This window comes from Alnus glutinosa, chromosome 5, assembly GCF_958979055.1.
Source record: "Alnus glutinosa chromosome 5, dhAlnGlut1.1, whole genome shotgun sequence".
Taxonomy (NCBI): Eukaryota; Viridiplantae; Streptophyta; class Magnoliopsida; order Fagales; family Betulaceae; genus Alnus; species Alnus glutinosa.
Genome location: NC_084890.1, coordinates 21,078,604 through 21,222,782, shown reverse-complemented (window position 1 = coordinate 21,222,782; position 144,179 = coordinate 21,078,604). Strand labels below are relative to the sequence as shown.

At 36.4% G+C, this 144,179-nt stretch overlaps 5 protein-coding genes, 5 long non-coding RNA genes and 1 pseudogene across 12 annotated transcripts; 6 read left to right on the top strand and 5 right to left on the bottom strand.

Annotated features, from left to right (window-relative positions):
• Positions 1-2,858: 2,858 nt before the first annotated feature.
• Positions 2,859-6,079, bottom strand: LOC133868125 (MDIS1-interacting receptor like kinase 2-like). The gene is made up of 4 exons (XM_062304945.1): positions 4,900-6,079; positions 4,220-4,767; positions 3,531-4,137; positions 2,859-3,253 (listed from the first exon to the last, which is right to left on the bottom strand). Exons 1-4 carry the CDS (start codon positions 6,077-6,079, stop codon positions 2,964-2,966), a joined length of 2,625 nt encoding a protein of 874 aa, XP_062160929.1. The 3' UTR covers positions 2,859-2,963.
• Positions 6,080-40,078: 33,999 nt separating this feature from the next.
• LOC133869739 (uncharacterized) lies at positions 40,079-41,422 on the top strand. Its single transcript, XR_009900509.1, has 2 exons — positions 40,079-40,466; positions 40,896-41,422. It is a non-coding gene; the product is annotated as an uncharacterized LOC133869739 (long non-coding RNA).
• Positions 41,423-66,980: 25,558 nt separating this feature from the next.
• Positions 66,981-70,391, top strand: LOC133869077 (putative germin-like protein 2-1). Its single transcript, XM_062306048.1, has 3 exons — positions 66,981-67,222; positions 69,531-69,661; positions 69,828-70,391. Exons 1-3 carry the CDS (start codon positions 66,981-66,983, stop codon positions 70,361-70,363), a joined length of 909 nt encoding a protein of 302 aa, XP_062162032.1. The 3' UTR covers positions 70,364-70,391.
• A 6,055-nt stretch (positions 70,392-76,446) lies between these two features.
• Positions 76,447-79,920, bottom strand: LOC133867974 (MDIS1-interacting receptor like kinase 2-like). Its single transcript, XM_062304753.1, has 2 exons — positions 77,210-79,920; positions 76,447-76,931 (listed from the first exon to the last, which is right to left on the bottom strand). The coding sequence occupies exons 1-2, from the start codon at positions 79,809-79,811 to the stop codon at positions 76,642-76,644; spliced, it is 2,892 nt and encodes a 963-aa protein (XP_062160737.1). The 5' UTR covers positions 79,812-79,920; the 3' UTR covers positions 76,447-76,641.
• Positions 79,921-83,589: 3,669 nt separating this feature from the next.
• LOC133867766 (uncharacterized) lies at positions 83,590-84,347 on the top strand. The gene is made up of 2 exons (XR_009900171.1): positions 83,590-83,739; positions 84,024-84,347. It is a non-coding gene; the product is annotated as an uncharacterized LOC133867766 (long non-coding RNA).
• A 1,384-nt stretch (positions 84,348-85,731) lies between these two features.
• On the bottom strand, positions 85,732-86,895 carry LOC133869829 (putative germin-like protein 2-1). Its single transcript, XM_062306909.1, has 2 exons — positions 86,580-86,895; positions 85,732-86,423 (listed from the first exon to the last, which is right to left on the bottom strand). Exons 1-2 carry the CDS (start codon positions 86,692-86,694, stop codon positions 85,888-85,890), a joined length of 651 nt encoding a protein of 216 aa, XP_062162893.1. The 5' UTR covers positions 86,695-86,895; the 3' UTR covers positions 85,732-85,887.
• Positions 86,896-88,298: 1,403 nt separating this feature from the next.
• Positions 88,299-91,963, top strand: LOC133867870 (uncharacterized). 2 transcript variants are annotated; one of them, XR_009900222.1, is made up of 3 exons: positions 88,299-88,732; positions 90,307-90,378; positions 91,691-91,963. It is a non-coding gene; the product is annotated as an uncharacterized LOC133867870 (long non-coding RNA). The 2 variants fall into 2 exon arrangements; XR_009900223.1 differs by having other exon boundaries at positions 91,670-91,963.
• An 11,364-nt stretch (positions 91,964-103,327) lies between these two features.
• On the bottom strand, positions 103,328-104,593 carry LOC133869793 (uncharacterized). The gene is made up of 3 exons (XR_009900541.1): positions 104,417-104,593; positions 104,218-104,307; positions 103,328-103,525 (listed from the first exon to the last, which is right to left on the bottom strand). It is a non-coding gene; the product is annotated as an uncharacterized LOC133869793 (long non-coding RNA).
• Positions 104,594-104,700: 107 nt separating this feature from the next.
• On the bottom strand, positions 104,701-110,676 carry LOC133869792 (uncharacterized). Of its 2 annotated transcripts, none has more exons than XR_009900540.1 (5): positions 110,547-110,676; positions 106,189-106,360; positions 106,066-106,092; positions 105,550-105,768; positions 104,701-105,012 (listed from the first exon to the last, which is right to left on the bottom strand). It is a non-coding gene; the product is annotated as an uncharacterized LOC133869792 (long non-coding RNA). The 2 variants fall into 2 exon arrangements; XR_009900539.1 differs by lacking the exon at positions 110,547-110,676 and adding an exon at positions 109,293-109,926.
• A 13,417-nt stretch (positions 110,677-124,093) lies between these two features.
• On the top strand, positions 124,094-125,510 carry LOC133869076 (germin-like protein 8-10; annotated as a pseudogene).
• Positions 125,511-134,626: 9,116 nt separating this feature from the next.
• Positions 134,627-138,224, top strand: LOC133868483 (dihydroceramide fatty acyl 2-hydroxylase FAH1). Its single transcript, XM_062305386.1, has 7 exons — positions 134,627-134,793; positions 135,555-135,625; positions 135,938-136,030; positions 136,193-136,389; positions 136,569-136,674; positions 137,392-137,538; positions 137,857-138,224. Exons 2-7 carry the CDS (start codon positions 135,575-135,577, stop codon positions 137,974-137,976), a joined length of 714 nt encoding a protein of 237 aa, XP_062161370.1. The 5' UTR covers positions 134,627-134,793; positions 135,555-135,574; the 3' UTR covers positions 137,977-138,224.
• The last annotated feature ends 5,955 nt before the right edge of the window (positions 138,225-144,179 follow it).

Sequence of the window (144,179 nt, the reverse complement as noted above, 5' to 3'; positions counted from 1 at the left end):
TGTGGTATTGATTGTGTTTTGTTAACCGATACTTACATTACGAGAGGTATTGCTGTTTTACTACTTCATAATATGAGATATGAAATTGTGTATATTTGTGTTGTACATAGCGTATTTAACGGTTTTACTGCTTCATAACGTGGGATATGAAGTGTGTATAAACCCTCTATGTTCTATTTGCTTTGTCAAATAGCTATGACGTTTGATAAACTATTTTGTGAATACCTTGCTTAGGTGATAGCTTTTTAGCAAACACTCGTTAGAGTGATTTTCAAAAGAAGAATGGGCTCACTTCACACGCACTAGGGTCAGAATGCATGTACTTTTGAGACCGTGCACTTACGTATCGGCCTGTGAAATAGTGGATTAAATTGGGTAATCCACCATTTTACAAATATTGCAGGCTTAGCTGAAGAGGCAAATGACATAGATCCATATGTGTGCTTAGGGTTCTACTATTAAGGCAATTAGGTGGTGTCTAGTTTTGAAGGCTGACTTGAGATAAGTTAGTGTAATTAGTGTAGTTGTATTTATTTATGCTGGATGTGGCGCATTTTATTATGGTTTAAGTTTGTAATAACCTCATGTTATGAAATAGAAGCTTTGGCTTGTATATTATTAGCGAGTTTGTGATGTCAAAAAGAAAGCAAAAATTTATTATAGGTTTTCTGCCACAATATTTTAAGGTAATAGTAGTAGCGTCTTGTAGAAAATTCAAAAAAATTTCAGTTGGAAGGTAATAATATGTTGGGGTGTTACAATATGGTATCAGTGCAATTTGACTCTAAAGACCCTTGGATTGATCTATCTAGAGATTAAGTCTCTAGGACTTAGGTTATGAGTTGGAATCTATACCAGAGCATAGGCTATGATCAATCTAAAAGTAAGATAGGTTCTAACGGGAGAGTTTAGCAAAGGGTTAGGAGATCGTGAGCATAATTTGATAAAGATTTCTTTAGAACCTGACTAATGACCATCTTATTGCTGAAAATATCAGCATTCCAAAAGAGATGCTACGATGAAAGCAAGGATAACGAATGGCGATTGTGCCACTTTCTGGATAAGATTCTGGAGTTGATTAAATAAATACTCGTCATAAGTTCTAAAGAATTCATATGTCTTGGTGCAAAGTAATGCCCTAAGACACCAATTGAGGTACATGAGAGGTAACGAACAGGAAGGTCTGCCAGACCAAGATGGCGGTGTGCCACCTCCGCCATCACTACCTCACTATCTTGGAATAAATCCGACTATGGCTCATTTCATTACCGAAACAACTCGACATTTTGTCCAAAAAATAACTCAGATTCCACCACTGGTGGAACAGGTTGAGCAATTGGCCTGTTCTTTCAAGGATTTTTGTGAGCACTGCTATCCATCATTCAATGGGAGTCGGGGGCCCATGGTGGCAGAATCCTAGATTACTGATCTTCAGGAGCTATTGGAAGCAATAGTTTGCACTGATGAGCAGAAAGTGATGTATGCTGGACTTAAGCTTACTGGTGAGGCATTAAGATGGTGGAAGTCAAAGAAGTAGTTGTTGGCTCTAGCGTTGGGAGGGGAGGCTGTGATCACTTGGACCATGTTTGAGGAGTTCGATGTTCGGTTTTTCCATTAGGCTCAACGACGGTTTCGAGCTTGGGAGTTTGAGGATTTGGTCCAGGGCAACATGACAATAAAACATTATGCTGCCAAATACATAGAGCTTTCAAGGTTTGCTGTGTCTTTAATTCCTTATGAGAAAAGGAAGGTGCAGAGATTTCAAGGTCTCCACCCACAAATCAAGGAAAGAGTGGCACTCTTCGAAATCAAGGATTTCTTCAGGCTGGTGAATGTCCCTGCCATTGCAGAGGGAGAGCTCCGCAATGTCACAAAATATTTGACGATGTATCAGTCACTCCAAAGCTTACAACTGTAAAGGAGGATCACTTCCAACAACAGTCTGAAGTCGGACAAGGATTACCTTACAAGTCCAATATGTTCTAGGTGTGGCAAGCTGCATACTGGGGAGTGTAGAGCTGTAGCTGGAACATGTTATCGTTTTGGCCAGACAAGCCACCTAGTAAGGGATTGTCCTTAGGAAGCGCTGTAGAAAGGCAGCTATCATTAAGGCCAAAAACCATTAGCTCAAGCGCAAGTTCATGCACTCGCGCCAAGGAAAGCAAAAACAAAAGTTAAGAAGGCCAAAGTGGTGCCAGGTATGACCCTTTATTGGTTCATCTAGCACATTGTTTTAAGATTGCATGACTGTTATCATCCTCTACATGTGCTATGGTTGAGTAGTGATTGTACTTGACCCTTAAGAGTCCCCGTAGAACTACATCCGTAGGTGATGCAGTGCTGCACTAACAAGTAAGGAACAAGCGATGCGGCGACAGTATTGATTGCTTAAGAATGGACTTCGATGTTGAGGATTCGCAAGAGAGACCCATGACTACCATGGGTTGTCGTCGGGAATGATAATCAACCCTAGGAGCCATAAAGCCAAATGGAATAGATTATGTACCATGAGAAATAAGGAGTTGGATTTAATAGTGGATCGCAAAAACAGCAATCACAAGAATCACAACACTTCTATAATCCTAGAAAATTCAGAATTACAGGAAAACCAAGGAAAAACTCTCACTGAAGTATTTCTTGAAAGAAAACTGTTAAAAAAATAAATGCAGTCATTATTAGGTTTATATAAAGCCTAAAGTCGAAACCCTACAAAAATAGTAATAATAATAATAATAATAAAAAAAAAAAAACAAAAACAAAATAAAACACCATGTGGTAAACAGAATACCGACTGACAACTTTCACCTAGTAAATGTTGGAATTATGAAATTTTTATGAAATACAAATTTGTGGCCCTTTGAATAAGTTCTCCAAAGAGACAAAGTTTGTCTCCATCTGATGTCGAAATCACAAGATATGAATTTTTTTCTCTGACTGTTCTGCTTGTAAACCAATCTGCATCATTAAGCTTCCATGATTGCCTGAGACACCCATTGCATGGTGGGCCTGGAATTTGGTCTTATGCTTAAGCAGGAAAGTGCTTGCTTCACTACAGAAGCCACTTGTTTCTCAAAAAGAACAGCAGGAGGTGGGGGACGCAGATCTAGCACTTCCATTACCTCAATGCTTTTCTCACCGATGCTCAGGGAGGAAAGAAGCTCCTTTGGATGTTCTCCCATTATCACTTCAAGAGCCAAAACACCAAAGCTGTAAACATCACATTTTTCAGTAGCCCTCATTGTGTATGCTAGCTCTTCCACAGTGACAAATGAGAAGAGCATTCAAAACATGATCACTTTATATATGACACTTACCAATTTACAAGTCTAATTGGATTCCCCAACTTTTCTAACCTAAGGGGTTATATACAGAATCTAATTTGTTGTGGTTAATTTCAATGATTGGAGAGAGTTCAAAGAACAGCAGTTGGCTGCCATCATTTTCTATCTTTATACTGATTTGAATTGCTGAAACGTTCACTTTTTAACAAAGTATAAAAAGAAAAAAAAGATAGTGCACGAAAAGCGTACCAGGGGCTATATAACCATATGTGCCTGCAACGAGTGTCCAATTGCTAGAATCCGTCTTCATAATCCTTGCTGTGCCGAAATCAGAGATGCACGCCTCTAACTCACTGTTCAGAAGCACATTTTTGCTCGATATGTCCCGATGAATGATTGGTGGTGAGCAGTCATGATGCATGTAAGATAAAGCATTTGCTATGCCCCTGACAATGTCCACCCGTTTGCTCCAACCCAGTTCTTGGGCTTCTTTGTCATTGCTTAGGATGCTAGCCAAGCTTCCCCGCTCAATGTAGTCATAAACTAGGAACTTGTGTGGCCCTTGGGAACAGAATCCATAAAATTTAACAATGTTCCTATGTCGTATTTCTGTTAATACTCGAATCTCATTCTGGGAAGTCTTGATCTTGTCTATCTCTTCACCTTCCAGGCACTGGATTATCTTTATTGCTAGTGCATGTCCTGTTGGCATCTCAGCTTTGTAAACTCTTCCACTTCCACCCACCCCAATATAATAGTTGTCGTTGAAGCCATTGGTGGCATCGATGATATCTTCATATACAATCTTCCCATCAAAATTCAATTGAGAATAGATTTCCATTATTTGATGGTTTACCTTCTTCCGCATTGCTTCTCAGTTTTGTTCTACGGGAGAGAGTAAAACGCCAAAATACAAAAGCAAATGCTAGCAATGTTACAGACAAAGTTCCAACAATGACAAAAACTTTGCGCTCTTTGCTTTGAGCACCATTCTCCGGTGATGTACCATTCTCCGGTGATGTAACATTGCAGAGCCGCAAACCTTGTACTTTTCCACATAAATCTTTGTTCTTACTGAATGCACTCAGAGGAGCACGGCGAAAGAGTTCATTATCAGGAAGTGGACCTTCCAGTTCATTGTATGATAAGTCGATGGTGGTTAAGCCAGTCATCTGCCTGAACGAAGAGGGAATGGCACCTGAGAGGTTGTTGTGAGAGAGATTCAGGTGTTCTAACATTATCAAATTCCCAAGCTGAAAAGGTATTTCACCAGTGAGTACATTTTGACTAAGATCTAGTGAGCCCAGCATGGCTAGATTGCCAATCTTACTTGGGATAGACATATTGAAGTAATTCTTGCTCAAGTACAAATTGCGCAGCTTTGAGCAGTCCCCAAATTGTTCTGGGATTTGTCCGCTCAGCCCATTGGCAGAGAAGTCTAGCTCCTCCAGATGGGAAAGCCCACCAATTTCAGGTGGCACCTGACCTGAAAGATGGTTGTCTCTCAGTTGCAGCTAGATCAGATTCGATAATCTTCCCAACTGCTTCGGTATTTCACCGACAATTTGGTTAGAAGAGAGGTCCAGCCACCCTAGTTGATCCAATTCGCCAAACTCACTGGGTATTTCACCAGTGATTTTATTGCCTGCGAGTTTTAAGGATGTCAACTGTCTACACCCTACCCAGTTATATGAGAGCACCCCGTTCAAGTTGTTGTAGCTCAAGTCAAGGTAGCCGAGATTTGGATATACTCCCAAGTCCTGGTCTAACGTTCCTGTGAGCTGGTTCTTTTTTATTGAAAGGCGGACGAGGCTTTCGCAGTTTCTTAAGCCTTTCGGTATGGGACCTGAGAAGTTGTTAGAGGATGCGGTGAAAGTCTGAAGACGTGATCCTAGACAGAGAGGTGGCAAGTGACCAGAGAATTTGTTGTCACCAAGGTTGAGTATCTTTAGGGACGAGAGATTTGCTAATCCTTCAGGTACTGAACCAGATAACTGAGGGAAGGGGCCCGACAGGTTATTCTGCTGTAAAAACAATATAGTTAATTTGCTAAGGTTACCAAGAGATGGAGGAATAGGACCTGTTAGATGGTTTCCACTTAAAGCCAAAACATCCAAGTTTTTCAAATTTCCTATTTCAAATGGAATTGAACCACTGAAACGATTGTCCATCAAAGCTAGCTCTTTCAAATTTGTCAATAGGCCTATTTCTGGAGGCAGGACTCCGGTGAAATTGTTGTTTTGGAGCTCAAGGTATTCAAGCCTTGTCCAGTTAGTGAATAGACGCGGGTCTAGCTCTCCACTTATCAAGTTATTTCCTAGGTAGAGCAAGGAAAGGTTAGTTAGGTTCGTGAGGGAAAGGGGAAGGTTACCAGAAAGAAAATTCATGGAGAGATTAAGGTGGGTCAGTCTTGAGAGTGTACCAATTTGGGATGGGATTGGACCAGTGATAATGCTGTGATTGAGATTGAGGCTAATGAGGTTTGGCAAGGAAGAGAAATCTAAGCTGCTAAGATTACCTCTTAATTGGGCGTTTGGTAGGTTTATTTCTGTGACACTTCCGGCCATGTTGCAAGCAATTCCGAACCACGTGCATGGGCCTGTTGTGACATTTTTGTTGATCTTCAACGGTACCGGCCATGTCCACGACCGGAGAGATGTTTGGTTTTCAAGGGTCTCTTTCCATCTGAGGAGAGCCTCAGCCTCGGCCTCGGAGTTTGGCGTTGCTTCAAGTTTGGATAATAACAGGCAACAAACAGTCAGCAGTGCAAGGAATACACATTTTCCACGGTAGGCCATTTCTCTGGTTGCAGGACAAGTTTAGCTCCTGGCTGGGGTGGCACGTAAAGTTAGCTCCTCCTCCTCTTTAAGCACCTTGCATGCAGACAAAATGAATTTTCTGTTTATTTAATCAGTATGAAAGGGGGTGTGGGTATGTTGGATTGCTCGAAGCAAACTCCACGCAAATATAATTAACAGAAGAATCGTGGGTATGTGCGAGAGTGAGACTTGAGTCAAAGACCCCTGAAAGAAGTTAATATCTTGCCAAAAAGAAAAAGGAAACAATCTTAGGTTAAAAAGTCTATTAATGCTATTTAGTAGAGTGTTATACCGACTTTCATACAATTTGATGGTATCTTAGTGAAAATCAGCTAGTGGATCGATATTTGTAAAAAAAAAAAAAAAAAAAAATTAAATAAAAAGCTCATTTTTACTGTGACATTATCCTAATTATATGTTAGTTGTATAAAAGTCTATTAACTAACAGTATTGTTTTGCAGATATGGACTGAAAAATGTGTAGAATCGACAAACAAGGAAAAAGTTTACATGTTGAACGCATATGTAGCTTCCTATCAGCCATGTACATGCACACTTGAAGGATGTTATGCCTGTTGTTAAATCACCACTTGTCCCAAAAGTTTAAGCTGATAAGAAAAGGTAAATTTAATCATTTAATCAATACTTTAATACCTGTGAGAGTTCTATCCTCTTTACATAATATCCCCCCGCCTCTGTGTTTTATCTATGCAACATAGAGTTTGATAAAAAAAAAAAAAAGGCATTTGGAAGGCAAAGGCTGTGTATTGGAAGTTAGTGAAAGATTTATTTGCTTTCATTTTTATTTGTTTTATTAGTTTTAATTAATAACATATATGTTTGGCAATGGAAGATCCCATTAAGAGGCAGAGCATATAGCTATTCAATCTTACTCTTGTGCTCTTTTGCGAATTTTCAGTGTTGAAGTAAATCAACCATTGCAACAAAAGCTGGATATATTCAAAGCAATATTAATTATATTGGGATATATGGAAAAGCATCAATTTATACATACAAACCATTGTGAGTTGACGCTTGAATTAATATATTCAAAACATGCATCGAGATACAGTCCAACTTGTAGACATAAAGTCCAGAGAAGGAAGGCTACATGATGGTGTTGTTCAATTCTTGTTGAATATGGGACGGGCACAATCTGAGCCATCATATTGATTTGAAAGCTTAGTCGAACCAATTCAAAAGAGCGTATAGAATAAATTTAGAAATTAGATTTTTTTTATTTCAGAACTATCCCACAACAGTGTGACGGTCCAAACAATTAGTTCGCCTCATTTTCCAACTTTTAGATAAACAGTCCAGTACTGAATGCCAGATACATGATGGTGATGTTCAAATTCTTCTTCCATATGGGACGGGCTCAATCAACGGCCGTCATTCGCGCTATATTGCACTGTATTGAATTTATGTAACAATTTTCCTTGGCTTGTAGTTTTCATTAATTATATCGCAATTAGACCGCCAAGAAAGGGTGAATAGGGAAGAATATTTCAACACTTGTACACGTCACGACCAAGAGATTATATTTATTAGCCCAGAAAATACGGAAACAAAACATTCCAGTGGAGGACTAATTTGGTCGCCTACGAAATGTCGACGGTCCAGATAATCTGTACATGCACTTACGTACATGCTGTTCTAATTAAAATTGTTAGGCTTGGGAAAATATTCAAAGGTCTAGTTTATCATTGAACGGCAGCTAGCTCTATCATGTAACCGAAATTCTCAAATTAAAAAATTTATATTTATAAATAAATCGTTTAATTAGACACGACCGATACCAAAAGATTATATTTAGCCCAAAAAATACCAACTGTAGTGACGGCAGTTCTGCTTCATCTCTATGAAGATATCTCACACACTCGCTCTCTTGTGTCTCTCACACGTCCTAATCAAAGCAAACAACCGAGAGGGAGAGGGAGATAAAGATAATAGGTGTAGCTGATGCGTCCCAGCTGAAAAATGTATTGATGAAATTAATAAAAGGTATATGGCCGGGCAATGAAAAACACTGGATCTATAGTTATCTCCCTTCTATCGATTCCAATAGTTTAGAATTTTGAGGCAATTTTAACCCAAAAAATGATCATCCTAACGTGACCAAAATGTACCATACACATTACACAAGAGTTACAAGACTTGGAATAAAGATATATCTTTATTATAAATAAAATCAAAGAGGCAAGCAAAGGTTGGCTTCGCTTGTACTCGGTGAATACTTATTGATGACTTGGCTTCAACTCATCAAATTTCATGTTAATTAATTATAAAAATATTATTCTTCTTTATTAACAGTAGAATCAAAAGTAAACCAAAGAAAAGCAAGATTAGACCTGTTGTTGCATACAAAGACTTTGGAATTTTAGTTTGAGTGTAAATTAAATTGAATTGAACAATTACCCCCATAAAATACGAGGTGGTTTAGCCATCCCCACTTTTAAATTTTTGGCCACTCCCACAAACCATTAGGGTGGTTTAGCTACCCCCACTTTCTCATTTGGGGTGGTTTCTCTAGCCTTAAGGATTTTTTTTTTTTAATTTTTTTTTAATTTTTAATTTTTGGTTTTTAACAAAAAGTGAAGTATTTTCAAAAAAAAAAAGACATAAATGACTTTTCATTCCATTTTCACGTTTGATATTGACAGAGTGACTTTTTTGACAAACAATGAGATTTTGACGTATTTAAATGTTAATTTTGGTAGTTTGGTGGCGTAAATGAAAAAAGTGGCGGCAGTTTTTTTTTAGGGTGGGGGGAAAGTGTATTTTTCCCACCAATCATATATATATATATATATATAAGCCAAGTTCCAATTTAGAGTTAGCCTAAAATTATGACACGTGATGTAAACCTATATTTTTTAAACATTGAACCGGTCATTTAAGTAGAAAATCGGTCATATAAGTAAAACTCAACCGGTCTATGTATTTCAAGTGAAATAAATAGTGTATTTAATCTGCCTAATTAACTCTTTTATATTAAATTGAAAAATAATCGAAACGTCAAATTTTATTGTCATTAAATTTTCACTACTTTCTACCTCTCTCTCTTCCTTTAACTATCATATCATATCATATCATATATATATAAGCCGAGTTCCAACTTAGAGTTAGCCTAGAATTATGACACGTGGCGTGAACCCATATTTTTTAAACATTAAACCGATCATTTAATTATAAAATCAATCATTGAAGTAAAACTGAACTGATCCATATATTTCAAGTGAAATAAACGGTGTATTTAATCTGCCTAATTAATTATCTTGTATTAAATAGAAAAATAATAGAAACTTCAAATTTTATTGTCATTAAATTCTCACTAAAAATTTCTACCTCTCTCTCTTCCTTTAACTATCATATCATATATATATAAAAATCGAGTTCCAACTTAGACCTATGTGAACAAATATTTTAAAAAGTTTTACTTTTTATGGATTAATAATAAAAAGTATGATGATGATGTGTTTAAATTCTGAAATTAAACTATAATGAAGAATCTCGCGCATAAGCTCAGGGTGGGCAAAAACCCGCCCCGAATCGCCCTAGGTTTTGCCTTATAATTCATTGGTGCGGTTCATTTTATGTTAAAATTTTGCGGGGCGAGGCGGGTTGAGGTTTTAAAAAACCCCAAGGACCCGCCCCGTGCGTTAAAACAAAATAAAAAACAAGAAAACCTAGGTTACTTTGAATCATTTCTCCTCTTTGTTTCTAACGAATCTAACCTAGCGTCGTTTCCCTTCGTTTTCTCTTCTCACTTTTTTCTAATGTAGCGCTGCTTCATCTTCTTCGTTTTCCCTTGGTCTCATCTCTCACTCTTCAGATTTATCACTCCTATACCCACTTCCCATGACTCTTCAGTCTTCAGATCAGATCCTCCCACAGACTTGGGCATTCCAGTGAGCTGCAAAGCTTAGGGGTGGACATGATAGTGATTAAGGTGAGTGTTTTTCAAAAAAATTGTTCGTTTTTATTTGGTTTGGTTTAGTTTAGTGTTTGGTTGCTGCGAAAATCGTTGATTTGTTTGTGATATTTCTATACTTTGTTTGGTTTCTGAGAAAATCTGGCATGTTTATAGATCTAGGTATTAAATCCGTCCCACCCCGCATCACCCTGTACCGCACGGATTTTTTCATTTTTGTGCGGTTCGTGGGTGCGATTTTAGGGACTCGCAGGGGTGCAGGGCGGGGACAAAAAGGGAGAAAATCCACCCTGCCCCGCCCCGTGCACACCCCTACGCATAACACGGGTTATGAGCTAGTTAAAAAATAAAAAGAAAGTAAAAAACTAAAACAAAAATGTAAAAATTGAAGGTGGTGGTGATTGGACCCCCAATCCCAAGTGAGGTCGGCGGGGGTGGTTTAGCCACCTCTAGGTGGAGAAGTGGAGAGGCTTCCCAACCTTCAATTTTTTTTTTTTTTTTAGGTGTAAAGATGAGTTGGCATTAGCACCCCCTACAAAGTTTAGGAGAAATACACTTTACCCTGAAAAATTTTGAGGCGAAAATGTCAGGTAGGACCCACGTGTAGTAAGTTCCGTCCAAAAAAAGGAAAAAAAATTAATTGATGATACTAAGTGTCACATTCAAGTAGTTTGATGAGTTCTAGTGTTACTTTTTAAATTTTAGAGGTAAAAGTGCGAAAGTAATAATACTTCGCAGAGGTAGGGATAAAGTGTATTTTATTCTCAAAAAATTACCAACAATAAAATTCCATGCTAACAAAGAAGATGTTTTAATTTCCTATAATAAGAGACCAAAATTAAACAATTCTTAGCTAGCTTCTCGAAGAACATCTTAGGAACCTACTGGAGGGGCATGACCCAAAAAATGCTAGAAAACCCGAATCCTTCCCAAAAAAGGTTGAAAAATCTCCCATAGTACCCCCAAAAAGTTTGAAAATATTCCTTCCCTTAAAATCTAAAAAAATAAAAACTCCTTGGATCGAATTCCATAATTTTTTTTAAAAAAAGATCTAAAAATCTCTCACTTTATTTAATTACTTAAATTGCTAACCATTTGATTAGGGTAATTACTGTAGATCATTATCGGGATCTCTCTATGATGTCCCACATCGCCTAAGAATGGGGATGTGCTTATATAAACACACCCTTCATGACACAACGTGTTTTAAAACCGTGATGGCAATGAACCTATCAGAACTCCGTAGTTAAGCGTGCTTCTGCGAGAGTAGTACCAAGATGGGTGACCTCCTAGGAAGTCTGGTTTGGAGGAGTCAAAAGCGGACAATATTGTGTCATTGGGGGGTGGGTCGTTACACTCTCTTTATATATAGGTATCAAACCAAACATAATGAAGAGCCCAGAGCCAGAGTCATCCTTAAATAGAAATAGGGGTTCCAAGTGTGCTGCTCTTTCTTATAGAGGTTTTACTCTTTCTTGCCATCACCCTCCTTGCCAAAGGAAGAGCAAGAGAACTGGGTGAAACTTTTCAAGCTGGTGAGCTCTCCTAGTGAGCCCCTGTGTTGAAATTGCATGCCTTTCAAATGAGAAATATTAGCTAAAAGAAAGAATAAGAACATTTTTAACTTAAATTATTTTAGAGAATTTTATCCGTTCAAGTGCTACCTGATATATATATATATATATATCAATCTTTAAATTATTTTGAATATGATCCAAGTACCTACAATGAAGCGGTGAATGATGTGGATGCAGAAAGTTATGAAATGTAAGTTGGAATCTATATATTAATTCCAACAATGTCTCGCCTCTTGTAAAGGCGCCTAAACGCATTAAACCTATTAGTTGTAAATGGGTTTACAAGAGAAAGAGAGGGATGGATGTGAAGACTAAAACCTTCAAAGCAAGATGAGGAAACTTTTTTGCATGTTGCCATGCTTAAATCTATCCATATACTATTGGCCATTACCGCTGATTTTGACTATGAGATTTGGAAAATGGACATCAAGTCAGCCCTTTTAAATGTGAAACTTGACGAGGACATCTATATGATGCAACTTGATGGGTCCATAGCTAATAAGCAAGTGGATATGGTGTGTAAGTTGCAAAAGTCCATTTATGGACTGATGGGCACCATGGTAGACCGAATCTTAAAGATCCCTTGCAAGTTCCAGATGGACCAATCACAAGGTCAAGAGCGAAGAAAATCAAGGAATCAATACAAGGATTGATGCAATTCACTTGGGCCGAGTTTGCAAATTTATCAACCAAGACCCCAACATTCAAGATGGGCTTGAAAGAAGAAGAACCAGCTTTAATCCATGTGATACAAGCGACAGATGGGGGCGGAATAGCCTAGTGGTTTAGTGCAGACTCTTTATTTCATTAAGTATAGGCGTGTGGACCTATTTTTATGTTTCTATAGTTGTAGGCTTTTGAGCCTATTTATTTCATTAAGTGGACTTCTTTTATTTGGCATAGAAGTATAGTTTAGGATGTTTTGGGCTTGAAGATGTTTAGCCCATGTCTTTTAATTGATGTAGGCCTTAGTAGGTTTAGGGTTTCATGGAGAGGTTTTAAAAAGACTTGTAGCTGCATTTGTTAGACAAGTTGAATGCGATTCCTTCTTCATTCTTGTTAATTCCATGTGCTTGAATTCAAATATGTGATTTTCACAATTGATTATTATTGTACTTGATTCAAGAATTCAAATCTAAGAATTCTTTAATTGATTTTACAAACCTTTGCTTTAATTTTCAAATTTGAATCACTGCTTTAATTTCCAGATTTGATTCTTTGCTTTAATTTCCAGATTTGAATCTTTACCTTAATTTCTAGATTTGAATCTTTGCTTCGATTTTCCGGATTTGAATCCCTGCTTTGTCTATTTCTGTTTCTTGTTGTTGACATCAAATCAAATTTTTTTTTCTTTCGAAAATTGCAATTCAATATTGTTGCTTGTGACCGAATCTTTACTAAAAATAAAAAATAAAAAATAAATAAAAAAGAAAGAAAGAAAGAAAGAGAAGAAGAAAGAAATTTCGGAAATAGCTGTTTAATATACTTTGCAATCCGAAAATTGAAGTGATTCAGTGTTGATTGATCTTTATCTTCGAAGAGGTCGAATGTATCATCTTTAGTATCTTGTTTCCTAATTGCTCTTTCCTCGTACAAATTCTTTTAGATCCGTGTCATTTTTTTTCCTTTCTTGTTTCTGGAATCTATTGCTGGTTGGAATAATACAAGTTTGTATCTTGATTTATTTCAACTAGTTCTTAAAGAACTTGAAAGGGAAAACAGGTGTGGTGAAAGACCTAAGGAGGAGGTGGATAATTCATTTTTTGTATTGCGGGCCATGCAACAACGGTTTGAACAGTTAAATTTGGTGTTGGAGGAGGTGAAGGATAGGATGGATCAACAAGAGGTAGTGATTAGAAATCTGCAAGGTGGACGAGATAGGAGGAGACGTGCGTCTAGCATTGAAAATGAGTTTCAGAACGAAGAAGATGATGATGATGAGGAAGACATAGCATCTGAAGTTGGAATGGGTAGAGTTGACAGACCTAGAGGAGGTAGGCGTGGAAGAGGACATGGGAGAAATCCAAGGGGTCGAGACGGGTTAGATAGGAACCTTGGGAGCATCAAAATGAAAATACCATCTTTCCAAGGTAGGTGATAAGCGCTGAATGTTGCACATTCAAGCCCCTTAACTTGCATATGTTAATTCCTTAGCATTGTTATTTGTTTGATTTTGTATTGTTTTAATGTTTTCAGGTTTTAAATAAAGATGCAATTAATTCCATTAATTTTGGGCTTAAAGCACACTTTGAGAAGACCTAGAAGATATGTTTAAACTTGACCAATCATAATAAAATACCTATATGATGTGGTTAAATTTAATCAAATCAAGTGAAGGATTAAATCGGAATTTCTCCACTAAGAGTCAAAATCGGATTGGATTCAAATTTGGATTCTGCATATGTCTCAGTGTTTGGATCATAACTTTTGCGTCAGATATCAGATTGCAATGAAATTGGTGGTGTTGGAAAGCTAATAAAATATTCAACAAATATATCAGTAATATCTTTTCTCTAATTCGAACGTTTACTATGCTAAAATTGCCTCGCAATAAAAGACCGCAATTCTTGCCGAATTTGGAATCCTTTTCCTACTTGGATTGAAGTTTCAATCTCCTACTTGGACAAGAAGACTCAAGAGACGCTTTTTATGGAATTCCAAAGGCTTCTAGGACTTGTGTGCTCCCTATAAATAGACCCCTAAGCTTCAAGAGAAGGTGTGCTTGGTGCTTGGTGCTTGGGCTTGTGCTTAGATTTAGACAGAAAATTCTTCTCGGAGGCCTGACAAGTTGAAGAGGAGAAAAATATGGCAGGAGGCTATGCCAGCACCACGATGAGCGGCTAAATTCATAATAGGGTGTTGATGTAACCCTTTCCAAGAAACAATGGTTTAATTGTATTTTAGTTTGGGATTTTCTCTATGCATGATGGTTGTATAACTGTGAGAATTGATTTTAATGTTTATATTCAATCATTATGAATTTCTTATCTTGTCTTAGAAAGTCTTTTATATTGATTGAACTCAATCCTTTATATTTTCTGTGATTATGTGAATGATTGTTATACAACGGTTTTAATTGATATATGATCAAAAGGATTAGATAGACCATGCCTAGGGAAGACGGATTGTACTACACCCTAGTTTAGTGTAATTTAGGTAGACAGTTCGTGCCAACCGAAGATGGGTTATACTATTCCATTGATTATGTGTATCCTATTAAAGACGTAGCTAGTCCATGCCTAGGGAAGACGGGTCGTACCGCATCTTAGTGATTAGGTGGACGGTCCGTGCCAACCGAAGATGGATTATACTTATTCTTTAGAGGTAATTTGTTGACTACTCGAGTAAGACGAGCCCTATATCATGCATAGTATGAATTTTCCTTGTTAATTTATGATTGACCATTGTTATGCGATGAGTGGTGAAATCAATCCCCTATTCTTTATCTCATTCCTACTATCTTTAAATTTATGTCTTTTACTTTTATGTATTTCTTTTTTATAAAACAAAAACCAAATCAAACATCTTTTTAATTAAGTTATATTTAATCTCGAAAAGCTTGATAATAATACCTACGCAGTCCTTGAGGTTCGATACCCTCTCTATAGCCTTATCCTATAAGGATTCGTTCTATTGCGAGTGGTTAATTTTATTATTGATATATTTTGGTAAACAAAAGACCACATCAATTTTTGGCGCCGTTGCCGGGGATTGCAAACGGTTATGTAATTAAGTTTTAAAGATTGAATTTAACTTGATTCTTTTTTGTTTTTATTGTATTTTATTTTTCTTTTTGTTTCCTTTTATTTTTCTTCTTTCTTTTCTGTTTTCAATCTTTGTTATTATTTTTATTTTGTTTTTTGTTTTTATTTTTATTTTTAATTTTTTTGTCAATTTAGTTCATGTGGGAAGGCATTCTAACACCCCATGGACCATGTTCATATTGCTATAGTCCTTATCATCATGTTAAAGATTGTCCTACTGCAGGACAATTTTCTAACAATTTTTCTGAGCATATGAACACAGTTCTCTAGATCGAGGAATGAGCCTTACTGTGATTCCTATCATCCGGGATGGAGCAACCAGTCTAATATCTCGTGGCAAGCTCAAGCTCCTGAAAATTATACTCCACAATTTCATGAACTATACCATCAGGCATGTCCGCAGTTCAATGATCAAGCGGTCTATCCACCATCTAACTTCCATCCTCCCCACCAGCAATGACAATCATCTCCATATTGTGCCGACTTTGAGGATAACTGGCAGCCTTCTTCTCAGGCTACACCATCTACTCAGTCAGGTTTTGACTTTCAAGCTCAGATGTTGAAACTTATGGGTAAGATCAATCAGGCAATGGAATCTCAGGGTCAAGCCATTGCTAAGTTAGAAGTTCAGATAAAGCAGATGACAAATCAAATAGAAGAAGAAGAGCTTTAAAGACAATCAGAGGCCAATCTTGATGGACACTACGTGGTGGATGAGAATAATTCTTATCATGAGCAAACCATCACCACAATAAAGAATGGAGAAGTGGTCGAAACTTACGTGGAAGAGATGAAGGAAGAGCAAATTGAGGCTCCACAAGCTCTACATCGGGCAAAAGGCGGGGAAGTGAGCATTGAGGCTCCATCATCCACTCTTACTCTCGAGACGCCATATGAACCCCGAGCCTCTATTGCTTGTGATTTACCAAGAGGTCAGGAGAGTAGTTTGTTAGGGATATTAGAAGAGCAAAAAGAGACCATTAAGGTAGAAAACTTCCTTGTGTATTCTCCTCATTCTATTCCAGTTCATGATTCCCTTCCGGATGAGAAACTACTTAAGAATACTCAAAGGGATCTACCTCGATATACGGGCATTCGAAATTACCTTTCTGTAGGTAAAACTTATTCGCTTTGGTCCAAGAGAAGAAAAGATTGGTGCTTCAAATTTAAATTTAAGGGTTAGAGAGCATTGAGCGCATCAAGGATGTTGATTCCGTTGGCTTGGTGAATTCCACATATTTTGACTAAATGAGTAAGCTTCATTGGTTCGAGCACAGGCCCTGTACGCTTGAGTCCTCTATCAGGCCAGGGTACATGATCTCGGTCCAGGTTTATCTTCTCCATTGTTGTTTCATTCTTAGTTTATATTTTTACAACAATGTGTTGCACTTTACTAGTATTTGGTTGGAGTATCACTATCTTTTTCAGGACATGTGTTTTTGCAATCAAGTTTGGGGGTATGATATGCCCCACATCTGCTCATTCAGGTATTCCTATCCTCTTATTGTTATGTTCAGTTCTATACACACATTGAGGACAACATGTAATTCAAGTTTGGGGGTATGGAAGAACAAAACACTGTCCAATATTTTGCTATGTTATCTCTAAGAATTTGGTTGAAGTTAAATCCTGATTTGTATTTCATTGGTAACCTTAACATGATGAACACATGATCACTTGACTAGGGAATTAAGAAGTTTTCTTATTTTCTTTGGTAGCATGAGATATTACTTGTTTCAATTTGATTCTCACAAGAACACTATCACGTAGTCTATGGGGTATGAAATTTGAAATCAGTTATGTTTGTTATCAATATCTTGGATGCAGTTGGGTAACTTGTTGGAGTAATAACTTTGGCATAAAAAAAAAAAAGAAAAAAAAATAAATGAAAAGAAAAGAAAAAGAAAGAAAGAAGAAAGAAAGAGAACAATATTGATCACTTTGAGCTTTTCATTGAGTAACCGGATCTCTTGCCTCATTAAGCATTGAGTATTCGCGTCAAAAGGTGGAAGTTTACCTTGATTGATAAATGGCTAAGTTTAGCTTTGTAGCCTTTTTGACTCGAGTTAGTAAGTCTTTAGGGTGTTTTACACCTAATGCCCTAAAACCATCTGGTTTGGAAGTCATTGACCTAACACTCATTACATGGGTCAATTAGAAAGCTTAAGGGAGCTAAGCATTGCACAACTTGCATATATATAAAAATAATAATAATAATAATAATAATAAATATATATGCCTTGGTTGTTTTATCTAATGGGGAGTCCAGCGAATTTTGCGTGTTGAACCATTCATGATTGAGATTAATTTTTGAAACCGCATGACTATGTGTTAAGTTCACTTTACACTAATTGAATCTTGTGATATCTCATAATGCCATGTTACTAGCTTAATTTTTAATTCTCTAAAATTGTGAAGATGAAGTTTATTTTGTTAAGCTTGCTAATGAATGAAAATCATTATTTTTATGATGCTGCATTCTTGAGGATAACATGGTAGGAACAATGTTTGTAGGTATCATTCCTGGCAAACCCTCACGAGACTTCACTCGTCCACTAGAGAGTTCTACTGGTTTAAAAGGCTTGTTGCATACGCTAAATGCAATCGTACATCCCACGAAAGAAGGATTTATCTTGTTGTTTTTCAGTTTTATTTCTTGTTTTGTATTGCTAAGGGACTAGCAATATGTAAGTTTGGGGGTGTGATAAGAACTGAATGTTGCACATTCAAGCCCCTTAACTTGCATATGTTAATTCCTTAGCATTGTTATTTGTTTGATTTTGTATTGTTTTAATGTTTTCAGGTTTTAAATAAAGATGCAATTAATTACATTAATTTTGGGCTTAAAGCACACTTTGAGAAGACCTAGAAGATATGTTTAAACTTAACCAATCATAATAGAATACCTATATGATGTGGTTAAGTTTAATCAAATCAAGTGAAGGATTAAATCGGAATTTCTCCACTAAGAGTCAAAATCGGATTGGATTCAAATTTGGATTCTGCATATGTCTCAGTGTTTGGATCATAACTTTTGCGTCAGATATCAGATTGCAATGAAATTGGTGGTGTTGGAAAGCTAATAAAATATTCAACAAATATATCAGTAATATCTTTTCTCTAATTCGAACGTTTACTATGCTAAAATTGCCTTGCAATAAAAGACCGCAATTCTTGCCGAATTTGGAATCCTTTTCCTACTTGGATTGAAGTTTCAATCTCCTACTTGGACAAGAAGACTCAAGAGACGTTTTTTATGGAATTCCAAAGGCTTCTAGGACTTGTGTGCTCCCTATAAATAGACCCCTAAGTTTCAAGAGAAGGTGCGCTTAGTGCTTGGGCTTGTGCTTAGATTTAGACAGAAAATTCTTTTCGGAGGCCTGACAAGTTGAAGAGGAGAAGAACATGGCAGGAGGCCATGCCAGCACCACGATGAGCGGCTAAATTCCTAATAGGGTGTTGATGTAGCCTTTTCCAAGTAACAATGGTTTAATTGTATTTTAGTTTGGGATTTTCTCTATGCATGATGGTTGAATAACTGTGAGAATTGATTTTAATGTTTATATTCAATCATTATGAATTTCTTATCTTGTCTTAGAAAGTCTTTTATATTGATTGAACTCAATCCTTCATATTTTCTGTGATTATGTGAATGATTGTTATACAACGGTTTTAATTGATATATGATCAAGAGGATTAGATAGACCATGCCTAGGGAAGACGGATTATACTACACCCTAGTTTTGTGTAATTTAGGTAGACAGTTCGTGCCAACCGAAGATGGGTTATACTATTCCATTGATTATGTGTATCCTATTAAAGACGTAGCTAGTCCATGCCTAGGGAAGACGGGTCGTACCGCATCTTAGTGGTTAGGTGGACGGTCCGTGCCAACCGAAGATGGATTATACTTATTCTTTAGAGGTAATTTCTTGACTACTCGAGTAAGACGAGCCCTATATCATGCATAGTATGAATTTTCCTTGTTAATTTATGATTGACCATTGTTATGCGGTGAGTGGTGAAATCAATCCCCTATTCTTTATCTCATCCCTACTATCTTTAAATTTATGTCTTTTACTTTTATGTATTTCTTTTTTATAAAACAAAAACTAAATCAAACATATTTTTAATTAAGTTATATTTAATCTCGAAAAGCTTGATAATAATACCTACGCAGTCCTTGAGGTTCGACACCCTCTCTATAGCCTTATCCTACAAGGATTCGTTCTATTGCGAGTGGTTAATTTTATTATTGATATATTTTGGTAAACAAAAGACTACATCAGTAAGACTGACCCTGAAGCTTATTTAGAGTGGTAGAAGAAAATAGAATTGATTTTTGACAGTCACAATTATTCAGAGGAGAAGAAGGTGAAGTTGGTAGTAATTGAGTTCATTGATTATGCAATTATTTTGTAGGATCAATTAGTGACCAATAGGAGGAGGAATCATGAGAGACCTATAGAAACATGGGGTGAGTTGAAAGCTCTCATGAGGCAGAGATTTGTACCTAGCCATTACTATAGAGACCTCTACCAAAAATTACGAAACCTCATACAAGGGTCTAGGAGTGTAGAGGATTACCATAAGGATATGGACGTGGCTATGATACAGGCTAATGTAGAGGAGGATCGGGAGGCCACAATGGCCAGATTTTAAGTGGTTTGAATAGGGACATAGCCAATGTAGTTGAATTGCAGCATTATGTGGAGGTAGAAGACATGGTGCACATGGCTATGAAGGTGGAGAAGCAATTAAAGAGAAAGGGGCCAGCAAATTATACTTCAATTTCTAGCACTCCTTGGAAACCAAATTGGGACAGAAATGATAAAGCTGTAGTAAAAGGGAAGGCCGAACCACCTAAGGGAAAATATGAGGGAACTAGCAAGAACAAACCCAAGGTATATTTCCAACCTTCAAGGAATAGAGATATTAAATGTTTTAAATGTTTGGGTTCATGGCACATTGTGTCTCAATGTCCAAACAAGCGGGTGATGGTTATGCGAGACAATGGGGAGGTGATGACTGATAGTGAAGATGATAGTGATGAGATGCCCGAGTTGGTCGATGCTAGTGATGATGATAGAGTGGAATATCCAGTAGAAGGTGAGTCTCTTGTTGCCAAGCGTGTTCTCAATACGTAAATTAAGATTGACGATATGGAGCAATAGAGAGAGAACATATTTCATACTAGATATTATGTAAACAACAAGGTGTGTAGTATGATTATAGAGGGGGGAAGTTGCACCAATGTAACTAGTATCACCTTAGTTGAAAAGTTGAGCTTACCTTTACTAAAGCATCCTAGACCTTATAATTTGCAATGGTTGAATGAATGTGGGGAGCTCAAGGTCAATAAGCAAGTTTTGGTGGCTTTTACCATTGTGAGGTATAGTGATGAGGTGCTTTGTGATGTAGTTCCTATGCATTCTAGCCATATTTTGTTGGGGAGGCCGTAGTAGTATAATAGGAGGGTGATTCATGATGGGTTTAGGAACAGGTACAACTTTGTAAAGGATGGAAAAACAATCAAGCTTGTTCCTTTAACCCCAAAACAGGTCTATGAGGACCAACTGAAGCTGAAAAGTGAGATTGAGCAAAAAAGAAAGGGTGAAGCCGAAACACAAGAAAGAAAAAGAGAGAGTGAAAAAGAAAATAGAGAGGTGCTTGAGAATAAAGAAAAGAGAGTGGAGCCACGAGAGAAAAAATAAAGAGAAACTGTAGAGAGAAAAGGAAAGGCAAAGATGACTTTTTATGCAAAGGAGAGTGAGGTTAAGAGGACCTTCTTAGCAGACCAGCCTATGATTTTTCTTGTTTACAAAGAATCTTATCTTAATCATGATGAAACTAACCAATCTTTTCCTAGTTTGGCTGTTTCTTTGTTGCAGGAGTTCGAGGATGTATTTCCGGAGGAGATGACAAGTGGGTTGCCACCCATTAGAGGCATTGAGCATCAAATTGATTTCATACTTGGAGCCATTATTCTAAACCAACCAACCTATATGAGTAATTCGGAGGAGACCAAGGAGCTTTAAAGGCAAATTGAAGATTTGTTGAGCAAGGAGTACGTGAGAAAGAGCATGAGCCCATGTGCAGTACCAGTGCTACTAGTGCCAAAGAAGGATGGGACTTGGAGGACGTGTGTTGCTTGCAGAGCGGTCAACAATATTACGTTAAAGTACTGTCATCCCATTCCTAGATTAGATGATATGCCTGATGAATTGCATGGTTCATGTATTTTTCAGTAAAATAGATCTTAAAAGTGGATACCATCAAATTAGAATGAAAGAGGGAGATGAATGGAAAACTGCTTTTAATACTAAATATGGACTTTATGAATGGTTGGTTATGCCATTTGGATTTACAAATGCACCTAGTACTTTCATGAGATTAATGAACCATGTATTACGTGCGTTCATAGGCAAATTTGTAGTCGTGTACTTTGATGATATTCTAGTGTACACAAACTTAGATGAACATATTGAGCATTTGAGATGTGTGTTAGATGTGTTGAGATGTGAAAAGTTGTATGCTAATTTTAAAAAATGTACATTTTGCATGGAAAAAATTGTTTTTCTTGGTTATGTTGTTAGTACAAAAGGTATTGAGGTAGATGAAGAGAAAGTCAAGGCTATCAAGGAGTGGCCAACGCTTAAAGGCATCACTGTGGTAATAAGCTTTCATGATTTAGCTAGCTTTTATAGGCGTTTTGTTAAAGATTTTAGCATCATTGTTGTATCACTCACTGAAATAATTAAAAAGAATGCTGGATTTCATTGGAAGAGTGCTTGTAACGCCTTGTCTTTTACAAAAAGGCAAAAATGAAAATTTCTATTTTCACGTGACATTACGACATCATCATAGTTATAAATTGGCAGCGGAATATATATATATATTTATTGATAACATATCAGAGCATCTAACAAAAATACTTTAAAATATATATAAAAAGTGTAATTAAATAATTACACATTAAAATAGTATCTGTGCCATGTATGGCAAAGATAATTTACAAACATTATATTCATAGCATCATTAACACATACCAACAAAAATATAAATATTGTTTTCCGAATATTATAATAATAATGGACTAGATATAGTAGTCCACAAAAATGGGAGGCATCCTAGCCTTAGACACTGCTATTAAGATCACCTAAAGGTTTGGATAATCCTGATACTCCTCTTCTTCATAACCTGTATTAATATATAATATAGAGAGAAACAATAATACAAAAATACCTTGTGAGTCCACAGTTTTCTATAATAATATAATTGCTAAATTATTAGAAATAAAGAACACAATGTCATGACATAATAAAATGACAGTTTTATATGCACAGTCTTATTTATTTAAATAACCATTATCTACTAGTATTCACCTTATAGAGACGTAACTCTAATAAACAGATTCAAGGAGATGTCACTCCGGTTATTAGAATCTAGGAGACGTAACTTCTGTTTAACGTGTTATAGGAGACGCAACTCCCATTTAGCGAATGATAGGAGACGTCACTCCTGTTTAGTGAGTTCTAAGGAGACGTCACTCCTCTACTAATTTATTATCTTTTTGGACGTTACTTCCTAGTCCGTAGGCAGACGTCACTCCCTATTTTGTTCTTTATTAATATTTTTGGTTCAAGCAGACGTCACTCCCTGATCCGGTTGCAGACGTCACTCCCAACTTTGCTATAATTAAATTCATTAATTAAATAACAAAATATGCAAATTCCACATGCGCAACCAATTAAATAAAGCAGAAATCATAACATTATGGATATTCAGCATCACCCTCAGTAAGTAATAAATACTTACAGTTCTCTGCTACAAAGAGAGATCCACAAGAATAACGACTGCACAATTATATACATTTGATAATATATTAGTATAAAATACTAAGAACCTATTTTAACATTTTATCACTTTTTGACTTATAAAATCACTTATCCCAATTTCTAATGTTGCTTAGATATTATAACGGCATAAATAGGTTAATTATATTACCACATATTTTATTATTACGGCATTTATTAAATAATATCCACAATACCCATTAAGTAAAAACGGTATTATAAAAGCTTATCTATTTTTGTACCAAATCGACATAGTGCATCCATTAATATAGTTAATGGGTTTTATATTTTAAAAGTACACAAGCAGTACAAAATTAATAATCTTTATTTTAATCTTATAAAATTTTGATGGAATAACATCATTAGTAACATTAATGCCTAAAATTACTTTTAAAATTTTGGACGGCATAACAACGTTTTTGTAAGATATTACTTTTTACTCGGGTATCACAACGTGATTTATTATTTAAATACGCTTCTTGGAATACCCTGTTAAAATACAACTTAAAACAGTAGAATATTTTAACTTGAAAATCATAATAACTAAGGTATATCACAAAATATACCATTTTTAAAATATAATTTTAAACATATATATCATTCAGCCCATATAAATATATATATCAAAAAGCAACCATCCTTATCACTTACTAATTGCTTCTAGTCTTCTAGAACTAGGTAGAACTTGTCTCCTTGTTTGCTGAAATTGACCGAAAGTGAAGGAGACTTCACCTTTTTCTTTTTATCCTTTCTTTTCCTTTGTTGGAATCTGAAAGTAAGAAGAGAGGATTAATTTTTCTTCTGTCTTTTGCACAGACCCGAGAGTGAGAGATGAGGAAAGCTGGGTTTTAAGGGTTTCTATTTCTTTCCTTTACTGATTCTAAGCTAAGAAGGAGAAGAGAGAGCTCCTGTTTTTGGGAAAGAAACACAGAATTTCTGCAGCTTCTACTGCTGCAAACCACAAGAGAAAAGGGAGAAAATGAGAGGTTTTCTTTTCTTTTCTTTTCTTTTTTTTTTTTTTTTTTTTTCCAGAAACAGGGGAGAAAATTGTTTCTCTGCAACAAGGACCGAGAGATATTGCAGAGAGTAAAAATAGAGAGAATGAGAGAATTGAGCGAAGAGAGGAGAGTTGCAGCAAATATAAAAACAGAGAGAAAAAGAAATATGCGTGAATGGATGAAGGGACCTCTCTATTTATACACTACCTAAAGGGTTGAGATCACTTGCAGCTAGAACTGATCAACGGCTGGGTGTTCGGTGAAGAAGGCAGCACGTTGTTGATGAGCTGTGGGAGTGAGCTGGGCATGACGTGCGTGAAAGGGTGTCTGCACTTAGCTTGGACGGCTGGATCTCCAACAGGTGTATTTTGATCGAAGGCTCGGGAGATTGCAGGTGTCCATCGCAGATTCAAAGAATAAAATCACTAATATCTCTTATCTCTAACTAATCATTCCTTGGTTCAGAACTTAGCACTAGAAGTCTATTCCTAACTGAATTTCCTTTCGTTGGTTTCTCTGTTGATTGAGCTGGATTGGGTGTTGAATGAGCTGGGTTGGGCTGAGCAAAAATCGCATGAAACGTGTTGGTCTTGGCGTGGACCGGACTTGTGATCAAAAGGAAATAAATCTGGAAAAATGGAAACCCACGTGAACCATTACAAATTTTATTAAATAAAAACTAGTCCCTTTTAAAAACATGAGGGCTGGGCTGATATTAATGATTCCATATGGGCTGGGCTAGGGGCTGGTTCCTAAACTTGTGGGCTGCTGGGTTTTAAGAAATTGAAATGGGCCCACAAATTATTATTGTTCAATTTTCGGCCAAATCAGGGGTATAATTTTTCGCGGGTGTTTTCGCACACTAAATGGAGTTCAAAAATTATGAAATTTGGAGGGTAGCTAAAGGACTTCGAGACAAGCGTTCTGGCTTTTGAATCGACCAAAAATGAGTTTGTTTGACCCTATTTTCGTTATTCCAAAGTTTAAGGTCCGTTTGAACTTTTTATCAAATTAAAATTATAAATGCTTCAAAATGAATATTTATTTTCATAAATATTCATATTTATTCTTTTACCCTATTATTATGTCATAAATCGTATTTTAATATATTTTATTCAATATCTTAAAATACGGGGTATTACATCCCTCCCCCCTTAACATAATTTCGTCCTCGAAATTCGTAAACCTTATATCGTATAAAGTTTACATTAAGGGAAGATTTAGATTACTAATCTTTATGTCTAGCGATACAAATGTCAAAGGTAACATTTTCATTACTAGAGTACTTTATCTTATCCTCTATTGTTGAAATTATATCTACCATTCCTAGGAGAGAATCTTATTACTGAGCTTAAAGTCTCGATTTCAATATGGGTTATTCCTACTCATAAAAAATGGTGTAAGAAAATAATGTTTTATCTAGGTACAAAATTTATATAGTACCATGATCTATTTTATTGCTCCGTCATAAATACTATTTTAACGATTAAGTACTACTAGAAATTTCATGGGATCGGTGCAAGTGAATGAATCCATAAGTCCTAAATCATAAATAGTAAGCCAAATGCTATCTATTTAAAGAATGTTACCTGACGTCGCATCTATATATTCCTCATCTTCTTTAGCACCACTAGGGATAAGTGAATATACTTGTGCTTGGGCAGGGTACTGTTGTCGAGATTCGCCTCCTTGCAAGTTTGATCCTTTAGCAGAGTTTATGGGACAATACTTTTGGACGGGACCAGGCTTACCACACTTGAAGCAGTTTGGATTCGTCATCCTACATTCTCCCCCATGCGGCTTTCCACACTTGTCACAGAGGAATTTTTGGTTTCTTAGTGCAGGCGAGAAATTCCTGCCAACAGCTGGCTTAGAATCATTCTCTATTGCTGGTCTCTTTTCTGAATACGATGTTTGCTGCTTTAATCGCCTTTTTAGATCGTAGGCTGCTACGGATTCGCGGATTCCTCTTTTCGCGAGCGATGCAACTTCTACCAACCTAGCATTGTCTTTGATCTCGTGGCAGATCACTCTCTCCTTAATGCGAGGATTGAGGCCATTTTCGAATCGTTCTGCCTTCGATTCTTCATCAGGAACAAGATTGGCTGCAAACCTAACTAATTCCATAAATCTAGCAGAATATTGTTCTATAGTCATATTACCTTGAACAAGATTTTGGAATTCTATTGCTTGCAACTGCCTCTAAGCTCTAGGGAAAAAGCGCATGTTGTATTCTACTTTGAACATCTCCCAAGTGATCACCGTCTCGTCCCCGATTAGCACTTTCCTTGCATTCCACCATCTCCTAGCTTCACCCGTCAGCTGCAATGCAATGTACTGAACTTTTTGTTCGTTTGTACAGCCGAGAGTATTGAATAGTACATCTATGTCTGTGAGCCATGCTTCAGCGGCGTTTGGCCCTTCAGTTCCTTCAAAAGTCCGAAAATGAAAGCTAGCAAAATCATGTAATGAACAACCTATGGGTTCGGCCCGTTCGTTAGGTTGTGGAATTCGTGATATTGCTTCAGTAAGGTGTCTAGTGGCATCAACTATAAATTGTACTAAGGCCGGGTGTATTCCATCATTGTATGGTGGCAGTGGAGGTGGAGGTGGCAACTCTTCCTCACCATTTTCTTCGGGACGCGGGTCATTGTTAAAGTCGCAGAGAGGACGGCGTCTAGGAGGCATGATTCTATATTTAAAGGAACAGTTATCCCACATTTCATAGACTAAAATCAATCTCCTTCAAAAGACTATATAACACTTAAAACTAATTAAAACTAATCATTTTGCAATCAATTATTAACAAGAATCCATCAAACAAATCATATTGCAAACATTAAAAGTCACTCAAGTAAACAACATCATAAACAATATAATTTAAAGTGCACAAATGCATATATCCAATGAAGCATGTTGGGAATTTTATTCTCACCCTAATTTGGAATTCTACTTTATACTTAGTATATACATACACAAAGAAAAATATTTTTGTATTCCTATAGCTCTTTGTGTTTCATTTCTATACTAAGGTCAAGTCTAGGGTCTTCAGAGCAAATTGCTCTGATACCATACTGTAACTTACCCAAGTTACAGTTTGACACTAAGCTGTAATTGGTCCTTAGAGCTAACCGCTCTGATACGAAACTGTAACGACCCACCCCCAATGACACAATATTGTCCGCTTTTGGCTCCCCAAACCAGACTTCCCAGGAGGACACCCATCTTGGGATTGCTCTCGCAGAAGCACGCTTAACTGCGGAGTTTTGATAGGTTCATGATCATCACGGCTTTAAAACGTGTTGTGTCATAAAGGGTGCATTTATACATATAAGCACATCCTCATTCTCAGGCGATGTGGGACATCACAATCACCCCCTCTTTGGACCCAGCGTCCCCGCTGGCGTCCCTCACTGGCTTGTGCACGCTCCCACCATCTGTTAAGGAGGGAGGGATGTAATACCCCATATTTTAATATATTGAATAAAATATATTAAAATATGATTTATGACCTAATAATAAGGTAAAAGAATAAATATGGATGAATATTCATTTAGAAGCATTTATAGTTTTAATTTGATAAAAACTCAAACGGACCTTAAACTTTGGAATAACGAAAATAGGGTCAACCGAACTCCGTTTTGGTCGATTCAAAAGCCAGAACGTTCGTCTCGAAGTCCTTTAGCTATCCTCCAAATTTCATAATTTTAAGACTCCATTTGGTACCCGAAAACTCCGCAAAAAATTATACTTCTAAATATGACGAAAATTCAGTTATGTTATTAATAGGCTCATTTTAATTTTCCATAAACCCAGCACCCAGCCGCCCAGTACACGTCGATGATCCAATTCACATGCACTTTCAGTTAGAAGTTTATCAAGTTAGCTACCTAGTTAGGAACTAATTCTAGTTACTTGTAGATTAAGTGAATGAAGACATTCTTTCATCTGTAATGATTCACAAGATAGCTCACAACCCACCTGTGTTTACCCCAGCCGTTGGATGATTTCTGATCCAAGCAATCCTAACCGTCCAAGCTGCTATATATTGAAAGGTACAGCCCTTCCCTTCACGCACATCATCTCCTTCCTTCTTCTTTCTTCTATGTTCTCCTTCTTTCCCGTTCTTTCCTTTACTCTCTCTTGCCGAGAGACATAGGGAGTCTGAACGAGAGAGTGAGAGACCGTGAGATGGAGAGAAAAAACTGAGTAGGAGACCCAAAACCGACCCCCCTTCTCTTTCGGTCATTTCTTAACCAAAATAAGAACAGAAAATCTGCAGGATCACTTCTTTTAAAAGCTGCAGAAATTCTCTCATCTTCCCCTCCCTTTGATTCTTCACGGCCAGCAACATAGAAGAGAAGAATCTCTTCTCTGTCTCCTCACTCTCGGGCCTGCAACTTTCATTGGGTAAGTCTCTTTCTCTCTAACTCTCTTCTCCTTCTTTCTTTGGTGTCTCGGGTTCTACCTGCAAGAAGAGAGAGTAAAAGAAAAAGAAAAGGGAAGAAAAAAAAGTGCGTGTGCGCGTCAAATGGGTGTGTGAGTTGTGGAAAACGTGTTGTGTGTGAAATACATATATTTGTGTGTGTTACAGGTGTGTGTGAGTTAAAGGAGACATATACGTGTATATATAATATGGGGAGTGATCCTTACACTCACACTACACAACAATGGCACAACACCAAGGCATAATGGAGTGGGATCCATGTGTGGGCCCCACTCCATTGTGCCTTGGTGTTGTGTCATTGTTGTGTAGTGTGAGTGTTTTAATCATTTCTCATATAATATATATAACTTATTGATGAAAGATGTGTGTGTGGGCCTTATATATATATATATATATATATATATATATATATATATATATATATATATATATATATATATATATATATATATATATATATATATATATATATATATATATATATATATATATATAATCTGAAGGTTATTTTATATTCATGTGCCAGATTTTATATATATATATTAAATATATGAATATATCTGTGATTGGATAATTGTAATAAAATACGTCATTATAATGCCCGATTAAAAATGATGTTTTTACAAAAAGCGCCGTTACGCCGCCCAATTGTTTTAAAAGTAATATTAGGAACTATTAATGCTTATGCCGTTACTCTGCTCAATTTTATATAATTGAAATTATTTTATAACTATGATAGTTAGAATAATTGAAACAATATCTGCCTTAATATTATTTAATTAAAAGTTCTGTTATTTTTTGTTACGAAACTTTATTATAAAAATTGTGAGTTTTAACTATTATACATATTTTTATAAAATGGGTATTACGAGATCTATGTGGATAAATAGATATTTAAAGGCCTTAAGAAATGTCGTAATAATGTCTGCATAAAAGATTAATAATAAATTGTAATTTGACTAATTTTATATGCCATAGTAATGTTAGAGCGAAAATAGGAGATTATGTTAAGGTTTAAGGTTAGAAATGAGAATAGAATTAAAAAGTATTTTTAGTGAATTATATTAATTCACTATTATTTGTGTTAAATTATATTGCAGAGAATATTTATTTGTAAACGCTTTCCAAGTAAGAAGAATTATTGTGAGTATTTCTTACTCACTGAGGGTGATGCTGAATTTCCATAATGTTATGATTTCTGCTTTATTTAATTGGTTGCGCATGTGGAATTTGCATATTTTGTTATTTTAATTAATGAATTTAATTATAGCAAAGTTTGGAGTGATGTCTGCCAACGGATCAGGGAGTGACGTCTGCCTGAGCAAAAAATATTAATAAAGAACAGAGTAGGGAGTGATGTCTGCCTATGGACTAGGGAGTGACGTCTGCCTGTGCCAAAAAGATAATAAATTATTAGAGGAGTGACGTCTCCTTAGATAAATTGTTAGAGGAGTGACATCTCCTTAGAACTCGTTAAACATGAGTGACGTCTCCTATAACACGCTAGACAAAAGTTATGTTCCTAGATTCTAATAACTGGAGTGACGTCTCATTAAATCTATTTGTTAGAGTTACGTCTCTATAAGATTGAATGCAAGAAGCTCATGATTTATTTTATAATAAGATTGTGCATATAAAACTATCATTACTTTATATTATTGCATTGTGATGCATTTACTTAAATAAATCAGCACTCATATTATTATTGAAAACAGTGGACTCACTAGGTATTTTTGTATTATTGTTTCTCTCTGTATTATATATTAATACAGGTTATGAAGAAGATGAGTATCAGGAGTGGGACCTTTAAGTGATCTTGATAGCAGTATCTGAGGCTAGGATTCCCCTCAATTTTGTGGACTAATATGTTTAGTCCATTATTATAATATTCGGAGAATAATATTTATATTTTTGTTAGTATGTATATAATGTTTGTAAATTATCTGTGCCATACATGGCACAAATACTATTTTAATGTGTAATTATTCAATTACACTCTTTCTATATATTTTGAAGTATTTTGTTAGAAGCTCTGATGTGTCAATGTTAAGAAAAAATATATTCCGCTGCCAATTTATAACTCTGATGATGTCGTAATGTCACGTGAAAATCAAAATTTTCACTTACGTCTTTTTGTAAAAGGCGGGGCGTTACAGAGAGAGATAGAGTACGTACTGGGAGAAAGAGAGAGAGAGAGAGAGAAAGAGAGAGAGAGAGAGAGAGGGGGTGGACAGTGGTGCTGCTCATCGAAGGGGATGTCGGACGCGCGGTGGTGGCGGGCGGGGGATGGTGGAGCTGTGTGAGAGAGAGAGAGAGAGAGAGAGAGAGAGAGAGAGATGAAATGGATAGCTTCTTGAGGAAGCTATCCATTTTATAAAGGATATTTTTCCAAAAATTTTTGATTTTTTTTTTTTTTAAAGAGCAGGTGGCGCACACGGGATTCCTCACGTGGCGAATGGGTGACGTGGGAGAAGACACGTGGCTCACGTCACTATATAATATTTAAAGTATTATATATATATATATATATATATATATATATATATATATATATATATATATATATATATATATATATATATATATATATATAATAAACCCATGTAAACCCTAACCCTAAGTATACTATATATAGCACTAAACCCTAAGATCTAAACCCGAAACCCTAACCCTAAGTATACTATTTATAGCACTAAACCCTAAGCCCTAGACCCTAAACCTTAACCCTAAGTATAATATATATATATATATAGCACTAAACCCTAAACCCAAAACGTAAGCCCTACACCCTAAACCCTAACCCTAAGTGTATATACTATATATATCACTAAACTAGCTAGGGTACGCTCGAGTTCAATAAATTAAATATTTAAAGTAATATTAATTTTTTAATGTGAAAAATTTAAAAATGTTTATATATTTATTGTACACAAAAGTAAACCCTCACTATATATACGTACGCATACTGTATATAGCACAAATCTAAGGTTAGGGTATATAAATAGTATATGTACAATATTATAAATGTATATATGCCAATTAATTGGAAGTTATTTGACATGTATTTTTTAAAGTATTTAAATAGTACACGAATGTAAACCCTAACCCTAAAGTGTATATACTATATATAGCACTAGAATACGATACATTAGAGTTCAATAAATAAAACACACTCAAAAAAGTATATATGTTGGTATATATAAAGTAGTATTAATTTTACAAAGTGCAAATAAAATATATATGTTGGTATATATATAGGACTAAACTAGGGTTAGGGTTCAATAAATAAAATATACCATTAACACATGTATTAAGATAAACAAGGACTTATACGAGAGATTTGACTAAATGTGGAGAGTTGAAATAAACTATATAGTATTAATTTGTTAAAGTATAAAATATAAAAATGTATATATAGTACGTACACAAATGTAAACCCTAACCCTACGTATACTATATATAGTACAAATCTAGGGTTATGGTATATAAATAGTATATGTACAATATTATGTATATAGTATTGCATGAAAGTTAATTGGCATATATTCTTAAAGGAATGTATATTATACGGATGTAAACCCTAACCCTAAGTATATATACTATATATAGCAGTACTAAACTAGGGTTAGAGTCCAATAAATAAAATATACCCAAAAAAATATATATATTGAATTAAAGTAGTATTAATTTGTTAAAGTATAAAGTTTAAATATATATCTATATATAGCACAAATCTAGGATTAGGGTATATAAATGGTATATATACATTATGTACATAGCCCCCAAGTTGACATATATATTTTTTAAAGCATATATTTTATATGTGTACGTAGTACACAAATGTAAACCCTAACTCTACGTATATATACCATACATAGCACTAAACTAGGGTTAGGGTTCAATAAAAAAAATATACCATTAACACATGTATATACTATACAAGGACTTATACGAGATTTGAGTAAATGTGTAGAGTTGAAGGGAATTCAACTCGCCCTCTGTCACGGTGTGTTTGAAGATAACTATACAAGGACTTATACGAGATTTGAGTAAATGTAGAGAGTTGAAGGGAATTCAACTCGCCCTCCTTCACGGTGTGTTTGAAGATAAATACAAAAACCACCTATGGTTTGAATTCATTACTAGCAGTTGAACACTCTCCCTCTACTCGTATAGTTTCCAAGGCTCGCTCTGGGACAATCTGACATACCATCAATTGCTGCAGTGGTCAGCTCAAGGTAGTGGCCATTGAAATATAAGTATAGGGCATCTGTTCGGACACAGTCTCCAAGGGTTGAAATGCTAGATTAGTTATTTAAGCGTGTGTCTGAAACTGGAGATGAAGGCCCTTAATAATTAGGGAGCTTTTGATTAACTTCTATAAGAGTTCAGGCCGGATTAGGAAACATCGGCCCTGGTCGGATCATTATATTCAGAGATGGAGTCAGCGAGTCACAATTCAACCAAGTTTTGAACATTGAACTGGATCTATATAATGATAGAGGCATGCAAATTTCTATCTTTGTGCTCACGCTGGAATGATTGGGACCACAAGGCAAACACATAACCTCCATTCATGAGATGCATTCACAAGCTAAGATTGGAGAGGATGGCCATCAGCATTTTACAGCAGCTTATGGTGGGAGCCAGTGGGCATAGCGAGGAGCCTTACTCAAGTGGGACCAATAGATAGTTAACTTGTGTTAGTCCGGGTTCTGGCTAAAGGGCTAGGGACCTAGAGGAACGGCTTGCAGGCCGCATGAGAGACAACTCTGATAGTCTCAGTTACAGACCATATATCACAGAGGGAGAAGAAGAGCTCACGAGGAACATAGAAATACTATATGGGCAATGTGATCCTGATCTGCCAAGAAGTAATTATCTAGTACGTTGATCATGATCATCGTTATGGGTGAATGGAATCAATACCATCTACTTACGACCATCCAGGTCCGGCAGCTGACCACGTCTTACATAATGAATACATCAGCAATGGCAGCGGTATGCACCCCAACTAGACGAGTTGAACCACACAAGACCGATGTATACTTACGGATCCGAGTTGCCTATGATGAACCGATACGGCTTCAACTATCGTGTAGCACCCAACCAGTGTTTCAAGGAAGCCCAATGGGTTTTGCTCCTGGTCCTCACCTCACCGTGCCTATTCACACTATATTTTAGCAGGTTGGCTAAATGAGTAGTCATGCAGCCTACCCCTTGGTCCACTTTGAGTCCTTCAAGTGGACACTTTTGTTCTCAAGCGTGGGGGGTACTCCCAGTGTGTTTATTAGAGGGTGATTCTACGTTATTGTGAAATTGACTCTCAATCATATGGATCACACAATGAATTGAGAGATTGTCCTCGATTTGTAAGGCAATAAAAATTTAAATATGTGCAGTATATGTGCTTACAATTTGACAAAATTGCAAAATCAACATTATGGGATTTGAGGTTGTGACAAATAACGTTTTCAGCCACGTGGAGTGAGCGAGTCACAATTCGACCAAGTTTTGAACATTGAACTAGATCAAATGATAGAGGCATGCAAATTTCTATCTTTGTAGGGTATGCTGGAATGATCGGGACCACAAGGCCAACACATTACCATGTTCTATTTGACGAGGTTGGCTTTTCTGCAGATGATCCTCAGGGACTTGTGCATTCACTTTCTTATGTGTACTAGATAAGCACAACTGCGGTTTATGTATATAGTACACAACCCTAACCCTACGTATATATACTATTAAATATGTATATAGTATTAATTAAAACAAGTATATATTTTTAATGTATATATATATAGTACACAAATATAAACCCTAGCCATACGTATATATGCATGCTATATAAATACTAAACTAGGGTTAGGGTTCAAACCATAGAATATACCAAAATATGTACGTAGTATTAATTAAAAGTTGTATTTATTTTTTAAATGATTTATTTCACATGTAAAGTACACATCATTTGGTAACTAACTTATGGTAAAAAAATAGACAGTGAGAGGTATATCGATCATTCTAGATATTTTTAATACGTCAAATATATTATTTAAACAATTATGCATCAGTATATAAATGTATTATATATTTAATATATTAGTGACGTGCCGCATGCAATAGGCTGGTCGCCAAAAACGCAACGTGTTGGATTATTTTCTCTAATGTCCAAAAAAAAATTGTAATTTTTTTTTAAAATTAAAACAGTTAGCCACGTGGATAGATGACACGTGGCCATCTGGCGACGTGGTCAGATTCCACGTGGCCATCTGGCAATGGCTTGTGAAATGTGATATTCGTGCACGTGGCCATCTGGTTAGTTGGCCACGTCGCTGAATGATGTCGCTGAATCATTAAGCAACGTGTTCTTCTAGACCATGTGGCGAGTTCGCCACGTGGCTATAGTAACGCCTACTGTAGCCATGTGGCGAATTGCATGAATTTTTGTAGTGACTTTTCCCTTGAAGATGGGATTCATATGCAACGGAAGAGTAGTATATATGTAGAAAGATATATGAACAAAAGCTCTTCTTATATATTGTCATTAATATGCATGTAGACACCCCACCAAAATAATAAATCTAATAAGAGAAAGAAAAAAACTGATTATTGTGTTCTTGTCTTTTCCTTGATCATGATCCAATCCTCTATTCTCACTTTGTCGCAGCAAGAATTAATATAGGAAATCAAATTATATATATATGGTATTCTTTCATTTGGAATTGCTGTATAATTTTTTTTTTTTTAGTTGTATTTTGGGAGTTTTAGGGGTTCCAATATCATATTAGATTATCAATTACTTCAAAAACTTAACTGATTAAAAAAAAGGGGAATATCAGTGACTTTATTTATTTTTTTATTAATTATAAACCATAATATTTAATCCATGGTTCAAGGACCGCTAGAAAGAGCATAAATCCATCAACGGGGAGCGTTGTGTCCATGCACAACCCTGAACCACAGAGTTGTTTACATTTGGGAAATTTTGTCGTAATTCCCTGAATTTTCGTGTGATTTTGATTTACTCTTTAGATTTTAAACTCGCATTTTAAACCCTTTAGGATTTTCACGTTTTTCATTTCACTCCTCCCGTTCAAAACTAATTCGCTCACATTAATGTGGTTATTGCCATGTCATGCCACATGTTATAAAATTAACTTTTTATTATATTAAAAATACACAAAAATAAAAAACTTAAAAAGAAAAAAAAAATTAGATAAAATTTTGAAAATCTAAGTAGGATTTTCTAAATTTTTTAGCTAGGGACCCAAAATATAAAAATAGTAATGTGTGTGTGTATATATATATATATCTTAATCTTATAAGCAATTATGTGCCTGACTCATCAAATTAACGAAAAGCTCTATTCTACCATCTCTTTTGAAATTTAATAAACAAAAAATACAATAAAATCCATGGTTAAGGCAATTATGTGCCCGACTCATCAAATTAACGAAAAGCTCTCTATTATATTCTATCATTTCAGTTTGAAATTTAATAAATAAAAAATACAATAAAATCCAAGATTAAGGCAATTATGTGCCCGACTCATCAAATTAACGAAAAGCTCTATTCTATTATTTCAGTTTGAAATTTAATAAACAAAAAATACAATAAAATCCAAACTCTATTCTATAACATGTACGAATAATGTTATACGTCACCCCATTAAATAATCTTAATTTTATTATAAGTGACTTGCAAAAACGATTTGACAACCAAAGTGGGTTTGGTAGCTAGTCCTCCAATATTTTCTTATATATTTATGATGGCCATAATTCTTATATTATCATGGCTGCATAAGGGCGGAAGCTTATTATGGCTAAGATTCCAAGGAAAGAAATGGTTAAAAATTCTAACGTTGTTTGCTTATCCACAATCCTTATTATATTTCTTCTTATGAATGTGGGTTGGTGATTTTACAATTTTGTTACTCTTATAACTATACAAGGCTATACATATATATATAATTTACTAATTGTAAGTTTACTATATATGTATCTATAGGCATGATCTAATGTATATTGATCTCTTTCTTGTTTTCTACGAATTGTTTATATATATATATATATAGCAATCGGGGAAGCATTTTGTTGTGTTTTAAGCGAAAGTTGGCATGGGAGTTGCCGATCCACAGTAAATTGTAAACTGCCTGCATGGAGTATGAGGAGGCAACAAATGGAGAATGTCATGGGATTTGGCATTCAAAATGCTACTGTGTCTGATATATCGATCGAGTGCAACCAATAAATGCATTATGTTTGTGCGACTTTGATCTGCGGCCATATATATATATATATGATTGATCTTCTTCTAAAGGGAACGTACATGTTTTAAGGGTTGAATTTGTTAATTAAGAACACGTAACAACACACTAATGATGGAGTTGATCGATCACCATTGGTTCAATTCGGAGAAGTCCTATCTCAACGAAGTTTGTATTGAAAACAAATGTACGTACGTTTCATTCTATGATTTTCATAAGGCTCAAATAAATACAACTGTTATATAGCTAGCACTACCTACCTACTTATTGATAAGGTAAAACTAAAGAGAAAAAACAATGCTAACCCAAATCCTTCATAAGCTCCCTGAGATGAGATTCATCCTTGTTGAAAAATAATTATAGACTCATATTCAACCTAACGTACCAAATATGCAAAGCAGTAAAAAGAATTAATACAAATATTTGGTTACGAAGTGGAAACTCTTTGCACCAAAGAGAAAAACCACTACGGGGCAGCCAAACCCAGGAAATCAATTATCAAAAGAAATAGCTAATTACAAGAAGTTCGTACTCACAACCCTTTGCAGTAGTCACTCTCTTGAATTCTAACAAGCGCCTACTTTTCTGCCTCTCTCTCAAACCCGTAGGGAGAGTTCTTCTATTAACTTCCTTAACTAAAACTCATTTCCAGTTAGATTTCAACGGTTGAACGGTTACAACATAAAATACTCTAAGAAAAATACATATAACACTTTATGCCTAAATAATCTTCTTTTAGTACACTGGAATTCTTTACAAGAATTCTTACAAAAAATTGCCTAAAGGCCCATTTAAATAGGCTGTGAAAACCCTAATTCTAGTTAGACTCCGATTTCTAGGCGACAGTTTCCAGACAGGTCATTGCGTATCCGGACATGTATCATTAAGTGAATATTTTGCTGAAGCGTGTCCGGAAACGTTATCCTAGTGTCCGAACATCTACATGGAAAATCATCTCTGTTCTTAGTCTTCACTTATGTGTCTAGACTTGCTTGTAGATAGGGACTTTCTATAACTTGCGTCCGCTGGGCTGTCTGGAGATGTAGGGAACAAGACCTTATTGTGACTTGTGTCCACTGGGCTGTCCGGACATGTAGGGAACACAAACTTTCTGTAACTTGTGTCCAGACACGGCTGGAGGCTGTCTAGACACGCTGCAGGGAATCCGAAAATTTAGGAGCATTTAATTCTTTTGAATATCTTCTACATCATTGCTCTTGCCTTTCTTGATTTATATTCTGCAAAACTCTCATTGTTTAGCAATTTCCTTTATTGATCAATATAATTGTAAGAATCTTCTGAAAGTCTTCTGCATAAACTGAGTCCCTAATATAGTAACATTTTTGTCAACAAAATTTAGCCAATAATAAAAACTAACACTTGTGACTGTTGCCGAGGTAGTTGGTAGTTGCTATTGGACTACATCATCAATGCTTCCACTTGGCTCCACCTATCAAATTTCAAAGGCAGAGGTGGGGTGAAAATCATAATGATATATAAATATAAAGCAATAGCGGAATAATAAAAAATAGAGACAAGAGATTTTATGTGGTTTGGTCTATGACCTATGTATGTAGGATAAAGTCCAAAGGGTTATATTATACTCTCATTCACTTGATGAGTGTACAATACAAAAAGCTCTATTTATAGAGCTTACAAGAAAAATTTCAAGGGTAAGAAAGAGAAGAATGCTCAAGGCATTAGATGCCATGAGTGTTTAGGATTTGGATGTTAGGGTTGATTGTTCTAACTATAAAAGGTCCAAAGGCAAAGCCATTAATGTCACTTTAAGTGATGAGTCATCTAATGACTCACATCAGCCTGCTGATAAGAAGGAAAAACTTCATGGCATTCACCGCTTCTCTGAAGAGTACTGGTGATGGGTCTAGTGTGGATGACACGCTTGACTAAGGTGATACATCTTAGGGTGATTCCGGTGAGGAAGTTGATTTGCAAGTGGCGTACTATCAACTTTTTAAAGAGTACTAAATTTTAAAGATTGAACAAACGAACCTTTAAAAAAGCTGAATGAAGTTTAGTATGAAAAAGAGTTATTGATTGCTAAATTATCTGATTCATATGCTTTGATTGACTCTATGAAATATGAGAATTGTGTGTTGACTAAGAAAGTTAAATTACTTGAAAACGAAATTGAGAGGTCTAAAAATCAATTAAAAAAGTTTTCTAGTGATAAATTTGATTATCGGTTAAATTCTCTAAAACCTTATAATGATAAGTATGGTTTGGGTTTTATATTTGTTGCTTCTACTTCAAAAACACATCATGTCACTAAAGGTAAGATTTCTTTTGTGTCTACTTTGATCTTCTAATAAGAGTAAGAATGTTGTTTGTGATACATTGTCTAAGCCCAAGTTAGTTCCTCCTCCTAGGAGACAACCAGCTACTTCTATGTTTGTACCTACTTGCTATCATTAATGGCAAAGTTGGTAATATTTTACCGTGTTTCTTAAACCTTTTAAGAGTCATTTTTTTTTTTTTTTAAGAAAAAAACACAAATATTTTTCATAGTTTTGAAGAGAGAACTTTCAGATTTTTCTTTTTTTTTTACTTTTTTTTTTTTTTTTTTTTAATATAGAAACCTTAATTTTTGTTTCAAGGGATTATTATTATTTTAAAAAAAGAGTTTAAAGAAGATTAGAGTAGGAGTTGTTTACATTTGGAAAATTTCATCAGAACTCCCTAAATTTTTGCGTGATTTCAATTTACTCTTTAGATTTTTAAACTCCCATTTTAAACCCTTGGTGCGTTTGAGTGTTCGATTATTAAAATCAAAATTCAATTCTTATTTGGTCCGCAAATTTTAAAGTTTGACTTTGTGAGATAAAATTAGAAAAAATTGAATAAAATATGAATTATTTAGATAAAGTTCAATAAAATATGATTTGTTTTTGAAAAAGTTGAATAAAATATGATTTGTTTTTGAAAAAAGCAAACACTGTAGCAATTAGATAACATTTTCTACTTGCGTCCAAACGCACCCAAATTTTCACGTTTTTCATTTCACTCCTCCCGTTCAAAACTAATTAATTAATTCGCTCACATTAATGTACGTGGTTATTGCCCTATAAGCAATTTTGTCACGTCAGATGTCACATGTTAAAAAATTAACTTTTTATTATGTGCCTAACTCATTAAATTAACGAAAAGCTCTATTCTACCATTTCATTTGAAATTTAATAAACAAAAAATACAATAAAATCCAAGGTTAAGACAATTATGTGCCCGACTCATGAAATTAGCGAAAAGGTTAAGGCAATTATGTGCCCGACTCAATAAATTAACGAAAAGATCTACTCTGTCATTTCAGTTGGAAATTTAATAAAAAAAAGTTCCAATAAAATCCAAGGTTAATTAAGGAGCTCGTCTAAGGTTATATAATGCCTTTTATCTCATCCTCAACATAGACAAGCAGTTTATACGAGTAAAAAGTAATGGTTAAAAATTCTAAAGTTGTTTGCTTCTTCACAAATAGCCTTATTATCTTTCTTCTTATGAATGCGGGTAGGTGATTTTATATATATGTCTATTGTAGTTTGAGTTTCAGATCTATAATGACAAATTTGATCATATTAATGTTGTTATTTATTTGTTAAGCATATATATATATATATATAGCAAATCGATTAAGATATTTACTTGTAAGTTTATTATGTATCGAATAGGCATTAATGTTAGAATAGACGAAAAATATATTATTCGTATATTGTAATATTCTCTATTTACGTGTTAATTGTAATCAAATACCATACTTTGTATTTATTCTAAACTCTATAAATAAAGGCCTTTAAAGGTATTGTAGACAAATAAGTCAATGAGAACAATGTAGTCTTTAGGATTAATTCTAGTGGTGGACGAAGGTGTTTAACACTGAACCACTCGTAATTCTTTGTGAACTTTTCTCTGATATCTTGTTTTTGCATTTATATATAGCAACCGGGGACGGATATTGTTGGTTTTTAAGCCAAAGTTATCATGGGAGATGCCGATCCACAAAAAATTGTCAATTGCTCTGCATGGAGGAAGATGTGAAGGCAATAAAAGGAGAATGTCGTGGCTTTTGGCATTCAAAATGCTACTGCTACAAAGAATGTATCTGATCGAGTGCAACCAATATTCAGAAAACATATTAATTAATTAATTTTGTAATTTTTTTTTTTAGAAAATATTATTGCAACTCTACACTACAAGAATGTGTCTCATTAGTGGCGAGTTGAAAGTGGCTGGTAATAGTTCATTATTAGCGGCCACATGTCGCCGCTATTCACCAAACATTAGCGGCGAGCCCAACATGTTGCCGATAATAGTCATTTGCGTCCGACTATTACCAACGAGCGCATTAGCGACCACATATTGCCGCTATTGAGCTTATTTTTTGTACTGTACGTACGTGTATGTTTTGGGATGATTGTTGGTTGTTAATTTCGTTTCTTTATAGATATATTAATGTTCCTTGCTAACTTGATGATTCTTGCCCTTTCTTCTATATGTAGGATATATGTGCCCGACTCATCAAATTAATGAAAAGCTCTATTTTATCATTTCAGTTTGAAATTTAATAAACAAAAAATACAATAAACTCCAAGCTAGCTCTATTCTACTATAACATTATATGAGTAATGTTATACTTCACCCCATTAAATAATCGTAATTTTATTATAAGTGACTTGCAAAACAATTTGACAGCCTAAGTGGGTTTGGTAGCTAGCTAGTAGTACTTCAAGTATTTTCTTATTTAATTATGATGGACATAATTCTTATATATATATATATATATATATATATATATATATATATATATATTATCATGGCTGCATAAGAGAGGAAACTTATTATGGCTAAAACTTCAAGGAAAGTAATGGTTAAAAATTCTAAAGTTGTTTGCTTCTTCACAATCCTTATTATAATTATATTTCTTCTTTTGAATGTGGGTACGTAGGTGATTTTACACTTTTGTTACTCTTAATAACTATACAAAGAGATATATATATATATACACTATAGGCATGATCTAATGTATATTGATCTCTTTCTTGTTCTCTATGATTTGTTTATATATATAGCAATCGGGGAATTAGCATATTGTTGGTTTTTAAGCCAATGTTGGCATGGGAGATGTAAATCCACTAAAAAGTGTCAACAATGCTGTATGGAGGAGGATTGGAAGGCAACATATGGAGCATGTCGTGGGATTTGGCATTCAAAATGCTGCTGCTACAAAAAATGTATCTGATATATCGAGTGCAACCAATATATAAATGCATTATGCTTGTGCGACTTCTGCGGCCATATATATATATATGATTGATCTTCTTTTAAAGGGAACGTACTTGTTTTAGGGGTTGAATTTGTTAATTAAGAACACGTAACAACACACTAATGATGGAGTTGATCGATCACCATTGGTTCAATAATTTCAATTCAGAGAAGTCCCATCTCAACGAAGTTTGTATTGAAAACAAATGTACGTACGTTTCATTCTATGATTTTCATAAGGCTCAAATATATACATTTGTTATATAGGTAACACCAGCTACCTGCTTATTGATAAGGTAAAACTAAAGAGAAAAAACAATGCTAACCCAAATCCTTCATAAGCTATCTGAGATGAGCTTCATCCTTGTTGAAAAATAATTATAGATTCCTATGCAACTTCAACCAAATAGTTAACCAAATATGTAAAGCAATAAAAATAATTAGCACAGATATTTGGTTACGAAGTGGAAACTCTTTGTACCAAAGAGAAAAACCACTCCAGGGCATTCAAACCCAGAAAATCAATTATCAGAAGAAATAGCTAATTACAAGAAGTTCGTACTCACAACCCTTTGCAATAGTCACTCTCTTGAATTCTAACAAACGCCTACTTAATTGTCTCCCTCTCTCCCAGACCCGTATGGAGAGTTCTTCTACTGACTTCCTTAACTGGAGCTCATCTCCACTTAGATTTCAACGGTTAAACAGTTATAACATAAAATACTCTAAGGGAAATACATATAACAGTTTATGCCTAAATAATCTTCTCTTAGCACACATAAATTTTCTACAGGAATTCTTACAAAAACACTGCCTAGAAGCCCCTTTAAATAGGCTCTAGAAATCCTAATTCTAGTTAGACTCCGATTTCTAGGCGGCGATTTCCAGACAGGTCATTGCTTGTCTGGACATGTATCAATAAGTGAATATTTTGCTGAAGCGAGTCCAGAAACGTTACCCTAGTGTCCGAACATCAGCATGGAAAATCTTCTATGTCCGCAGTCTTCACTTTTGTGTCCAGGCATGCTTGCAAACAGAGACTTCATGTAACTTGTGTCAGCTAGGCTGTCCGGAGATGTAGGGAACAAGACCTTATTGTGACTTGTGTCCCCTGGGCTGTCCGGACATGTAGAGAACACAGACTTTTTGTAACTTGTGTCCGAACACGACTGGAGGCTGTCCGGACACGCTGGAGGGAATCTGAAAATTTAGGAGTATTTAATTCTTCTGAATATCTTCTACATCATTGCTTTTGCCTTTCTTGATTTATATTCTGGAAAACTCTCATTGTTTAGTCATTTCATTTCTTGATCAATATAATTGCAAGAATCTTCTGAAAGTTTTCCGCATAAATTGAGTCCCTAAAATAGTAACATTTTTTGTCAACAGAATTTAGCCAATAATAAAAACTAACATTTGTGACCGTTGCCGAGGTAGTTGGTAGTTGCTATTTGACTCCATCATCAATGCTTCGGCCTGGATGTACCTTTGAAATTTCAAAAGCAGAGGTGGGGTACGTGAAAATCATAATGATATAGAAATATAAAAGCATTAGTGGAATAGTAAAAAATAGAGACAAGAGATTTTACATGGTTCGGTCTATGACCTATGTCTACAGGATAAAGTCCAAAGGGTTATATTATACTCTTATTCACTTGATGAGTGTACAATAGAAAAGGCTCTATTTATAGAGCTTACAAGAAAAATTTCAAGGGTAAGAAAGAGGAGTATGCTCAAGGCATTAGATGCCATGAGTGTTCAGGATTTGGATGTTAGGGTTGATTGTTTTAACTATAAAAGGTCCAAAGGCAAAGCCATAAATGTCACTTTAAGTGATGAGTCATCTGATGACTCACATCAGCCTGATGATAAGAAGGAAAAACTTCATGGCATTCATCGCTTCTCCAAAGAGTGGTGATGGGTCTAGTGTGGATGACACCACTACAAAAAAACCGGCGATTAGTAACGTGCAAAAATCAGCACGTTACTATAGTTAGTAATAGTAACGTGTAAGTCTTGCACGTTACTCCTTAGTCACATGTCAATTTTTCACGTAACTATTTAGTAACGTGGTATTTTTTGCATGTTACTAACATATATTTCGAATCAGAATATATATAAATTCAAATTAATACTAACGCAGAATAAGGCATACGTTACTACAGTAGTAACGTCACAATATTGAACGTTACAACTATAGTAACGTGTTAATGTGTCACGTTACAATGATAGTAACGTGACAATATTACACGTTACTAGAATTACTATATTTGTAACGTGTATCATTTGCACATTACTATCGTTGTAACGTGCAATACCTGAACGTTAGTAAATATTTGTTTTAGTAACGTGAATGTTTTGCACGTTATTGTTATTTCCACTTGTCAAATTTTAAAAATTGAATTAATATTTCATATTTTGATTGACCTCCTACTTGTTTTAATCTTAATCTATAGGGATGGGGGGCTTTAGATTGCTGTTCAATTATTTCATTGTAATTCTAATTTCGTCCTAAAAATAACAAGAATAGAATCATGTTCTGTAAATCATAAACCTCATTAGTGAACCATATATCTTAATCAAATATACCCCCTTATGTATCAATAGCATAATATATAGGTTTTAAGTTGTTAAATTTAAAGTTTATATTTAAACATTTAATATGAATTTTAATTATTTGCTCTCACATATTTATATTCCTCGGTTGATATATTTCAATTGTTTATCAACAAGCACAATACTTGAAAATTAAAACACAAGTAACGAAATTAAAAAAGGCAATAAAAAATTTATACATATAATCGATGTCCTCAAGTTACTACAAGTAACCATCACATAGAAATTAAACAAAAAGTTAAAATAAAAACCCAGTTAGTAAAAACTACAATCAGTATGGCATGGAACTACGATGCAGATATGTGAGAACTGTCTACATCATCCGAATGGGAAGCACAATGGTCTTCAATCGTTTGATCCTTTTCCTGATCAACCGGAGCTGCATTGCCTACGATAAAATGCAACAAACACGGTTAGCAAACAATGTGATATAAACTTACTAATAATCATATAAATATATTACCCGACGCCTTACCGACAGATGATCGATCAAACCAGCAAGATGGATCACCTGTGATTGGTGCGAGGGCATCATGAGAGGTCGCGGGGGCGGAAACAAATGGGGTCATCATCGACGCAAAGTGGCTCCATCAGGACTCCCACTCAGCCTCCTTTCGTGCCCACGCCTCCTCACGCTTTTGCATCTCCCGAGCAAAATGCTCCTCTGCCGCCTTGCGTTGAGCTTCCACAATAGATTGGAGCTCAGAAATGCGCGACTCAAATGCTTCATTGATGTTGCTTACTGTTCGGTTGATTTCTTCTTGGGACGGCGTGGTGGAGGACCCCGCATGCTGTGATCGTGCCTGTTTGAGGGTGTAGTAAGAATGCGTGGTCCTCGGAACAGGCCTAACGTTCTTGCCCACCCCTCGAACCCTTCCTGAGTACTTTGGCTTATTCCCAAATGCATGGGAATAAGCATCGTCCGGATGCCATCGCGTCGTCCCATCGATCACGCTGGACGCTATGGCCGGGTCGGTGGGTGCTAGCCTATCCATTGTTTCATGTATGTTGCACGTTAATAGTGATCGACGTCAGACCCATGTTTGATTGTAGGAATAAAAGTGTTGGAAAAAATACCTAATCATGTGAGCTGAGTGACATACACATATCAACTGCGTTTCCTCGTTCGAGTAGCTGCCATCCTTCTTTCGATGGGTTTTAGGGTATAAGCTCGCATGTGTCGGTAAGGAGCCAGACGCCAATGCCTGCCAAAATATATATGAGTTTTAGTAAACATTCATATATATATATATATATATATATATATATATAGGTTAAGTTGGTATACATACATCCTTGCCACCCTAGCAAAGCTTTTGGTGCCGTTAGTGTGTGGTTTGTTGTTCATTGTTCGCAGGCGTTTCATGTAGGCCGCGTACTCCTACACAATAAACATTATCAATATGTTAGTTATAGGATATATATGCAAAGACTTAAGAAAATATGAAAAGTCCATAAAATAGTAATGTAACTCGACTATGAAGTACCTGGTCCTGCTCGCGACACCATCTCTCGAACAACGCACTCACATCCTCAGCGTTGTATTCTGAAAGGTCTACATTCTTAACTGTAAGTTTTTTATTGGCTGCATTCTGTTGACAAAATCACTATTATGTAATGTTACTGCTTTCACAGGGATGCCGTATATTTCAGAGTCTTCAGATATTCAGAGTTTATTTCTCTGATGTGGAAATAGCCGTATTATGACAAGTTGCAAGTGTCACAAGCTTCATGAAAGCTATTTCAGTGTTCAAGGAAGATTCTGTGTAGATTCCAACTCAGAGAAGTCGGATCCCAAGCAACCGTCCAGACACTCTTCAGTTAGCAACATTCGTCTAGATGACTAGAACTTTCCGTCCGGACGCCCATCAGTGTCTAGAAACTTTGAACTGTTCAAGATTGCATCTGTCCGGACGTAATGGCAAATCATCCGGACGCTATTAAGAGTTCGAGAAGAATCCAGTGTTCAAGTGCATCCCTCCGGACGACGTGGCAATACCGTCCGGACACCATTCAGTGTTCAACAAGTAGTTGGATTTCATGTTCAGACACAAATCGGGAAACAGCAACCGTCCGGACGGAAGGGCAACACCGTCCGGACACTTTTTCAGGTTTCCAGGAAGCTTTCTGCACACATCTCAATGTTTTTATCATAACTCTCTGCTCGAGTATTGGATTGAGACGAAATTGGTGTCATTGGAAAGCTAACAAAAAATGATAAAACTTAACTATTTGTACGGTCAAGAAAAACATGCGCCCAGAACCGTCCGGATGTGAACCTGATAAGGATAAGAATTGTGCTGTTTTTGAAGGATATCGCAGAAGACCGTCCAGATGGTTCGCAGTCAGAGTCCAATTTTGAGCAGATTTATGGTTTCTTTAAGCCTATAAATAGAGGGCTCTAGGCTTGTATTTTACATAGAATTCAGTGGTGAATTTCATAATGCTTTGAGAGGGTGTTTAGGGAGCATCGAAGATCTGCTAGCTCTCAAGTCGTTGCCAGTGTGTGCTCAAGTGTCATCTATCTTAGGGGTCGGCCCTAAGGTAAAGGAATCCATCAAAAACCCCTTCAGGTGGAAGATCTGGTTGTGAAGCATTCGTGTTAGGTTACACGTCAGAGTTAAAGGTATGACTACTACATAGGGTTATGTGAGTACGAGTGTCTTGTAACTAGCTTTGTTTTTGGATAGTGGATTTCCTGGGTTTGGCTGCCCCGAAGTGGTTTTTTCTCTTTATAGAGTTTTCACTTCGTAACAAATATCTTGTCTCATTTAAATTCCGCATTTAAGATATTTGTTTGCACACAAACACACACTTGGTTTAAATTAGAAGTCAATAAATTATTTTTAATTGGTATCAGAGCAGGTTACACTTGTGTTTTAGATTTATTTCTTGAGTGTGATCCATGACTTATTCTATCATAAATCTTCCTGAGTTCTCTGAAGATGATTTTTATGATTTCTCTAAAGATACCCTTTTGATAGGTAAACTCTTTAAGAAATCCAATAAAGAACTCAAGAAGATTAAGCAAGAAAAATAGTCTTTGATTTTACAATTATTTGAATCACATGTTTTGATTGACTCTTTGAAATCTGAGAATACCATGCTTTTTAATACTGTTGATGCACTAGAGAATAAATTAAAAGAATCAGAGGATCTCTTGGAAAAATTCTCTAGTAATAATTTGAAAAGCATGCTTTGTATTCATACAGATATTTCTAACAAGCATGATTTAATTGTTAATGATTTAAGTACTTCTACTTCACATACTTCTGATTCTAAATTAGATTCTGTTGATATTAAGCCTGTGATAGTAGATGCAGCTTGTTCTGAAAATTCTTGCTTAAATAACTGTGTGAAGCCTAACTCCAAGGATTGGGGAACACAAGATAAGTTCGTTCCTATTTGTCATCATTGTGGGAAGGTTGGTCATATTAGACCAAATTGTTATCTGTTAAAATCCCACAGACCGTGGAAGAAGCAGGAGGATTCCAGAAAGGGCTTTATTGAGAAAACCTCTTCAGATAAATATGTTCCACCCCATAGGAGGCATATATCTCAAAGAGGTAAGGACTTTGTTATTTGTGAAAATGTTAATCTTAAATTTACAGAGCCCTTCAAGAAGCATTTCAGCAAACGAAGTCAGCCTACCTGCTTTCATTGTGGTGTATCTGGACACATCAGGCCACACTGTCCTCAGATCCGACATCAGCAGCCTCGGATCAGGAAAAGAGAATAGAAGACAGGTAAGTCTAGCTCTAAACCTACCAAGCCTCATCATGCTTTTCGGCAACAACGGCATTATCCTCAAAGGAGTTCTCCCTCTTGTCGTCAATGTCGTAAGTATGGCCACACCAAGGCCGAATGCTTCAGAATGAAGCCTCACAAGCCCAAGAAGAATCAGACCAATGAAGAGCTTGTCAACATGGTGAAGAGTGTCCTAATCAGACTGATCAATTTAGACGTGGCTCACACCCCTGCCTCACAGGTAGAGAAGGTATGGGTAAGGAAGGACGAGACCATTCACCCCTTGAGGGGGAGTGGACTCACCTAGTAGGTGAGGTCTCCCATGCCTAGGATTTTGGTTCCTAAATCCTAGTGCATGTCAGGTATGTTTTGCATTGCATAGTTTATCATGTCATATCCTATTCGTGCCTTGCATTCTATTTGATGAACCATTTATTCTATCCCCATATTTTCTCTTGTTGTCTTGAGAAACTTCTGTAGATATTTTTTTAGGGATGACAGTTAAAAGCACGTCAGGCGGCTGCTTTTCTGTCTTGGTATTTCTAAACCTCTTTCCCTGAGGATAGGTTTGATTCTAGGGAAAAATATATATTAGCCCCCCAAACTACCACCCATTCTTCGGATGGCCCCCCAAACTACCAATGCTTAGATTCTGGCCCCCCAAACTACCACTTTCTGATTTTTTGGCCCCATTCGTCTATTTATACCGTTAATTCTAACAGAAATTGGCCAAAAACTCAAAAATACCCCTCCCTTAACCGTGAGAATTTCAAAGTGTAGGAGGGGTATTTTTGGAATTCTGTTTAGAAGTAACGGCATAAATGGACGGATGGGGCCAAAAAATCAGAAAGTGGTAGTTTGGAGGGCCAGAATCTAAGCATTGGTAGTTTGGGGGGCCATCCGGAGAATGGGTGGTAGTTTGGGGGGCTAATATATATTTTTCCCTTGATTCTATCTACATGCTTTGTCTAGACGTATGTTCTTTTCCTTTTAAGCATGTCTTTGTCTTTTGTTTTTCAACAAAAAAAAAAAGATGGGGAGAAAGTTGCAGATATTTATTCTTGTATTTAACTTTTCAGATACCTTATATATTTTTACCTGATGTCTCAGTTCTTGGTGCATTAATCTTTTTGCTTTTATATAACTGAGAGTTCTTGTTTGATATCTGCAAAGTTTCCCTGCTGCATCTATTTGATAGATAGATACTTTTCTCATAGGATGAAAATGTGCACTATCCAAGGCTCCCCTAAGATACATTTTTGCTCTCTCACTTTTAGCTTCTGGAAATTCTAATGAGAGAGATTTTTTTGCTAAGATGATTAAATTGACCAACTCGCTAGTTGAACCTAGAATCCATAAATTCTGGCATTCTTTCTAGGTTGAAGCATCAAGTGATAAAAAGCATTCAAAACTGAATAAATATGGATAAATAAAAAGATCCACAGCTTTTGTGCTAAAAATCTGTTCTTGAACTAGTCCCTATAGAAACAGTCAGTGACCAAATGATTGCGGAAATAGACGGTCACTAAAGGAGGAAGTAAAAGAAAAGTGTTGCAGCTTAGGGGGAGTGTATCAGATGAGGGTGGCTTGGCCCTAGTAAAATAAGGTTTGCCTTTTGACTTATCTAACATTGATTTTCTCTCTTATTTAGAAAATCTGATTGCTTTAAGCCATATCAGTGAACTTCATTCCTTATTGAGAAAGCTTTCACACACACACGCATTGCATGAGTTAAGTTAACTATTGAAAAATTTCTATCTGCAGGGAAATTTTTGTGCTTATTGACTCTTAACTCTCAATTATATCTTGGTATATTTTTTAAATGCTATTTGACTGTTTTATCATTTAATTATACATGCGTGTTCTGAAGCAAACATTAGGAAATTTTTGTTCTGCATATTTCCCTTTGCTTTTCAGCTTCTAGTGTGAAGCGTCCGGACGGACATGTTCTTGCGTCTGGACGCGCTCGGCTCCGTCGATCTCTTATCTGACAGCATGCCGTCCAGACGAGTATGTACCACGTCCGGATGCGAGCTTTTTGCTTTCTCTACCAAACACACACACACACACACACACACACAACTTTTTTTTTTCTGTTCTATCATGTTGTGTTGTGTGTGTTTTCTCTCGGACTGATCCCGAGATTTTGGCATTCTTTTGACTTTCCTTATTCTATTAAGCTTTGGTTCTTTTTAGAATATTGGAATCTTTAATTGATTATGATTTGAGTGATTGTGCATGAATATATTTTTCTGTTTTTATGCTGGATGGATATTACTAATCTGTGTCTTTTGGATTGCTATATCTACTTTTATATTTCATTATACATCCAATTAATAGCCAGCATAATACCACATTCTTTTTGAAACTAACAGGATCTAATATTTCCTTGTGGTGTTATTTTTGGATAGATTTTTGTTTAAATATTTTCAGGAATATGTTGTCTGGTGGCTTCCAGATAGTGTCAGACGGAGGGCTCTTTGGAAAATAGACCAGTGTTGAAACCATATGTTCCAAAGATCTCAAATTTTAGATGAGCTCATTCCCCCTGCTCATACAGAGTCTTCCGTAACCTTTTCCTCTAGATCTGCACCAACTAGAGATTCAGGGGTAAATCTTCTTTATCATCTTACAGACCACTTGTCTAGAGGATTTCTTTCTACAAATGATCAATTTTGGGCAAAAAGACTCAAGTGACTGAAACTTTTCAGTCTATGGTTTCCTGGCTTCAGGAGCTAGAAGCCAAAGTAGTTCAAATCCAGCTCTGTATACAGTTTTCTCTCCATTACTTAATTTCAGTGGATTAGCAGGATTTGGTACTTTGGAGGATTTTTATTCCTCTCTTTTGGGCCACTTGCAGACTCTTCTCTAGTTTCCAAATGTTTTGGGTTTTAGAACGTTTTTGGTTTGTGGATTTTATATACTCTGTTTACCCTTGCTCTGTTGAGACATCAAGGGGAAGTATTTTAATAATGTGGTCTTTCTATACTCTGTTTACCCTTTGTCCCTTTTGAGACAAAAAGGGGGAGTATATGTTAGTTTTTGTTTTTGGACAGGGAATGTATTTTTAACCGGTCTAATGATTTTTGTCCCAGAATGGCCAAAGGGGGAGTTTGTTAGTTTTTTATTGGCTGCATTTTGTTAACAAAATCACTATTATGTAATGTTGCTGCTTTCACAGGGATACCATATATTTCAGAGTCTTTAGATATTCAGAGTTTATTTCTTTGATGTGGAAAGAGTCGTATTATGACAAGTTGCAAGTGTCACAAGCTTCAAGAAAGTTATTTCAGTGTTCAAGGAAGATTCTGTGTAGATTCCAACTCAGAGAAGTCGGATCCCAAGCAACCGTCTGGACGATGTGTGATCCCGTCCGGACGCTCTTCAGTTAGCAACATCCGTCCGAACGACTAGAACTTTCCGTCCTGATGCCCATCAGTGTCAAGAAACTTTGAACTGTTCAAGATTGCATCCATTCGGACGTAATGGAAAATGGTCCGGACGCTATTAAGAGTTCGAGAAGAATCCAGTGTTCAAGTGCATCCATTCGGACGACATGGCAATACCGTCCGGATGCCATTCAGAGTTCGACAAATAGTTGGATTTCATGTTCAGACACGGATCGGGAAATAGCAACTGTCCGGACGGGAGGACAACACCGTCCGGACACTTTTCAGGTTTCCAGGAAGCTTTCTGCACACGTCTCAGTGTTTTTATCATAACTCTATGCGCGAGTATCATATTGTGACGAAATTGGTGTCCTTGGAAAGATAATGAAAAATACTACAACTTGACCATCCGGAAGGTCAAGAAAAACATCTGGACGCATGCCCAGAACCATCCGGACATGAACCTGATAAGGATAAGAATTGTGCTGTTTCTGAAGGATATCGCAAAAGACCGTTCGGACGAGGCTAACTTTTGTCCGGACGGTTCACATGCAAAGTTCAATTTTGAGCAGATTTATGGTTTCTTTAAGCCTATAAATAGAGGGCTCTAGGCTTGTATTTTACATAGAATTCAGTGGTGAATTTCATAATGCTTTGAGAGGGTGTTTAGGGAGAATTGAAGATCTGCTAGCTCTCAAGCCGTTGCCAGTGTGTGCTCAAGTGTTCGCGTGAAGTCTATCTTAAGGGTCAGCCCTAAGGTAAACGAATCCATCAAAAACCCCTTCAGGTGGAAGATCTGATTGGAAAGCATTCGTGTTGGGTTACACATCAGAGTTAAATGTATGACTACTGCATAGGGTTATGTGGGTACGAGTGTCTTGTAACTAGCTTTATTTTTGGATAGTGGATTTCCTGGGTTTGGCTGCCCCAGAGTGGTTTTTTCTCTTCATAGAGTTTCCACTTCGTAACAAATATCTTGTCTCATTTAAATTCTGCATTTAAGATATTTGTTTGCACACAAACACACACTTGGTTTAAATTAGAAGTCAATAAATTATTTTCATTAACTCTTTCCCGTATGACCTCGGGCGTGTCGCTCGGTTGAATTTTGTAAACCCTCTTCAATTTGGACGCCAAGTCCTGATCTTCTGGCTCACGTCCTTAAGCACTTCTTTTTTAACATCCACCTCATTAGTAGTAGGCGGTTTGAAGTACTCGGCCTGCACAATTTAAAATTTTATATATTAGAAGACTAAAATCAGTAACTAGAAATAATTTATAAATTTTAATATGAACATTGTGTGATAGATATAACATACCATCAATGCCTCCCATAAGCGTTGTCTTGTGTCAGCTGCAATGCTCCCCCATTCGTCGCTCATATTGACGAATGAGCCGGACTTCACTAGTTTGCCACAAGTCCGTCTGAACTTGTTGGCGCTTAATCCTACTGACTGGATTGACCCATTGAACTCCAGCACTATTTTCTTCCCCTCTAGGACCTCCCAATAAGGGCCTGGTTTGTCGATCACCTCTAGGTCGATATGTCCATCATCACATGTACCTGACACAAGCGTATTAATTGTTAATTATTTAATTACACGAAGGTTATTTTAACACACACACACACACACAGATATACACATATATTCATTAAAACATCACATATCAACCGGAGCTGGTCCGGCCACAGCCGCTGGGCGAAAGGCTCCTCGGCATCCTGACCCTCGGCGCCCGGGGGAGCAAGTGCCACTGTAAGCTAGGGATGCTGTGCCGCACCACCAGCATCTTCCGGGACACCCCCATCGGCTACGAACATCGATGCCACTGTGTTTGGGGTAGGAGAGTCAAATTGAGCCATGAAATTGTGCATGGCGTCCAGGTTTAGTGATACGGTCTAGGTGATGCCGTGATTGGGAGGCGGTGTTTGGTACCCCTGGTCACCAGGGAGTGACGGCTGGTAGTCTGCACGTGGCTGCACAGTGCTGGCAGACCCCTCTGCCGGTGCGCTAGATGAAGCACCGTCATTCCCAGACGCAGTCTGCTGGACTGCAGGCCTCTGTGCAGTTGGTATGAAACCCCTGTAGCCTCTAGAACTCATTGTAACCTATGATTGTATAGTGAATATTTTTTTTAAAAAAAAAAAAAAAAAAAAAAAAAAAAAAAAAAAGAAAGAAAGAAAGAAAAAAAAAGAAAAAGAGAGAGATTAGTTTCAAATTAATATAATTTTTTTAAAAAAACAGGGTACTGCTAAAAACAATACTTGTAAAAAAGGATACAACCAAACCTGGCCAAAAACTCAAATTAAAACGTTTATCTAGTCAATAATTGCTAACCGACGATTATAAAATTGGGGTCTCTAGAACCACCCCTTTTGGTTTTGGGGTTGGCCGAACCACCCCCAATTTGCCCCGGGCAGGGGTGGCCGAATCACCCCCCTTGGTTTTAGAGGTGGCCAAACCACCCCCAATTTGTCCCGGGGGTGGTTCGGCCACCCCCTTTAGGCCAAATTGAGGGTGAGGTATCAATCATCTTAAGAGAAAGTGCAAACAATTTCGACTTGCTATACCACGAAGCTACATCCCTTGTTACGTTCAAAATTGAAACTTTCATTCTCTTTAAAGGTTCAAATAAACTTAATCACCAAAGATCAAAAAAAATTTTGACCAGACACATAAAAATGCCATCCGGCAACTAATAAACCCACTGAACAAAGTATTTTTTTAAGTCGTCAGTAATATTGACCCATCCTTGGCATGTACAAAAAAACCACTTTAAAGAACTCGAGTCCGACTACCTATTTTGCCCCTAATTGAAAAAGAAAATATGTTTTACTTATTTGTTGTAATGGAGGAATTAGAGACAAAAAATGTATTTCTAGGAAGGCTTGTTCCCAACGTCACCTCCTGAGAAAAAAAAAATGTCGTCCAGGTTGATGAGTGTCCAATATTGCATATGTAGACCCCTTAATTTGCATTTACTAAACCTTTAGTTTTGTTATTTTCTAATGTTTTTTGTTAGTTTTGGTATTTTAGTATTTTGTAGGTCATTGAGATAAAACAATAGATTTATGGTGAAAGAAAGCACACTTTGAGAAGACCTAGATAATGTAGTTATGTTCAACCAAATCAAGGAGATGACTAAATCGGAATTTCTCAAATTTGAGTCAAAATCGGATTGGACTAAATTTTAAATTCAGCATATGTCACAGTCTTTTGGTCATAACTTTTAGCTCAAGTATCCGATTAAGGTGAATCAAGCAGCGTTGGAAAGCTAACTCAATTTTATACAAATAATTGTGAAATAGTATTTTCCTAATTCGGACGTCTGATATGCCAAAAGTACCTCACAATAAAAGACCACAAATCTGGACGGATTTGGAGTCCTTTTCCTTCTTGAATTGTGTTTTGAGTTTCCTACTCAAATTAGAAGACTAACCTCCAATTTTTCTAGAAATTCTAGGGCTTCTAGGATTTGTTTTCTCCCTATAAATAGACCTCTAAGCCTCAAGATAAAAAGGGGAAGAAGCTAGAGACCAAATATATTCTTTTCTTTTTAGTTTAGTTTTTTCTTTAGTTTAGGATTTATTTTTCATAGCCATGTGTAACTAATTTTTCAACTAAGGTTGAGGATGAAGCCTCACCATTGAAGAGCAACAATATTTTCATGTAAGTTTGTACTATCCGATTTTATTTGGTTTAATTTTTTCAATGTTTTACTTCTTTTCAATTTGTGGAATGATTCTTGGATATCTTTTGTGATTCAAGGATACATTTGATGATTTGAGATAATTTCACATAATTGATTGCTTCGGTTTTTATTTATCAAAACATTGGATATTCATTGTGTTTCGTTCTACGGATACATTTAATGATTTGGTTTAAACCGGATATCTTTTGTGATTTGTGCAAAGAACGGATTCATTGAATGATTTAATGATTTTTTTTAAGCATAGTAGAACATACATAAGAGTTGTATGGTGAGAACTTCGGATGTGTATTGATGAACATGAGAATATGTTGCTATGATTTGGTGGGTGTGGATTCCAAAACCTTAGTACCTTTTCTTTTGTTTTATTTTACTTTATTTACTTTATGTTGTTTTTCTTTTTATAAAAAATCAAACGTTTTTTTGGAACTAGGTTAAGATTTAATTAATTTAGTCATAAATTTGTTTTCAAGAACACAATTCCTTGTGGGATCGACCTCGCACTTGCAAAACCCTTTTATTGCAAACGATTCGTGCACTTGCGAGTACAATTAAAATTCACATCACAGGTCTCAACCCAGAAGGGAACAGAAAGGAAGAAAACATATTGATATCTCAATCCTTTGAAAGAAAGTTTTCGTTGTTAGTCAGCTAGGTGCATTTTAACTATTTTTAAAGATTAAGCATGAAATTAAAATAGTTATTTTTTTATTTTTTATTTAAAAAAAAAAAATCAAATATTCTTTTAGCTTTTGTTATTTCATTCGGGACACTTTGAGGTTAATTAGTATCTTCCAAACACAGACAACTATCCATATTTATGAAATAAAATGACAAAAGATTGAGTTTAATTTGGCCAAAGTCTAGAGAGTAGAAAACGGAAAACGGACCGTATAACAAGACACATTCTAAAATATAACCGCATTAAATAATTGAAAGTGAAAAACGATACAAAAGTCGAGATAAATAACGTTATGTACTGTAAGTAATTTGTATATCGTTCGGTACACATTAAGGTTAAATTATTCTGATTAGACCTCACAGTTCATTTATGATAGACATTAGAGACACACAAGAATGTTGTGTAGGAGAGGACGATACAAATGGGATGGAACAAATCAAATGAAGTTATGCCAAAAAGAAATCATATGAAAACCTGAAATTTCATAAATCAAGAAAAAAGGGAAAACAAACTATAAGGTTTTTTATTTAGCCATATTATTTACAAACCTTTAATATCATCCTCTATCATTGATTGGCTTATGAAAACAAGACCTTAAGATAATATTTAAAAATAATAAGATGGAGGAAAGTAAAAATATTTGGAGATGGGAGGTATCGATCCTTTAAATTGAAAGTGCAAACAATTTCCACTTGCTATACCATATACCTACATCCCCTTTTACATTTAAAATGGAAACTTTTATTCTCTTAAACGGTTCAAATAAACTTAATCACCAAAGATCAAAAAAGATTTCGAGCAAACACCTAAAAATGCCTTCTGGCGAACTAATAAACCTACGGAACAAATCATTTTTTTTTTTTGAAGTAGTTAGTAATACTGACCCATCCCTGGCATGTAGAAAAAAAAGCTTCATTAAAGAACTCGAGTCTAGCTACCCTTTTCGCCCCTAATCGAAAAAAAAAATATGTTTTACTTATTCATTGTAATGGAGGAGTTGGGGACAAAAAATGGATTTGTTGGATGGCTTGTTCCCAACTTCACCTCTTGAGAAAAAAAAAATGTTGCCCAGGTCTCAACCTAGAAGTGAACAAAAATTAAGAAAACATATTGATAACTCAACCCTTTGAAAGAAAGTTTTTCATTGTTAGTCAACTAGGTGCATTTGAACTTTTTTTAAAAGATTTAAGTATTCAAACCTTTTTTTTTTTTTTAAGAAAAAAAAATCGAATATTCTTTTAGCTTTTGTGGTTTCGTTTGGGACGCTTTGTGGTTAATTAGTATCTTCCAAATGCAGACAACCTATCAGTAATTATGAAATAAAAGGACCAAAGACTGAGTTTAATTTGGCCAAAGTCTAGAGAGAAGAAGACAGAGCGTATAACAAGACACATTTTACAATATTACCGCATTAAATAATTGAAAGTGAAAAAAGATATGAAAGTCGAGATAAATAACGTTATGTACTGTAAGTTTAGGGACTTGTTTTTTAATATGGAATATCGTTCGGTACAAATTAAGGTTAAATTGTTCTGAATAGAGGTCACAAGTCATTTACGATAGACATTAGAGACACACAAGAATGTTCTGGTGCAGAAGACGATACAAATGGGACGGAGCAAATCAAATGAAGTTCTGCCGAAAAGAAATCATACGAAAACCTAAAATTTCACAAATCAAGAAAAAAAGAGAATACGAACTATAAGGTCTTTTATTTCGCCATAATATTTACAAGCCACTAATATCATCCTCTATCCTTGATTCGCTTATCAAAACAAGACCTTAAGATAATATTTAAATAATAAGGAGGAAAGTAAAAATATTTGGAGATGTGATGTATCGATCCTCTTAAGAGAAAGTGCATACAATTTCCAATTGCTATACCATATAGCTACATATCCCCTTTTAAATTTAAAATGGAAACTTTTATTCTCTTAAACGGTTCAAATAAACTTAATCACCAAAGATTAAAAAAGGTTTCAAGCAAACACCGAAAAATGCCTTCCGGCGAATTAATAAACCTACAAAACAAATCTTTTTTTTTTAAGTCGTCGGTAATATTGACTCATCCTTGGCATGTAGAAAAAAACCACATTAAAGAACTCTAGTCTAGCGACCCTTTTCGTCCCTAGTCAAAAAAACAATTAAGTTTTATTTATTTTTTGTAATGGAGGAAATGGGGACAAAAAATAGATTTGTAGGAAGGCTCGTTCCCAACATCACCTGTTGCGAAAAAAAAAAAATTGTCGCTCAGGTCTCAACCCAGAAAGGATCAAAAAGCAAGAAAAGATATTGACATCTCAATCCTTTGAAAGAAAGTTTTTTGTTGTTAGTCAACTAGGTGCATTTTAACTCTTTTTAAAGATTAACATTCAAACAAATTTGTCTTTTTTTAAAAAAAAAAAAATAAAAATCAAACATTCTTTAATCATTTGTTATTTCGTTAAGGAGGCTTTGAGGTTAATTAGTATCTTCCAAATGCAAACAATCTATCAGTAATTATAAAATAAAAGGAGAAAAGATTCCGTTTAATTTGGCGAAAGTCTAGAAAGAAGAAAACAGAGCGTATAACAAGACACATTCTAAAATATAATCGAATTAAATAATTGAAAGTTAAAAAGGATATGAAAGTCGAGATAAATAACGTGATTTATTGTAAGTTTAGGGATTTGTTGTTTAATATGTATGATGTTCGGTACACATTTAGGGAAAATTATTCTGATCAGAGGTCAAAGTTCATTTAAGATAGACATTAGAGACACACAAGAATGTTGTGGAGCAGAAGACGACACAAATGGGTTGGTGCAAATCAAATGAAGTTATGCCGAAATGAAATCATACGAAAACCTAAAATTTCACAAATCAAGAAAAAAAGGAATATGTATTTTAAGGTTTTTTATTTAGCCAAAATATTTACGAGCCACAAATATCATCCTCTATCCTTGATTCGCTTATGAAATCAGTACCAAAAGATAATATTTAAATAATAAGATGGAGGAAAGTAAAAATATTTGGAGACGTGAGGTATCGATCCTCTTAAGCAAAAGTGCAAACAATTTCAACTTGCTATACCATATAGCTACATCCCCTTTTACGTTTAAAATGGAAACTTTTATTCTCTTAAACGGTTAAAATAAACTTAATCACCTATGAACAAAAAAGGTTTCAACCATACATCGAAAAATGCCTTCCCGCGAACTAATAAACCTACAGAACAAATCATTTTTTTTAAGTTGTCAGTAATATTGACCCATCCTTGGCATGTAGAAAAAAAAAAACCACATTAAAGAAGTCGAGTCTAGTGACCCTTTTCACCACTAATCGAAAAAAAAAAAAATTATGTTTTAATTTTTCGTTGTAAAGGAGGAATTGTGGACAAAAAATGGATTTGTTGGAAGGCTTGCACCGAACGTCACCTCTTGAGATAAAAAAAAAATAAAATAAAATGTCGCTCAGGTCCCAACCCAAAAGTGAACAGAAAACAAGAAAACTTATTGATATCTCAATCCTTTGAAAGAAAGTTTTTCGTTGTTAGTCAACTAGGTGCATTTTAACTATTTTTAAAGATTAAGCATGCAAACAAAATTGTTTTTTTTAAAAAAAAATAAAAAAATAAAAAAAATCAAATATTCTTTTAGCTTTTGTTATTTCGTTCAGGAGACTTTAAGGTTAATTAGTATCTTCCAAATGAAGACAACCTATTTGTAATTATGAAATAAAAGGACAAAAGATTGAGCTTAATTTGGCCAAATTTTAGAGAGAAGAAAATGAAGCGTATAACAAGACACATTCTAAAATATAACCGAATTAAATAATTGAAAGTTAAAAACGATACGAAAGTCGAGATGAATAACGTTATGTACTATAAGTTTAGGGATTTCTTGTTTAATATGTTTATCGTTCAGTACACATTAAGGGTAAATTGTTCTGATCAGAGGTCAAATTTCATTTACGGTAGACATTAGTGACACACAAGATTGTTATAAAGCAGAAACGATACAATTTGGATGGAGCAAATCAAATGAGGTTATGCCGAAAAGAAATCATACAAAAACCTAAAATTTCCAAAATCTAGAAGAAGAAAAAAAAAAGGGAATACAAACTATAAGGTTTTTTATTTAGCCAAAATATTTACAAGCCAATAATATCATCCTCTATCCTTGATTCGCTTATGAAAACAATACCATAAGATAATATTTAAATAATAAGATGGAGGAAAGTAAAAATATTTGGAGACATGAGGTATCGATCCTCTTAAGAGAAAGTGCAAACAATTTCAACTTGCTATACCATATAGCTACATCCCCTTTTACATTTAAAATGGAAACTGTCATTCTCTTAAATGGTTCAAATAAACTTAATCACCAATGATCGAAAAAGGCCGGTTTCGTGCGAACACCGAAAAATGCCTTCCCACAAACTTATAAACCTACAGAACAAATCATTTTTTTTTAAGTCATCAGTAATATTAACCCATCCTTGGCATGTAGAAAAAAAAAAAAAACCACATTAAAGAAGTCGAGTCTAGTGACCCATTTCGCCCCTAATCGAAAAAAAAAATTATGTTTTACTTTTTTGTTGTCATGGAGGAATTGGGGACAAAAAATGGACAGAATTGTCACTCAGGTCTCAACCCAGAAGTGAACAGAAAGCAAGAAAACATATTGATATCTCAATCCTTTGAAAGAAAGTTTTTTGTTGTTAGTCAACTAAGTGCATTTTAACTCTTTTTAAAGATTATGCATGCAAATAAAATTGTTTTTTTTTAAAAAAAAAAAAAAAAACGAAATCAATTATTCTTTTAGCTTTTGTTATTTCTTTTAGAAGGCTTTGGGGTTAATTAGTATCGTCCAAACGCAAACAACCTATCAGTAATTATGAAGTAAAAGGACAAGATTGAGTTTAATTTGGCCAAAGTCTAGAGAGAAGAAAACAGAGCATATAACAAGACACATTCTAAAGTATAACCGAATTAAATAATTGAAGTGAAAAACGATATGAAAGTCGAGATAAATAACATTATGCACTGTAAGTTTAGGGATTTGTTGTTTAATATGTATATCGTTCGTTACACATTAAGGGTAAATTGTTCTGACCAGAGGCCACAGTTCATTTACGATAGGCATTAGAGACACACAAAAATGCTATAGAGTAGAAGACGATACAAATGGGATGGAGCAAATCAAATGAAGTTATGCCGAAAAGAAATCTTACAAAAACCTAAAATTTCCAAAGTCTAGAAAAAAGAGAATACAAACTATAAGGTTTTTTATTTAACCAAAATATTTACAAACCACTAATATCATCCTCTATCCTTGATTAGCTTATGAAAACAGTGCCAATAATATTTAAATAATAAAATGGAGGAAAGTAAAAATATTTGGAGACGTGAGGTATCAATCCTCTTAAGCGAAAGTGCAAAAAATTTCAACTTGCTATACCATATAGCTACGTCCCCTTTTAGATTTAAAATGGAAACTTCTATTCTCTTAAACAGTTCAAATAAACTTAATCACCAATGATCAAAAAAGGTTTCGTGCAAACACCGAAAAATGCATTCCCGCAAACTAATAAACCTACAGAACAAATTATTTTTTTGAAGTCGTCAGTAATATTGACCTATCCATGGCAAGTAGGAAAAAAACCACATTAAAGAACTTGAGTCTTTTCTCCCCTAATCCAATATATATATATATTTTACTTTTTCTATGTAATGGAGGAATTGGGGACAAAAAATGGATTTGTTGGAAGGTGCGTTTCAAACGTCACCTCTTGATATATAAAAAAAAAAAATGTCGCTCATGTCTCAACCCAGAAGTGAACAGAAAGCAAGAAAACATATTGATATCTCAATCCTTTGAAGGAAAGTTTTTTTCGTTGGTAGTCAACTAGGTGCATTTTAATTTTTTTTTTAAAGATTAAGGATGCAAACAAAATTGTTTTTTTTTTTTTTCCAAAAAAAAAAATCAATTATTCTTTTAGCTTTTGTTATTTCGTTAAGGAGGCTTTGAGGTTAATTAGTATCTTCCAAACGCAGACAACCTATCAGTAGTTATGAAATAAAAGGGCAAAAGATTGAATTTAATTTGGCCAAAAGTCTAGAGCGAAGAAAACGGAGCGTATAAATAGACACATTCTAAATATAACCGAATGAAATAATTGAAAGTTAAAAATGATTCGAAAGTCGAGATAAATAACGTTATATACTGTAAGTTTAGGGATTTGTTGTTTAATATGTATATCGCTCGGTACACATTAAGGGTCAATTTTTCTGATCAAAGGTCACAGTTCATTTACGATAGATATTAGAGCCACATAAGAATGTTACGGAGCAGAAGACGATACAAATTAGATGGAGCAAATCAAATGAAGTTATGCTGAAAAGAAATCATACATAAACCTAAAATTTCCAAAATCTAGAAAAAAGGAATACAAACTATAAGGTTTTTTATTTAGGCAAAATATTTACAAGCCACTAATATCATCCTCTATCCTTGATTCGCTTATGAAAACAATACCTTAAGATAATATTTAAATAATGGAGGAAACTAAAACTATTTGGAGATGTGAGGTATCGATCCTTTTAAGCAAAAGGGCAATCACTTTTATTCTCTTAAACGGTTCAAATAAACTTAATCACCAATGATCAAAAAAGGTTTCGAGCAAATACCGAAAATTGCCTTCCCACAAACTAATAAACCTACAGAACAAAGCATTTTTTTTTTTTAAGTCGTTAGTAATATTGTCCCATTTTTGGCATGTAGAAAAAAAAACCACATTAAAGAACTCAAGTCTAGGGACCTTTTTCGTCCCTCATTGAAAAAAAATTATGTTTTCCTTTTTTGTTGTAATGGAGGAATTGGAAACAAAAAATGGATTTGTTGGAAGCCTCGTTCCGATTGTCGCCTCTTGAGATAAAAAAAAAAAAAAAAAAAAAATGTCGCCCAGGCCTCAACCCAGAAGTGAGTAGAAAACAAGAAATCATATTGATATCTCAATCTTTTGAAAGAAAGTTTTTCTTTGTTAGTCAACTATATGCATTTTAACTCTTTTTAAAGATTAAGCACGCAAACTAAATTGTTTCTTTATTTAAAAACAAAATCTAATATTCTTTTCGATTTTGTTATTTCGTTCAGGAGGCTTTGAGGTTAATTAGTATCTTCCAAATGCAGACAACCTATTAGTAATTATCAAATGAAAGGACAAAAGAATTAGTTTAATTTGGCCAATGTCTAGAGAGAAGAAAATGGTGCATATAACAAGACACATTCTAAAATATAACCGAATAAAACGATTGAAAGTTAAAAACAATACGAAAATCGAGATAAATAACGTTATGTACTATAAGTTTAGGGATTTGTTGTTTAATATGTATATCATTTGGTTCACATTAAGGGTAAATTGTTCTGATCAGAGGTCACAGTTGATTTACGATAGACATTAGAGACACAGAAGAATGTTACGAAGCAGAAGACGATACAAATGGGATGGAGCAAATCAAATGAAGTTATGACGAAAACAAATCATTCAAAAACTTAAATTTGCCAAAATCTAGAAAAAATGTAATACAAACTATAAGGTTTTTTATTTAGCCAAAATATTTACAAGCCACTAATATCATCATCTATCCTTGATTTGCTTATAAAAACAATACCATAAGATAATATTTAAATAATAAGATGGATGAAAGTAAAAATATTTGGAGACGTGAGGTATCGATCCTCTTAAGCAAAAGTGCAAACAATTTCAACTTGCTATACCACATAGCTACATCCTCTTTCACATTTAAAATGGAAACTTTTATTCTCTTAAACGGTTCAAATAAACTTAATCACCAATGATCAAAAAAGGTTTCGAGCAAACACCAAAAAAAGCCTTCCCGCAAACTAAAAAACTTACAGAACAAATCATTTTTCTTAAGTCGTCAGTAATATTGACCCATCCTTGGGATGTAGAAAAAAAAAAACACATTAAAGAACTTGAGTCTAGAGACCCTTTTCACCCCTAATCAAAAAAAAAAAAAATTATGTTTTACTTTTTCGTTGTAATGGAGGAATTGGGGACAAAAAATGGATTTGCTGGATGGCTCGTTTTGAACGTTGCCTCTCTTAGATATAAAAAAATGTCGCTCTGGTCTCAACCCAGAAATGAATAGAAAGCAATAAAACATATTGATATCTCAATCTTTGAAAGAATGTTTTTCGTTGTTAGTCAACTAGGTGCATTTTATCTCTTTTTAAAGATTAAGCATGCAATCAAAATTGTTTTTTTTTTTTTTAACAAAAAAAAAAAAAATCAAATATTCTTTTAGCTTTTGTTATTTCGTTCAGGAGGCTTTGAGATTAATTAGTATCTTCCAAATGCAAACAACCTATCAGTAATTATGAAATAAAAGGACAATTGATTCAATTTAATTTAGCCAAAGTCTAAAGAGAAGAAAATAGAGCGTATAACAAGACACATTCTAAAATATAACCAAATTAAATAATTGAAAGTTAAAAACGATACAAAAGTTGAGATAAATACCATTATGTACTGTAAGTTTAGGGATTTGTTGTTTAATACATATATCGTTCGGTACACATTAAGGGTAAATTGTTCTGGTCAGAGGTCACAGTTTGTTTGCGATAGCCATTAGAGACACACAAGAATGTTACGGAGCAAAAAACGACACAAATGGGATGGAGCAAATCAAATGAAGTTATGCTGAAAAGAAATCATACAAAAAGCTAAAATTTCTAAAATCTTGAAAAAAGGGAATACAAACTATAAGGTTTTTTATTTAGCCGGCCAAAACATTTACAAGTCACTAATATCGTCCTCTATCCTTGATTCGCTTGTGAAAACAATACCATAAGATAATATTTGGGGAAACTTCATATAAGGGTATCAAACTATCGCGCTTTTTCAATTAAAGGTACCGATGTAGCAAAACGTTCAATTGAGTGTATGAATTTATCAAAACAGTGCAATGTAGGGTATTCCGTCAGCCTCTGTTCTAAATCGATGACGGAAGTGAAGTCATATGACTTCCACGTTATTCTTTTAACGTGATCAACCCATTTTGCCCCTCTCACCCACATGCATCTAAACACAACCCGTTTAATGTGATCAACCCATTTTAATGTGATCAACTCGTGATTCCACGCACACAGCTGATCCCCGATGGCGAGTTGATCCCCCACGGCGAGGTCCACATCTTGTTGAGCTGGTTCTTCATGATTTGGATCTTCCGTCAGCCTCTGTTCTAAATCGATGACGGAAGTGAAGTCATATGACTTCCACGTTATTCTTTTAACGTGATCAACCCATTTTGCCCCTCTCACCCACATGCATCTAAACACAACCCGTTTAATGTGATCAACCCATTTTAATGTGATCAACTCGTGATTCCACGCACACAGCTGATCCCCGACGACGAGTTGATCCCCCACGGCGAGGTCCACATCTTGTTGAGCTGGTTCTTCATGATTTGGATCTTTGTAAGAGACTTGCACTCGCCGAGCTCTTCAGGGATTGGTCCGTTGAGATGCACCATGAAGCTTGGAGCCATAAAGGAAAAGACAACGGTTTGGGAAACGTGGTATTTGAACTAAGCAACAGAGCAAGCCTTAGTGTTAAGGTTGTTCAGCTCAAAACAGAGTTAAGGTTCTTAAATATCACCATCAGTATTTCATGAAGGTTCCAAGCAGTGAATGGGGAATACCATTAAATTTTTCCGGATAAATGCAAGTTCTAAATCAAACAAAAGGGTCATTCATGTTTGCTAGCTTCAGTGAATGTTTAGCTTCTTTGTCCCAATTACTCCCATCAATTCTAAAGGCTGCCATTATCATGCACCAATCTTACGCGCAAGTTGCAGGGCTTCAAGCTGCTTTGACATATCAGGTGCAGGATATGCTTCTATCCCCTTACCAAATTCCCTGTCATTTTCTGTATCGGGTGTAGGATATGCTTCAACGGAAGATTTCTTATGCTAGCTCCAATGAGTAGTAGAGGTAAGCTTGGCCTCAGTGCGTCCAACCTTTATCGGAAGAAACAAAAGGAAATGAAGCTGTACACGCCCATCAAGCAGTTAACAAAAAGAGAAGAAAAAAAAAAACTAAAAGGAAAGGAAAAAAAAAAAAACCAAGCAAATAATCCTCTATTTTGGAACATAAAAACAAAGGTAGAACAAAAAATCCTATGTTTTCTCCTAGCCTAGTATTAATTCCTTTCACTCCACCAAGCAGCAAAGGAAGGAGGAGGATTGTCTCTATTCAACTCTGTTTTTATGTTCCAAAACAGAGGATTTTTTTTTTTTTCTTCTCTTTTTGTTAACTGCTTCATGCACCCTTTGTCACCACCTACAAGGGCTTTGAAAGGGGAGACCGGAGATGGTAAGATTGTAAAAATCAACAATACTAGTTTTACCCGAATCTGGGAAGGATTTGTTAGGAACAAGTTTTCCTTTAACGTTTGCATCAACCAAGCTCTAGACTTGCCGGAAAGAAACAAGAATATAAGCCGGACTTGCACACTGCATGGGCACCACCTTCATGCACGCATATCATCCACGCTAGTAGCAACAAGTAGGAGTCCATGCCTGTTAAAAAAAAAATAATGTTAAAAACACTAACAATGAAACTATTGTTAGTGTTTCTCCATGCGTTGTCATCCTCTGCATGGTCTCTAGGAAGCTCTTTCCATGCGGTGAATGAGCGTGTCTTCGACTGGCCCAGTGCTTGGTCGGAATTCTCGTCGACCAGTGAGGTGTCCTTCTTTGACGGACGTGACGACCGCGAAGCGCTTGCATATGGGATGAGGATGCATGGCCGAGCACCTAGGCATAATGCTCACCGTCATGAAATTTGTGAGTTCCGGTAATTCACTGAGATTTGGTGTCCTTTGGTTTGTCTAGCTCCCAACAGGGCCAAGAAAATAACAAACAAAGCGGACAACGTTAGCGAAGGAGTGAGGGGCGTAATCGGAAGTTTCACTTAAAAAATCACGTGAAACGCACGTGTTTTGGGTTCCGTCATTGATTTAGAACGGAGGCTGGCGGAATACCCTGCATTGCACGGTTTTGACAAAATTCATACACTCAATTGAACATTTTACTACATCGGTACCTTTGATTGAAAAAGCGCGATAGTTTGATACCCTTTTGTAAAGTTTCCCCATAATATTTAGTAATAAGATGGAGGAAAGTAAAAATATTTGGAGACGTGAGGTATCGATCCTCTTAAGCAAAAGTGCAAACAATTTCAACTTGCTATACCATATATTTACATCCCGTTTTACATTTAAATTGGAAACTTTTATTCTCTTAAACAGTTCAAATAAACTTAATCACCAATGATCAAAATAGGTTTTGAGCAAATACCGAAAAATGCCTTCCAGCGAACTAATAAACCTATAGAACAAATCATTTTTTTTAGGATAATGTCTCCTACACAATAGTTGTGCAGGAGACTAAAGACATGGGTGGGTCCCATGTGGTGGGACCCACCCAATGGCTTTAGAAAGGTGCACAACAGTTGCACAACTGTTGTGCAGCAATCACTCTTCTTCTTTTTTTAAGTCGTCAATAATATTGACCCATCCTTGGCATGTAGAAAAAAACCACATTAAAGAACTCGAGTCTAGAGACCCTTTTCGTCCCTAATCGAAAAAAAAAATTATGTTTTACTTTTTCGTTGTAATGGAGGAATTGGGGACAAAAAATGGATTTGTTGGAAGGCTCGTTCCGAACGTCACCTCTTGAGATAAATAAAAATATCGCTCAGGTCTCAACCCATAAGTGAGCAGAAAGAAAAAAAACATTTTGATATATATCTCAATATTTTGAAAGAAAGTTTTTCGTTGTTAGTCAACTATGTGCGTTTTAACTCTTTTTAAAGATTAAGCATGTGAACAAAATTGTTTTTTTTAAAAAAAAAAAAAATAAATCAAATATTCTTTTAGCTTTTGTTATTTCATTCATGAGGCTTTGAGGTTAATTAGTATCTTCCAAATGCAGACAACCTATCAGTAATTATGAAATAAAAGGAAAAGACTCAGTTTAATTTGGCCAAAGTCTAGAGAGAAGAAAACGGAGTGTATAACAAGACACATTCTAAAATATAATTGAATTAAATAATTGAAAGTTAAAAACAAGACGAAAGTCGAGATAAATAAGATTATGTACTGTAAGTTTAGGGATTTATTGTTTAATATGTATATGGTTTGGTACACATTAAGGGTAAATTGTTTTTATGAGAGGCCACAGTTCATTTACGATAGACATTAGAGATCGACACACAAGAATGTTACGAACAGAAGACGACACAAATGGGATGGTGTAAATCAAATGAAGTAGATTTTTAATAGAGAAAGAGATTATACAAACCAATTTGGATAATCCATCCGTCATTCCACTATGATTTGGTCAAAGATAGCCAGAGAGTGAAAGCTGAATAATCATTATATATCCTATGTACCGGCCGGCACTAGAAGATTAAGGAAGCATGCAAAATCTGATAGCATAAGCACTTAAGTTGCCGCCTCCAAACGCGGTCTGTAAGACCTGGACAATAAATTTGGAAGACTTGTTCAGTAAATAGACGGCCGGCGAGCTTCGATCTTCGGTGTACAGAGCCTTGCTCTATTGCAAGCTCTCCCTGTATATATATAGGACACTGCATAAATCTTTCTCCACAACTCTTAGACTCCATTACTTGAAACTTGTATTCAACTTGTAATTCTTTTTCCTCCTATCAACGCATACAACTCTGAAAATGGCTGCTAGCAATATTTGTTAGATATTTGTCTCCATATATGGCCTATATGCCACATATACAGTGTTTATTATATTTATTATAAATATAATATACGGTATTACGGTTAAGTAATTTAATTAATTTAGATTACCGTAATGGAATCGTTTAATTGATTTAAAATCAATTAATAATATTGTTTTCTTAATGAGAGGAACAATACGGTACTTACCATATTTAAGGGTCCTTGACCTAGCCTATAAATTAATAGGCTATGTACACCATCAATACGGCAATACAGTCATAGGCATAGGTTAGAAGATCCCTCAAATAATCTTTTCTTGTTCTTCAGATGGATCGTGGAAACACTTGAGCAAATATGACTAGAGGTGAGCCTGAATCCTGTTTTATTCGTTTTCGTTGCACATGTTAGTTTAAGTAATATGTTGAATATTTCTAACAATATTCTCTTGTTAGCACTTGTAGCTTTGTCGGTTATTGCTAGCTTGGCATCTGACCAAAGCCCTCTTCAAGATTTCTGCGTTGCAGAGAAGACAAGTCCAGGTACTTAATTACAGAACGTTCCTCAAGTACTTTCTTTACTAATTTTCTTTTTCATACGTTTCTTCTACGCTCGTGTGCTTTTACATTCTGCGTTTCAGTGGCAAAAGATGTGTCTCTTCTTCATTGCTAATGACATGAATCCTCTTTATGCATGTATATATGGCAGTTGTAGTGAATGGTTTGGCCTGCAAGGATCCCAAGCTGGTTCAAGCCGATGACTTCTTCTTCAGTGGACTCGAGACAGCAGGCAACACATCAAATCCATTTGGATCGAAGGTGACACCGGTGACTGCAGCCCAAGTTCCAGGGCTAAACACTCTTGGCATCGCCTTGGCCCGCGTCGATTATGAGCCGTGGGGTATCAACCCTCCCCACACGCATCCTCGTGCGTCTGAAATTTTAGCAGTGCTGGAAGGTAGCCTTCAAGTTGGTTTTGTCACGTCCAACCCCGAAAACCTCCACATCACAAAGGTTCTGCAGAAGGGTGACGTGTTCGTATTCCCCATTGGTCTCGTCCACTACCAGAGAAATGTTGGAACTACAAAGGCCGTTGCCATTGCAGCTCTGAGCAGTCAGAACCCTGGTGTCATCACAATTGCGAATGCGGTGTTTGGGTCTAAACCAGAAATTGCAAGTGACATTCTCGTGAAGGCTTTCCAAGTTAATAAGGACGTTGTCGATTACATCAAAACTAAGTTCTAGACAAGCAATGAAGGACAACTGGAAGAAGAAAGATGTATAACGTATATTAATGTTGGTTCGTTCGTTTGCTTTTTTGTTTTCTTTTTCTTTTTCTTTGTCAGAACAGTGTGAGGATTAATTTCCGTAATATTGTTTTACGCATCAAATTGTTTTTATCCTAATTATTGTCTATTTTTTAAAAATGAAAAGCTTCAGAGTTGATTGCATGACGTTGAAATAGGGAATTGTTTCACCATTGAAGATTCTGGGGAGGTGAGATGTTTCTGATAATTGGTCATTTGTTGGTTTGCTATGTGCTATGTTTTTGCTGGGTTGCAGAATTGCTGGTTTGTTCGTTGAACAAGTTGAGTTTTAGTTCTTCATATTGTCCGGTGTTGACAAGTTTTCCATTTTGCCCTTATGGGGATAAAAATAAAATAATAGAAAAGGCTAGGGGTGGAAATAGGGAATGAGGACCATCAACCTGTCTGCAATTGCCCTTATGGCTATTTTGGATATTCCATTAGGATATAACGTTTAAAGTTGGCGAAATACCCTTATTTGATGATTTTTGATAGTTTAATACTCCGATTCGAGAGAAATGATAGTTCGGTACCCTTTCATCAAAACGTCGGATAATTCGGTACCCTTATGTGAAATTAACCCTATTCATTTTATAATCATGCTTACTTGAATGATCAAATCATTATTTTATGTAGTCTTTTTAAGAGTTATTAATTGTGTGAAAGTAATATAACACCGCTGAAAATGAATTGAACTCTAGTGCAATATAGAATGAGGTCTAGTAATAAAAATCACTACTAAACTGATAACATAAATATTTGGGTTAAATATTTCATTGGTACCAGAGTTTTAAGCGTTTTTAAATTTAGTACCAGAGTTTTCATTTATATCATAGATGGTAACTGAATTAGGGATAAAAACTCATTTGGTACCTCTGTTAGATTTTTTTGTCTTAATTTTAACTGCTTGACATGTGTCAACTGCTGAGGTTGACATGTGGTACTATACAGAAAATAAAAAAAAATAAAAAAAAAATTTTAAAATAATAATTAAAAATTTTAAAATAATAAATTTTTAAAAAAATAAAATAAAAATTGAAAAAAGAAAAGAAAATGGGGGTGGCCTTTTTTTCAATTTTTTTTTAAATTTATTATTTTTTTAAGTTTTTTTATTTTTTTTATATAGTACCACGTGTTAATCTTAGCAGTTTACACGTGGCAAGCCGTTAAAATTTGAATGGAAAATCTAATAGAGGTACTAAATGTGTTTTTACTCCTAACTTAGGTACCACCTATAATACAAATGAAAACTCGGGTATTAAATTTAAAAACGCTTAAAACTCATGTATTAATGGAGTATTTAACCCTAAATACTTTCTAAAATGAAAAAAAAAAATGAATATAGTGATTCGGAGATAAAAACAAAGGATTTTGGGCCTTAAAATGGTTCTCATCGAATTATGCTTGGTAACCACAATGTACACGCTCGAAAGAGCTTTTTGAATTGAGGTCGTATGCGTGATTTCAACGCCATTTGTTGATCCTTGTGTCCGTTTCTCTAGTTTGGAAGAACTCGTCCTTGAGTTCACACCGTCTCCACTAGCATCAACAAAATATGAAGTTAAGTGCTTTACGTTGAACACGTTAAAGATCTTCAAGTGACTTGGAAGACGTAGTCTGTACTCATTTACCATTGATCTATTATAAAATGAAATAAGGCCAATATTCTTCTTCCGTAATTTATTATACTCACCAACAAAGAAATGATCACGTGTGAGTACAGTCAAAACCAAATCTCTAACCTCAAAAGTTATATTGCGTTGGTGTTTGTCGGACTCTTTGTGCTTTGCATAGCTTCCTTCAACCACCTTCTTTCCTTGTCCATGAAATCCTCAAAGAGAATACGCCATCTCATCAACTTTAGTGCTCAAACCACCAATACAGCGAATGAGCACTAGATCCAATACTCCTAATGAGTTCTCCAAATAAATTAAGATTCTCTCAAATTAAAAATATTTTAAGTAGGTAATTGTGAGAGACCACTTATGAGATCTATCTGATTGGATAAGTGATTGAACTGTCCAATTTTTATTTGGTTTTATAAATGATATCTCAAAATTATCTACTTAAATTCTTTCAAATTCCAATAAATAATTTGTATATGCTATCTCAAAATAACGAGGTTAAGACGTTAAGTAGTTTGTTGTGTGAAAAATGTGCATATGAAGAAACCCAACTGATTTGGCTAATTTCCCGCCAAGACACCCTTCCCCCATCCCCTGTTTTCTATCGTCACAGGAAACCCACCGGTCATCCCCTTTCCCCCTTCGGTTTGCTGCAACACGAGACACCAAGAGAGACAGGAAGAGAGCGAGAGAGAGAGAGAGAGAGGCTAGGCCGAGATAGAAGTGGCGCACAGTGGTGAAGATGGTGAAGCCATTGGAAGCAAGAAAAGGTAAGTATCGAGCTTCCCTTTACAATTTAGTTGTACCCACTACTTATAACCCACGAAAATCATGTCAATTTGGTAGGATTTTCTTAGGTTTAGTTTCTGTCAACATTTTGGGGCTTTTGTTCTTGGGTTCGTTTTTTATGGTGATTTGGTTTGGGTTGGAGGCACTGGTGGGTAGAGAATGTTTATTGGAGTTGTTTTCCCCTGTTTTTGTAAGTGATGGCCGAATGGGGTTGTAGGTCGATTTTGGGGTATAGTTTCGTATGATATTGGGTATGTGGAATTCTGATTGATACTTTGGCTTTGATTTTGGTGGCTGAGTGGTTGTGGACTGTGGGTTGAAGTAGATTGATTTTATGGGGAAATTTATGGGTTGTGTTGGCTTGACCGAAAATGGTGTGGGGAAGATTTTCCTCTGGTATTAATTTCTTGATTGTTTTGAGCTCTTACCAAATGGGTGTTTAATATTTTGGAGTGAATTGTTGATGGTGGGAGCTCTAGCCCTGTGGGTTGCTAATGGGTTTTTTCTTGGTGTTGTTGAATCTGTTGGGGCATCCTTGGCTGGAATTGTTTCGAAGGTGGTTTTTGGTTGAACTCTTGTATTATGGCCGAATGGATGGAGATGGATTTTTGCTCCTCCTAGCCGTGTAGGTATCTTGTGGTGATTTGGAGCATATAATGAATAGGTTAATATTGTTTTGATGATGATTTCCGATTGGGTGTTTTGATTGAGAGTTTGTGCTTGTTTTGGGAATATGGTATTACGGTGGTTTAGTGTTTTGAATGTTGGAGTTTGGTCCATTGATGGCCGTGGGTGTATGTGTGTTGCTTTTAAGAGATTTTGAGTTGTGCTTGTGTTAGGTTTCTATTGGCTTTTAATTTGAAGATATGAGAGTGGCTTGATGAGGAATTGATCTTGATATTTAAAGGTGGATTGCAGATTGATTATTGGAGTATAGTTGAGTTGATTTTGATATGGGTTTTGATGTTTGGTTTGTGTATGGCCAGTTATGGTGGTTTTGTGTTAGGAAGATTTTGTTATAGTGACACTAGCTTGTGAGGTTTGTTAGTGAGCTTAAGTTTTTGTTAGGGTCAAGGAAATTGGAAATGGGTGAGCTTAGTGTGGATTAGGAAACAAGGTAAAGAAGTAAAGGAATTAAATAAACCGATAAGAGAATAATAATATCTATATAGTAAGGTTAAAAAGGAGACCCCTAACTAACGCAAACTAGACTGTGTGAAGGAGTCATTAACAAGACCATTGCACCAACGAAGCAAGTGCAAACTTACTGACCTTGCTACAACTGTTTTAATAAATGCATATGTCTTATGTGAAGTAATGATTCCTGCTGTTGCAATTATTTAATATGTTCATATATGCTATAACTGTGTTTTACATGTCTTTGAAAGAAAAGGATTTTGAAAAAGAAGTTAGTTGGAAAGAAAGTAGATTTGAGTATATATGTTTTTTTGCATCCACTGATAAGAGGGTGTTAAACTCTTATTATTCTGCATAATAGGGGGTTAAACTCTTATAATTGATTCTGTTAAATGTTAGCTAGAGTTCCATTTGAGTTATGTTTTGATAATTGCTGCTTATATTGTAGGAAGTATAACTGTTTATATATATATATATTGTATGGGATATATACATGTGGAAAAGAAATTGATATCTGCTTATGCTTTATTAGTTTCTGCTTTCATTACAGAAGATAGAGGGCTTGTTTGGCAAAGGTTTTTGCCTCCACCTTCATTTTTCCCTAAAAAAATCGACTTCAAAACATTCTAATTTTTGCACTTTTTATATCACATCAATCACTTTTTATTATTATTCAAACAAAAATATCCAATACAAAACAAATATTGCAGGCTTAGCTGAAGAGGCAAATGACATAGATCCATATGCATGGTTAGGGGTCTACTATTGAGGCAATCAGGTGGTCTCTAGTTTTGAAGGCTGACTTGAGATAAGTTAGTGTAATTAGTTTAGTTGTATTTACTTATGCCGGATGTGGCGCATTTTATTATGGTTTAAGTTTGTAATAACCTCATGTTATGAAATAGAAGCTTTGGTTTGTATATTATTAGTGAGTTTATGATGTCAAAAAGAAAGCAAAAATTTATTATAGGTTTTCTGCCACGATATTTTAAGGCAATAGTAGTAGTGTCTTGTAGAAAATTCAAAAAAATTTCAGTTGCGAGGTAATAATATGTCTGAGAACCCTTGGATTGATCTATCTAGAGATTAAGTCTCTAGGACTAAGGTTATGAGTTGGAATCTATACCAGAGCATAGGCTATGATCAATCTAAAAGTAAGATACGTTCTAGTTTTGATGAATCTAGTAATGAGTTGTGTAGTCGCTTAACGGGAGAGTTTAGCAAAGGGTTAGGAGATTGTGAGCATAATTTGATAAAGATTTCTTTAGAATCTGACTAATGACCACTTGGACCCTGTTTGAGGAGTTCGATGAGCGGTTTTTCCGTTAGGCTCAACGACGGTTTTGAGCTTGGGAGTTTGAGGATTTGGTCTAGGGCAACATGACAATAAAACATTATGCTGCCAAATACATAGAGCTTTCAAGGTTTGCTGTGTCTTTAATTCCTGATGAGAAATGGAAGGTGCAGAGATTTCAAGGTCTCCATCCACAAATCAAGTAAAGAGTGGCACTCTTCGAAATCAAGGATTTCTTCAGGCTGGTGAATGTCCCCGCCATTGCAGAGGGAGAGCTCCGCAATGTCACAAAATATTTGTGGAAGTATAAGTCACTCCAAAGCTTACAATTGGAAAGGAGGATCACTTCCAACAACAGTCTGAAGTCGGACAAGGATTACCTTACAAGTCTAATATGTTCCAGGTGTGGCAAGCCGCATATTGGGGAGTGTAGAGCTGTAGCTGGAACATGTTATCGTTTTGGCCAGACAAGCCACCTAGTAAGGGACTGTCCTTAGGAAGCACCGCAGAAAGGCTGATATCATTAAGGCCAAAAACCATCAGCTCAAGCGCAAGTTCATGCACTCGCGCCAAGGAAAGCAAAAACAAAAGTTAAGAAGGCCAAAGTAGTGCCAGGTATGACCCTTCATTGGTTCATCTAGCACATTGTTTTAAGATTGCATGACTGTTATCATCCTCTACATGTGCTATGGTTGAGTAGTGATTGTACTTGACCCTTAAGAGTCCCCGTAGAACTACATCCGTAGGTGATGCAGTGCTGCACTAACAAGTAAGGAACAAGCGACGCGGCGACAGTATTGATTGCTTAAGAATGGACTTTGATGTTGAGGATTCGCAAGAGAGACCCATGACTACCATGGGTTGTAGCGTCGGGAATGATAATCAACCCTAGTAGCCATAAAGCCAAATGGAATAGATTATGTACCATGAGAAATAAGGAGTTGGATTTAATAGTGGATCGCAAAAACAACAATCACAAGAATCACAACACTTCTATAATCCTAGAAAATTCAAGAATTACAGGAAAACCAAGGAAAAACTCTCACTGAAGTATTTCTTGATAGAAAACTGTTAAAAAATAAATGCAGTCATTATTAGGTTTATATAAAGCCTAAAGTCGAAACCCTACAAAAATAGCAATAATAATAATAATAATAAAAATGAAATAAAACACCATGTGGTAAACAGAATACCGACAGACAACTTTCACCTAGTAAACGTTGGAATTATGAAATTTTTAAGAAATACAAATTTGTAGCCCTTTGAATAAGTTCTCCAAAGAGACAAAGCTTGTCTCCATCTGATGTCGAAATCACAAGATATGAATTTTTTTTTTCTCCGACTGTTCTGCTTGTAAACCAATCTGCATCATTAAGCTTCCATGATTGCCTGAGACACCGATTGCATGGTGGGCCTGGAATTTGGTCTTATGCTTAAGCAGGAAAGTGCTTGCTTCACTACAGAAGCCACTTGTTTCTCAAAAAGAACAGCAGGTGGTGGGAGACGCAGATCTAGCACTTCCATTACCTCGATGCTTTTCTCACCGATTCTCAGGGAGGAAAGAAGCTCCTTTGGATGTTCTCCCATTATCACTTCAAGAGCCAAAACACCAAAGCTGTAAACATCACATTTTTCAGTAGCCCTCATTGTGTATGCTAGCTCTGCCACAGTGACAAATGAGAAGAGCATTCAAAACATGATCACTTTATATATGACAATTACCAATTTACAAGTCTACTTGGATTCCCCAACTTTTCTAACCTAAGGGGTTATACAGAATCTAATTTTTTGTGGTTTAAATTTCAATGATTGGAGAGAGTTCAAAGAACAGCAGTTGGCTGCCATCATTTTCTATCTTTATACTGATTTGAATTGCTGAAACGTTCACTTTTTAACAAAGTATAAAAAGAAAAAAAAAGATAGTGCACAATAAGCGTACCAGGGGCTATATAACCATATGTGCCTGCAACGAGTGTCCAATTACTAGAATCCGTCTTCATAATCCTTGCTGTGCCGAAATCAGAGACGCACGCCTTAAACTCACTGTTCAGAAGCACATTTTTGCTCGATATGTCCCGATGAATGATTGGTGGTGAGCAGTCATTATGCATGTAAGATAAAGCATTTGCTATGCCCCTGACAATGTCCACCCGTTTGCTCCAACCCAGTTCTTGGGCTTCTTTGTCATTGCTTAGGATACTAGCCAAGCTTCCCCGCTCAATGTAGTCATAAACTAGGAACTTGTGTGGCCCTTGGGAACAGAATCCATAAAATTTAACAATGTTCCTATGTCGTATTTCTGTTAATACTCGAATCTCATTCTGGAAAGTCTTGATCTTGTCTATCTCTTCACCTTCCAGGCACTGGATTATCTTTATTGCTAGTACGTGTCCTGTTGGCATCTCAGCTTTGTAAACTTTTCCACTTCCACCCACCCCCATACAATAGTTGTCGTTGAAGCCATTGGTGGCATTGATGATATCTTCATATACAATCTTCCCATCAAAATTCAGTATTGAGAATAGATTTCCATTATTTGATGGTTTACCTTCTTCCGCATTGCTTCTCAGTTTTGTTCTACGGGAGAGAGTAAAACGCCAAAATACAAAAGCAATTGCTAGCAATATTACAAACAAAGTTCCAACAATGACAAAAACTTTGCGCTCTTTGCTTTGAGCACCAATCTCCGGTGATGCACCATTCTCCGGTGATGTAACATTGCAGAGCCGCAAACCTTGTACTTTTCCACATAAATCTTTGTTCTTACTAAATGCACTCAGAGGAGCACGGCGAAAGAGTTCATTATCAGGAAGTGGACCTTCCAGTTCATTGTATGATAAGTCGATGGTGGTTAAGCCAGTCATCTGCCTGAACGAAGAGGGAATGGCACCTGAGAGGTTGTTGTGAGAGAGATTCAGGTGTTCTAACATTATCAAATTCCCAAGCTGAAAAGGTATTTCACCAGTGAGTACATTTTGACGAAGATCTAATGAGCCCAGCCCGGCTAGATTGCCAATCTTATTTGGGATAGACATATTAAAGTAATTCTTGCTCAAGCTCAAATTGCGCAGCTTTGAGCAGTCCCCAAATTGTTCTGGGATTTGTCCGCTCAGCCCATTGGCAGAGAAGTCTAGCTCCTCCAGATGGGAAAGCCCACCAATTTCAGGTGGCACCTGACCTGAAAGATGGTTGTCTCTCAGTTGCAGGTAGATCAGATTCGATAATCTTCCCAACTGCTTCGGTATTTCACCGACAATTTGGTTAGAAGAGAGGTCCAGCTGCCCTAGTTGATCCAATTCGCCAAACTCACTGGGTATTTCACCAGTGATCTTATTGCCTGCGAGTTTTAAGGATGTCAACTTTCTACACCCTACCCAGTTATGTGAGAGCACCCCGTTCAAGTTGTTGTAGCTCAAGTCAAGGTAGCTGAGATTTGGATATACTCCCAAGTCCTGGTCTAACATTCCTGTGAGCTGGTTTTTTTTTATTGAAAGGCGGATAAGGCTTTCGCAGTTTCTTAAGCCTTTCGGTATGGGACCTGAGAAGTTGTTATAGGATGCGGTGAAAATCTGAAGACGTGATCCTAGACAGAGAGGTGGTAAGTGACCAGAGAATTTGTTGTCGCCAAGGTTGAGTGTCTCTAGGGATGAGAGATTTGCTAATCCTTCAGGTACTGAACCAGATAACTGATTCATAAACAAACGCAAATCAGAAAGATTTTGAGCATTGAGAATACCATGAGGGAAGGGGCCCGACAGGTTATTCTGCTGTAAAAACAATATAGTTAATTTGCTAAGGTTACCAAGAGATGGAGGAATAGGACCTGTTAGATGGTTTCCACTTAAAGCCAAAACATCCAAGTTTTTCAAATTTCCTATTTCAAATGGAATTGAACCACTGAAACGATTGTCCATCAAAGCTAGCTCTTTCAAATTTGTCAATAGGCCTATTTCTGGAGGCAGGACTCCGGTGAAATTGTTGTTTTGGAGCTCAAGGTATTCAAGCCTTGTCCAGTTAGTGAATAGACGCGGGTCTAGCTCTCCACTTATCAAGTTATTTCCGAGGTAGAGCAAGGAAAGGTTAGTTAGGTTCGTGAGGGAAAGGGGAAGGTTACCAGAAAGAAAATTCATGGAGAGATTAAGGTGGGTCAGTCTTGAGAGTGTACCAATTTGGGATGGGATTGGACCAGTGATAATGCTGTGATTGAGATTGAGGCTAATGAGGTTTGGCAAGGAAGAGAAATCTAAGCTGCTAAGATTACCTCTTAATTGGGCGTTTGGTAGGTTTATTTCTGTGACACTTCCGGCCATGTTGCAAGCAATTCCGAACCACGTGCATGGGCCTGTTGTGACATTTTTGTTGATCTTCAACGGTACCGGCCATGTCCACGACCGGAGAGATGTTTGGTTTTCAAGGGTCTCTTTCCATCTGAGGAGAGCCTCAGCCTCGGCCTCGGAGTTTGGCGTTGCTTCAAGTTTGGATGATAACAGGCAACAAACAGTCAGCAGTGCAAGGAATACACATTTTCCACGGTAGGCCATTTCTCTGGTTGCAGGACAAGTTTAGCTCCTGGCTGGGGTGGCACGTAAAGTTAGCTCCTCCTCCTCTTTAAGCACCTTGCATGCAGACAAAATGAATTTTCTGTTTATTTAATCAGTATGAAAGGGATTGCTCGAAGCAAACTCCACGCAAATATAATTAACAGAAGAATCGTGGGTATGTGCGAGAGTGAGACTTGAGTCAAAGACCCCTGAAAGAAGTTAACATCTTGCCAAAGAGAAAAAGAAAAAGGAAACAATCTTAGGTGAAAAAGTCCATTAATACTATTTAGTAGACTGTTATACAACTTTCATACAATTTGATAATATCTTAGTGAAAATCAGCTAGTGGATCGATACTCGTAAAAAAAATATATATATTAAATAAAAAGCTTATTTTTACTGTGACATTGTCCTAATTATGTTAGTCGTATAAAAGTCTATTAACTAACATTATTGTTTTGCAGATATGGACTGAAAAATGTGTAGAATATATCCACTAACAAGGAAAAAGTTTACATGTTGCAAGAATATGGAGCTTCCTATCATCCATGTATATGCACACTTTAAGGATGTTGCGCCTATTTTTAAATCATCATTTGTTCCAAAAAGTTTAAGCCGATAAGAAAAGGTAAATTTTATCATTTAATCAATACTTTAAAATCTGTGAGAGTTCTTTCCCCTTTACATAATATCCCCGGCCTCTGTGTTTTATTATGCAACATAGAGTTTGATTAAAGAAAAAAAAAAAAAAAAAAAAAAAAAAAACGCATTTGGAAGGGAAAGGCAAAGGCTGTGTATTCGAAGTTAGTGAAAGATTTATTTGCTTTTCTTCTTATTTATTTTATTACTTTTAATTAATAACATATGTGTTTGGCAATTGAAGATCCCATCAAGGGGCAGAGCATATATATGGTTATTCAATCTTACTCTTGTACTCTTTTGCCAATTTTCAGTGTTGAAGTAAATCAACCATTGCTACAAAAGCTGAATATATTCAAAGCATTAATTTATATTGGGATAGAAAAGCATCAATTTATACATACAATTTGTATTCAAAACATCGAGATACAGTCCAACTTGTAGACATAAATGTTCAATTCTTGTTGAATATTGGACGGGCACAATCTGAGCCATCATGTTGATTTGAAAGCTTAATCGAACCAAATCAAAACAGCATATAGAATAAATTTAGAAATTAGATTTTTATTTCATAACTATCCCACAACAGTGACGGTCCCGGCAATTAGTTAATTAATTAGCCTTATTTTCCAACTTGAATCAATATATATATATATTCAAACCATCAAGATGTATATCCTTTTCTGGCATTATTGGCGTTGATTAATTAGCCTCATTTTCCATCTTTTAGATAAACAGTCCAGTACTGAATGCTACATGCATGATGGTGATGTTCAAATTCTTCTTCCATATGGGACGGGCTCAATCTGAGCCATCAACGGCTGTCATTCGCGCTATATTCCACTGTATTAATTGAATTTATGTGACAATTTTCCTTAATTGGCTTGTAGTTTTCATTATATCGTAATTCGACCGCCAAGAAAAGGTACGTAGGGAAGAATATTTCAACACTTGTTATTTATAAATAAATTGTATAATTAGACACGACAGAGACCAAGAGATTATATTCATTAGCCCAGAAAATACGGAAACAAAACATTCCAGTGGAGGACTAATTTGGTTGCCTACGAAATGTCGACGGTCCAGATAATCTGTACATGCACTTACGTACACGCTGTTCTAATTAAAATTGTTAGGCTTGGGAAAATATTCAAAGGTCTAGTTTATCATTGAACAGCAGCTCTATCATGTAACCGTAATTCTCAAATCAAAAAAATTTATATTTTACCACTTCGGCGTTATAACTAAGTGAGATATAATTAATTGAAAAATTCCTTCTTTTAAAGATGGTAATAATTAATGAGTTGACAAAATTTGGGTAATTTATAAAAGTGAGTTGTTATTGCATATTTCAGTCAAAGTTCGTTGACCTAATTTGACATGAACGTACTGCATCTTTCTTAGTTAATTTCGTAAATTTTTTATAATCACTGGCTAGTAATCAATAATAATTCTCTACAACGAATTAAAATGTGCCATGTAAAGTTTATTTCAAATAAATTAATTTTGTGGGGGGTGCTAATGCCAACGCAACTTTACAACTAATAAAAAATATTAAGGGAATAATACACTTTAATTTGCACCCCTACCTACACAAAATTGTCATTTACCCCACGAAATTATCAAGTAAAAGTTATATTTAGATACACTAAATTACTATTGCTTATAAAAATAGTCACTTTGTCGACGCCAGACATTAAAATTGATGGAAAATTGATCACACGTGCTGCACGTGACTATTTTTCTCTCTCTTTCTTCCCACAAAAACCCAACCTTTTACTTTTGAAATACCATAATTTCTTCCATATAATTATTTTAGTTTTTACAAAACTAAACTTACTTTCAAAAAAAAAAAAAAACTGAACTGAACAATTACCACCACAAACTATGGAGGTGGTTCAGCCATAATTTTGGTAGTTTGGTGGCATAAATGAAAAGGGGTTTGGTAACTTGGTGGCATAAATGAAAAGTGGTTGCAATTGGGGTGGGGGGAATCAAAAGATAAAAAGAAAATAGAAAACTAAAATAAAAAGGTAAAAATTGAAGGTGGTGGTGGTGGTGTGACGGCCCTATTAGAACAACTGGCTCATATTCTCTTAGATATAGAAAGTAATATTAAAATAACAGTACTATACTTGTCAGCTAGTTAGCAGAGCGAAGCGACGCCCTTGTGGTATGGTCCATGGTATTTTGGAGTTTTTCAAAATACGTCTGTATAATTAGGATTTTCTTATAAGTATGTTACGATGTAATCTTAAATCATATATTGAAATATTGTTCCACTTCTGTGGACGTAGACACATTACAGAATCTCATAAATATATGTTTTGATTTTCTCTTATTCTCTTTTCCATTTCATATTATTCATCAATATTGTGCACAATAACAATAGACCCCCACCCCAAGTGATCGACCTTCAATTTTCTATTTTTTTTGTGTGGTTATTATTATTTTTTTTATTTGGTGAAAGATGAGTTGGCATTAGCACCCTCACAAAGTTTAGGAGAAATACACTTTACTCTGAAAAAAAAATTGGGGCAAAAATGTCAAGTGTGACCCACGTGTAGTAAGGTCCGTCCAAAAAAACTAAAAAAATAAAATAAAAATTGACGGATGATACCAAGCATCACATTCAAGTAGTTTGTTGAATTCTAATTTTACTTTTTAAATTTTGGAGGTACAAATGCGAGAGTAATAATACTTCACAGAGGTAAGGAAATATAAAGTGTATTTTATTCTTGAAAAGTTACCAACAATAAAATTCCATGCTAACAAAGATGTTTTTCCTATAATAAGAGACCAAAAACACTTCTTAGCTAGCTGCTGGAAGAACATCTTAGGAACCTACTGGAGGGCATGACCCCAAAAATGCTAGAAAACCCGAATTCCTAAAAAAAAAAAAAAAAAAAAAAAAGGTTGAAAAATCTCCCATGGTCCCCCCAAAAAGTTTGAAAATATTCCTTCCCTTAAAAATATAAAAAAAGAAAAAGAAAAACTCCTTGGAATCCCATAATTTTTTTAAAAAAAAAAAAAAAAATCTAAAAAATCCCACACTTTATTTACTTAAATTACTAACCATTCGATTAGGGTAATTACTGTAGATCATTGTCGAGATCTCTATATATATAGGAATCGAACCAAACATAATGAAGAACTCATAGCCGAGAGTCGTCCCTAAATAGAAATATGGGATCTAAGTGTGCTCTTCTTATATGGGTTTTACTCTTTCTTGCCATCACCCTCCCTGCCAAAGGAAGAGCAAGAGAGCTGGGTCAAACTTTTAAAGCTGGTGAGCTGCTTTCCCTATTGATTGTAGCATCTCTCTCTCTCTCTCTCTCTCTCTCTCTCTCTCTCTCAAATGGCAAATATTGGCTAAAGGAAAGAATAAGAGCATTATTAACTTCAACTATAGTAGATAATTTTTTCCGTTCAAGTGCTACCTGATATATATAATATGCATCTGGAAATTAATCTTTAAATTCTTTGCACGGCCAACTTTCAAAACCCTCTTAATTGTTGCGCATCACCAACGGTACGTGATCTACATGCTCAAATATTTGGACTTGGTTGCAGGAAATCCAACGACGAAGAGTGTCTCCGCCGCATCAGCTGATAATTATCCATGGTATCATTCTCAAGCCCCTTATGCAGATCCTAACTATGCACCCGAACGTCAAGATGGCGCATAATTATTAGCAATCTTTTTATGTCTACTTTTCCCCTGAAGATGGGATTCATATGCAACGGAAGAGTAGTATATATATATATATATATGTAGAAAGATATTGAACAAAACCTCTTATTATATATATATTGTCATCAATTTGCATGTAGACACCCCACCAAAATAATAAATCTAATATATGAGAGAAAGAAAAAAACTGATTATTGTGTTCTTGTCTTTTCCTTCATGATCCAATCCTCTATTCTCACTCTATCGCATCAAGAATTAATATAGGAAATCAAATTATATATGGTTTTCTTTCATTTGGAATTGCTGTATAATTTTTTTTTTAGTTGTATTTTGGTAGTTTTAGGGGTTAAATGTCTTCTCCAATATCATATTAGATTATCAATTACTTCAAGAAGTTAACTGATAAAAAAAACAAAAAAGGGAACATCAGTGACTTTATTTATTTATTGATTATAAACCATAATATTTAATCCATGGTTCAAGAACTGTTAGAAAGAGAGCATAAATCCCATCAACGGGGAGCGTTGTGTCGGTGCACAACCACAAGTCAACTGTTTGGCACCCACTGTGAAGAACCTTGGAAAATAGTCCGAGTTGACCTAGTACACATATATATTGACTCTCTTTGATTTTAGCAATTTCAAAACTTGCTTTTTAAATGTTTTTGTGAGATGTTTTATATATGCGAAACATCTCACAATAAAAGTTCCAGCTGTGACATAAATAAATTCTCTTTTGTTAACTTCAATCTATCTGCCTTCAGAGAGAATCCTTGTGCGAATTTCCCATTTTATTTTCTGAATAATCAGAGAGTAGGGTATTACCATGCTTAATTAATTTCCCATTTGATTTTCTCGCCAAATGCACCTACTAATGGTCCGTTTGGATCTGCAATTTAAAAAAGTGTGATTTAAAAATAAGAAATTTTAAAATGTGGGATATGAAAAAGTGATTTTTAAAAATACAATTAATTAAACGTTTAGCAAAATTGCAGTTTGTCCTTTAAAATCACAAGTTAATCTTAAAAATTTTGCATTTTCAAAAAACCATCTCCTTCCCTCCGATTTGAACAGTAATTTTCTGTGTTTTTAAATCCCAAGTTTTTTCTTTCAAAGAAAAAACAAATCGCAAGTTTTTAAAAACGTAATTCCCAAACGATTTATTTTTTGCGATTTTATTTAAAATCGCATTTTTTATTTTACGAAATCGCATTCCTAAACACAGCAAAAAACTGGAATGAAAAAACATATGAGATCTTCCTTCAATGCAATCTCTACATAATAAGCAAAGAACGTTCTACGTAAACCCCATTTAAGCAAGTTCACCAGATCATAATGCGTTCCAAGCCATGCATCAACCATAAATAAGACGAAGGTATGCCGAGGAATGGACAAATATCTTCTAAGTACCTAGAAACCTGAGGTAGTCTAAAAAGTTCAGATCAAGCAGGAATATTGACCCTTTTTAGAGCAATTGCAGACAGGTTGATGATCCTCATTCCCTATTCCCACATCATGCAATCGACTCAGAAACTTTTCATTTTAAAAAAATAGACATTAATTAGGATAAAAACAATTTGATGCGTAAAACAATATTACGGAAATTAATCCTCACACTGTTCTGACAAAGAAAAAGAAAAAAGCAAACGAACGAACCAACATTAATATACGTTATACATCTTAACTTCAAGAAACAGGTTGGAGGAGTTGATCTTTCTTCTTCCAGTTGTACTTCATTGCTTGTCTAGAACTTAGTTTTGATGTAATCGACAACGTCCTTATTAACTTGGAAAGCCTTCACGAGAATGTCACTTGCAATTTCTGGTTTAGACCCAAACACCGCATTCGCAATTGTGATGACACCAGGGTTCTGACTGCTCAGAGCTGCAATGGCAACGGCCTTTGTAGTTCCAACATTTCTCTGGTAGTGGACGAGACCAATGGGGAATACGAACACATCACCCTTCTGCAGAACCTTTGTGATGTGGCGGTTTTCGGGGTTGGACGTGACAAAACCAACTTGGAGGCTACCTTCCAGCACTGCTAAAATTTCAGACGCACGAGGATGCGTGTGGGGAGGGTTGATACCCCACGGCTCATAATCGACGCGGGCCAAGGCGATGCCAAGAGTGTTTAGCCCTGGAACTTGGGCTGCAGTCACCGGTGTCACCTTCGATCCAAATGGGTTTGATGTGTTACCTGCTGTCTCGAGTCCACTGAAGAAGAAGTCATCGGCTTGAACCAGCTTGGGATCCTTGCAGGCCAAACCATTCACTACAACTGCCATATATACATGCATAAAGAGGATTCATGTGATTAGCAATGAAAAAGAGACACATCTTTTGCCACTGAAACGCAGAATGTTAAAAGCACGAGCGTACGTAGAAGAAACGTATGGAAAAGAAAATGCTTAAGGAACGTTCTGTAATTAAGTACCTGGACTTGTCTTCTCTGCAACGCAGAAATCTTGAAGAGGGCTTTGGTCAGATGCCAAGCTAGCAGTAAACGGCAGAGCTACAAGTGCTAACAAGAGAATATTGCTAGCAGCCATTTTCAAAGTTGTATGCGTTGATAGGAGGAAAAAGAATTATAAGTTGAATACAAGTTCCGAGTAATGGAGTCTAAGAGTTGTGGAGAAAGATTTATGCAGTGTCCTATATATATACAGGGAGAGCTTGCAATAGAGCATGGCTCTGTACCGTAGATCGAAGTTCGCTGGCCGTCTATGGACTGAACAAGTCTTCCAAATTTTTTGTCCAGGTGTTACAGACCGCGTTTGGAGGCGGCAACTTGAGTGCTTATGCTATCAGATTTTGCATGCTTCCTTAATCTTCTAGTGCCGGCCGGTACATAGGATAATGATTATTCAGCTTTCACTCTCTGGCTATCTTTGACCAAATCATAGTGGAATGACGGATGGATTATCCAAATTGGTTTGTATATATAATCTCTTTCTGTATTAAAAATCTACTTCATTTGATTTGCACTACGTACCATCCCATTTGTGTCGTCTTTTGCTCCGTAACATTTTTGTGTGTCTCTATTGTTTATTGTAAATGAACTGTGACCTCTGAACAGAACAATTTACCCTTAATGTGTACCGAACGATATACATATTAAACAACAAATCCTTAAATTTACAGTACATAACGTTCTTTATCTCGACTTTCGTATATTTTTTTAACTTTCAATTATTTAATTCGGTTAGATTTTAGAATGTGTCTTGTTATACGCTCCGTTTTCTTCTCTCTAAACTTTGGTCAAATTAAACTCAATCTTTTGTCCTTTTATTTCATAATTACTGGTAGGTTGTCTGCATTTGGAAGATACTGATTAACCTCAAAGCCTCCTAAACGAAACAACAAAAGCTAAAAGAATATTGGAATTTTTTAAAATGCACCTAGTTGACTAACAACAAAAAACTTTCTTTCAAAGATTGAAAATATCAATACGTTTTCTTGCTTTCTGTTCACTTATGGGTTGAGACCTGAGCGACATTTTTATTTATCTCAAGAGGTGACGTTCTGAACGAGCCTTCCAACAAATCCATTTTTTGTCCCCAATTCCTCCATTACAACGAAAAAGTAAAACATAATTTTTTTTTTTATTTTCGATTAGGGATGAAAAGGGTTGCTAGACACGATTTCTTTAATGTGGTTTTTTTTCAACATGCCAAGGATGGGTCAATATTACAGACGACTTAAAAAAAAAAAAAAAATTATTTGTTCTGTAGGTTTATTAGTTCGCGGGAAGGCATTTTTCGATGTTTGCTCGAAACCTTTTTTGATCATTGATGATTTAGTTTATTTGAACCGTTTAACAGAATAAAAGTTTCCATTTTAAATGTAAAGGGGAATGTAGCTATATTGTGAAGACCAAGAAAATAAATATGGGGTTTAGCAATTAATAAATAGTGTTTATAAATTGATGGGATTAATAATTAGATTCTAAGTGATATTTATAGTATTTAAATTAAATAATTCTAGGATAAAAGATAGAAATAAAATTAGATGGGTCCCATTGTGATTAATAGTAGTAGGGGGTTTTAAATAAAAGAAAAACTCTCCACCCACTTACAACTTGCCAAATGTCCCTTATCCCTTTCACTTTTCCTTTTCTTTTCTTTCTTCTCCTTGTTCTCTTTTCCCTCTTCGGTGGACAGCAATCCACGACTTCTTTCTTCTTTTTCTTCTATTCTTCTTCCTTCTTCTATGTTCTACCCAAACACAGAGAGAGAGACAAGGGAGTGAGATCGAGAGATTGAGAGGGAGATCAGAGAGAGTTGAGACTAGAGAGATGAGACCGAGAGAGAGACGAGAGATTGAGAGTGAGATCGGGAGAGTTGAGGGGGATGGAGCCCGATCCTTCGGTGGGTGACGCCGACGAGACCAGAGAACTCCGGTGAGCCAGCGACCCGTAGACCCGATGCAATCGCCGATCTGTGCGACCCGGAAGAGAGAACCCGAGCAACCTGAACCCGTGACCCGCTGAACCCGAGAAGAGACCAGGTTCTCCATGTGTGTTTTTCAGAGACTTTTCCGACGGAAACAGTGACAATTTCCGGTGGATTCTTGAGGAAAATCCCCAAGGTATATAAATCCTATAATTTTGTGGATTAATTTGTGGATTGTTGAATTAGGGTTTGATAATTTTGGGGGTTCTCTATGATTGTGTGTCGGCAGTGGCTATGGGTATTGAATTGAGTGTTGTGGATTTGAGTTTTGGTTAATATTAATTATAATTGATGTTCTTGATTTGGAGGACTATGAGGTGGTGATTTCCGGTTGCTGCTGTTAAGCTTTGAAATTGGATGTTGGGTTGTTCTATGGATTCGGTCAGTAGTGATAAGTGTATTGATATTGGGTAGAAATGATTTTGAAATTGATTTGAGTTGTATGTTAGTGATGCCCTGTTTTGTGGTGTTTTGTTAAATTCTTATGTCTTCCATTGTAGCCGTATAAGTGTTGGTTGTGGATTTTAGTAGATTGACTTTATGTATAAATTTATGGGTTGTGTGATTCTAGGATATGGTTGGCCAAATCAATGGGTTTTTGAAGCTTAATTTTTATGGATTATGGATATGGATTTTTAATGGTTGGGTGGCCCTCTAGGTATTATTAATCTTTGAGGTTTGTTAATGGAATGATGTTTGGAGGGAAGTTCATAGTTATTGAATTCTCTTTGGGAAAAGATTAAATATATGTATGTAAAATTGATGATTTTGGAAAATGGTATTGCTTGGTTATCTTCTTGGGGAGTATAACTTTGAGGAACATAATTTGGTAGGGAGTTATTAATTATTATTGTAGGTTGAAATTGATATTGAGTTGGGTTTATGAGTTTGATTGTGGGTTATTTTGCCTATGGATGAGATTGGATTCATTGGCTTTGGATTATATTTTACGGGCTTTAATGGGCTGATTTGGTGTGGTGCCTATTGGGTGAGTTTTATGGTTATATTGTTGGATGTTTGGTTACTCGATTGTTGGATTTGTAGTTCTAGGATTGATGTGGCCGATTAGAGTGTGAGTGGTGTTGTTGGAATTTGGTTAGGCTTCTATGGAGGCTTGACCGAGATGTTGTGGATTTTATGTTATGATGGTGCTAATTGCATAAGTGTTTGGTTAGAAGTCCTTTGGATGGAAACCGGTTGGGCTAATTGCTTGTGTTTTTAGCCCTTTGATTTCTATAGTGATGATGAAGGGGGTGTTTTGCTTGGATATGTTATTTGCTAGAGAAGAGTTTAAGTTAATGCATATAGGTCCTTTGTTATATGACCAACTAGGGATAGAAGCTAAAGTTGCAAATGTATGTGTCTATGTAATTTTTATAGAAAAACTATGTTTGTCTCAAGCTTTAGTAAATTATTATGTTAAATAGGATTAAGGTTCTATAATCTAAACTACTTGGATGGTTTGTAAATAAAAGGACTAAGAATAGTAATTGGATGTAATAATAATGGTAGGCGAATAAAATAATAAGCGTGTCTTAATGATAATAAGTGAAATAAATACAAACTTGAAATCGAGGCTTAACCTAATAATAGTTTAGAAGACTTAACTAAACTTAGAAGCGGGTAATGCGACGTGTGAGCGCGTGAATAGTCTATGTGTCATAGAGTATAGAGTTCCATAGCATAGTCTAACGTTATAAGTGTTTACAGGATCGTGTTATAATTGGAGACTTCAATGGGTTCTCCAATGCAGAGTTCGAGTTGGAGTCCAATGCAGCCAAGGTGGGTATTCCACTTACTGAGAAAATATATATATTGTTTATGAAACTGAACCAACCATATGATGAAATGTATGTTTTGAGATGATTTGATTAGTTTCGATTATGTTCAAACTATATCAATGATGTTTAAGAATTGATGCATGAGTGAAAGGTGTTAATGGATTTAAAGTGTTTGAGTATGTTCTGCGGTTGGGATTTAAATTATGCAAATTGTTTGAGAACATGTCATGTTGAAACTGTTTACGTTTTATGAAACTATGTTTTGAGTTTGAGAACATGTCATGTTGAAACTGTTTATGTTTTTCGGAAAAACTAAGTTTTGAATGATTTCAAAGTGTTAGATAAAATGTTGGATTTGTTTAGTTTTAAGAGGACGTGATTTAGCAACTGCATGATTTCAGCATGATACAGTAGTGAAATATATACTGGTCAAGCACAGAACATAGAGCATGTAGTATAGAGCATACATACCCCAGCAGTATCAGTACCAGCAGTATCAATACCAGCAGTATCAGTAGCCCAGTTTCATGCATATCATGTATAGCATTGTTTTATGAGTGATGTTTTTATGTTATGAGTAGCTTTTACTAGACGTGTTGATATGCATAAGTGTCTTAAATGAAAAGCGCTTATGTATATTTCTATTGGATGGTCGCATGTGTTAAGATCATACGTTGAACTTGAAAGTACATGGATACATGACTACCCAAGTGCGAGTAATGACATGTCTATGAGTAAGAAGGTTGACTGTTCTTGTTCTTCAGGAAAGACGTGTTAGCATGATTGAGTTTAACTCTAGTGCTCTCATGATTTACTGACGTTCAAAGCACGAAGCTAGAATACGATTAGAGATGGTGTTGCGAGTGTTTTGTTTTTAAGATGTTATCCTAGTACAGAAGAGTAAGTTGCCATGTTCCTTGCTTAAGACCTATATGTATACGTGATATCTGTGATGGAGTGATCGTGTGCACGTATGTCTGAGCGACTGATGAAAAGTATTATTATAGAGGGGTCTATATGTAGAAACTTTCAAGTAGGGGTGACTGGAATTTCTACATATGTTCACAGCTATATAGTATGTTTTAAATTTTTTGGATAGTCGATGTTTGGTGCATTAGCTATTGGTAAATTGTGGCTAATATAGTGCTCACACGACTAAAAATAAAATAGAGGTTGGTTCTTTGTGAAAACTCAGTTAGTCTTATACCACTAAGGTCTTAGTATGTTTCATGCTACAGCGGTGAACTCATTCTTTCACCTATGCGGATGTGGATACCACCACAACCATGTAGATGATGTTTCTTTGGTTGCAGGTACTTCGGTATAGTTGATGGGTTAGTAGCAGTGTGCTTGGGATATTAAGACTGAAGCTTGCCGCGACGGTTGTAATTGTCGGACCACGGGTTGCCCACTATTTTATAGGTTTGGTATGGCTTATGACGTTTATGTCACTTATTCTTTGTAAAGCCATTGTTGTTTTGTAATTATTGTGTTAATAAAACTCAAACAGATAGATGTTAAATGGCTCTTTGTTGTAATTAATTTGTGATAGATGTATAAGTTGTAATTTTCGCTATTCAGGTTTATGTTTTCCGCTGCATAGTTAAATAGATGTTACTCTGATTATCAGGTGCATGTTATGGGACATGTGTCATATGTTGGCTGAGCGACACGTAGTCGTGCCATTGCGATGACTCGTTTATGTTTGTATAAAAAAAAAAAAAAAACGGGTTGTCACATATATTATTGGCTAAATAAAAAAACCTAATGTTTATCGTAAATGAACTGTGACCTCTGATCAGAACAATTTACCCTTAATGTGTACCGAACGATATACATATTAAACAACAAATCCCCAAACTTACAGTACATAACGTTCTTTATCTCGACTTTTGTATCTTTTTTTAACTTTCAATTATTTAATTTGGTTAGATTTTAGAATGTGTCTTGTTATACGTTCCGTTTTCTTCTCTCTAGACTTTGGTCAAATTAAACTCAATCTTTTGTCCTTTTATTTCATTATTACTGGTAGGTTGTCTGCGTTTGGAAGATACTAATTAACCTCAAAGCCTCCTAAACGAAATAACAAAAGCTAAAAGAATATTGGAATTTAAAAAAAAAAAAAAAAAAAATTGTTTGCATGCTTAATCTTTAAACAGAGTTAAAATGCACCTAGTTGACTAACAACAAAAAAACTTTCTTTCAAAAGATTGAGATATCAATATGTTTTCTTGCTTTCTGTTCACTTATGGGTTGAGACCTAAAAGACATTTTTATTTATCTCAAGAGGTGACGTTCTGAACGAGCCTTCCAACAAATCCATTTTTTGTCCCCAATTCCTCCATTACAACGAAAAAGTATAACATAATTTTTTTTCGATTACGGACGAAAAGGGTCGCTAGACACGAGTTCTTTAATGTGGTTTTTTTTTTCAACATGCCAAGGATGGGTCAATATTACTAACAACTTAAAAAAAAAATTATTTGTTCTATAGGTTTATTAGTTTGCTGGAAGGCATTTTTTGGTGTTTGCTCGAAACCTTTTTTGATCATTGGTGATTAAGTTTATTTGAACCGTTTAACAAAATAAAAGTTTCCATTTTAAACGTAAAAGGGGTGTAGCTATATGGTATAGCAAGTTCAAATTGTTTGCATTTTGCTTTAGAGGATCGATACCTCACGTCTCCAAATACTTTTACTTTCCTTCATCATATTATTTAAATCTTATCTTATGGTACTGTTTTTATAAGTGAATCAAGGATAGAGGATGATATTAGTGGCTTGTAAATATTTTGGCTAAATATAAAACCTTATAGTGTGTATTACCTTTTTTTCTAGATTTTGGAAATTTTAGGTTTTTGTATGATTTCTTTTTAGCATAACTTAATTTGATTTGCTCCATCCCATTTGCACCGTCTTCTGCTCCATAACATTCTTGTGTGTCTCTAATGTCTATCGTAAATGAACTGTGACATCTAATCAAAACAATTTACCCTTAATGTGCACTGAACGATGTACATATTAAACAACAAATCCCTAAACTTACAATACATAACGTTTTTTATCTCGACTTTCGTATCGTTTTTAACTTTCAATTATTTAATTCAGTTATATTTTAGAATGTGTCTCAGTATACGCTCCGTTTTCTTCTCTCTAGACTTTGGCCAAATTAAACTCAATCTTTTGTCCTTTTTTTCCATAATTACTGATAAGTTGTCTGCATTTGGATGATACTAATTTACCTCAAAGCCGCCTGAATTAAATAACAAAAGCTACAAGAATATTAGATTTAAAAAAAAAAAAAAAAAAAAAAAAAAAAAAAAAAAAAAACAATTTTGTTTGCTTTTCACCTAGTTGACTAACAACGAAAGACTTTCTTTCAAAAGATTGAGATATCAATATGGTTTCTTGGTTTCTGTTCACTTTTGGGTTGAGGCTTGAGCGACTTTTTTTTTTTATCTCACGAGGTGTCGTTCGGAACAAGCCTCCAACAAATCCATTTTTTGTCCCCAATTCCTCCATTACAACGAAAAAGCAAAACATAATTTCTCTTTTCTTTTTTTCCTTTTTTTCTCTTTTTTTTCTATTAGGGGAGAAAAGGGTCGCTAGACTCGAGTTCTTTAATGTGTTTTTTTTCTACATCCCTAGGATGGGTTAATATTACTGATGACTTAAAAAAAAAAAAAAAAAAAAAAAGTATACATAACCCCCTTAAACTACCACATCATTGTCAATGTACCCCCCAAACTACCAATTGTGTTAATGTCCCCCCCTTAAACTACCAGAAAATGTCAATGTCCCCTAATGACAAAAATGCCCTTCATAAAATTATTAAAATAAAATAAAAACAAAAAAAATTATTAAAAAAATATAAAATAACAAAAAATTATTCCAAAAAAAATTAAAAATTAAAACTGTTTTTTATTATTTTTTTTAAATAATAATTTTCAGTTTTTTTTAAAAAAAAAATTGTTCTTTTTCTTTTTTTTAATTTAATAAAAACTTTTTTTTTTCATTTGTTTTTTTTTAAAAAAATAAATTTCAGTTATTTTTTGTTTTTTCGTTTTTTTTTTCTTTAAAAAAATGTCCTTTTTCGTTTTTTAATTTAATAAAAACTGGTTTTTTTTTCATTTGTTTTATTTTATTATTAAAAATAAATAAATTTCAGTTATTTTTTGTTTTTTCATTTTTTTTTCTTTAAAAAAATTTGTTATTTTTCGTTTTTTAATTTAATAAAAACTGGTTTTTCTTTTTTCTTTTTTTTCATTTGTTTTTTTAAAAAAAAAAAAAAAGAAAAATCAGTTATTTTTTGTTTACTTCTTTTAAAAAAAAAATTAAAAAATTAGTTCTTTTTTTTAAATATTTTTTTTTCGTTTTTTATTTAATTTTTTTTATTATTTTTTAATTTTTAAGTTTTTTAGTTTTAGTTTTAATTTTTTTGAATTTATGTGGACATTTTTGTCTTATTCAAAAAAAATTAGGGTTATTTTTGTCTTTTTGTTGGTCTTAGGGAGGACATTGACATTTTCTGGTAGTTTAAGGGGGGAGATTGACACAATTGGTAGTTTAGGGGGTACATTGACAATTGAGTGGTAGTTTGAGGGGATTATATGTACTTTTCCCAAAAAAAAATGATTTGTTCTGTGAGTTTATTAGTTCGCGGGAAGGGATTTTTCGGTGTTTGCTCGAAACCTTTTTTTATCATTGGTGATTAAGTTTATTTGAACCGTTTTAGAGAATAAAAGTTACCATTTTAAATTTAAAAGCTGATTTAGCTATATGGTATAGCAAGTTGAAATTATTTGCACTTTCAGTTAAGAGGATCGATACCTCACGTCTCCAAATATTTTTACTTTCCTCCATCTTATTATTTAAATATTATCTTATGGTATTGTTTTCATAAGTGAATCAAGGATAGAGGATGATATTAGTGGCTTGTAAATATTTTGCCTAATAAAAAACCTTATAGTTTGTATTCCCATATTTCTAGATTTTGGAAATTTAAGGTTCCTGTAAGATTTCTTATCGACATAACTTCATTTGATTTGCTCCATCCCATTTGTTTCGTCTTCTGCTCCGTAACATTCTTGTGTGTCTCTAATGTCTTTCGTAAATGAACTAAGACATCTAATCAGAACAATTTACCCTTAATGAGTATTGAACGACATACATATTAAACAACAAATCCCTAAACTTACAGTACATATCGTTATTTATCTCGATTTTTGTATCGTTTTTAACTTTCATTCATTCAATTCGGTTATATTTTAGAATGTGTCTTGTTATACGCTCCGTTTTCTTCTCTCTAGACTTTGTCCAAATTAAACTGAATCTTTTCTCCTTTTATTTCATAATTACTAATAGGTTGCCTGGGTCTGCGTTTGGAAGATACTAATTAACCTCAAAGCCTCCTGAACGAAATAACAAAAGATAAAACAATATTTGATTTTTCTTTTGAAAAAAAAAAAAAATTTGTTTGCATGCTTAATCTTTAAAAAGAGTTAAAATGCACCTAGTTGACTAACAACGAAAAACTTTCTTTCAAAGGATTCAGATATCAATATGTTTTCTTTCTTTTTGTTCACTTCTGGGTTGCGACTTGAGCGACATTTTTTTTTTTTTTTTTTTTTTTCATCTCAAGAGGTGACGTTGGGAACTAGCCTTCCAACAAATCCATTTTTTGTCCCCAATTCCTCCATTACAACGAAAAAGTAAAACATATTTTTTTTTCGATTAGGGGCGAAAAGGGTCGCTAGAGTTGAATTCTTTAATGTGGTTTTTTTTCAACATGCTAAGGATGGGTCAATATTACTAACGACTTAAAGAAAAAAATGATTTGTTCTGTAGGTTTATTAATTCCTCGGAAGGTATTTTTTGGCGTTTGCCCGAAACCTTTTTGATCATTGGTGATTAAGTTTATTTGAACCGTTTAAGAGAATAAAAGTTTCCATTTTAAATGTAAAAGGGGATGTAGCTATATGGTATAGCAAGTTGAAATTGTTTGCACTTTCGCTTAAGAGGATCGATACTGATGAGTGCCAAATATTGCATATTTGGACCCTTTAATTTGCATTAGTCAATCCTTTAAGTTTGTTATTTTCTAATGTTTTGGCTAATTTTAGTGTTTCTTGTGTTTTTGCTAGTCATTGAGAGAAATTGGCAGTTTTTAAGTAAAATGCGTAAAAGGGCTGGAAAAAGCAGACTCTAAGCAAGTGCGCTCGAGCGCAACCCTGTGGTGCTCGGGCGCACCTAGTGTGCGATCGAGCACACTTACGCTGACCTGGACACGCAAAAACCCTAGCTAGCTCTATAAATACCATTCTTTTCTCATTTTTTCGAGAGAGGACGCTAGGAGAGCACCCTAGGCACCGTTTTCTCTAGGTTTTTTTGAATGATTTTCACCTAGAACTCCCATATTTTGTATGTTCCTTTGCTTTTTAATGGATTCTTGTAGTTTCTTTTTACTTTTTTTTGCCATGAGAAGCTAAAATCTCAACTAGGGCTGAGAATGAAGCCTCACCATTGAAGAGAAACTATGTTTTCATGCTTGTTTACACCATTTGAGTTTATGAGTTTTTGATTTCTCATTGTTCTACTTCAATTATTGAGATTATTCTTAGATATCTATTGCGATTTCTGAATACATGTCATGATTTGAGATAGTTTCATTTAATTAATGGCTTAGGTTTTTATTTATCAAAATGTCAAATTTTAAATATTATATTATGGTATTGTTTTCATAAGCGAATCAAGGATAGAGGATGATATTAGTGGCTTGTAAATATTTTGGCTAGACAAAAAACTTATAGTTTGTATTCCTTTTTTTCAAGATTTTAGAAATTTTAGGATTATATATCATTTCTTTTCGGCATAACTTCATTTGATTTGCTACATCCCATTTGTATCGTCTTCATCTCCGTAACATTCTTGTGTGTCTCTAATGTCTATCGTAAATGAACTGTGACCTCTGATCAGGACAATTTACCCTTAATGTGTACCGAACGATATACATATTAAACAACAAATCCCTAAACTTATAGTCCATAATATTATTTATCTCGACTTTCGTATTGTTTTTCACTTTCAATTATTTAATTTGGTTACATTTTAGAATGTGTCTTGTTATATGTTATGTTTTCTTCTCTCTAGATTTTGGCCAAATTAAACTCAATCTTTTGTCCTTTTATTTCATCATTACTGATAGGTTGTCTGCATTTGGAAGATACTAATTAACCTCAAAACCTTCTGAACGAAATAGCAAAAGATAAAAGAATATCTGATTATTCTTTTATTTTAAAAAAAAAAAACAATTTTGTTTGCATGCTTAATCTTTAAAAAGAGTTAAAATGCACCTAGTTGACTAACAACGAAAAACTTCCTTTCAAAGGATTGAGATATCAATATGTTTTCTTGCTTTCTTTTCACTTCTGGGTTGAGACCTAAGCGGCATTTTTTTTTTTTTATCACTAGAGGTGACGATCGAAACCAGCCTTCCAACAAATCCTTTTTTTTTTTGTCCCCAATTCCTCCATTACAACGAAAAAGTAAAAAATAAAATAAAAAATAAAATAAAAAAAAAAAATAAAAAATCAATTGGGGCGAAAAGGGTCGCTAGACTCAACTTCTTTAATATGGTTTTTTTTCTAGATGCCAAGGATGGGTCAATATTGCTGACGACTTAAAAAAATGATTTGTTCTATAGGTTTATTAGTTCGCGGGAATGCATTTTTCGGTGTTTGCACAAAACCTTTTTTGATCATTGGTGATTAAGTTCATTTGAACAGTTTAAATGTATAAATTTTCCATTTTCAATGTAAAAGGGGATGTAGCTATATGGTATAGCAAGTTGAAATTTAATGCACTTTCACTTGAGCATTCCTAGTAGCCTCACCAAATTTTACTCACCAAAATAACTAAAAATTACTTTTTTCTATTCTGATGAGCCACTTTATTAAAATTCCCCCAGCAGCCTCACCATTTTAACTAGTCAATATTCACTATTCCATTTAAATAATAATTTTTTCATATTTCATTATTTTTTCTCTATATAATATTTTTATAAAAAATCATTTATATCCATGAAATAAGGACATTATCGTGTGAGAGATGGGAGATGAGAGAAGAAAATGAGAGAAAAAAGGAAAAAGTGTGCTAATCATGTGAGAGAGAAATGTGAAACAAAATTTGGTGAGTAGGTTGTTGAGTGAAAATACCTGGTCTAATTTGACTAGTAATTTCAGTCATCAAATTTTTTTGGTTAAAATGGTGAGGCTGCTGGGAGTGGTTTTTAAGAGTTTTCATCAAATTGGCTCACCAAAATAGCTAAAAAACTAATTTGGTGAGGCTACTAAAAATGCTCTAAGAGGATTGATACCTCACATCTCCAAATATTTATACTTTACTCCATATTATTATTTAAATATTATCTTATATTGTTGTTTTCATCAGCGAATCAAGGATAGAGGATGATATTAGTGGCTTGTAAATATTTTGGCTAAATAAAAAACCTTAATAGTTCGTATTCCCATTTTTCAAGATTTTGGAAATTTTAGGTTTATGTATCATTTCTCACGTCTCCAAATATTTTTACTTTACTCCATATTATTATTTAAATATTATCTTATACAGTTGTTTTCATCAGCGAATCAAGGATAGAGGATGATATTAGTGGCTTGTAAATATTTTGGCTAAATAGAAAACCTTATAGTTCGTATTCCCATTTTTCAAGATTTTGAAAATTTTAGGTTTATGTATCATTTCTTTTCGGCGTAACTTCATTTGATTTGCTACATCCCATTTGTATCGTCTTCGGCTCCGTAACATTCTTGTAAATCTCTAATGTCCATCATAAATGAGCTGTGACCTCTTATCAAAACAATTTACCCCTAACGTGTACCGAACGATATACGTATTAAACAACAAATCCCTAAACTAACAGTTCATAACATTATTTATCTCGACTTTTGTATTGTTTTTAACTTTCAATTATTTATTTCGGTTATATTTTTGAATGTGTCTTGTCATACGTTCCGTTTTCTTCTCTCTAGACTTTGGCCAAATTAAACTCAATCTTTTGTCCTTTTATTTCATAATTACTAATAGGTTGTTTGTGTTTGGAAGATACTAATTAACCTCAAAGCCTCCTGAACGAAATAACAAAAGATAAAAGAATACTTGATTTTTCTTTTTTCTTTTTCTTTTTTTTAAAAAAACAATTTTGTTTGCATGCTTAATCTTTAAAAAGAGTTAAAATGCACCTAGTTGACTAACAACGAAAAACTTTCTTTCAAAGGATTGAGATATCAATATGTTTTCTTGCTTTCTATTCACTTCTAGGTTGAGACCTGAGTGACATTTTTTTTTGTTTTATCTCAAGAGGTGACGTTCGGAATGAGCCTTCCAACAAATCCATTTTTTGTCCCAAATTCCTCTATTACAATGAAGAAGTAAAACATAATTTATTTATTTTCGATTAGGGGTGAAAAGGGTCACTAGACTCGACTTCTTTAATATGGTTTTTTTTCTACATGCCAAGGATGGGTCAACATTACTGACGACTTAAAAAAAAAAAAAGATTTGTTCTATAGGTTTATTAGTTCGCGGGAAGGAATTTTCTGGTGTTTGCACGGAACCTTTTTTGATCATTAGTGATTAAGTTTATTTGAACCGTTTAAGAGAATAAAAGTTTCCATTTTAAATGTAAAAGGGGGATGTTGCTATATGGTGTAGCAAGTTGAAATTGTTTGCACTTTCGCTTAAGAGGATTGATATCATCCCCTTTGTGTCGTATTCTGCTCCACAAAATTTTTGTGTGTCTCTAATGTCTATTATAAATGAACTTTGGCCTCTGATTAGAATAATTTTAATGTTTACCGAACAATACACATATTAAACAACAAATCCCTCAACTTACAATATGTCATGTTATTTATCTCGAGTTTCGTATCGTTTTTAACTTTCAATTGTTTAATTCGTTTATATTTTAGAATGTGTCTTGTTATATGCTTGGTTTCCTCCTCTCTAGACTTTGGCCAAATTAAACTCAATCTTTTGTCCTTTTATTTCATAATTACTGATAGATTGTCTGCGTTTGGATGATACTAATTAACTTCAATGCCTCCCGTACGAAATAACAAAAGCTAAAAAAATATTTGCTTTTTTTAAAAATAAAACTATTTTGTTTACATGCTTAATCTTTAAAAAGAGTTAAAATTCACCTAGTTGACTAACAATGAAAACTTTCTTTCAAAGGATTGAGATATCAATATGTTTTCTTGCTTTTTGTTCACTTTTGGGATAGGACCTGGGCGACATTTTTTTTTTCTCTAGTGGTGACACTGGGAACGAGCCTTCCAACAAATCCATTTTTTGTCCCCAATTCCTTTGTTACAACGAATAGGTAAGACATTTTTTTTTTTCAATTAGTGGGAAATGGGTTGCTAGACTCGACTTCTTTAATGTGTTTTTTTTTTTTTTCCTACATGCCAAGGATGGGTCAATATTACTGACGACTTAAAAAAATGATTTGTTCTATAGGTTTATTAGTTCGCGGGAAGGCATTTTTCGGTGTTTGCACAAAACCTTTTTTGATCATTGGTGATTAAGTTTATTTGAACAGTTTAAGAGAATAAATGTTTCCATTTTAAATGTAAAAGTGGATGTTGCTATATGGTATAGCAAGTTGAAATTGTTTGCACTTTCGTTTCAGAGGATCTATACCTCGCGTCTCCAAATATTTTTACTTTCCTCCATCGTATTATTTAAATATTATCTTATGGTATTGTTTTCAAAAGCGAATCAAGGATAGAGGATGAGATTAGTGGCTTGTAACTATTTTGGGTAAATAAAAAACCTTATAGTACGTATTCCCTTTCTTCTTGATTTGTGAAATTTTAGGTTTTCGTATGATTTCTTTTCGGCATAACTTCATTTGATTTGCACCATCCCATTTGTGCCGTTTTCTGTTCCACAACATTCTTGTGTGTCTCTAATGTCTATCATAAATGAACTATGACCTCTAATCAGAACAATTTATCCATAATGTGTACTGAACAATATACAAATTAAACTACAAATCCTTAAACTTACAGTACATAACGTTATTTATCTCGACTTTCATATCGTTTTTTCCTTTCAATTATTTAATGCGGTTATATTTTAGAATGTGTCTTGTTATACGCTATGTTTTCTTCTCTCTAGACTTTGGCGAAATTAAACTCAATCTTTTATTCTTTTATTTCATAATTGCTGATAGATTGTCTGCGTTTGGAAGATACTAATTAACCGCAAAGCGTCTTGAACGAAATAGCAAAAGCTAAAAGAATATTTGATTTTAAAAATAAACTATTTTGTTTGCATGCTTTTTCTTTAAAGAGTGTTAAAATTCGCCTAGTTGACTAACAACGAAAACTTTCTTTCAAAGGATTGAAATATCAATATGTTTTCTTCCTTTTTTTTTTTCCAATTAGGGGCGAAATGGGTCGCTAGACTCGAGTTCTTTAATGTGGTGTTTTTTTCTACATGCCAAGGATGGGTCAATATTACTGATGACTTAAAACAAATGGTTTGTTCCGTAGGTTTATTAGTTGCCGGAAGGCATTGTTAGGTGTTTGCTCAAAATCTTTTTTAATCTTTGGTGATTTAAGTTTATTTGAGCCATTTAAGAGAATAAAAGTTTTCATTTTAAATGTAAAAGGGGATGTAGCTACATGATATAGCAAGTGGAAATTGATAGCACTTTCTGTTAAGAGGATTGATACCTCACATCACCAAATAATTTTACTTTCCTCCATCCTATTATTTAAGAATTATCTTAAATTCTTGTTTTCATAAGCGAATCAAGGATAGAGGATGATATTAGTGGCTTGGTAATATTATGGCTAGTAAAAAAACTTTATAGTTCGTATTCTCTTTTTTCTTGATTTGTGAAATTTTAGGTTTTCATATGATTTCTTTTCGGCATAACTTCATTTGATTTGCTCCATCCCATTTGTATCGTCTTCTACTCCACAACATTCTTGTGTGTCTCTAATGTCTATCGTAAGTGAACCCTCCCCCAGGCCAAATAGGGTGGTTTCGGCCACCCCCATTTTGCTCTTTGAGGGTGGTTTAGGCACCCTCAGACCGACCATGGGGGTGGCTCGAGCCATCCCTCCTTTTTTTTTTAAAACAAAATATTGTTTTTTTTAAAAAAAATTTTAATTGAATATACAGCACGTGACAAGGGTATTATAGGAATATTATGACAAAATTAGTCTTTTTTGCACTATTTGGTAGTTTGGAGGACTATAGTGCTAGGGTTGGTAGTTTAGGGGGGCTACTTTAAAAACGATTGGTAATTTAGAGGGCTTTTTTATAATTAACCCACGAAATAAATTACGTTAACCATTGTTTTCAAAAATGAACAAAACACAACCCAATAGAATAGTAGCCGGCAAGAAATGAAATGAACAACAAAGACAGGGAAATATAACTGCCAACTACGACTCTCCTCCGTGATCCTAGAACGAGCTGGGGTAAGTAAAAAAGTCACCCACATCTATTTATGGGTGGTCTATTTCAGGATATTAACCCCTTCCAATTAGAGTTGCCGCTGTCCCGAGGAACCTGTAATACAATACTGGTACCCAACTGACCATCACTAGCAACCCGATCAAGTACGACCTCGGGTGGCCCACGCCACTAGTCAAGTCCGTTTATAGTGACCACCACTCAAGCGTGGCTACACGGGTCACAACAACCATTAGATTAAGGCCAAAATTTATTCTAATTCACTATAAGAAAAAATAGTCTTTAGTGACAACTCAAGGTCATCACTAAAACCCTCGAAGTGGTCGCTATTAACAATCAGCGACAATGTTTGTCGTCGATAAAGTGGTCACAAATACTCGGTCGTTAAAGACTAAATAGTGACGATGTTGTAAGTCGTCACTACTAATGACTATTACCGACAACAAATATCGTCACTAGTCGTTGCAAAAATTGTCACTAATAATGTCTCCCAAGGGCCAAATGTCGTCACTAAAAATTGTTATTGCCGTCTAATAAAATATTAGGTATTGAAAAACTAATTCTTCCTCTTCATATTACATCCAAAAATTAAATCATAATTTAACATAAGGCACAAGAGTGCTGGCGGTGGTAGATTTCCTGCCAAAAGAACAAATAAATAATCACTGTCAGCAAATTGAAGCCCATAACAGAAATATAACAATAAATTTAAAATAAAAATAAAAAATTATATTTCAAAGCAAACACTGGGATCCTCCTTCAAAATTATATTGGAACAGTAAAACATATTCAATGGAACATAGAGACCTAATAAATCACATCAAAAAACACCCATCCAACAAGTATTTCAACAAATAAGTACATTTCATTAAAAGATCTCAAAGATCCAACACTGCTGCATTACCCTCACAATTACTATGGAACAAGGAAATTCAATTTAAAAGAGTGTAAAGATCGATTATCAAAATGTATTATTTTCCAAGTTCCCATATTATGTAAAAGCAGGATTACTATTTGATCTCCATTTCTAACTCACCAACATCAGACTTAATTTCAAAGAAGTTTACAAATAAGAATATTCACTAAACATAAATTAGTATAATAAAAGCAATAAACCACATTACACATTCTAGGAGAAACTAAAAACCAGAAATGAAACTAAATCAGAGTAGCAAAAAGAACACATTTTAAATACGAATCTTTTTTTCTGAATAAGAAAATGCATGAGCAAATTAACTTAAAAAAACCGTATATCTCCTCATTCGAATAAAACATCCAAATATACAAGCTATGCAACTTCATTCCAAATATAAACTTGGAATGAAACATACCAAACTCTACAGCACAAAAGGTGTGAAATTCTTGAATCCAATCTCTTTAAGCTTCCCCATCAAAATTGGCAAAATTATGACCATGTTTTCCTACAACATATAGAAAAGAAAAAAAAAACAAAGGTGTCAACTGTCAAAAATTAGCAGTTGTGATTCAATTAAAGCATAACAAAACATATCTACCACACAACCATTTTACCTAAAACACGTGCCACGTTAGAGGGATGGAAAAATATGTAATACCTACCCCATCATCTTCGCATTTGCGATACGGCACCCAAGTCAGCCTTGAGTTGGAGGAAACAAAGCTCGAAGTGACCAAGTTATCAGATCAATTAGTGGAAAACGAAAGAAAAAGATATGAACAAATAGAGGAAATGCAAAATGAGTCAAAGCGACGGATCGAGGAAATTCAAAAAGAATCAAAGCGACATGTCGAGGAAATTTAGAAAGAATGAATGCGCCTTTCTGAATTTCCTCGACATGTCGCTTTGATTCCTTTTGAATTTCCTCGATCCTTCGCTTTGACTCATTTTGCATTTCCTCCATTTGTTCATCTCTTTATCTTTCGTTTTCCATTAATTGATCTAATAACTTAGGCACTTCGAGCTTTGTTTCCTCCAACTCAAGGCTGACTTGGGTGCCATATCGCGAATGCGAAGAGGATGGGGTAGGTATTACATATTTTTCCATCGCTCTAACATGTCCAGAACATTTCCCACCAAGAGCTTGTGTTAATATTTTCTCTTCATTTAAGACAACTTCTTCGTCAACCAACATTTCTAGCATCAAATTCTGCACAAGCAACATAAACGTTAATAGACATATGATTATATAATAAGATTGCATTTCAACATATATAAGAAAATAAGAAACAAAAAAAAACAAAAAACAAAAAAGGTATAACCTATATACCTTCTTCAATAATTTATGCAAGTCAATTATATAATAAAAAAAATTATATTTCAATTATTTACGTATCGTTCATCACAATGCGAAGTCAAAAATGACCAATCTTTCTTTGTGTTAGAGGTCTTATAAAAATCAATTACGTTAGGATCCACCCCAGTCTGTCTCCATAATAGACATATGATTAACATATGCTCTAAATATAATTATTAAAATAATATAATAGTGTAAAATTATTACCTCAGTATGGAAATGATTAAGAAAAGATCTAGAACCGAATGTGTGATTGTTCTTCAACTTTGATCTATTCTCGTTATTACGTAAGTACTTTTTCTTTGGCAAATTTCAGCCAAATTATTACAAAATTATACCAAATCACAATAGTGTTTAGATTCATTGTCGATTAAGTTTAAGAAGATTTACCTTCCAATCTTTGTTGTCAAATGATTCTCATATCTTATGTCACGTGGGTTGTGAAATATTCTCTTCAACTTTTTCCTTCACCCTTGTTGAGTCTTTATCACCACCGCATTTTCGAAATTGACGATGAAGACCATAACGAAGTGTTTTATAACTATTTGATAAGGCATACTCCACATATTCATTGTGCTCAATCACGTTCTTATCTAAATCTCACTCATCCTGAAACATAATAGTTAAGAAAACAATAGTCTTAACATTTTATATTATATGTAGTAATTAACATAACTTCAAACAATAAAACTCACTAAAACACATTTTCTTAATAATTGTTGCTCCTTTGGTGGGACACGAGTTCAAGAACCATGCCAGAGCTCAACGTGTTCACGAACGACTACTGTCACCCTCCTACTAAATTGACTGGCATTATCGCTTACAGGTCCTCTTGCCTTAGCAGGGATTTCTATCTCAATGAAACCACGTGCAAAAAGTTATTGAACTTAGTAAATTTATTCTTACCTCTTTTCTTCTTGCTGGACATAATAGCTGTGAGGCAAAATATGAAAACCTAGTTAGTAATTTTTGGTGAAATAGTTTGTTCAATAACAGAGCTTACTACATAAATATTATATGTGCACTTACAAGATGCATTGGAGGGTCCTTGAGTCATCATCTGACATGGTTGTACATTAGTTGCAACAAGCACTTGTGATCCTAAACCTGCGTCCCCATCTTTATCATTGAGCTACAATGGCCTAGAACAAGCGCCGGGCACACATCGTTTTCATCTTTGTGTCATAACCATTGCGTATAACTAATTACACAATAGTAACAATGGATAAGAATATGTGAAAATATAAACATACAAGAATCTAAATAAATACATACAATAATACTCAAAAGATTGGCATGTTAGGATATCACAAAACAAATATATTTCACAATAAAATATATTCAACACATATCATCGTCAGAGTCTGTATAAGAGTTGCAAGATAACTCATTTTCATGAGCGGAGTTTGTATCATCGTTGCTAGATAACTCATCCTCATCATCGGAGGTTATTTCATGCTCCTCAGTAGAGAGTTCATCGTTGATGAACATGCTTCCATCAAGTTGCACATATACTTCATCAACAGCTATTGGTTCCAAATCATCTCTACATAACGGAGTTGAGTCTTCATCGTTTACTTGTTGCACAGGTGCATTACCCCCAACACATTCATCGTCTTCGTCCTCATGTTTGTCAACTTCTTCAATCTCACTCTCTATTACAGTTGGAACATCATATATGTTTCTATTAGTCACCTTTTATACTACTTGCCAACTGATACGCAATTTGGCATCTTTCAAGTAAAATGCTTGTGAAGCTTGGCATGCTAGGATAAATGGGTCAGATGCATACCATGTACGTGATGTATTCACACTCGTAAAATGCTCATCCGTTGCATTACCGTTCTATGCCCAATGTCCCATCAATCGCACTCAAATAATTACACACAATTTTGACCATAACATAACACCAAAATGTTCGTCAACTCACCATAAAAGTTAATATTCATCATGCGATGCTCACCTAGAACTACTATACCACTGTTTTGGGTACGTAAAGTCCGTTCATAGTCTTTTTATGTGGAACCTACCCCCGTTCACAATACAACCTTTAAACATTGCAACCTAATGATCCGGTTCGGATGCAAGATCAGATAATTGTTTGGACACAGTTTCTGCATTATTCCCACATATACGATGTCAAAACCGTCTTTCAAATTCGGCTTCATGCTTACGCTGGATGTCCACAATTCCTTCTCCTTCTATGTCATAGTGTTCACTACATAAAAAATACATACTTACTCCTCTTTATTCTTAAGTAAATCATACGTAAGTAAAAAGAACAATAAATCATACAGTTATTGAATGTATGAAGCAATTTCATTACAATTGTTAAGCACATACCATCAAGCCCTTGTGAGAACCGTATCTTCAAGTTTTATAAACTTTGCTACTCCTAAAAGACAAATTCATTGAGAGAACATAGACAAGCCTTTACTCCTTCCCACCTACCACCCGTCACTATTCCATTCTTCACGAGTCCATTTTGTCTTAATCCCACGGAGATACATGGAGCAGTATGTCAAACATTTAACAGACAAGTATCCCTCGGTAATTGACCCTTCCAGATGTGCTCTATTTCGCACAAATTATTTATATTTACTAAGACATCTTTCAATTGGATACATCCAATGGTATTGTATTGGTCCACAAGCTTGGCCTCTCAGGGTAAATGAACAACTACGTGTATCATTATATCAAAAAAGTTAGCGCAACAAATATCTTTTCCAACTTGCATAAAATAATAGGAATGACATCCTTCATTCGCTTCAAGACATCTAATCTCAATGTTCATGAACATAATTCCTTAAAAAAGAAACTCAACTCAATCAATGTTGTACTTATCTCACTCGATAAATATGGACGAATTGCAACAGGAAGTAAGCTTTGCAATAAGACATGACAATCATAGCTTTTCATTCCCAAAATCTTACCTTCTTTGACGTTCACACACCGACTAATGTTAGATGCATACCCATCAGGAAACTTCACACCTTTCAACCAATCTAAGAAACTTGTCTTCTCACCTTTTGACAAGGTATATTTTGCATGTGGCATTGATGTGGATGTACCATTTGGTTGTAAGTACAAATCTTTTTCCATCAATATTCTGTAGTGTACCTATGACACTATCACATATGTTCTTTTCAATATATATGACATCAAAATTGTGTCTCATTTTCAATGTTTACCAATAAGGCAAAAACTCATTTTCTTTGCACTTTCACTTTCTCGTTCTTCCATTCTCATCTTTACCAAACTGCACATTTGTTACATTTGTTAGTTGTTGTTTACCAACACCTAACACCTTTTGAATATTTCTCACCAAATCTATTAGTTTCCTACATCCAACTCTTATCCATCTTGATGTCTGTTCAAATAAAGTCCTGGTACTAGTTTATAAAGCAAGCTACAAAGGAATCGAGCCAATAAAGGCCAAATTGGTATTAGTTTAAATAACGCTAAATTGCAAATTATACAAATGACAGTTTATGAAGTTGACCACCTCATATCTTTGATAACTCATCTTTGGTTTGTTCACGCAATTGAAAGACTAGGAGGCCAAGAAAGTACGGAAGTATATATATATATATAGATCTTGTATCTTTAACTCTCTCAAATACCATTGTTAAGAATAGTAAAAGAGTGAGAAGGGTTCACAAGATACTATACTTCTCCTCCAAAGCAATGGTAGTCATTGAAATACAGTACGCAGCACTCAAAGAGTAACCAGAAAACAGGGGGGGGGGGGGGGGGGGGGAAGAAAACAGAGGCGGTTAGTTAGAAACAGAAAATATGAAGTTCATGTTCTAAGAGCCATGCCTATGCTATAGCCAATGTTAAGAGTTAAGATGTCCACGGGCTTCTATGAAAATTTTCAACTCTACTATATTAACATGCGACAATAATAACGAGAATTCATATATCTCCTATATCCATCATACCATCTTAATCATTCCTGTGTAAAAATTTCATTTTGAGTTACTTGCAATCTGATATCCAAGACAAATGCTCAAGCTTTTCACCTCAAACAACTATAAAGAGCAAACAGAAAGGGAGTCTATGTCACTAGAAAATTTAAACCCATATATGTCACTAGAGATGCCTCTTTTCCATCTAAAAAGTATATTTACCTAGAAGCCAAATGAGGGGGACCCAACATGCCATTTCAACTAATAAGGATAGTCTCCAGTGAGGTTTTAAGAACAATTTCAGGAGCTGTATTGTGTGGTCTTGTGCCTATACTGCAGGAGCTGTATAGAGGGGAAGGATCACATGTTTTTTGCTTATGGTTTTGGTAGAAGGATATGGAGGGAGGTTACAAACCAGCCGTACCCCACCAAGAAATTCTACACAGCCCCCCCTTTTTTTTCAAAACTAAACCACTGCTCACTTTATACGTCTCAAATACCACCTATTTTCCCAAGGCACCATCACGTGGGACAAGTGGGCAGGTGGTGCAAATCTGCGAAAGGTCAAGCAGTGACATGCCAAAAGCCAATCAACTCCCACAGATATCAAGAACCTCAGCCATCCAACCTTCGTTCTCCTCCATCTTCAAAAGACTTCCCTGGAAATATCCCTTGTGACCTTCAGGAGTGGATTTTGTTGGTGAGGCAAAGAGGATGTCGGAGAAGATTTTGTCATGTTAGAGGTGCTTGGTTTGGCTGTTTTTCTGAACTGATGTGGATGTGATGAAACTGTGCGGAAAAAGAAAAAATAAAAATAAAACAGAGAAAGGATTGCAGCTAAGATGTTCGACTCAAAATCGCAAATGGCGTTGGTCGATTTTGAAAGCTCTGATAGCATGTAAAATAAAGAAAAGGAAGATGAAGTTTGTAGAGGAAGAAGAAGAGAACACGAAGCTAAACTAGAGGATTACATTTTGTCAAGTTTTCATCACTTTCTTTAGTTACAAGACTAAACAATATATACCGACGTAAAGGGAAGCGCATCCCATAAATCATGGATTTGTTTGAGAGTGAATCCTGGGTTGAGGGGCTGCTGTTGATAGCCAAAAGTACGATTAAAAAAAAAGAAAAAACTATTTGAAAATTGTATTTTTTAAAAATTGTTATTCGAAAACGCAAAAAATTACTTTTTCAAATGGCAGGTAATTATGTATTTTTTTTTAAAATACAAAATTTTATAGGCTAATCCGCGATTTTAAATATCAAACTATAATTTTGCCAAACGCTTAACTTCTTCTTTAAAAATCATTTTTTTAAATCACAATTCTCTAAAATTGTAAATCACCCATAGTTCCTTTCAAAATCCAGTCCTAAAGACAGCCAATTGGTGTGCATATACCCCAACCTTTCTTCACATATTAACCGTAGCAAAAAGAATCAAACAAAATAGGGAAGAGATAAAGAGATGAACCGTACCTTATAGCGAGAGAGAAAAGTAGAATTAGGATTGGATTTTGGGGCTCATCTTGGGCTTCCAAGCATTGCCCAGTCCATTAGGTTTCCTTTTCGTTCTCGTCTGAAACAATCAAGCCAAAAAAGAGACAAAAACAAAAAAGCCCCAAATCAACGTTGGAAATCACCCCCTTTCAATTGTGCAGCAGAGTGAAAAAGAAATAGAGAAATACAAAACCCAACAGACTTATATAGAAATACAAATACCCCTTGCAATCAACCCGTAATGAAGAAAAGAAGCACCGGATGGCAGAGAGAGAGAGATGAGAGGACGAGAGATAGGGTTTCAAGAAAAAGGGAAATACTCTACTTCTCAAATTTTTAACCTCCAAAGTGGTTTCTAAATTATGTGTCATCATATTACGAGATGATGACATATTTTTCAAAATAATAGATCACATGAGATTGTGACACATCATTTGAAAACCAAATTTTGAAAAAAAAAATTGGGATGCTTGTTTATTTTTATATTTTATTTTTTTTATATAATTTTAAGAATTTTATTAATTTTAGGAAGCATATTGTTGTCATTGAGAATGTGACATTGACATTTTTTGTCGTTTAGAGATGAAATTGACAAGATGTTCAATCAAACTTTTAATCATATCAATTTTGAATAATCATTTGATCATAACACGATCAATCGGACTAATGCACAAGAATAAAATAATTCAAAATCCATAGAGTTCGATCGATCATTAGATCAAATTACAATCGATCGAACTAATGCACTAAGATCGATTCGACTAAAAATCAATCATTCGATCTTACCACAATTTATTGGACTAATGCATAAGGATAATACAAAATTCAAACAGTTCGATCAATTATTTGATCATATCATGATCTTTTCACTAATGCACTAGCATTGATTAGACTAATGACTAAACAAAGGAAAAAATTTGGTATATTGGTGGGAAATTTTGGTGAGTGTGGCAAAGACTCCCGCGGCGAACATTTTTTTTTTAATAAAAGAAAATAAATGTAAGTTAAATACATGAGATGTTAACTACGACAAAGATCTTATTTATGGATGATTTTAGCGACGACATGAATAGTCGTCATTAATAGTCAAGTATCAGCGACGAATAGTATGGTCACTAATAACATCTATTATATATTAGTAATGACATAGTAGTCGCTAATAAGCTAAATCTTGTCGCTAATAATTTTAACGCCGAAAAAAAAAAAAAAAAAAAAAAAAAAAAAATTCCCACCACAATATTAACGACGATCAGAGTCCGGAGGGGGGCTCGTCGGTTTGAACAGCTTTAGAGGATGAGTCAGAGTAGAGCTCTAACCATCGGCTGCCTTACAATTACATGATTTGCGTGCAAATAATTCAAGCTTCCCACACACACTTGCTGTATTTTTAAATCAAAGTTTTCTTTGGTACAAGGGGATCGACCACGGTAAAACAGCACAGATCATTTAATTGAATTCTAGGTTAAAAATGGTAAGCTAGTCTTGGTCCTAGTTAACGACGGTGGTAAATTAAATAGTAATGATCTGTCCGTTGAAGTGGGAGCCAGATTATATCTGTGTTAGAAAATAAAAACCTTGTTATTAAATATTTATATAGGAAAAAGTATATATATATATATATATTTCTCAAACTACCACTCAATTGTCAATTTATCTCCCAAACTACCAATTGTGTCGATGTTCTCTTTCAAACTACTAAAAAAATGTCAATGTTCCCCACTAACAAAAAGATAAAAATGTCCCTAAATTTTTTTTTGAATAAAACAAAAATGTCCTTATAAATTCAAAAAAAAAAACCTAAAAACCAAAAAAATTTTAAAAAAAAAATTAAATAAAAAACGAAAAAAGAACGATATTTTAAAAAAAAAATAACTGAAAATTATAAAAATATTTTTTAAAAAAAGAAAAACTAGATTTTTATTAAATTAAAAAAAATGAAAATAGATTTTTTTTTTAAAATTATTTTGGTATAAATTTTTGTTATTTTATATTTTTTTTTAAAAAAAAAAAAATTATTTTTATTTTATTTTAATAATTTTATGAAGAGTATTTTTGTCATTAGAGAGATAATAACATTTTTTGATAGTTTTGAAGAAGATATTGGCACAATTAATGATTTGGAGGGAACATTAACAATAATGTGATAGTGTGAAGTGGAGAAAATGTTAGATTTACAATACCAATACAACAACTGCACAATAACCCCTCACATGATAGTGGGTTTCATACACTAGAGCTCACCCTCATGTGAAAGGTTATTGTGCAGTTATTGTGATGGTATTGTACAAGAATCAAATCTCGTGAAGTGGTTAAGTATACTTTTTCCATTTATATATTATCATGATGGTTCTCGTAGATTAATGATTAGCTACGTACGTACCGACTCTTGTGCATATATGGCTATATGCGCACATGGTGACCGAGTCCAGATCTAGTGACCAACGTACATTTGCAACGGGACACATAATCTGACCATTTCAAAGCCAAACCAGGCCTGCATCCAAAACTAAATTGGATAATTATATGCTATTGTTAGACCGATGCAGAGCTAATTAGTACATGTCTTTAAGCTATTGTGTAGATCGATTAATTAAGTTTATATTATAAATTGCAATAGAATTTAAGCATCTGCTGGTTCTTTTGATACTTAGAGAAAAGTCACATACATGCATGCTTTTAGCGACATTTGGCTGAACTTGATCAAAATGCTAGACTCTTTCACTGGATTTTGGTATTTGGACGGCAGGTTAATTGTCTTGCACTGATCGGACTCTTCTTATCCATGCTTACCAAGTTATATATATCTTGTCCATATATATAGAGACTTCATTCAAGGATTTTAGTAGTACAATTTGGTACCCTCTTTGAGCTTTCTGGCGTTCGTTTTAGTAGTTCAAAATTAATAGGAAGAAACGAAGATCAGAGATGGCAAATCACGTTTTCGTACTGTTGGTACAGTTTTCGGTATGGTGACGTGTCGCCTGGTGATTCGCTACTGGATCCTGATCAACCACTCCAATCCTGCAAAAATAACAAACAACTCGTCGGGGGTGCCAACTACGCCCACTCCGATGCCTAAGTCAGTTCAAATCAATTTTCTGAAGAATATCTCAATCTCAAGAACTCAGAGAATGCGTGATCTCATACCTGGTGCAGTAGTCTTTATTTATAGGCCGAGCTTGTGGTCTTACCAGACTTGCTACCTTACTAGAATTCTTGGCGCCTAGTCGGATTAGGAGTTTGAATCCTAGCTTAGTTGAATCTTATCTTCAGAGAATTTGAATGAGATTGTAGAATCCGCAGTTTGATTGCGCTTGTATCTCTTTAAATTTGATTTCAGATAAATAACTACCTTATCCCATTAATCATGGAATTGCGGTTTTTTCCCTGATCTTATGGAATTCTATCCTTATCGTATTCTGAGACATCTGCGGCAAACTTTCAACCAAACTCCGAGGTGATGATATCCGAGATATGTTCGCTCCGCCTTGGAGATCTCGGGATATCGCCGCACCATAACAGGGTTGTGAAAGGCCGAGACATTATTCCGAGACGTTACTATACCGATTTGATGTCACCTCCGAGGCGCTATTACTCCGAGACCCAAATACCCGAGATATATTCGCTCCATTCAGACTAGGAGATCTCGGGATGTTTTATATACCGTAACCTGGAATGTTAAGATCGAGACGTCGTTATACCTCCGAGATGTATTTATACCGAGACGTCGTTATACCTCCGAGATGTATTTATACCTAGACAATCTTTTCTTTGCTGGTCGGAATGAATGTCCGAGGCATAACTGTGAGATGTTTCTGAATCCACGTGTCTCTAGGGTTAATTTTATCCCTAACAGTTACACCCCTAATTCTCTTATTTCAGAAAAAACTGGAAATAGGAGAATTACTTTTTATCTGCCAACCTGTACCTGTTACTGTGAAGGGCGCGTCTTTTCAACAGTTCAAACATTTAAATCTTACCGCTTCTTTTTCCAATGACGACGTCAGCTCTGTACCGCCGCCCTTTGTCATCATGAAACGGCACTGTCGAGGTAACGCATTTAATTCGGGAATATGGAACGTGCGCCTTTTGAAATTCGGAGATCTTGGAAATGATGGCGCCTTTTGATATTTTGGACACGTGGGGCGGGGGTTTTTAAAGTTTTGAATACTTTCACTGTTCATTCCTCGTCCTTTACCTATTCTCTCTCTCGATCCTCCATTGTTAAACTTTTTCTTTCTCTGTATCCTCTGTTTCTTTCTTTCTTCTTTCTTCCATGGCTCCTAAGAAAGCTGTCTCGGCTGCTCCTACTACGTCTCAGGCTCGGACGAAAAGGTCCGACGGCTTCGTGGATCTCTCTCCCCTGGAGAGTAGGGTGGATACCGCCATTTTTGCGAAGCACGAGGGTGTTCTTCGTTTGAACTACGAAATCCCTCCAACGGTGAAGATGTTCTATCAAGCACCTGGATCTCGGCTCATTAATGGCGGCGACATCACCTTATATGAGAGGATGTTTCTTGCTGGGCTCCGGTTACCGTTTCCGGAGATTGCTCGGGACTTCGTCCTTTTCTGATGGTTGCACCCAGTCAGATTATGCCCAATGCCTGGCGGTATCTGTTTGCTTCTTACATCCTTTGGAGGCTTGTGCTGAAAAAGGAGATGAAGATCCCGCAATTTTTCAACATCTACAGGCCGAGGCAAACTTCAGAGGGGATGGTTGAACTCTGTGTTCGTCACCCACCTGTCTTCATCAAGCTTAAGAGTGGGTTAACAAACAACAAATTCTGGGAGATGCAGTTCTTCAGAGTTTCTGGGGATTGGAAATGCCCTGACGGTACTCTTCTGCCTGAAAACCGTAGGATGCCTCGGACCTGGCAGCTGCTGCGACCTGACCGAAGCGATCCCCCTTCACTTAGTATATCCGAGCTGGAGGATGTCAAGGAGATAAGTGGATGGTCCGCAGCTAGAGTCAAGGCTAACAAATTTGAGGAAGTGGATTTTGACAGTCTTGTTACCGAGGAGAACTTAAGACGGTTTCTCGGATACGACATCCCGAGAGACAAACAGCTCATCTCCAAGAGAGGGGCTATTAAGAAGAAGAGTGACGCCCCTCCATCTCCGAGGCCTGTTACTAAGAAGAGGCCATTTAACAGTTCTGAAGAAGTTCCCGAAGACGCTCCTTTGCGGAAGAGACAGAACATCCCTCTAGCTGCTTTGGGTGCAAGGAGAACTCCCCCTTCGGTTCCGTCATCTGGAACGAACGTTGAGGAAGGGTCTGCAAGTTTTAGAGGCTTCATTCCGGAGGTTTCTCCTACTCCGGAGGCTAGTGCTGCTCCCTCCTTTGTTCTAAGGGATGAATCTGGTTCCGAGGCATCGTATCAGGGTGATCGGGGTGCAGAAACTTCCTTTGAGGAACCTCCTCTCGGAACTTCAACAGTGGCTACCCCGGAACCAGAGAGATCTAGAGAAGGAGATGAAACTGTTCCTGAGGTCCGAGCCACGCGTAGGGTAAAACATCCGGCCTGAAAGCGGAAGTTCACAGCCCAAGACCGAATTGCTGAGAAGATCTTGGAGGCCGAGCGTATGTGGGGCAAAGCGGTTATAAGACCTTCTGATGCCGAGGAGGTCCATCAAGAACCTACTGCTTCGGGTGGTGAATCTTTTGAAGGAGGGGATGAAGAAGCTGATACCCCCCGAGACGAACCTCTTGTTGAGGAGCTTGACGCCGAAAGTACTCCCCGAACTCCTTCCTCTGATCATCCAGAAGCTCCACCACCTCCTGAGGAAGACCGTGAGACGGGGCATGCCACCCCCCAAGCTCCATGCTCTGCATCTGTGCGACTCGGAACTCATACTGGAGCATCTGAGTTTGAAAATATCGAAGAGCCCAGAACTCCTCGGGAAGCGGTTGATCAGGATATGCTGGGCTCCGCTTCTGAAGTACAAGGTGCAAGTCGACCCGAAGTAACTCCTCCTCTTGGAGTGCCTGAAGAGTCTCGGATTGACTCCAAGAACATCATTCCCGAAGCGGGTGTGCTTCCCGAGTCTTCTACTAGGAACGGGTCTCGTGTTGAGGCCAGCCCTTCTAGGTTAAGATCTGACGGTTCCGAAGCGGCTCTAAGTACAGGGGTTGTACCTCCTGTGGGTCCTAGCTCCTCTTCCAGGGTCTCAGCTGGTTTTGAGGTTTTGGGTAAAGGCCTTCTGGGTCACCCAATGGAGGCTATAAAGAACTTAATTCCTGAGGGGTATCTGGGAAATGCAGGAGTGTCTTCTCCTGAGAAGATTGCTCAAGGCATTCTTATCTCTCATTATCAGGTAAATTTCTGAAACCAGGCCTTTTCATTCTATCCTCTATCTACTTTTCGGTTCTTGATTCTGGTTTTTCTTACTTTTCTTCTTATAGCTTCTTGTGAAGATGACCGCCCTCTGGCAGAAGTACGAAAATCGTCCGGCGTCTCCTTCGACTCCTGCCCCCGAAGTACAAGCTCGCATCTCGGGCCTGGAAAGCGAAGTTGCGGCACTGAAGGCCCTCCTTCGATCTAGGGACGAGGAACTCGCATCTCGGGACTCGACTATATCCGAGATGCGTTCTGCCAATGTTCTTTTGAAGAAGGAAGTGCAGGAGGCCAATAAGCGGTACACACGCTCTGTTGCAAGTCTTTCTACTGAGCTGGATCGTGCAGACCAGTTGTCCACTCGCTTATCGGCCGTACAGAATGAATGCTCCGAAGTGTACAAAAACGCTCTGAACGCCGAAACTGAAAAGGATAAACTGAAAGCTGAAGTTGAGCGTCTTCAGGCCGAGAGAGATAAAGCTCTTAAGGCGCAGGACCATTCAGAGAGCCTCTTACTTAGGCTCAAGGCTAGATATGGCGCGGATCGGGCGAAGCTCAAGCGTTATCTGAAGCAACTGAGCTATATACCATACCTTCGGGACCAGAGTTGGGGTTGGGGGTGTAATTGGGGCTTTGAAAACTTTCGAACCCTGGTAATGAATCCCCAATACAAATTCGACCCCGCGACGGTTAGTCCGATGCTTGTTGGTTTTCCTGAAGAAGCCATCTTAGAGATGGAAGAGTTTGGTAAGGACTTTATGCCGGATGTTCCGAGTTGGGGTGATGACGCGCCAAATCCCTGAGAAGATCCTCTTGACGATCCTGCAAGCTAAAAGCTGTGCTTTGTCTTGAACTTTTCCTTTTTCTTAACCTGTACAGAACTTCACATATGAAATGAAATCTTTTGAATGAAACTTTTACCTTTTAAGTCTCTCTTTTCTGATCATAGCATTTGGAGGAGCCTTTTACTTTGATATTATTTTCAAGTCATCTGAGGAATAGACTGTCTTGAATGTTCTTTTCCTTTTCTTGCTCTCGGCTTTGGACTAACCGAGAGGCTTTTCCTGCTCTCGGTGTTGGACTAACCGAGAGGCTTTCCTGCTCTCGGTGTTGGACTAACCGAGAGGCTTTTCCTGCTCTCGGTGTTGGACTAACCGAGAGACTTTTCCTGCTCTCGGTGTTGGACTAACCGAGAGGCTTTTCCTGCTCTCGGTGTTGGACTAACCGAGAGACTTTTCCTGCTCTCGGTGTTGGACTAACCGAGAGGCTTTTCCTGCTCTTGGTGTTGGACTAACCGAGAGGCTTTTCCTTTAACCCCTAATCGAGGGATTTCTTTCTATTGCAACCTTTCCATGACCATCTCGGGTTGTTCAAGGAAAGGATGCGAGTGAGTTCTTTTCTGAGTATAATTCAGATTGGTTCTCGTATTTCTGCAATTGTCAATATATACTGGAAGTAGAAATTCTTTATTGAATATGAAATTGTTTGAAAAAAGCTGGAAAAAGCAATAAATTACATAAAATATTTTTTCAGATGCTCGGCGTTCCATGATCTCGGGAGTATCTTCCCTGTCTCGGTCATTAAGCGATAAGCTCTCTTCTGATGACATCCTATTACCTTATAGGGACCTTCCCATCCGGGTCCCATTTTGCCTTCCGCTAGATCTTTCGTCATTAAGCTCACCTTCCTGAGTACCCAATCTCTGAGCTGGAACTTTCTGGGCACCACCTGTTTGTTAAAGTACCGAGCCGTTCGATTCTGATATGCCGCCCATGTGACATGAGCGTCGTCTCTTTTCTCCTGCAAAAGATCCAGGTGTACCTTAACATTTTCGTCGTTGAGTCCTGGATTATAGTGAGCCACACGGAAGCTTGGAGATCCTACTTCCACAGGTATCACCGCCTCGGTTCCATACGTAAGTGAGAATGGTGTCTCGCCCGTTGGAGTTCTTCTGGTGGTTCGGTACGACCACAGCACCTCTGGAACATATTCTACCCATGCTCCTTTCTTCTTATCAAGCTTTTTCTTCAGAGTCTTTACCAGGGTCTTGTTCGTTGCCTCTACCTGACCGTTCGCCTTTGGGTATAGCACCGAAGCATAATGGTTTCGGATACGGAGCTCCGAACACCACTTCCGAAATGGTTCACAGTCAAACTGCTTCCCATTATCCGTGACGAAAGCATGAGGAATCCCAAACCGGCATACCACCGACTTCCAGAGGAAGGTTATAACATTCGCCGTAGTTATAGCTGCTAATGCTTCTGCTTCCGCCCATTTAGTAAAATAATCTACAGCTACAACCAAGAACTTCCGTCCACCTTTCCTTACAGGCATTGGACCAACTATATCCACCCCCCATTTCGCAAATGGCCATGGAGAAGTGAGGGGGATGAGCTTCTCGGGACTTGCTTTCATGATTCTTGCGAACCTCTGGCACTTGTCACAGGTTCTGACGAGAAGAGCTGAATCTCTCTTGATCGTAGGCCAATAGTAGCCTGCTCGGATGGTTTTTTGTGCTAGCATCCTTCCTCCTGAGTGGTCTCCGCATACACCTTCATGAATTTCCCTGAGAACATAATTCGACTCGGCCTTGGAGAGACATTTGAGCAGGGGTTCGGAATATCCTCTTTTGTACAGTGTCTCCCCGAGAAGGCAGAACCGTGTTGCTTGTATCTTCACCCTTTGAGCCGCGACCTTATCTTCGGGCAGCAACCCATTTCTGAGGAACTGGATGATGTCCCTTGCCCATTCTGGCTCATCTGGTGCTGAATCTACTTCCATAACCTTGGTCCTCGGGGCTATTGAAGGCTCGGTCAGAACAATAATTTGCCTTCTTGATTCTTCAATCTCTTCTTCTGTTCCCGATGCAATTTTTGAGAACCCATCGGCTCGGATGTTTTCCTCTCGAGGTATCTTTGTGATGATGAACCTTTCGAAATAGGATTGGAATCGCTGTACCTCTTCCAAATACCTGGCCATTCTATCTTCTTGTGCTTCAAATTGCCCTTGGACTTGGCCTACGACCACTTGAGAGTCACTCCGGATTTTGACATTAGTTGCCCCCATTTCTCGGGATAATGCCAAACCCGCTATCACCGCTTCGTACTCAGCTTCATTGTTTGTTGTAACAAAGTCCAGTTTTACAGCAAAACCAAACTCTTGTCCTTCAGGATTCCTGAGGAGGACTCCTACTCCGCTTCTGCCCTGTGTGGAAGAGCCATCTACAAACACAACCCAAGTTGACTCCTTAGGAAGTTCTTCTGCTTCAGGAACGTTGCAGAATTCTACCAGGAAATCTGCTAGAACCTGTCCTTTGATAGCCGTCCGAGGATGAAACTCGATATCAAATTGTCCGAGTTCCATCGCCCAGTTGACTAATCTTCCCGAGAGGTCAAGTTTTTGCAACACCTTCTTCATCGGATATTCGGTTAGAACTCTAATAGCGTGAGCCTGAAAATATGGCCTCAGTCTTCTGGCTGAAATAATCAAAGCGAACGCCAACTTCTCGATCCGAGGATACCTCCCTTCCGCGCCATGCAGTGCTTTACTTGTAAAGTAAACCAGTTTCTGAACCCCTGAATCTTCTCGGACTAGCACCGAGCTTACTGCTGAGGGAGAGACTGCCAGATAGAGATAAAGAATCTCCCCTTCGGTTGGGCGGCTCAATAGTGGTGGGTTGGCTAGATATTCCTTCAACTTCCTGAAAGCCTCCTCACACTCCTCACTCCACATAAATGCTTTTCGTAGAATTTTAAAGAAGGGAAGGCACTTATCTGTAGACCGTGATATGAATCGGTTTAGGGCCGCGATTCTTCCTGTCAGTCGTTGGAGTTGTTTCGTTGTTCTCGGGGCCTCCATCTCGAGGACAGCTCTGACCTTCTCTGGATTAGCTTCAATGCCCCTCTGCGACACCATAACCCCCAAAAACTTGACTGAAGAAACTCCGAAAGCACACTTCGCGGGGTGAGCTTCATGTTGTATTTTCTTAGAGTCCGAAAAGTTTCTCGGAGGTCTTCTATGTGTTTGTTTGCCCGAACACTTTTAACCAGCAGGTCATCTACATATACTTCAACGTTTCGGCCAATTTGACTTTGAAACATCCGGTTCACAAGTCGCTGATACGTGGCTCCCGCATTCTTCAGTCCGAAGAGCATCATCTTATAGCAGTAAAGTCCTCGGTCTGTGATGAAAGCAGTTTTTTCTTGGTCTGCTTCCTCCATGTAGATCTAATTGTATCCCGAGAAGGCATCCATGAAGCTTAAGAGCTCGTGTCCGGCCGTTGAATCAACCAATAAATCTATTCGAGGCAGAGGAAAGCTATCCTTCGGACATGCTTTATTCAGGTCGGTGAAATCTACGCACATCCTCTACTTGCCGTTAGATTTCTTCACCAGCACCACATTGGCCAGCCACTCGGGATAATCTACCTCTCGGATGAATCCAGCTTTCAACAACTTCTGTACTTCCTCCGCTACAGCCGTGTTTCGTTCGGCAGCAAAAGCTCTCCTTCTCTGCTTCACAGGGCGATAATTTGGGTCCACATTTAGCTTATGGACAATAACCGAGGGATCAATCCCCGGCATATCTTCATGGCTCCAGGCAAATACATCTTTGTTGCGCCTCAAAAATGCCACCAGATCTTCCTTCATAGGTTGAGAGAGTTGTGAGCCTATGTGAACTTTCTTTCCCGAGTCACCTATCTCGAACTCCTCCAAGGCTTCCACAGGCTCCCCCAACGGTGATTGCTATTTTCCATCTTCCTTGGTTTTCTCCCCCCGACTGTGCTGCCTCGGGGTGTCTTTTAAGGACAGATTGTAGCATCGCCTGGCTTCCCTCTGGTCTCCCTTCACCTCTCCAACTCCTTCTTCGGTCGGGAACTTCATGCTGAGATGCGGTGTTGAAGTCACAGCTTTGAAGTCGTTGAGAGCTGTCCGTCCGATAATAGCATTGTAGGCCAAGACTTTATCAACTATCAGGAACTTCACCATTATGACTTTCTGCCTCGGATAGGTCCCTGCCATCACAGGAAGATCAATAGAACCGAGAGGCAACACCTTTTCTCCAGCAAAACCCTGTAACTGGCATGAGACCGGGACCAGCTTTTCTCATGGGACGCCCATGCAATCGAAAGCTTATTTAAACAGAATATCAGCCGAGCTCCCTGTATCAACGAGGATCCGCCGAGTCTGATAATTTGCTATGGTCAAGGTGACCACAAGGGCGTCTGTGTGCAGAAGCGAGACCCCAGCATAATCATCATCAGAAAACCCTATAACCAGAGGGTTATATTTCCGAGACTTTGGGGGTTTCTGGACCGAGTATACTTCAAAATCGTCCAGCTGCCTGGCATACGCCTTCCGAGCCGAGTTGGACTCGCCTCCTCCGCCAAATCCACCCGAGATAGTGTGGATGATTGGGAGATTTCCTTGCTGCGCCACCCGAGGTCTGCTCCTACTTCTCTCCCTTCCTTCATCCCTCCGAGGTCGAGGTGCTGGCTCTCGGCTTCTTCCCCTTCTGTCTTCTTGTCTCGGTTGATAATTCCTCCTTTCATTCTGATCCTCTTCCCTCCGAGGCCGCGGATAAGGGTCTCGCTCCTGATGATTCCTCTCATTGGCAAGAAATCGGACTAATTTCCCATTCTCGATGAACTTCTCAATCAACTGCCTCGATGATACACACTGCTCGGTCAGATGACCGAATGAGTCATGAAAGGCACAGTATTTGTGAGCCAAACGTGTGGGCGGATCTCCTGGAATGGGTCTCGGTCTCTGGTAATTCGGATCTTTTTTGAGTTCCATGAGCACCTCGGTGAGGGAGGCGTTCAATGGTGTCCACGTGTAATCTCCAAAATTCTTTTTCACCTTCTTGTATTCTCCGGGACCAGTATCCTGTACAGGCTTAGGATTCTTCTTCTTCTTAGGCTTCTTGGTGGATGGCTGTTGTTGTTGCTGGGAGTTATCGAGAAGGGCTCGAAGCGTTTCTTCTTGATTGATGTACCTGTCCATCTTTACCATAAAGGTATGAAGGTCTTTCGGTGGTTTCAACGCCAGTTCTGCCATCAGAGGCCCATCCTTCTTCAAGCCTTGGAAGATTGCTCCATAGATGAAATCATCTGGCGCACTCTCTGTGTCTAGCTTCTCCTGGTTGAATCTCCATAGATAGTCTTTTAGAGACTCGTTTGGCCCCTGCTGCACAAAGAGTAGGTATCCTCGGGGTTTTCTTCTAGCTCTCCCGCATACGAACTGGGCCAGGAATTTCCTTCCAAGGATATCGAAACAATCAATCGACCTTGGTGTGAGATTCCTGAGCCAGTCTCGTGCCTTTCCTGACAAGGTGAGAGGAAAAGCTCGGCATGCCACAGCATCTGGTGTCTTGTACAAGGAGACATGGGATCGGAAATTGTCCAAGTGCTCCACCGGATCTTCACTGCCCGAAAAAACAGGGATATCAGGTACCTTGAATCTTACAGGTAGATCGAAGTTGGATACTTCTTCGGTGAATATCGACTCCTTGTGCTGAAAGAGGTTGTCTACGAGAGACTCCTTCCCACCACGCTTTTGATCAATCGTCTTTGATAGCACGTCATATTTGGCGCCCAGGTCCTGAACCATCTTCTGCAACCTCCTTTCTGCTTCCGTCGGTGGAACCGGGTTGATGGGCTCTCCATGATCTTCGTTCCGCGGCCCTGCTTTCTCTCCTGACCCTTCAGGATTTCCCTCAGGGTTTGTCCCATCGACTGCATCATGATTGTATGGCGGCGGAGTTTGAGCGGCTAGGAGCACAGCATTCTGAGCCAGCAAGTCCTCCACATTCTTCTGCGCCTGGGCCAACTGTTGACTCAGTTGGGTTATCCGGGCCTCTGGTCCAGCAGACTCTGCTTCTCCACGAACATCGTCTCGGCTGGTAGGCGGTGCATCGTTTTGAATCGACTTGGAACGTCTCGTAGTCACCATCGCGGATTTGTTTTTCGTAAGAACAATTTATCGTTCCCACAGACGGCGCCAAACTGTTGGTACAGTTTCCGGTATGGTGACGTGTCGCCTGGTGATTCGCTACTGGATCCTGATCAACCACTCCAATCCTACAAAAATAACAAACAACTCGTCGGGGGTGCCGACTACGCCCACTCCGATGCCTAAGTCAGTTCAAATCAATTTTCTGAAGAATATCTCAATCTCAAGAACTCAGAGAATGCGTGATCTCATACCTGGTGCAGTGGTCTTTATTTATAGGCCGGGCTTGTGGTCTTACCAGACTTGCTACCTTACTAGAATTCTTGGCGCCTAGTCGGATTAGGAGTTTGAATCCTAACTTAGTTGAATCTTATCTTCAGAGAATTTGAATGAGATTGTAGATTCCGCAGTTTGATTGCGCTTGTATCTCTTTAAATTTGATTCCAGATAAATAACTACCTTATCCCATTAATCATGGAATTGCGGTTTTTTCCCTGATCTTATGGAATTCTATCCTTATCGTATTCTGAGACATCTGCGGCAAACTTTCAACCAAACTCCGAGGTGATGATATCCGAGATATGTTCGCTCCGCCTTGGAGATCTCGGGATATCGCCGCACCATAACAGGGTTGTGAAAGGCCGAGACGTTATTATTCTGAGACGTTACTATACCGATTTGATGTCACCTCCGAGGCGCTATTACTCCGAGACCCAAATACCCGAGATATATTCGCTCCATTCAAACTAGGAGATCTCGGGATGTTTTATATACCGTAACCTGGAATGTTAAGATCGAGACGTCGTTATACCTCCGAGATGTATTTATACCGAGACGTCGTTATACCTCCGAGATGTATTTATACCGAGACGTCGTTATACCTCCGAGATGTATTTATACCTAGACAATCTTTTCTTTGCTGGTCGGAATGAATGTCCGAAGCATAACTCCGAGATGTTTCTGAATCCACGTGTCTCTAGGGTTAATTTTATCCCTAACACGTATTAAGCTTGCTGGCCTTGGCTTGTGCAGTGGCCTACACATTTGAGCCTAGTCCCTTGCAGGATTTCTGCATTGCAGACTCTACTAGCCCAGGTTAAGGCGCCCCAACTATCACCTTCTGATAATTATCTTTCATTTTTTACACCATCTTCTATTATTTTACCAAGAAATAATGGAATCTTACTTCCTTTAATTTGTGATCTTTGCAGCTCGAGTTAACGGCCATGCTTGCCTGGACTCTAAACTCGCACAGGCCGACCATTTCTTCCTTAGTGGACTACACATGGCTCAAATTTCTGGACTGAACACACTTGGCATCTCACTGGCTCACCTTGACTATGCCCCATGGGGTCTCATCCCACCCCACACACACCCTCGTGCGTACGTACCGACCGAGATTCTGACAGTCCTAGAAGGCGGCCTCTATGCTGGCTTTGTGACCTCTAATCCCAACAACCGACTCATCTCAAAGGTCCTTCAAAAGGGTGATGTCTTCGTCTTTCCTGGGTCTTGTTCACTTCCAACAAAATGTGGTTTATGGAAATGCCGTCTCAATCTCTGCCTTGAGCAGCCAAAACCCTGGAGTTATTACTGTTGCTACTGCTGTTTTTGGATCAAAACCCCCCATTGAAAACGTGGTTTGCCATCTCTGATCTTCGTTTCTTCCTATTAATTTTGAACTACTAAAACGAACGCCAGAAAGCTCAAAGAGGGTACCAAATCGTACTACTAAAATCCTTGAATGAAGTCTCTATATATATAGACAAGATATATATAACTTGGTAAGCATGGATAAGAAGAGTCCGATCAGTGCAAGACAATTAACCTGCCGTCCAAATACCAAAATCCAGTGAAAGAGTCTAGCATTTTGATCAAGTTCAGCCAAATGTCGCTAAAAGCATGCATGTATGTGACTTTTCTCTAAGTATCAAAAGAACCAGCAGATGCTTAAATTCTATTGCAATTTATAATATAAACTTAATTAATCGATCTACACAATAGCTTATAGACATGTACTAATTAGCTCTGCATCGGTCTAACAATAGCATATAATTATCCAATTTAGTTTTGGATGCAGGCCTGGTTTGGCTTTGAAATGGTCAGATTATGACTATTCATGTCCCGTAGCAAATGTTGGTCACTCTGGACTCGGTCACCATGCATATATGCACGAGAGTCCAGAGCTAATCGTTAATCTACGAGAACCACCATGATCATACAAGCCAAAAAGTAGTTCATGCAAATAACTATAAATTAATAACGAGTTTTTTATTTTCTAAACTAGCTTAGATATTGTTGGCAATAATCCACTTAGCTCGGTCCAAGAAGGAGATAGTAGGACTCCCAAGAAAAGTCCAATCCCGGGAGATAGACACTTAGTAGCTATTCCCGAGAAATCAAGTATCATTTATCTCAATAGATCCAAATTAAGACTCTACTCCAAATTAAATTGAAGAGTCATAATCCGATTAGTAGTCCTATCTCGATAGAATCGAGATAAGACTCTTAGTCCAATTATAGTTTGGTCAGTAGTCTTATTCCCGGTAGAATCATGATATGACTCATGGTCCAATCATATCAGAAGTCGAATAAAGGATGAAAGTCCAATTAGAACTCTGATTACACTCCTAGATCAAGAAGAAGTAGGAAATCTAATTCATGTCTGACTCCACCTCTTTGCCTATAAATAGGCTCATACCCCAAGTATAAACGAAAACTTAATTTTTATGCGCAGAGCATTATTTTCTTACAGAAGCTAATTTAGGCATCGGAGTGGAATCCCCAGAACGATAATTTTAGTTGTTTTGCAAATATCTTGGGAAACGTGAAGAACGTCGAGGAACGTGCTACTGAAAACTGTACCAATTGTTTGGCGCTGTCTATGGGAACGATTATTCGTTTCATACAAAAAGAAAAAGATCCAGCATGGTGATAAACACACGTTCCAAAAGCCAGATCAACCGAGAGCCCAAAGCCCCGTTAGAGCTGGTTATTCAGAATAATCCATAGCCTTTACCAATCGGTGGAGACCACCAAGATCGCATAGCAACGTTGGAAGCTCAAATTGAAGCCTTAAATGCAGAATTATTGAGCAGGAGGCAGGGACAACCCCATGATTACTCTTGAACATAATCTAAACCTAATATTATTACTCTTAAATAAAGCCCCTAATAGCATAAATAGGGCATAATAAAGCATGTCACAGTTAGGCCTGTACAAGCGGTTACGATTAGCAGTTATTGAATCTAACTGCTAACCGCAATCGCCTAACTCTATAACCGACGATTGATAACTGCTTTTTTATATGTGGCTTTTAAACGTTTTGAACCTACCAATTTTTAACAACTTAATAAGGAAACACAACTTTTTGCAGATGATCACATTTCTTCCTAGATAAAGGCTACTCTTAACCCTAACTCTCTTCTTAATATTGGTTGTATCGAGTGTCACTCTTTAACTCTTTCTTGTTATTTGCAGCTATTCTCAAAGGAAAGAATTTGGTTTTACATGGATGTCCAGGTGTAGTCCCCCGTCTTTCTTCTTTTCCTTTTGTTTTCATTTCTTTTCTTTCTTTTTTTTCCTGCGTTCTCTTTGGGTGGTTGTATGATTTGTATCCGTATTTGCCAAAAATAAATGAATAAATAAAAATGTCAGGGAAAAACGTAACACATGTAGCTGGTGGATGAGAATATTAAATAGCTGCCATGTGCGACAAGTCTACACTTGTATCATGCCATGTGAAATTTGCTTGCAGAGTAGATTTTGGCAAACTATCTTATACTTATACTTTCCCATCTAAGACAGAAATTTTGCAAGGTGTTGGAATTAATTATTCCACCAATTTAATTAATTGGAACGTATCTTTGACATGTTGTTTTCCTTCAAAGAGAATCAACGGTCTTATCAAGCATCTAATCACCCTCAATCTTAAGAGAATGGTTTTTGTAATTTCTTTTTAGTAGTCAATTGATAGGTTTCATTAATTAACAGTCAACTAGTCTAGTCATTAACTATGAATTTTTATGTAAGATATATCTTTTTATCTCATTATTCCAATAAAAATTAAATTTTGTTTCATTATGTTACGATCTTGAGAGACTGAACGCATACCAGGATCGTTCTTCCTTAATTTTCTTATTTTAGAGGAAAGAAAGATAAAACAATTCTAGTTTGTAGGATTTTCGAGGAATCTTGAACCTCTTTTGTTAGAGCAATTAGAGAAGTTCTGGACTCGTACAAATACAAGGTTTGAATAATTTCTTAGTTGCTTTCGATCCATAGCAATGCAATTCAATGCCACTTAAATGTACAACTTTTTACCACATTGCCTATGTGGTAAGGTGATCCTCCACTACTTTTTGAGTTTTTTTATTTTTTAAAAATAAATTAAGGTGAGAGACCACATTGCCACATAGACAAGGTGATGAAAAATTGTATATTTAGGTGGTAGTGAATCATTACTCTTTAAAGAAATACAATAGAGTTTTACTTAAAACAGGACACTAAGACTGCTGGTAGCATACCCGTGACTTACATAAAGATAACTACTAACAAGAAGATTAACAAAGAGATAAAGATAACTACTAACAAGTTAAAAATTACCTGATAGACTACTAATAACAAGCCAAATAGAATTGAACTACTAATTTTAACTCGAAACTACTACTACGTTGCAATCCACCACTCAGCAATATTCCAGCACCTTAGCCACGTACGCGTAACACATTATTTCTTTTCCCCTCATTATTCTTCTGCATTTCCATTTTCTGCTAAGTCAATTCAAAACCAAAAGGAAAAAAAATCATGATTTGTAATCATCTTTGAATTTAGACAAATAGGGACCATCTATATGAGTCACTTTTTGTCAGCATTTAAAACAAAGAGCATGTTCTTGTCATTTGTCACTTGGTGAAAGGCAAGTATTAATAATGGCGCATAAGAAATAGGAGGTTTCATAGTGACCAATAATTTGGAAAAGTAGAGAGTTTTTTCTTAAAAAAATTTTAAAATATCACATGGATTTCATGTTGGAAAATTAGGAAAACAAAAGGACTGGATAACAAAAAATAAAAAAGTTTGGTTGAAGTTTAGCCCTTGAAATATCTTCCATTCTATTTAGCAGTAAATGATGTACTGACTGCAAGTGTAAATAAAGAAAAGTATACTACCGGGATCTTTCCATTTTCCTTGTAATGGAGAAGAGCTATTTTCGATATGTATGATACAACATCAACTAATTCACTACGTGAATTCATGTAAATCATTAAATGCAACAAAATATAATATTGATAGTAACTTTTGACATATCGTAAACTAGAAGTTCTATTTATACAGACTCTCTCTTATTATGGTAGCCACCCACCACAAATATATATATATATATATTTAATTAGGATGTAGCTGTGGATAAAAGGAATTGGTGTATTGAATTTGGCATTTTTGTTCGGGATTATGAGGGTATAGTTTTAGCTGCACGCAATACTACAAAGAATTTTTTAGTTGACCATGTTGTGGCCGAAGCTTTTGCAGCTTTTCATGCTATGGATTTGTGTAGAAAGATGGGCTTTTCTGATATAATTCTAGAAGGGGATGCCCTACAGATTGTAAATGCGGTTAAAACAACAAGTAATAATTAGAGCAACTATAGACATATCTAGATGGAATCAAAGCTGGGTTAAGTCAGTTGAGATCTTGGGGAATCGAACATGTCAAGCGAAATGCGAATATAGTCGCTCATACCAAGAAGCTATTTTGAGTGTCATATATATAGAGTTTTGGTTGAAAAAATTTCAAATTATATCTGTGATATTATTTCTAAGGAACTTTGAACCCGTAGGTGATTGAAGTTTACTCAATAAAAGTTGTCTTATTCAAAATATATATATATTAAAAAAAATTAGTGGGAGTAATTTTTAGGCCGGCATGGGGTTGTTGACCCCCTTTCAACCCCCTAACTCTGCCATTAATCTTTCTAGAAAAGCTTAAAAAATAAATAAATAAAAGAAGGTGAAACAATTATGGAACTAACCTCTTGCAATGTTTTGATTCTCTTGGTAGTAGAATATGTGTTACCTTTTTTCTTCTTCTTCTTCTTTCTTTTTATTTTTTTTTATTTTTTTTATTTTTTGGTGATAATCTTTTTATTTTATTTTTTATTTTTTTATTTTTTGGTGATAACAAGAGGAAAGGGGAAATGGGAATAGTCACAACACATCCCCATAATTATGAGGAGTAAACAAAAATCTAGGAGAAACTCTACTACCTTGTTTTGGGAAGTAACAAATTGTACATTCCAAAAAATGTAAATTAAAAAAAAAAATTATCTTCTTGTCATCTATTCAACATCAAAAGATATAATTTAAAAAGTGAGATCAAGATTCTTCTACTATTTAATTTAGAAATAATAATTGAAATTAAAGAAATGAACTTAGTAGAATATACTAAAGAATTCTCGATCCTGAAAAATGTAATCAACCGGTAGAAAATATTTTATGAAAAACAATTTTAGTTCATAAAAATAAAAAAAATCCTCTGTTATGTCACTGTTAAATGCTTAGGATGCGTTTAAAATTGCGATTTAAAAAAGTGCGATTTTAAGCTAAATCGCAGAAAATAAATCATTTAAGAATTATGTTTTTAAAAAATTGTGATTTAAAAACGTAAAAAATTGCTTTTTCAAATCTCAGCCAATGGGGTATTTTTTAAAAAAACACTGAATTTTAAAGGTGTTACTGAGACTTTAAGTGTCAAACTGTGATTTTGTCAAACACTTCACTGTATTTTAAAAAATTACTTTTTTAAATCGCACATTTTAATGTCACTATTTTTAAATCACACTTTTTTAAATTGCAAACTCAATCAAACTCTTGAGAAATTTTACATGTGCTTAAACTTTTTTAAAGTAAGCCTTACTAATTGATATGAAGCTTATTTATTGAAAATGATTAAAACAAATTAATAAAAAAAATAGGGAAAAGTACACATAACCCCCTCAAATTACCACTCAATTGTCAATGTACCCCCTAAACTACCAATTGTGTCAATGTCCCACTTTAAACTACCAAAAAATGTCAATGTCCTCCCTAAGACCAACAAAAAGACAAAAATAACCCTAATTTTTTTTGAATAAGACAAAAATGTCCTCATAAATTCAAAAAAATTAAAACTAAAACTAAAAAACTTAAAAAAATTTTAATAAAAAAGGAAAAAAAAAAATTTAAAAAAAAGAACAAATTTTTTAATTTTAAAAAGTAAACAAAAAATAACTGAATTTTTTTAAAAAATAAAATAAAACAAATGAAAAAAAGAAAAACCAGTTTTTATTAAATTAAAAAACGAAAAAGAACAATTTTTTTTAAAGAAAAAAAAACGAAAAAACAAAAAATAACAGAAATTTATTTAGTTAAAAATAAAAAATAAAACAAATGAAAAAAAAACAGTTTTTATTAAATTAAAAAACGAAAAAGAACATTTTTTTTACAGAAAAAAAAAACGAAAAAACAAAAAATAACTGAAATTTATTTATTTATTTTTTTAAAAATTAAAACAAATGAAAAAAAAACCAGTTTTTATTAAATTAAAAAAACGAAAAAGAACAATTTTTTTTTAAAAAGTAAAAAATAAAAACTGAAAATTATTATTAAAAAAAGAAAAGAAAGAGTTTTAATTTTTATTATTTTTTTTGGAATAATTTTTTGTTATTTTATATTTTTTTAATAATTTTTTTTAGTTCTTATTTTATTTTAATAATTTTATGAAGGGCATTTTTGTCATTAGGGGGACATTGACATTTTCTGGTAGTTTAAGGGGGGAGATTGACACAATTGGTAGTTTGGGGGGTACATTGACAATCATGTGGTAGTTTGAGGGGGTTATGTGTACTTTTTCCAAAAAAATATTACGAATACCAATAAATAAGCTCCACATCATCTTAATAAGACTACCGTTATAAAAGTTTAATTACTTTTAACATTTTTCCAAACTCCAAGGCTAGGTCGGTGGTTTAGCATAACCGTTGGTGAACCCACTCCTGGTAATCTTGTCCGAGATGGCCAACCTTAAAATTTGAACCCCAAACTTGTCAACAAACAAGCATACCGGGCCTTAACCCTCTTACCCAATTACTTCGCGCCACCTAATCCTTACCCGTACTCAGACCCTTAATTCCCACTCAGTGCTCACACGTCATGTTTCCCAAGTCTCCCATCCACCTCTAAGCTGTAATCACAAAGTGCCAGACTGGCAACCGTCAGAATCCAACGTGAATGCCTCATGCAAATCCTACGGCCCAGATCTCTCGACCCTACATTCGTTAAAAAGATACCGTTTTTTTTCTAAGCCCCTAATAAATTTAGGATAAATTTCAAAAGCATCCCCCAAGGTTTGGCTTAATGCAAGGCTCTACCCCTTAAAATTGAAAATGTACGTTCTGCTTCACTATCGAGTTTTGTCGTTATATAACAATGTTAACTGTAAACTTTCTTCCCCACTTTACCCTGAACTCCTCTCCATATTTAAAAAAAAAAATATATATATATATATATATATATATATATATATATATATATATTAATAATAAAGTAAAAAAATCAAAACACAAAAAAGAAGTGAAAAAAATAAAATAAAAAATGAGATGTAATGCAACTCAAAAAATATGATAAAAATGAAGGGACATTACCCCTCGATTGAAAGTCTTAATTTCACAATAACATATCTAATGGAATAAAAAAAGGAATTAATAAAATCCAAATTGTTGAAAAGGGAAATTACACCTTATAAAATTAAGAAACAGTACTCATACTACCGCTCTCTAACTTGCCTTTTAAAATCATTATTGAAAGTTTTAATAATGATTTTAAAAATCACATAACAAAGTATGGGAATGAAAATGTGAGGTTGGGAATGTGTATAACATTACTTTATAAAATTTAGGACTTACAATTTTTTAGACGAATTTTGAATTTGACATGAATTCAATATAAAATTAACGGGTTAAGGTTGAGGGGTTTAACTTGTTTAATTAAATAGGTCGGATTAAGATTCACCTATATAATTTTATATTTGTGCATCAATCAGACCTGACTCGAACCCCACCCACGACATTTAGGGTTAGTAATTTTTTACATGACTCGGGAACTTAATACAAACTCAATACAAAACTAGCGGGTTAGAGTTAAGGGATCTTACCTATTTAATTAAATGAATTAGGTTAAAATAACCTATATAATCTTATACACATGTCTCGACATAACATCAAACTAGCACACAAATACGAATTACTACTCCTAATTAAATCCAATGAAAACTAATTATATTATCTTCGTTGAGGAAAGTTTCCTAGCCCTAAGGTGTAATGGTCACATGCATAAGGCTACTTGGTAAATTAAAATCCAAAAGTCTCAAGTAGTTTTCCAATACAACGATTCTCGATCTAGCATAAAATTTCTCTCTCTAAAATTGTTTTTAAAGGAGTTCAAATATTCAAGAAAAAAAAAATTAATCTTGAATCTTTACCCTAAACTCTTTCTTAACCCTTACTTTCATGTGAATTTTGTATTTTTTTTTTCTTTTAGGTCATTGGCTAATTTTTAGTAGATGCGTTGACATCTTTCTCAATGGTTAAATTTTGGATGATTGATTAAAATCAAAATTTGAGTACAAAATGATCAATTTAATTATTTAAAAAAATATTATATATATATATATATATATATATATATATATATGTGTGTGTGTGTGTGTGTGTGTGTGTGTGTTTGTCCTGGGCTTGACAATTCGGGTAAACGAATCAGGTTTGGGTAAACCCGCCTAACCCGGCAACACGTTTACATTCAATCCAAACCCGACCCGATTATTAATTGGGTTGGAAATTATAACCCGAACACGACCCGATTGTTAACCGAGTTATTCGACACAGACTCGATTGACACGTTTACTTCCTCTGAAGAAGAAGAAGCTCCGTCCGAAGAAGAAGGATCGTCTTCATCTAAAGAAGAAGATGAAGCTGAAGCTGAAGCTGAAAAAAGCTAGACCCTGAGCCCCAATCATCGTCATCCATATCCGGGTTTGATTCGGACAAACTCCGGGGCCACCCCGAGCACGAGCATGAAGCCCATGGAAGACTTAGTCCTGAAGGCCGCCACTAAGCCCAGATCCAAGCCTGCCTCGTCACAGTTGTTGGCCGCGAGATCGTCAGCTACGACAAAGCGGCCGATTTTCGAGACCGATAGCAAGGATTCGTCCAAGTGGGCCACGAAAAAGGCGCTAGAGCCAAGCAGTGCATACTACATGCAGCTAGAACGCTAGGTTTTCTTTTGAAGTTTCTAGTTTTTTTAAAAAATAAAAAACAAACGAGTCATAATTGTCGCTGGTTGACCCGCCAAATACGATTCTAATCGGGTTAGCTTGATTATGACTTAAACCTGACTAGCTCAAACTCAAACTCTGTATTTTTGTATTGTGTTCGTGCTGAATTTGTAGATCGTGTTAAAAATTGACAACCCTAATTTGTCCCATACCTACATTATTTTAATTAAAATATATATAACAGGAGAAATATAAAGAGAAGTAAAGGGCAAAATGGAAAAGAAAATGATAACTAAACACCGTTATTATATATCGTTATAAACAGGCAAACAGGCAAATCTTAATAAATTAATAAGGGAAAAGGATGCATATTGTCCATATTCGGGGGGGTAGCAGTGGACATTAGGCCGAACCTTGGGGAGGCCTTTTGAAATTTAAAACCACGAATATATAACCGATGTCCCCGGAACGTCCATTTCTATCTCTCTCACTCTCTCTCTCTCTCGCATTAGGCCTTTGCCACTCCACCTCCCATTCCTCATACCCAATTACAGTCAAAGGGGACCTCCACGACTGAGTTCTGGTGGTGCTCTTTTGGATTGGGATCCGACCCGCATTGTGTTCTCTCGGGTTAGTTCTAGCTTCGTTCTCTTTTGAGTACAATTTGTAGATCTGGGCTTTCTTGTTTGATTTTTTGTTCTTTTTTATTTTCTCGGGAAAAGTCTGGTCTTTCGGAAAATTTGGGAACGCTGTTGTTTTTTAGGGGTGGGTTTCTGAATTACATTTTGGGTTTTGATGGTGAGTGCGTTTTCTGGCTTCTGCTGGCTCTCTCTGTTTGCTTGCTAGAAGAATTTTCAGTTGTGTTGGCAAATTAAGTCATCAGGGAAATGTGATTTTCTTGGGAATTTTTGGGTTGATTTTTTTTTTTTTTTTTTCTTCTTCTTGTTCTTATTCTTTTTCTTGTTGTTCCTGCTAGGTCTTTATTTGGCTACTAAGAAAGTTTTCCATTCCGGAGATAAAAATTTGTGTTTGGTTGCTTAGAAAATTTGAGAGAAGGGAATAAAATGATAAAGCTTTAAATTTATATTCTTCTTCGTTTTGGATTCTCCTTTTTTCAGGCAACAAAATTAGAAGAATAAAAAAAAAAGATCTAGGTGAATTTGACTATCATAATAAAAGTAGCATTATTTGATTTGACTAAGCATATTTAATTAAAGATTTCTTAGAAAGTTTGAAATGCAAAAAGCCTTTTTCTAAAAGTTCTTGGGATAAAATCAGTAAGATTTAGATATGAAAAGATTACTCCTTTTTTTTTTTTCTTTTTTCTTTTTTAAACTGCTTTAATTTTATTATTCGGTTTGTTTCTTACCTCGTACGTTCATTTCTTTCAGCTATATTGTAAGCTGCCAAGATGGTCGCGCAGGAGTTTACTGTCGATCTGGACAAAGCCCTCGTCTTCCAGGTACTATCACATGTGCTTCTTCTTTTCATCTACTTGGGTTTGCCATGGCTATCTAATTTTTGAAGATGTGATGTGGTTTTCCATAGTTATCTTAAAACACACTCTGAAACATAAAAAGCTTTTCCTTGCTAACAATCTACATCTATGTTGCAAGAAGTGCACCTCTTTTATGTATAGTAATTTATCCTAACCCCATCTAACATAGGGAACCCCTAATAAATAAATAAATCAATTCACACTTTTATTTGAAACATATAATTTTCCGATGCGTATGATTTTGTTATGCCTGTTAATCCATGACATGTTTCTTAGGTTGGCCATCTCGGACAAGATTACCAGGAGTGGGTTCACGAACCAATCGTCACCAAGGAAAGCCCGCGATTTTTTGAGAGTGATTTTTGGGAGGTACAATCTCGTTGTTTGCACATGATGATCTTACTGCCATTAAATCATAGGCATATATGTAGTTGTCAGTATAGATTATGCACTTATTTAATTACTAGTTTAACATATCATTTTTTGAGAATGTATACAGCTGCAAATTTGACTCGCTACTACTTGAAACAGTTCTTGACCCGCACAGTTTGGTGGGCAGTTCCAGTCATTTGGCTGCCAGTTGTATGCTGGTCCATCTCCATGTCAATACAGATGGGCCATACACTTCCTCAGATAGCTTTAATGGTGGTCTTTGGCATTTTTTTGTGGACACTTATGGAGTACACATTACACCGTTTCCTTTTCCACATCAAAACGAAGAGCTACTGGTTAGTTGTTACATTGCTCTCTCTCTCTCTCTCTCTCTCTCACACACACACACACACATACACGCATGCATGTGTATTCTCGTTGAATTTGAAATTCTGTATAATTTTCTGGCCTCTAAAATTTAAGTCGCTTTAATTCAAAATGTGCTAGTACTAATTGTGTTAAGCATTTTCTTTAGGGGAAACACCGCTCATTATCTTCTTCATGGCTGCCATCATAAGCATCCAATGGATGGCTTGAGACTTGTTTTCCCACCTGCTGCAACAGCTATACTTTGTGTACCGGTATGTCTATTCTTACTTTGTATCTCTCTTCATAAGAACTCAAGCTGATGCTTTTTCCCTAATTAAAATGAAAACAGAGAATATGTATCAAGTTTTGGAGCCTTTGACTTAATACTTTCTGATTAACAGAAAGAACAACTTACATGTCTACTGTGTACGTACTCTCATGTCTTGCTCTGGACGTTATGAATTGGATCATGTTGGTCTTCCACTCGTATTCTATTGTAACCAAGACCAATTCAATGTAATTTCTGTACCGGTATGTACGACTTAAGAATTAGGCATTCTAACCAATTCCATGTGCATGTATTTAAACCGATGGCACATGTTCTTTTATACCCATCTGGAGCATGAGATGGGTGAAGATTCCAGATTCTAAAAATGTGGGAGTTCATATGTACGAAAACCATCATGGTATAAAATAAAATTTGTAGGTGGTTCTAGATTAAAATACTATTGCTTGCTATGTGTATTTACTTGTGTTCATTGCGCGAATCCCTTTATATGCGAAATGACAATGCAAACTTGTGTACTGTTCCTCACAATGTATATTATAACTGGATTTGTATATATTTAATTAATTTTGGAGTGCATATATGAAATCTGATTAGTTGAGATTTGGAGTTTTCATTAGTTTTCCTCATGGTTTTGCATATTTGAGGCATTGTATAAAGTTCTTGTCTACTGATTCCAACTGTTACTTTACATCACTGCCAGTTCTGGAACATGGTCAAGCTTTTTTCCACCCCTTCAACTACTCCTGCTTTGTTTGGAGGCGGTTTACTGGGTTATGTGATGTATGATTGCACCCATTACTACCTCCACCATGGTCAACCATCTATCGAAGTGTCTCGAAATCTCAAGGTAAGAGCAGCAGGCTCCTGCCACTCATGTGTCATAGTCTATATCTTGCCTGTCCTGATTACACAACCCATAATATCTTGATCAACGAAGAAGTTATTTGTACAACTAGGTATATCATTAAGAATTTGAAAAAGGATATCATTAACCTGTCCCTGTCAACAAGGCAGGTCCGCTATAAAACCTACTGGTCAATTGGCTATGTAATCACATATCAGAAAATTCTTCCATTCAAGAGTACATATGATTTTTTTATTTTTTTATTTTTAATGAAGGGCGGATGATTGAATCAATAAGGCTTTGTTTGGTTGTGTTTTGCAGAAATACCATTTGAATCATCATTTCAGGATCCAGACTAAAGGCTTTGGGATCACTTCATCATTATGGGACAAGGTGTTTGGAACACTTCCTCCATCGAAAGCAGCTGGGAAAAGTAGATAATTTATTACAATGCAATGCAGCATCTGTCCATTGGTTATTAGTAGCGAGTTTCAGGGGTTTTTAACAGTTTTTTTTTTGTTTTTTTTCTAAACATTCTTTCATTTTCTGTCTATTTGTTTGATATTAACTGTCACTCCAAGTAATACCTTCCTGGGTTTGCAGCATTTTGGGGGGCGAAAGTACCGTATAAAATTATGGAATTTGTGTTCTCAGATTTGTTTATCAAGGAAAAGCCTCCTACTTGTCTAGATTGCTTGTTCATGAAGGGTACGCTAATTTGAATTTTTTTTTTTGTTTTTCCGGACCATTTTATTCTTATCTTTTTTGAGCTAGATTTTAGCAAATTTGTTGTGCAAAATAATCTTTTGGGTGCAAGTTTTGAAAAGAGAAATGCTACACTTGAAAAAAAATATATTTACAAGAACTTGGTCCCAAACCGATGGTCTAAGTCCGTTTGGGTTTGGGTTTGGGTTTGTAATTTATAAAAGTTCGATTTAAAGATAATTGTGATTTTTAAAAATACAGTTAAACATTTAACAAAATTAAAGTTATGCTTTTAATAATGTAGTTTAGTTTTTAAAATTGTACATTTAAGAAAAGTACATTATTGCCTGCGATTTGAAAACGTAAAAAATTTGTGTTTTCAAATCGCAATTTCAAACAATCTATTTTCTGCGATTTGGTTTAAAAGTGTACTTTTTGTCAACAAAATTGTAATGTCAAGCACACTCTTAATGCCGGACAACTCATATTGGAGGGAGATTCTTTCATCACAATTTGGCTATTAACAAGCCAAATATCATCACAGATTGGCACATGCAATCGATTATCAGAGATGTTATTTTAAATCTGGCTTGTTGCTCTCATCCTGGGAAGCAGTTACAGTTCAATGCAAGCCAATCAAAGAGCTCATTATGCTGTAAAGTGGATTGAAGCTTGTTAGGGAAATTTATAAAAAAAAAAAAAAAAAAAACTTTTGGTGACCCCGGACAAACGCAGAGCCCAACGGCTATAACAGGGAGAGTCCGAAGAGGAAAGGAGGAACAGTGAAACATTAAATGAAGGCTTTAATAGGGAAATCACTCCATAAAAAGCAGTGATCCAGCTGGTCAAAGACAACCGCCGCCATCCAGAAAGGCACAAATTGCGGCGTGAGATGATCATTTGAGACCGTCGAAGGGAATTAATGACGAAAAGATGAGCATCTCAGAGTAATAAATAGCAGTACGGACTAAGAAAGAAAAAGATATAAGAAGTAACAAACAGAAGGGGGAAGAGTCAGAAAAACATCTCCAGGTTCTCTGATCTAAAAGATTTTCCACCCTCAATCTTCGAATCCATACTAATTTGACCGTCGGAGGGGGCTCGGCCGGAAACCCTGCCGGTCCTTCTGTTTTGCTGGGCGTGGAGGAAATCGTTCCAAGGTTTTTCGCTCCAATCAACTCGGAGTCTGGAGACCAGTCAGGAGCTGTCACGTGTCACATTCGAAATTTGACATCAACACTTTGGCGCCGTCTGTGGGAACGACGTGGTCGCGTGTTCCCGCCAACACAAGCGTGTTTAACACCTTCCATGGTGAGTACGCAGTTAACTCGAAGAAGTATGACTGAAGAGAATATGCGTGAAGAAGCAGGGACCTCACATGACCCCCAGGCAGAGATAGCCCGCCTGAATGAAAAGGTAGCACGACTCGAGAGGGAATTGCAGGAACGAGACCGCACGGAACGGCAGGAAGCTCAAGAAGAAATGTCGCAGGGCGACCGCGGGAACCTCGAGCGTGATGTCGGACATCCGGAAGGAGCAGTTGGGGATGAGAGTGAGGCCGATAGTGATGTTGAGCTTGCTAACCTTATGAAGAAGGGTGAAAAGGTGAAAAAGAAGTGGGTGGAGAAGTTGGCTAAGTTAGAGCAGCAGTGTGATTATTTGATGGGTTCTGCTCAAACGGGAGTAAAGGGAAAAGCTTTGTTGACTGACAGTTTATTTTCTACCGCTGTGTCCCCTTTTACTGAACGTATCATGTCGTGCCAACTCCCAAGCAAGTTCAAAATGCCTGAAATACCAGTGTATACGGGATTGGGAGACCCCATCGAGCACTTGGCGAGTTTTCGTGCGCATGTGGCGCTGCACGCTACGCCCGATGAGGTGGCATGTCGAGCTTTTCCCCTTACTTTGGCAGGGGGAGCCAGGGAATGGTTCAGGACCCTGCCGCCTTGCTCGATCGCGAACTTTGAAAGCCTCACTAAAAAGTTCGCGTCCCAATTCATGGCTGGCATTGTCCGTAAGAAGCCTGCTCAACAGCTGATGACCATCAAGCAGGGCCCTCAAGAGTCATTAAGAAGTTATCTGCTCCGCTTCAACCAGGAGAGGTTGGCCGCCGAAAGCCAAAACGAGCAATTTATTCACTGTGCCATCTACCAAGGTATAAGGAAGGATGGTGCTCTTATGGCGGATTTGGCAAGGAAGCTGGCTGAGAGATTGCAGGACTTTTATGATCGAGCGGAGGAATTTGTGAATCAGGAAGAAACCCTCCGGGCGTTCCGAGAGACGGAGGAAGCCGCGAAAAGTAGTGCCGGGGACAGAGGAAGATCGAAACAGGGAGCTGTTCCGTCAAGGAAAGAGTTCATTCAGCGTAAGCCCGTCAAGAGGGTCAAAAATTACAGCTGGACGCCTGTTAATGCTCTAGCTAAAGAAATCCTCATGGAGATCAGAAAAGACCCGAATTACAAGGATCCGTCCCCGATAAAAGGGCCGACCGCATCCGCGCAATCGCCACAAATATTGTCACTACCACGACTCCTTCGGCCACTGGACCAACACATGCATTGCCCTGAAAGAAATGATCGAGAAGTACATAGCTGATGGCAAATTGACGCGTTTTTTGGGAAAACGCGAGGAGTTGACGGCGAGACTCCCGCCGGACAGACTAACCGGAGGTCAAGGTTCGGGCGGACGGGATGCACGTTCGGGGCGTCCCCTGTACCGCCACGAAAGGAGGCCGGCTCGACAACCTGACAGAGACTTCCAGGCGGAGAGGGTGCGTCAGCGAGAGCGGAGTAGAAGCCGCAGCCGGCAGGATGGGCCGGGTGATTTTCCAGAAATTCAAACTATAGCTGGAGGTTTCGAAGGAGGGGGCGAAACTTATTCAGCCCGAAAATCGTATGCCCGAGAGATGAGGGAGGTATCCATCTATTCGGTCGCAAGACCGCTGAAAGCTGCCAAGCGCGAGAAGCTGACCATCGCTTTCTCGGACGAAGACTACGAAGGGGTTTATCTGCCCCATTCTGATGCCCTGGTGGTGACCATGGTGATAGCAAATCATAAGATACATCGGGTCTTGGTGGACAATGGCAGCTCTGCCGATATCCTATATAAGTCAGCTTTCGATCTGATGAAGATTAGCAGGGATAAAGTTTCTGCCTTTCGTTTCCCTTTGGTAGGATTTGCTGGGGGGCAGGTGATGCCCTTGGGATCGATTGAACTGCAGGTTACCGTTGGGAGCCCCCCTACCCAGAAGACGATTCCAGTCAAGTTCCTTATAGTCGACCAACCATCGGCTTACAATGCAATCTTTGGGAGGACGGCGCAGGCCGAGTTGAAGGCGGTAACCTCGATACCTCATCTTTGCATGAAGTTCCCGACGGATGATGGAGTAGGTGTGGTCCGGGGAGAGCAGAAGGTAGCTCGCAAATGTTATAACATCTCCTTGGGAAACCCTCCCGGAGATACACGCCCCGAAGCAGGGGCAGGCTCTTCGAACAAGTAGCAACTACAGATGAGGAGTCCGACCGGAGACTTAGAGGATGTAACGGTCGGACCCCAAAACCGGAAGCTTCGGATTGGGGCGCAGCTTCCTGAGGCAAAAAAGAAGAAGCTAGTGGAGTTTTTGTGTGACTATGTTGATGTTTTTGCTTGGGAACATAATGAAATGCCGGGAATAGATCCCTCTGTCATCGAGCATCGATTAAACGTCGACCGGAATTGCAGACCAGTAAAGCAGCGGAGGAGAACTTTTGCGCCTGAGCGCAACCAAGCGATTGCGGCCGAGGTGTGTAAACTGCTCGAAGCCGGGTTCATTCGAGAAGTTGATTATCCGGAATGGTTAGCCAATGTGGTCCTGGTGAAAAAAGCGAATGGGAAGTGGAGGATGTGCGTAGATTTTACGGACCTCAATAAGGCTTGTCCTAAAGACTGCTTTCCCCTTCCCCGGATCGATCAGCTAGTGGATTCGACAGCAGGACATGAAATGCTGAGCTTTATGGATGCTTTCTCCGGCTACAATCAGATACGGATGGCGGAGTCTGACCAGGAGAAAACCTCCTTCACGACTGATCGAGGGCTATATTGCTACAAAGTTATGCCTTTCGGACTGAAGAATGCTGGGGCCACTTATCAGAGGCTTGTAAACAAAATGTTCGAGGCACAGATCGGGCGAAACATGGAAGTGTATGTAGACGACATGTTGGTTAAAAGCTTGACCTCGTGTAATCATGTCACGGACCTAGCAGAGGCATTTGATACACTACGCAAATACCGCATGAAATTGAACCCGCAGAAATGTGCATTTGGTGTTGATTCCGGAAAATTCTTAGGATTTATGGTGTCGCAAAGGAGAATCGAGGCGAATCCTGACAAGGTAAGGGCTATTCTGGAAATGCCGTCCCCTCGGACGACCAAACAGCTACAGCAGTTGACGGGAAGGCTAGCGGCGTTGAATCGTTTTGTTTCTCGGTCCTCGGATAAATGTTTACCTTTCTTTAAGGTTTTGAAGAAAGCCTTCAGTTGGACGGAAGAATGTGAGCAAGCCTTCGGGGAATTGAAGACATACTTGGCTAATCCCCCGCTTCTAAGTCGCCTGGTGGAAGGAGAGATCTTATACCTGTATCTCGCGGTTTCGCAAACTGCGGTCAGCTCGGTGCTAGTAAGAGAAGATTCGGGCAGGCAGAGGCCGGTATATTTCACGAGTAAGGTGCTGCATGGTGCGGAGGAACGATACCCCCGCATAGAGAAGTTGGCATATGCTCTTGTAATCTCGGCACGAAGGTTAAGACCCTACTTCCAAGCACACGCTGTTCGGGTATTAACGGAATACCCCCTCCGAAAAATATTGCAGAAACCGGATTTGTCAGGAAGATTGGTCAATTGGGCAATCGAGTTAGGGCAATATGATATTGAATACCACCCCCGGACGGCAGTGAAGGGGCAGGCCCTGGCTGATTTCGTAGTAGAGATGAATGAGGCGCCGGGTGTGGAGGAGTTACCAAAGGACTCAACTTGGATAGCCTGTGTAGACGGCTCGTCGGCGGGGAGTAGATGTGGGGCCGGGATAGTTTTACGAGGTCCCAATCGAGAAGAATTCCGATATGCCCTCAAGTTCAGATTTGCCGCAACCAACAATGAAGCTGAATACGAGGCCGTACTCTCGGCCATGGAGATTGCCCGGGAGATGGGAATAACGAATTTGGAGATCCGGAGTGACTCGCGCGTTGTAGTTGAACAAGTGAACGGGAGCTATGCTGCCCAAGAGGCAAGGATGTTGCAGTACCTAAACAAGGTACGCCAATTCTACCATTACTTTGATAAGGTTGTTCTAACCAAAATCCCCAGAGAAGAGAATGGCCTGGCGGACGCCCTTTTGCATATCGGCTCGGGTACCGACCCAGCAGTAACCGTAAGAGGCTACCAGATTTTGGTTAAAGCCTGCCCAACGATATCGACGGATGCGGAAGTGATGCAGCTAAATGAAACGGAGCTTGAATGGGGAACAGAAATCGTGCGTTATTTGAAGACGGGAGAACTTCCCCCTGAGAAGGCGGAAGCACAGAAAGTTATCCGGAATTCGGCTCACTACGTCCTAGTAGGGGGGTACTTTACAGACGGGGATACTCTCTGCCCCTGCTGAAGTGTTTGCCGAATGAAGACGCGAACTATGTTTTGAGAGAAGTACATCACGGTGTGTGTGGAAACCATTCAGGAGCGAAGGCATTGGCAAATAAGATTGTAAGGGCAGGATATTATTGGCCGACGATGATCAAAGACGCGAAGGAAATGGTGAAAGCGTGTGACGCATGCCAGAGATTCACCCGCTTGTCGAACAGCCCCCCGGAATATCTTCATTCAATTGCCTCGCCATGGCCGTTTGCAAAATGGGGAGTTGACATCGTCTGATCCATGCCGCCGGGCAAGGGTAATCGAAAGTTTTTTGT

What these genes read in the sequence shown, in the direction of transcription:
- LOC133868125 (XM_062304945.1), bottom strand. Translation starts at nt 6,079, where the DNA reads ATGGCCTACCGTGGAAAATGTGTATTCCTTGCACTGCTGACTGTTTGT. An exon ending in AATCACTGGTGAAATACCCA is followed by an intron (nt 4,768 to 4,899) that starts GTGAGTTTGGCG and finishes ACCATCTTTCAG; the next exon opens with GTCAGGTGCCACCTGAAATT. An exon ending in TCATTGTTGGAACTTTGTCT is followed by an intron (nt 4,138 to 4,219) that starts GTAACATTGCTA and finishes ATGCGGAAGAAG; the next exon opens with GTAAACCATCAAATAATGGA.
- LOC133868483 (XM_062305386.1), top strand. Translation starts at nt 135,575, where the DNA reads ATGGTCGCGCAGGAGTTTACTGTCGATCTGGACAAAGCCCTCGTCTTC. An exon ending in ATCAAAACGAAGAGCTACTG is followed by an intron (nt 136,390 to 136,568) that starts GTTAGTTGTTAC and finishes CATTTTCTTTAG; the next exon opens with GGGAAACACCGCTCATTATC. An exon ending in CAGCTATACTTTGTGTACCG is followed by an intron (nt 136,675 to 137,391) that starts GTATGTCTATTC and finishes CATCACTGCCAG; the next exon opens with TTCTGGAACATGGTCAAGCT.
- LOC133869077 (XM_062306048.1), top strand. Translation starts at nt 66,981, where the DNA reads ATGAAACTATTGTTAGTGTTTCTCCATGCGTTGTCATCCTCTGCATGG. An exon ending in CATGAAATTTGTGAGTTCCG is followed by an intron (nt 67,223 to 69,530) that starts GTAATTCACTGA and finishes TGCACATGTTAG; the next exon opens with TTTAAGTAATATGTTGAATA. An exon ending in TGCAGAGAAGACAAGTCCAG is followed by an intron (nt 69,662 to 69,827) that starts GTACTTAATTAC and finishes TATATATGGCAG; the next exon opens with TTGTAGTGAATGGTTTGGCC.
- LOC133867974 (XM_062304753.1), bottom strand. Translation starts at nt 79,811, where the DNA reads ATGGCCTACCGTGGAAAATGTGTATTCCTTGCACTGCTGACTGTTTGT. An exon ending in ATATGGTTATATAGCCCCTG is followed by an intron (nt 76,932 to 77,209) that starts GTACGCTTATTG and finishes TCACTGTGGCAG; the next exon opens with AGCTAGCATACACAATGAGG.
- LOC133869829 (XM_062306909.1), bottom strand. Translation starts at nt 86,694, where the DNA reads ATGGCTGCTAGCAATATTCTCTTGTTAGCACTTGTAGCTCTGCCGTTT. An exon ending in TGCAGAGAAGACAAGTCCAG is followed by an intron (nt 86,424 to 86,579) that starts GTACTTAATTAC and finishes TATATATGGCAG; the next exon opens with TTGTAGTGAATGGTTTGGCC.